At 43.8% G+C, this 121896-nt stretch overlaps 1 protein-coding gene across 1 annotated transcript; it reads right to left on the bottom strand.

Annotated features, from left to right (window-relative positions):
• Positions 1-335: 335 nt before the first annotated feature.
• Positions 336-59215, bottom strand: TP53I11 (tumor protein p53 inducible protein 11). The gene is made up of 7 exons (XM_033149414.1): positions 58981-59215; positions 20245-20408; positions 7089-7147; positions 5110-5158; positions 4224-4320; positions 1824-1925; positions 336-563 (listed from the first exon to the last, which is right to left on the bottom strand). The coding sequence occupies exons 2-7, from the start codon at positions 20371-20373 to the stop codon at positions 430-432; spliced, it is 570 nt and encodes a 189-aa protein (XP_033005305.1). The 5' UTR covers positions 20374-20408; positions 58981-59215; the 3' UTR covers positions 336-429.
• Between the last annotated feature and the right edge of the window lie 62681 nt (positions 59216-121896).

Here is a 121896-nt window from a genome sequence, read left to right as displayed (position 1 = left end):
CAGAGCTGGTGCCACTTTCTTTGCCCTTTGAATGCCGTTTTGATATGATGCTCTGTTTCCACAAGTGTATATTTTGATCATGTATCACTGCCTAGATTCACAGAGGAGAATGGCTACAAATAGATGATCTTGCCCACCCACATCCCTGAATCTGCCGCCTTATCTCTGTTTTCCTGGCCTCTTCCCATGGGCACCATGGAGTCATCTTGAACTCGCCTCTTCCACCTCCAGTGTGGTGGCCACAACAGCACTGGATTTATGTATACATTGATGCATGCCGTAAGGAAGTCTGGTTGTTGTTGTTGTTGTTGTTGTTGTTGTTGTTGTTGTTTTAAGAAAGGAAGAAAGAAAGCCCCACAAAAATGAGCAAAAGGAATGCAGAAATTATGACAGGCCCCTCTCTGCACCAGCCCTCAGCAGTCCTGGAGGTTAGACTTTCTTGGGTCTGCGTCCAAGTTGGTAATAATAATAAAAGCTGATAATTACAAAGAGGACCCGACTGATGAGGAGCAGTGTGGCTCCCGTGGACCCCCGGCCGCTCTCAACCAGGGTGATGCTGGTGACTGAAAGAGAGACAAAAAGGCAGGTTGGAAGAAAAGAAAGACACGTTTTCAAAACTGTTGCCTGCCCTCTAGAACACCTCTTGAGGAAACAGGGAAAGGTCACTTCGTGCCCACTCTAGCAGAACCTGGATGCTTTGGTTGCAGTTAGAACTGCGGTTCGTTGCTTCTATGAAGCAGAGTCTATTTGGTTCTGAGTGCTGCTGCCCTCAGGCCCCGCTTGCAGGCTTCCCAAAGGTATCTGGTTGGCTGCTGCGAGAGCAGGATGCCAGCGGCTGAATCCAGCAGGCTCTTCCTTACATTCTTGACTTTAACTTAACAGAGAAACAGAGCTGGGGTGCTTGTTTTTGGTGAGAGACGGGTGCTGGAGTGGTTAAGACCTTGCTGAATGACACATCCCACTTCACATGAGCTACTGATGCCACAGAAAGGCATTCTGTGGTGGGGGTTCCCTGCAGCAGCAGCCTTAAGAGTGCAAACTATGACACATCTCTTCAACATGTTTCCCCTTTAAAAAATCAGGCATGCAACCGAAGCAGCTAAAGAGATTTTACTTGGCACTCAAGGGCCAAGCTGTACTCTGTTGCACTCTGGCAAGTAGAATCTAATTGCATACCAGCAAATTTAGGTTCCACAATTAAACTGGATTTAGCACCCTTACTTCCCCCTCCCTCCATGTGAATCCCAATTTGTTTTGTTTCCATGGCACAGTTTTATTGGTTTTGCATTGTATTTTTGTTTTAAATAACTTCTAAATAACACAGCTGAGAAGACCAAGAAAACCAACTGGGGAAAGGCTTGCAATTCAGAAAAGTCTTAATGCAGAGACATCCAAGGAGACACATGTCAGCAGCATTCACCGTTCCCCGTTTTTGCTTGTTACAGGATCTCTAACCTGGGTCCTTGGTATGCATGTGTCTGAATACACCCCATCTTTTGTGCGCTATGACTGAAGGCTAGAGTGCTAAGTTGAGCTATTGCTTCACTCCTATTTCTATCCACCTCTTTCTAGGGTTTCTCTCTTCTGAAGGACAAGAAATATTCCAGCTTCATAATCATAGATTTTTAGGAACAAAAGCTTTGAACTTTCATGTTTGGTCTGAATGTTTAGTCCTTGCATGCTTGCACTCTCCTTTTGCAAAGAAAGGCCTGTGTGTCTTGGGCCTGATTAACCTCAGCATGACACCGCACCCCGTGTATCGAAGTCTCCCTTCCACGATAAAAGCAGAGCACGTGCCTGTGACCATAAAGAGGCATATTTACCCAAGAACTGTACTCCAAAGTAACATGCTTCTGTCAGCAGAGTCCAACGCATTATGATCTTCTCAGCTGTGTACAAGGCATTCCACATGATGAGGGAGATACCTAAAGATGATTGGGGGGAAATGGATGATAGAAAGAAAGAAAGAAAGAAAGAAAGAAAGAAAAGAAAGAAAGGAAGGAAGGAAGGGGAGGTGTCATCTACTGAAGCCACATGTAGAAAGACATAGCCTTCTAAGAAGTGCTGTTGATACAAACACATTAATATGCTCTTTAAAAGCTTGCCTGGCATGATCTGTTATGATCATGTGCATTTTATACCCAGAAACACACACACACTTTCCTCTTGAACTCTCCTGTCATAGAGGACCTTCTCTCATCAATAGGAGCACTACACATGCAATACCAAAGGCAAAGAAAGGAAGCCAACCCCACCCTCCCCGCCCTTAATGATACTGGCAGATGCGTTCATCCACTTTCACCAGGACGTTTCTAGCCCTGTCGCAGCCTTTCATTTTCTGCAACTCATGGAAGAGGTACAAGAACCAAAAGCAGCCTGGCAAAAAGGTCTAGGGAAGGTAACACTGTATCTCATTGGGAGCAATAATCTGCTTGTATATTCCAAAAACAAGAGTACCAAGGCAAAGCTAATGCCCTATACTACCTGCTGAGGAAGAGCAAGTTGCATTAACTATTCCTGCCCCCCTTTTTTGGCTCCGTATGCATTAAAAGACAGAGGTGTTTTACCTGTTGAACTCTAGGCAAGAGGAAATACTCAAACATGATGGGTATGGTGAGGGGAAAGTACTAGGAGATGGAAACTCAGAAAGGGAGGCTATACAGCTGCCCTGGTGAAAAACAAAGAACACGCAAGCAAAGTTTGCTACAAGGTGAAGTTGCCTAAATGGTCCAGGTTTAAATGGGTCACATTTCACACCATACATCTAAAGGACTAAGATGCCACTTTAAACAGTAATAGCTTCCCACAAATAATTCTGGGAGCTGTAGTTTGTTCAGGGCTCTGAGAGCTGTTAGGAGAGCCCTATTCCTATCAGAGAACTACAATTCCCAGAGTTCCCTGTGAAGGGGGATTGACTGTTAAACCACTCTGGAAATATGAGTCTTAGCACCCTTAACAAACAGCAGCTCTTAGAATCCTTTTTTTTTTAAGGGGAGAGCATGACTGTTTAAAATTGTGGCATAGTGCTTTTTTACATGAGTGCTGTGAATGTAGTCACCGAGGAAAGCAAAACTGCTGCATGTCCACTTGCTACCACTAGGTGATGCTACAGGCTTACAGGATAAGTCAATAAATAGTTTTCCAGCTGCGCTAGAATTGCCTCTGACTACCAGACACAAGCCTGCAATTATAAGAAGAATGCATTGCCTTACTTCTTACGTAGTTGTGCCCAGCACAAGCTGGCTTTGTCTCAAAATATCTTCCAGGAAAAGCAACAGGAATGTGGCGCTATGGATACTGCAATAGTTCCTAAAGCAGCTAGCCAGATAGCTAGCCAGGTAATGCTTCTCCATTGGCAGGGGTGGGGCAGGGAGAGAAAGACCCTAAACTTACAAAACTAGCTGACTGTTGCTGGCATCCATCTGTCTCACGATGCAATGGAGGAGTGTGCCTTTGGGGGTATAAGGAAATATTAGCTGGCTCCTCCCTAAACCTAGTTTTCTAGATATAAAGTTTGTTGTTTTATGGAGGAGCATTCAGTGGTGCTTGTTAACACCCCCCTACACTGTAGAGGGTTCAATCCAGAAACAGTTTTACAACCTCTTCCAGTGCTCATCTCAGAATAGCTTTTGGTATCTATCGTTTGGGAGCAAAGCCACCACAGCCAATCATTCGACTCTTCCAGCTCCACAAGATGCACAACATGATATCGCAGCTCAGCTTATTGTCACAATCGCTACAAGTTTATGAAATCTGCGGTGAGCACCGTTCTCACCCCATTGTTTTGCCACAGCATTGAAGTGACCAGCTGCTGTAGTGACCAGGACAAAATGGTTTCCCCTTCACATGCCACAGGACTTAACAGGCAGCTGTCACAATTCTCCCCCCCCACCCCTTGCAGTATTTGCCAACTAAGATAGTTAGCAAACTCTTATCTATTGTTAGGGCTAGCCTTGCCAGTCTAAATATTGTGGATTCAGCCAATGTCGCTGGCCATCTCAGCAGTTAATCTTAATATCTCTAGAGATATCAGGCCTTTTACCTGTTCAAAGGGGAGCTGGTGGTCACACCATATTTCACACCTGCTCCATGGAAGTGAACTGTGTGTATTGTAGTGGCATGGCATAATCCCCACCCCCGGAAATCCAGCCCCACTTCTGTAGCATGCATCCAGATATCATTATGAGACGAGCAACCGGTTAGCTGAGCAACAATGCACTCACTTAGTAAGGCTCCTCCATACAGACGGATAGGTGTCTTGCTGTTGACCGACTCTTCCTCAAAGACAGTATCGTAGAGCTGTTCAGGAAAGGCAAGAGCCTACAGGAAAGAAAGAAACTTCAACAGAGAAAGCTTACGGTACTTCACCCTGCTTCACTCAAGAAAAATTGTCCTCAACTGAAGGGAGAGATGAGCATGCATGGCTAGGGAAAGAAATACATGCAGATGGAAGCTGGAGCCCTGGTTAGGAAGAGGAGCAGCACATTGCAAGTGTAAAGGCCAATGAGGTGCTACAGCAAGAAAGGGGAGAAAGGGAAATGCTCATTTTAGGGTACCAAGTATGACTGGTTTATAGACTAGGATGAATAAATTTGCCAATTTTAGATGCTCATTTCCCCCCATCTTCATTTCAGTTCTCCACCCTTCAGCATCACCATGTGATTTTTTTAATGTCCTCCAAAAAAAAAAATGTCTGCAGTTCATTGCACATTTCTCCTAAATGTGCACATTTGTGCACACAATTTTCCTGAAACGTATTTTGTTGTTTTCACTCATGTATCCATTTTTATGCACACTTTCCCCCAATACATACATCAAATTCAGAAAACTACAAGTGTCAAAGGAAAGCTGCATTTTTGTTTGTATGTCATTCCATACAAATATACCGTGGACGCTCGGGTTGCGAACATGATCCATGCGGGAGGAATGTTCGCAACCCGCAGTGCCCGTAACCTGCAGTGATGGAAGTAACCTGTTCCGGTACTTCCAGGTTCGGCACGTTCATATCCCGCAGCAAACACAACCCGAGGTATGACTGTACAATGTAAAATTGAACCAAATTCCCATCCCAGCTCAACTTGAGACTCCACTTTAGAGCAGGTCACTTACCATGATGGCAACCCCGGAAAACATGACAGCTGTCACAAACTGCCAAACCCTGCAAGGAAGGTCAAATGGGAACGTGTAAGCTTTTAGCAGTCTAAAGACAACATTCTCCCTCAGTCAGTTTTATATACAAAGTGGCCACTTTTGTTTCTCTAAGGACAGGAATGGGGGGGAAGGAATGACCTGTGGCCCTCCAGATGATGTTGGACGGCAATGGCCTTGCTGGAAGGGTTTCCCAATCATGAATTAAGATCATCTCTGTTGACTGAAGTTAGAAACAAAGAGTTTGTAAAAATAAACGGGAGGTGGGGGGCGGGGGCGGAATGACTGCAGTTGTCTTAAACAATTTCATAACATTCGCAAAGGCTGCAAATGTTGGCATAACCCATTGAGAGGGGCAGGAGATTGACTGTGCCCTCATAAAAAGAAAGGCCTTGTGTCCTGGCTGTGAAATGATTGTCTATCACTCAAGACTATGGCAAGGTCTTTGGTGGTTGGGAGAGATACACTTTTGAGAGTAGTCGTATGCCAGTTAATTAGTGAAGATTAGATTGTTCGTTACAATTATTTTTAGCTTCAATGCCAGGCCCATTAGCAAAGTTCCTCCATCGGGTGGATCTATTTCAAGAGGAAAAGGCCAGAATGATGCCAACATTAATAATAATAATAATGATAATAATAATAACAATGCTTTGACTCTCAACTCATGTGCAGAACATTGCAAGCAATTACACATACTATGGCTACTGTGGGTGGCATTTTATGAACAGAGGCATTTTTGCCTGCTCTTAATCTTCACAGCTTAGTTAGCTTTGCAATTCAGGACCCCTTTCTCTACAGCTGTCATTCCTTAGATGCTGTTGGGATTCCCTAACCATTGCCTATGCCAGCTGGGGGTCACTGACCAACAACATCTGGGTGGCCAGGTTTGGGAAAGGCTTTTCTTACACTGCTTTTTTACAATTTTATTTTATGCCAGAGTAGCTCAAACAGTAACATTCTTGAGAGTGCTGATCTGGCCCTGTGGGCCAACATCCATGTGAGGGTTGCTCATGAGAACGGGAGGTGCAAAATATCCTAGGCGCATAAGCAAAAACTCCCCAGCTTTTCAAGCACAACTCTGCAACTTTGACCTACACACAATTAGGGTTTCTATAGGCTCTATTCAGACAGGCCTTCTCCATTTGGACAGCTACAAATGTAGGTATGGATCACATCTGGAAGCACCACCCCAACTGTCCCTCTGCTTGCAGGAAAGAGATGGCTTACTTTTCCCACAGGCCCTCAATTTAGTGTCCTTTAAAACTGCTCACAGATGCCTAAAATCTGCATCAAATATTCTAAGCTAGGACATCACTGCAATTGCAAGAAGTATGTTCTTCCAGAAACTGCTCTCTAGAAGCCCACAATTTATTGTAAGAGGGCTCTTGCACCCATAAGCAGAACTAGGAAGTTCTATTCCCTCTTCTGAACCCCTTTTCCTTACAGCCATTCTCCCATGTGCCAAAGCATTCATCTTTAAAAGTTACTGTGGCAGCACTCAAAATCCAGTACTGAGATGCACTAAACAGAGCAATATCCTGAGTTTCCAAGTGAACTTCATGAAGAACTGCTCAGTTGGTTAATACCTGGCACACAAAAAACTCAGGTGAGGGGCACAGTACTGCTTTGGTAAAACATAAGCATTTGCCTCCCGCATCTTATACTGGTAGCTGCCTGCTCCTCCTGGAAATTGCACAGGTGGCCCCCATACCTTTAAAATCCATGGTGCAAAGAGATATGTGCCAAATGCAACAGCCTAATATACTTCACACCAAGTTGGAAAAATTCTCCACTCAAGTCTCTGCTATTCTTAAAGCCATTAACAACAATGAAGAAACAGCTTACATGCAGAAGTTCAGTGGCAATATTGCAGCCCATCCTTCAGCTCATTTTGCCCTTGGCTAGTAGTCTGAGCACAGAGATTCTGCCAGCAAACTTACCTGAGCCCTAAGGGTTCCTTCACAGCAAACTTGATTTCATTGCCCAAGACTTGGCTGATCTGAAATTCAAAGGAAAGAGTAAGGTAACTGACTCAGACTCAGCCTGCAAAAACATTGTCTGGAAGGGGTAGGGGTGGTATAGAATCCTAGACTTAACCACCCACACATTTTCCTACAGAGAATGAAGTGCAATATATACTTTGCTCTACAGATCTCAATTTGCAGAATTAGTCTGCAATGATTATAAGAACCACAGGGTGAAATTATGGCAGCGTAAATATTTTTCTGACATTCTAAACCAGAGATTGGACGCCTGTGGCTCCTCAGATATTGTTAGACTACAACCCCCATCGTTCTTGACCATTAGCCATGCTGGCTCTGAACACATGGGGGGCAGTTTCTATAGTCAGTCATAGGCCACACACAGAGAGTGACTCAAACCACACATTTGCAACATCTGCAGACTCCGGAAATGTGCATAGCATTGGTAATACACCACAGACTACAAGCTCTCCTTAGGATCTGAACTGTCACTAAGCAATAGCGTAGGCAAAGCCACTATAAAGTAACGGGGCAGACCATTTCAACTCTAGAAAGTCTAGGTTTGATCAGGGAGCAAACATCCATACCTTCTGTTTGAAGCAGATGAAGCTGCCTTCTAATCAGGCCAGAAGTCAATTTAGCTGCTTGACTTCACAACGCTCTGGTTAGGGCTGATGGCGTTTTTAAACTAAAACATCCAATTGGTGAAGGCTGGTCTATGCTAACTGGCAATGGCCCTCCAGGAATCTGGAGATGACGTTTGCATGCAATACATGTGTTCGACCACTGCGTGTTGGCGCAGGCTTGGGTTGTGCAGGTTAAGGACCTGAGAGCCAGAACATAAAAGGCATCTGGTTGGCCAACTGTGGTAAGAGAATGCTAGAATAGATAGACCTTTGGCCTGATGCAGCAGGGTTCCCTTTGTCCTTCAGATGAACCATACAAAAAGAGCAGAAAGCTGTAGACAACAAAAGAAAGTGAGGAGAGTTGGATTATTTACTAATACACAGCTTTGGTTCCGGGGGGGGGGGGGGGGCTAACGATTAAAAATTTGAATCCAGCAGTAGAGAGAAACTGAAACTGTAAAGTTGAGGTTCAGCACCTTCTCAAGAGTCCCATTCAGTCTTTACTAGATACAAAAGTAAAGAACAAAAGCTCTTCTTTGATTTTTTTTGGTAAGTAAAAAGAACTGACCAGTGAAGTTAAAGGTGAGGTATTTTTTACCCTGTTGTAGAGACGCTCTGTAGTGGAAACTCGCGGAAGATCTTTGTAATCACGAGGAGTCGGGTTGCATGTCCTATTCCCTTTTCCTCCTCTAATTGGCAAAGTAAGGTTGCTTGTGAGGAGGATGCAATTAGTCGAGAACACCTTCAGCTGCCAATGACCTTGGCCAAGCCACACTCAGGTGCCTGATTCCCTGACCATTCGGGAATGGTGCCTGATGGCCAGGTGAAAACAATCAAACTTAAGTCGGCTATATAAGCAAGGGAATGGAGGGGACAGATTGGGGCTTCGCCACAGACTAGGTCTTGGGTGCTGTGGGGTTTCTGGTGTGAGGGATCTCTCCCGCTGCTCTCTTGAAGCCCCGGGCGGCAGAAGAGGAGGAGATTTGTGTTTGGGCGTTGGTCAGGTACGCTACGTTTGTCTGATTGTATCTAGAAAATTAAAGCATACTTTTTTGTGTTCTTCTTCCATCTGTGTGTTTTATTGGATCCAGATTCAAAAAAAGGAGAACCCTGCCCCTTGGCAGAACATTTGGCGCTGTGAGCAGGATCTGGAGACAATGCCCTGGTGGAAGAAGAAAAGCCCTAGGCAGGAGGATGGCCAGAGCCATATCCCTGGTTGGCCCAGCACTAGTGCTTGGGCACCAGTGGCTCAAATTTTGAACCAGTTGACCCCACCAGTGTCATGGGATGCTGAGATGGCTGGGTTTGGAGGTGCTACCCCTATGGCTGTGTCTAAGTGTTTGCAGCTAATGGGGATAGAGAAAGGTGCGGGGCAGAAGACAGTGGGGGGGCTTGGATGGGTCCTACTCACTGCGCTCCGGAGTGTTTGGGAGCAATTAGAAGCCTCTCAGAGGAAGGTACAGCAGCAATTAGAGGACATCGCTGCTTTAAAGGACCAGCAGGCAATTCTTAAGGAGGTGCTAGAAAGCGCTCGGGGGAGGGAAGAACTGGCTAAGGAGCGGGCTGCCACTATGGCTATTCGCTTCGCTAAAATGAAACACCCAAAGCGGGTAAGAAAGAAGTGTATCCCTAACCCTCGGAAGGTTAGAGCCCTCATTGCTTCCCGGGAATGGGACCCCAAGACATGGAGTGGGGACATTTGGGATTCTAGTGATGAGGAGTCAGAATGGACAGAGGGAGAAGATGAGGGGAATGAAGAGGAATGGGTTGCTGAGGCACGTCCTCTAGTGACCAACAAGAGTAAGGGGCCGCCAGGTAACCCACAAGCGGCCCAGGCCACCCGGATAGTACGGGATTACACTCAGCAGGAGTTGGCGGAAATGGCAAAGACAAACAGGCAAAAACCCGGGGAGGGGTTGAGCCAATGGCTGGTTAGGTTGTGGGACCAGGGAACTACCAGTCTTTACTTGACGGGGGAGGAGTTGGTAAAATTGGGGACCCTATCTCGTGATACATTGGTTAATCAGTTTTTGCGCATGCCTAATTTGGGTGCAACAGGTTCCCTATTTCAGTGGTGTGTAGAGGCTGTATACGCCAGATACCCCGCCCCAATGGATTGGGAAGAACAGCCAGGCCCCTGGCAAACCATTGAGGAAGCCATAGAACAGCTGCGTGGCATGGCTTTGCAGGCTGGGATCTATCAGCAAGGGTTCCAGGGACCAGAGAGTCAGCGTCTCACTGCCGGCATGAGGGCGCGGCTGTTAAAGGGCGCACCTTCACATATGCGTGGCCCATTGTTAGCGCTGCTGGGCCCCGCCCAAGGGAGACCTGTTGGTGAAGTTGCTCTCTTGATAGGACAATTAGGGGAGGCAGAGAGAGAAAATGTCGCTAAACCCCGCGCCCGAATAGCACAGGAGAAGGGAAAGTCAGGGACTGATAAGAAGTCCTTCACCAGGACAGATAAAACATCCTCCACCCCTAAGGTGACGAGGAAGCAGATGTTTTTGGAATTATTGGAAGCAGGGGTTCGCAAGGAAGATATAGATGGCATTCCCACTGCAGAAATGTACAACTTGTGGAAGCAAAAATGTGCAGGGAAAATTAAAAAGGAGGGGACTGGCCCCCGGGTCAGGGGCACGGTTACGCCGACTGCCCCACCCCCGGAGTCACTGTACCCCTCTTTGTCAGAACATAGGTGGGAAATACCCCAACCTACTGGATAGGGGTGTGGCAGGGCTCCAGCGGTGAGGCCAATAAAGACGGCTATCCCTGGGGACCCGCGCCCACACATTCCCTTAACCATTCATTGGTCCAAAGCAAATGTGCAGCGAGTGTTAGCTCTCATGGATACTGGAGCTGAGGTCACTCTGATATATGGTAATCCAGCAAAACATAAGGGAGAGATTGTATATATTAACGCGTATGGGGATGGGGAAGAACTCACCACCCGAGTAAGACTGCGTGTGGCTTTGGGGGATTCGCTCCCCTTTTGGGCAAGAGTCTACATATCCCATGTACCAGAGTACATCATTGGGATAGACCTGTTGCAAGGTCGGGAGTTTTATACCCCGCTAGGAAGATACGTTTTTGGGGTCAGAGCAATCACAGTAGGTAGGGCCAAGTGGACCCCACTCAAGATACCACCACCTGCCAAGCCTGTAAATGTTAAACAATATCGGCTTCCAGGTGGCCATGAAGAAATATCTCGTACAATCCAAGGGCTCCTTGAGGTGGGGATATTAAGGCCGGCTGCATCTCCCTTTAACGCCCCCGTGTGGCCAGTGAAAAAGCCTGACGGTACATGGAGGATGACGGTAGATTATCGTCAACTGAACAAACATGCCCCGCCCCTGGCCGTAGCTGTACCTGATATGGTAACTTTGTTAGAACATATTGAGAAGAACGCCGGGGTGTGGCATGCGGTAATTGACTTAGCAAATGCCTTCTTCTCTATCCCAATTGATGCAGAATCGCAAGATCAGTTTGCTTTTACATGGGAGGGAAGACAGTATACTTTCCAAGTCTTACCGCAAGGGTATCTGCATAGTCCCACCTTATGTCATGGGCTAGTGGCTAGGGACCTGCAGCAGATTACACTGAGCCTAGCCCTGTTTTTAGCCCACTACATCGATGATGTCTTTATCTCGGGACCCACGGAAGAAGATGTGCAGCAAGGGTTAATAACAGTGATTGACCATATGCGGTCCCGAGGGTGGGAGATCAACCCCAAGAAAATTCAGGGCCCTGCTCAGCAGGTACAATTCCTAGGGGTGGTGTGGGCTGGACCAGTGAGGCATATCCCTGAAAAAGTTCTGAATGTAATCGCTACCCTCCAGGCTCCTACGTCCAAAACCGAAGCCCAGCGGCTGGTAGGACTGATGGGGTACTGGAGACAGCATATACCACATCTAGCCCAGATACTAAGACCCGTGTATAACGTGACACGAAAGAAGGCTCAGTTTGAATGGGGGGAGCTGCAGGAGAAAGCTCTGTCTGATGCCAAAGCGGCCGTGGCAGCTGCTATGCCTTTAGGTCCTTACCTTAAAGGGCAACCATTTGAGTTACAAGTCTCTGCAAATAAGGAAGTTGCAGTCTGGAGCTTGTGGCAGAAAAGCCTGCAGGGGAAGCGCGTCCCCCTAGGATTTTGGTCTCGTAAATTGCCCACGGTTCAGTACACCCCTTTTGAAAAGCAGCTTTTAGCATGCTATTGGGCCTTGGTTGAAACTGCTAGGCTAACTGGATCCGACCCTGTTGTATTACGACCAGCCATTCCTATCATGGCTTGGGTGAATGATGATTCTACCAGTCCCAGGGTAGGGAGAGCTCAACAATCTTCCCTTATAAAGTGGAAGTGGTATATTGCAGAAAGAGCTAGACCTGGTTCTCATGGGGTGAGCGCACTGCAGGAGCAAGTGTTGGCTGTGACTCCTACAGGGGAAGAAATCCAAGAAATTCCTAGCTTAGAACTTAAAGATCCCCCAGCACAGGAAGCTCCCCCGTATGAGCAGGTTACTCATGATGAAGTCTGGTTCACCGATGGCTCCGCCCGTTACCAGGGAAATGAGCGAGTCTGGCGTGCCGCCGCTTTAAATCCTCGAAAACAAATTACTCTGACCAGAGGAGGAAAAGGGAAGTCCAGCCAATATGCTGAGTTAATGGCTGTATTAATGGTCATGGAACATGCAATTGAGCAAGGAGGGGATGTTGTATATATCTATACTGATTCTTGGGCTGTGTTTAAAGGGCTGACTGTATGGTTTCCAAAGTGGAAACAGGATGGCTTTTGCATCCACAACCGACCATTGTGGGGGCAGGACCTCTGGATAAAACTGGATCAAATGCTCTCAAAAGTACAAATGCACATTGGACATGTAGATGGACATACAACAGGGACACCTGTTGCCCTGTACAATCAGGCTGCTGATCGGTTAGCAAGAGTACGGACAGCTACTCCAGAAGACGAAGACGAAGAGTTATTGGTATTAGCACGCTGGGCGCATGTCAAGGCAGGGCATCTGGGGGCCAAAGCCACCAAAGAATGGGCCATCAAGAGAGGCATTCCATGTTCAGTGAGTGCCGCTGCCACAGTGGTTGCTAATTGTCAAGTGTGCTCCCAGGTGAGACAGATGCCTCTGTCTAAGACACCCATGGGAAAATTACATCGGGGAGGTGGTCCTGGGCAAATATGGCAGATTGATTATATAGGACCCTTACCCAAATGTGGACGTTGGCAGTATGCATTAACCATGGTAGACACCTTTTCAGGGTATCTTTTGACTTACCCCTGCGCACGAGCGAACCAGCAGAACACCATAAAGGGGTTGGAGATGTTAATACGGAGGTATGGAGCGCCCCTTCAGGTACAGAGTGACAATGGGAGTCATTTTGCAGGGGGAGAGGTAAAAGATTGGGCAAATGAATGGAATATCCAGTGGATATATCATATTCCTCACCACCCACAGGCTTCTGGGTTGGTAGAACGGCTAAATGGGTTACTAAAGCAAAAGCTTAAACAGTTGACCCCCACCCATACCCTGAAGGGGTGGGGTAAAGTTCTAGATCAGGCGGAATTTGAACTAAATAGCCGTCCACTATGCGCTGGCCAAACACCATTGCAACGAATGATAAGTTTGCCAGCGCCAGCACCAGTGGAGTACCTAAAGGTCTGGAAACTCCAACCTTATGGCCAGCCACCCCTCCGAGCGACGCCCGATAGTGCTGGGGCTGACCTCATAACCCCTAAGGATGTGGTGGTACCAGCCGGAGGGCAGGTACTAGTACCCTTGGGGATTGGGGTCACCGTTCCCCATGGAACCTATGGGCGCATCGCACCTCGATCCAGCCTAGCCTTAAAAGGCTTGCAGGTTTTAGGAGGGGTGGTGGACGCCGACTACCAAGGAGAAGTAAAGGTGCTCCTCCATAATGTCAGCACTCAAGATGCATCTCTGCTAACAGGACAACGAATAGCGCAACTCATTTGCGAGCGTATCAGTGTACCCGATATTCAGGAAGCACCAGGTCCACCTCCATCTACTGTCAGGAGGAGAGGAGAGTTTGGATCTACAGATACCACTCTCACCTCTGGACAGAAGGTATGGGTGGTATACCCCGATCAGCCAAACAGACCTGGAGAGATTGTTAGTAAGGGACCTGGGGCCACCTACTGGGTGCTTCTGGCAAATGCTACTGCACCCATATGTTTAGATGCAGCCAAGCTGAAGCGGCGAGAATAATGACTCTCCTATTTCTTTGTAATACGCCATAATAATTTTCTTATTATATGCTTCTAGGACACCATGAATTGGTGGTGGTGGGTAATAGTCTGCCTCTGTGCGCACATCTATGATCAATCAAATCCTCCTGAGTTGAACACGACTACGCTGCTGCTGTGTGAACAACCAGCTCTGTCTCAAAGGCGATGGCTCCCCGGCATCCATGGCAGATGTATGAATGTGACTGGACAGGGGACATGGATGATGTCTGGCAAACGACTGTACTTCTCCATCCCATGGACGTATGATAATTTTACGCTGTCATGGTCCATCACATGGAATACAACGGATAACGCAGGGGAGTTGGCGGGATAAAGATTCCGGAGGACAGATTGAGGGGGGATCATATAGATAGCCATGAGTATAGTTTTTTCTTTGTAAATTTGATTAAAGGAATGATGTTAAAAATTAAACATGAGGGAGCAGAGTTAGTGCGAGTGATGCGAGATGTTGGGGATCTCACTGTGCATCATTGGTGGGACATATTCTCTGGATGGAGTCCCACCATGACCAATATTTTGAACCTGGCCTTGCATCCGGTTATCATTGTTTTGGTGATTATATGTATTTCCATGATCTTCACTTGTTTTTTGTTTGTTAAAATTAAGCAGCTGTATGCAAAGGTGCAACCTATGTGGGCTATACTCAATCAAATGACACCGAGGATGAAAAGGAAATAGGATATGTTAAGGGGTGGAGTGTAGTGGAAACTCGCGGAAGATCTTTGTAATCACGAGGAGTCGGGTTGCATGTCCTATTCCCTTTTCCTCCTCTAATTGGCAAAGTAAGGTTGCTTGTGAGGAGGATGCAATTAGTCGAGAACACCTTCAGCTGCCAATGACCTTGGCCAAGCCACACTCAGGTGCCTGATTCCCTGACCATTCGGGAATGGTGCCTGATGGCCAGGTGAAAACAATCAAACTTAAGTCGGCTATATAAGCAAGGGAATGGAGGGGACAGATTGGGGCTTCGCCACAGACTAGGTCTTGGGTGCTGTGGGGTTTCTGGTGTGAGGGATCTCTCCCGCTGCTCTCTTGAAGCCCCGGGCGGCAGAAGAGGAGGAGATTTGTGTTTGGGCGTTGGTCAGGTACGCTACGTTTGTCTGATTGTATCTAGAAAATTAAAGCATACTTTTTTTGTGTTCTTCTTCCATCTGTGTGTTTTATTGGATCCAGATTCAAAAAAAGGAGAACCCTGCCCCTTGGCAGAACACGCTCCATCCTGCATAGTGAAGGGTCAGCAGGATGATAGGAATTGTAGTCCAGCAACATGGAGGAAGACCAAAAGTCAGCCACCCCAATACTAAAGAATGGATCACAGCAGCAAAGTCTCTAGATACTCAACAAGAAGTACAAGTCACAGGAAAGAGAGGGGCCCTTTTAGAAGGAAATGAGTACAAAGGGAATTTAAACAGGCTTTAGTTGCTTCCTGCCCATCTCCAGCTTCTCATTGCCAGCTGGGGAGAAAAATACAGTTTACACATGCCATTCTTTGTTATTTCCTGCATTCAGTAAGCGACACAAAGGGAGATATGAAAACTGGCAAGTTGTGTGCACAGTAGAGAGAGAAAACTCAGCATCGCTTCCTCTGGATCATCTCCTGAGACTGCAAGAAGGGGCCAAGCTGACACAGCTGATTTGTGGTGGTGAGGTAGGCTGAGAGAAGCATTAGTACTGTAATGAGGAAAAGGTGGGCTTTCTCCAGGCCGGGTCTTTGACATGGTGCTGAGTTTCCTCTTCAAGCTGATATGCATGCAAATACTTCTGATCAGATGGATTCAGACCAAGTTGACTGTCAATTTCAATAAGTCTTACAACTCTCATGTTTGTGAGGAGGAGACGTAGTCTGGAGACACATTTAGTTTAGTGCATGACTGTGTAGCAAGGTTGACTTAGGTAGACTTCCCCAAAACAATAGCAAGTTCAAGATGGCCATGTCTAGGGTTTTGCCAAATTTACCGGTAATACAGCTCTAACTCCAGGCTCTAGGGAAGTAAAACAACCCTTTTTGACTAAAGCTACTTTTAGAGCTGCAAGTTCTGAGTGTTAATAGTTAGGGTCCTAGTTTTCTTTTAAAGCTCATAGTCCTCAGAGGTGTTTTGAAAGCATGATGGGGGGGGGGAGAGAGAGAGGATGGCAAGAAAACATTAAAATCCAAAAAGTGCTAAATTATTTCTCCAGAAGCTGCCATGACGTCTACGTCCATTTATGAGGAATTTTACACACACACACACACTGCTTCCAGGACAACTTGTCTCCTTAAACATATTTATTAAGAGGCAGAACCAATTTTAGAATAGGTTACTGCGTTATCTACCATCTGTCCGACTAAAAGGTAACAGCTTAAAAAGTCACAGAATAGCTGTCATTATAAATAAGTTGCTTAGCAACCGCTGGGATTCAGTGACAAAAAGGTCAATCCATTAATAAAAAAAGCCATTTGTAAAAAGCAGAGTGCACACAGAGCAATGGACATGAATCACATGGACGCACAAGCCCTTAAATGTGTGGTGTAATGGTTAAGAGTGGTAGACTTGTAATCTGGTGAACTGGGTTTGCGTCTCCGCTGCTCCACATGCAGCTGCTGGGTGACCTTGGGCTAGTCACACTTCTTTGAAGTCTCTCAGCCCCACTCGCCTCACAGAATGTTTGTTGTGGGGGAGGAAGGGAAAGGAGAATGTTAGCCGCTTTGAGACTCCTTCGGGTAGTGATGAAGCGGGATATCAAATCCAAACTCTTCTTCTTCTTCTAATCATAGAATAGAATCATAGAATCATAGAGTTGGAAGAGACCACAAGGGCCATCCAGTCCAACCCCCTGCCAAGCAGGAAACACCATCAAAGCATTCCTGACAGATGGCTGTCAAGCTTCTGCTTAAAGACCTCCAAAGAAGGAGACTCCACCACACTCCTTGGTAGCAAATTCCACTGCCGAACAGCTCTCACTGTCAGGAAGTTCTTCCTAATGTTTAGGTGGAATCTTCTTTCTTGTAGTTTGAATCCATTGCTCCGTGTCCGCTTCTCTGGAGCAGCAGAAAACAACCTTTCACCCTCCTCTATATGACATCCTTTTATATATTTGAACATGGCTATCATATCACCCCTTAACCTTCTCTTCTCCAGGCTAAACATACCCAGCTCCCTAAGCCATTCCTCCTTCTTCTTCTTCTTCTTCTTCTTCTTCCTCTTCTTCTTCTTCTTCTTCTTCTTTTTCTTCTTCTTCTTCTCAAATCCCCTGCCTTACCAAAGTCACCAGAGAGCTCTCCTGACATGGCAAAGTTGACTAAAAGCTGCAGCAGAAGCAGAGAACTACATGCTGCTGTGAACAGAGAAGAGGGAGACCCCAGGCAGAACCATATGATGGAGATTCCATACACTTCTATCTCCGATCCTCTGGCAGCACTGACACAAAGCATACTAACACGCATGGAGCAAACGCCTTCCCACCGTTGTGCAAAACCCCAGAGCTGAGTTTGCATTGTTGTCCTTTCCCTTAAACAATCAGTGTTTTTGAGTTTTCCCCTAAGAGTTATGGCTCTACATATTTTTGTAAACAAGCAAAGTTAAAAAGAAGAAGAGACCTAGCAAGAGTGCATCAGAAATTTCCCTTTGGGGTCCTGTTAAAGCACATGCGTTCAAATGATCAATCAACACCAGCAACTTCTTGCTGAGTTCTAGGCTGTTATGGTTTCCTTCTATTTTCTTCCTCATTTGTTTCTTTTACGACTTTCTTTCAAGGTCCAAAGAGCCTTAGGATAAGTGCTTAAAAGATAAATAAAATTCTACTACGAAGTCTCTGCACTGGAAGTCATTAGCAAACAGGACACCCACACTCCCTTCAATTTGCAAGACGTAATACCTGCATTTTTTCTGCACTTACCTTTCTAGTTTTGTTTCTTCTCTAACCTGCTTAACTTACCAAGAAGTTACATCTGCTACTTCAGGTGGTGTGTTTGGATCCTATCCGTAACCTAAGGGTAGTCAACGTGCTAGATCTTTCTAGGCTACAACTTCCAACCACCCACCAGATCGTAGACCAAAGAGATGTGCGCCCAGAGGAATTTAGGCTTGCCAAAGGATTGGGGTGTGTGTGTGTGTGTGTGGCCTGGATAAAGAAAGAGAATTCAAACCAGGGATATAAGCCACAAAAAGGAAGGGAGGGAAGCAAACCAGCACTAACTTCTTGTTAATTTCACCACAGTCATCAAGTCGAAATCCCACCACCTCCAGCTGCCTTTGGTTTGTGCAATGTTTCAGGAGGTTTCAGTTAGGCAGATATTTGCCTTTAAGTGCAAACTGAACCAAATTTCTCCTGCATCCCTAGTTCTAGCAGGGGACCCCCATTATTCCTAGGTCATCAGACAATGAGAGCCCCTACCGGCTCTCACTACCTGCTACATATTCCGAAGTTGTTTTTGCATTCCTAAATGTTGCGCCCAAGAACAGAAACTGCAGCCAAATCTACACTATACATCTCTATATTGGTTTTATATAAATTTTATCACAGATTCCCTGCAAAGAATTGTAATTTGTTGAGGCTGCTGAGAGCCCTCAGCTCAACATCTCCAGCCTCCCACACAGAACTGCAGCACCTAGAGGAAAATTAATGGATATTACACCAGTCCAAGTCTGTATTGTAGTTATGGCTTGCGCACAAAGTGGTAGAGAACAAAAAACTGTCTCTCAACACACAAAAGAGCTCCGATAGCTCGAGAGGATATATTAAGCTCCTAACTTGAGCCCGTGACAAATTACACACTTTTTGTAGAACGGCTTTTGGACAGTCTGCATTTTGAAGCAGAGCTTTGATCTGGGATATGTGGAAAATGCCCAGAGAGAAAGATTGGTTTTGCAGATGCAGGAAGAAGAAGAAGAAAAAGTGATGATGTATGGCTGCAGCACTGAAGGAAAAAAAATAAGAAGAAGATCCCTGCTGGATCTGGCCAAAGGCCCACCTAAACCCAGCATTCTTTTCTTACAGTGACCAACCACACACTTGTAGAATGAGGACTGTGTATGCAGAAGGTATACAGTATAGGAATCAAACTTCTCTGTTCATGGAGGGAATAGAAACACTTTACAGAGAATATTCCTACATCTATAAAGACACGTCTCTAATGAGGTGAGAACTGCAGCTTTAACTAGCCACCCCCATAGGCCTTGTAATTCAACCCACGGCTGTGAATCTATCATCTCCCACACTAGATTTTGCAATTAATTGAGATACACAAGAGCTCTGTTTGTCGGGTACAACGCACAACTGTTGTACAACTGATTAGAAAGCAGGTTGAACAAGATAATAATTGCAGGGCAAACTGAACAAAAGTCTGGAATATCAAATTCCTTCATCTCTCCTCTGCTTGGCTTCCTATATAGCCTTATCACTGCTGATACTCTTGAGTAGCTGCAATTATTTCTTAGCTTAAACAAAAGGTCTCCCCCTTTTGCTACTAACTTTAGCATGAACTATTAGTCATTTCATGGAGCAATAACCTGCCCTTTTTATTATTTTTATTATTATATGCGACAACGGCGGCCAGATTATTAATAGCGAAAAACTGGAAAGGGGAGAAAACCCCAACATTAACTGAGTGGAGAAGCAAAATGTGTGAGCTGGTAGAACTGGCAAAATTAACAGCAAATATAAGAGGCCGTTCAAATCAAGAAGTAATAAAAGAATGGCAAGGAGTGAAGAATTATATGACCTGGTACTGCTCCGGATTTGACATTTTGATAAATATGGATTGAAACGGGTGGGGGTAAACAAGGTGAAATAAACAAAGTATAATAGTAGTATTGGAATAAATAACACGGCGAAAGATAGGAAAGTAAAGGAAGAATTAGGGAGATCATACATAGGTGAGGGGGAGTGGGGAGGGAGGGGTGGGGGTAAAAAGATGGAAGAATGTATTTTTTGTGATTGAGTGTTTGAATGGTTTTTGTTCTTTTTGTCTTGTATGAATTTAAAATAAAGTTGTTTTTTAAATTTAATAAATAGATAGATAGATAGATAGATAAATAAATAAATAAATAAATAGAGCAATAACCTGCCTTAGGGCTGAGAAGGATCCTAAAGACCTCCAACTTAACTGTGGGTGATAGTTTGTTAAAGGTCTTCCCATTGCTGGGCAGTAACCAGAATTGTAGCCCTTTGCTGAATGCCAACCTCCCCAACCTTCGGATAACCAGAGCAATGCGAAAACTGAAATGTTTGTTACCTTTGACCTATGAACTTCTCCATCATCATCCTCCCCCCCAACCCCTAGGATCTTGCGTGTCTTCAGGCGGCTCACAAGGTCTGTCTGGCTGTGCTTCTTCATCAGAGGGGGAGGTTGCTTGCTTGCCATGGTGACTCACAGGTAGTCGCTGGCTTGGGCAGAAGCTGAAATGAAAAAGACTAGAGGTTAGAGAAAAGCAGGGTCAAATCCAGCCACAAATTCAAGGAGGAGATACAATTGGTTTTTATGCAAAAACGATTTGACACAATGATGTATTGCATCCCAAAACAACTGCGTTCTTCGGCCATGAAAGAATTGGCAATTATTCAGTCCTATGCTTACAAAATTTAGAGATCCTCCTCAATTTATCTTGTGAACCTGTGGGTTTAGATGCTTAGCCAGTTGGATAGGTGCATCCTTATTTACAAAACACACAGTAACTAAACGCTTGTTCCACTGCTAACGTCACCTTCTTCCAAGGAGCTCACAACATCAGATGGGGCTCTACCCCAAGTTTACCCTATAAACACTCTTGTAAGTCAGGCTAGACAGAGAGAGGTTGGCTGGCCAAGGTCAACCAGTGAGATTCATGATAAAGTAGGAACTGAAACCAAGGTTCCCCCCACCCCAGTCCTTGCCTACCTCTCTGACGAGTTCACCACACTGATCACCCTGCTGAGAACACTGGGCAGCAGAGCAGAATCAGCCCTGAAACCTACCCAGTTCCTCTCCTTGTGGGTTGATATTTTTGAGAATTTGCAATTTCTTCCAGTTCCGAAGCCAAACACGGCTGGAATGGAAATTCACTGAAGGCAGCTGCAGAATAAACTACTTCTCACAGCATCTCCCAGATAAACTTCTGCTCTATGTGCTTTTATCTCATTAATTATAGCGGGTGGGAGAGCTTTGTTATCAGCCATGAGTCTGCCTTTGCTTCTGCTGGCAGAAAAGTGGGGAGGCTTGTGGATCCGGGGGGAGGATAGCCATTTCTAGTTCTATTAAAAAGGCAAGAGTGTGATTTCATTTAGTCATGCTAGTGTGTGCTCGTATGGCCAAGGCTGAGAAAGAGATAGGACAAGTTAGGAGGAGGAGTTGTGGTGGTGGTGGTAGCAGGAGTCCATTTGCAAGACACCTACAAGATACAGTGGTGGTGCGAGAAGAAAAAAAAATAGGGAAGAACACAGCACACTTTAGGGAAGGGGAAACTTTGCCCTACATGCTAAATTCCTGGAAGAGAAATAACAAAATATGTTTCACGTTAGTGCTCTCGTCCAAAAATCGTATTTTCTCAGAATATGTCCTATTGATTTTTATGGAGTTGGCCTTCAAGTAAACATGCTCAACATGCAATGCTTCTTCTGAAATGTCACATTTTTGATTCAGTTATAATCTGTATGCTGAAAGTGCTTCTCTTCCTTGTAACCCCAGGGGTCCACACAATGTGGTCAGGCACAGCTACTTGAGGATCCAGGAATTTTTACCGCCTATAGCAAGAGGGCACTAAATGCCACATCAAACCAGCCAGACTCATTTCAGACATTTTTTCTCCCCTCCTGTGGTTCTCACACGTAGTCTCAAACATTAAGAAACCCTTACTGGGCAGACAGGGAGGGAGGCTTTCAGTGCTGGGATCAAGTTAGAAGCGGACTTTGTTGCTCTGGAACATCTACAAATGTGTGCATCTCTAGCATAATAAACCAACTGTTCTAGGTTACCGTAAATCACATGTCCCAATTCCTGCACACCTTAAAAAAAGAACATCCCATCCACTACCTATTAAAATAGTTCTAGAACAGTGAAGGGGTAGCCCTCCAGATGTTGTGGGACTATAGCTGCCATCATCATCCCTCACCTGTGTCCATGCTACCCAAGACTGATGGGAGATGGAGCCCAAAAACATCAAGAGCCACAAAGTCCCCAGCCCTGCTCTAGAGTTCATTGCCTTCTGTTTTTTTCTTTTAAATTGTACTGTCAAGCGTTGTTGTTGTTTAATATGTGTTGCTGATTTCTTTTTGCAGTGTTTAACACAAGGCTGACTCCCCTTGGGCATTTTGAAATGTGATGTAGTGCAGTAAACTAGGGCAACAAGAGATTTAGCCAATAGGATGGAAAGAAGATCAATGTGCCCAATACATATACAGTTCCCTTTTCTAAAGATAGCTCATGCGATCGCAAAACACGCTTGACATACTAAATCACAGCAGAAGTGCTGGTATTTCGTCTACACAAATTGTATTCTAGATAGCTAGTTTATCGATTTTTGTTAAGTGAAAAGAGAGAGCGGAAGTAAGTGCATAAGTATAATGAACCTGATCCAAGTATCAAAGCAAAGCCAAAATGCTAACATGCAGGGATAGAGAACCGGGAGGCCTCCAGACATTGGGACTTTTGACTCCCAACAGCATGGCCATTGTTTTAGTTAAATACATTGTTTAAATTGTTATTAGGGAAATGATTATTGTTCTCCTTCCAATAGAGTACAGCAGAAAAGTTGTCCAAATATAAACAGTTACAGGTAGGTAGCCGTGTTGGTCTGCCATAGTCAAAACAAAATAAAAAATTTAAAAAATCTTTCCAGTAGCACCTTAGAGACCCAACTAAGTTTGTTCTTGGTATGAGCTTTCATGTGCATTTTGTTTCAAATATAAACAGTTAACTTAATAAATTTCACAATAATTTCATAATTATCTATGTATTTCTAATCAGTAATTTTTGATATAACTGTAAAAACTACTCTGAAAATTTATTATTCCAAAAATGAAACCTTCATCTGGTTGTAAATATTAAGATAATACCTGCAAGAATGAGTCTTTCTGTAAAAAAAGAAAAATGATTTAAATCAAGTCTTACTGACTAGTGATTTAAATTGATTTGATTTAAATCGAATCCACCCTGATCCTAGTTATACCTAACTAAGGTGGAGATGTAAAGGTCCTTGCTTGCTTTTTCATCTCAGCAGGAGACACACACCAAGACATCTCCCCTACCAAGGGAAGAGGAGGAGGAAGGAAGGAAGGAAGGAGGAAGTGAGGTCAGCAACTCTCAGAGCATCAGTCTAGCACCTGATGTAAGGTCAGCACAGATTAGGTCAGGAAGTTGTGTCTAAGAAAGTTGGATGTTCCTCTCCCTGTGCTCTCTTACCCAGGCAGACACGTCAGCCTGCAGTGCAAGCCGAGATGCATAACCAAAAGTTAAAACATAGAAAAGATAGTCATTAAAAAGCAATTTAGCACTAACAGAATTAAAAACAATATTTAAAGGATCTATTAAAAATACGGACAACACCAGCAACAAACATCACACCACTTGCCCTTTCCAGTCAGTTCCTAAAGGCCTGATGGTATAAAGCACTCTCCACCTGCTAAGTAGAAGGACAACAAGAAGTGTGGGATTGTGGGATGGAAGGAAGGAAGGAAAGTTTTGGAGGGACTGATTAAAGCAGTTGTTGAATGTTAAAAGAAGCACAGGTGTCTCTAGCAGCAGAGGCATAACAAGTGCTTTTTTTCTTTTAAAAAAATTATTTTTAGGGGTACTGTTGACTCAAGAAAATCACCATTTTATAGTTCAAATCGGGGGGAATAAATACAGTAAATGGACAAAAGCACAAATATTCACAAAATGTTTAGGTGTATGTGCACCCCTGCATCCCCCCAGAAAAAAGCACTGGATATAACTACTTCACCATCTTTCCCCCATCAAAGCATGAGACACATAATAAGAGCCGTATAGGATCAGGCCAAAGGTTATCTAGTTCAGCATCCTGTCATCAAAGTGGCCATCGAGGTGAACAGGCCCGTCTTAGAGGGATCGGCCGCCCTGGCGCAGCGATCCCTTGGCGCCCCCAGCCTGCCGCCTCTCCGCCCGCCTCCCTCCCGCGCTGGCTGCCCCTCGGGAGGGGGGGTGGGCGAGCGGAGATGAGAGGCGTGGCGTTGGAGCGGGCGCCCGCGCTCCGGCGGGCGGAGGATGAGGGGCGGGCGGGCGGGCGCTCGCGCACCGGCGGGAGGGCGGGCGGGCTGCAAGCCGGCCGCCCTCGCCTCCCAGAGCCCCAGCTGGAGTGCTGGAAGGTCGCGCAAAGCCCCGCGCCGCTTCAGCGCTCCAGCTGGGGCTCCGGGAGGCGAGGGCGGGCGGCTTACAGCCCGCCCGCGCGCGAGTTCCCGCCTGCCTGTGGGGGCGGGGGCGGGTTGGGGAGGGGGAGCCCGGTATGCCGGTGGGCTCGCGGGGGCGCCCCTGGGGTGCCCTGCGCCCTGGCGCGCCGCGCCACCGGCCTCTATGGATGAGACGGCTCTGGAGGTGAAGCCCACATGAAGTACAAGAGACCAATAGCATTTTCCCCAAATACAACCAAGTTAGCAAACTCCTTGATTTAGCACACACACAAAAACCTGTACCACAATTGAGTTCTAGCTGGCGACCCAATAAAACAGCACTAACAAATTTTGTAATCCGGCCTATACGAGGTCCAGGTGTTGCTTGCACTGCAGAGGCATGCTAAACGAAGCTCAGTCTAGCAACTGCCTTGGTAGTTGAGTACTTGTGTAGAAAAGCCTCTGGAGCCATGAGCAGATATTCTGAGTCTACTTTGAACATCCATTTATGAAACCAAACACACCCTGGGAAGGTCTGCTTCACATCTTCAACTGCTGCTCCAGAGGAGTGGTGCTTCCATATCCTGGATCCTTACACTTTTTGAGTTTCAAGATTTATATTCAACAAGTTCAAATTGCTTGGAGTGCGGCATGAGACATTTGTGTATGGGACTACTGACTCAATCACTACTAATGAGCATTAAATTCATGTTCAAGGTGCCAACTCTCGATCTCAAAACAAGGAGTGCTGAATGATATACTTTCCTCACAGGCCAATACTTTCTTCCATTTGAATGCATCATTGATTAGACTAGATGGAGGCATTTTGTTAGAATGTCCAGAGTGTGTGCCCAGAATGTGTATCCAAAGGTTTTTTGTTTTTGTTTTTGTTTAATCTTACTCCCACTGAAATACGCATTTTGCTGCAGGACCCGATTCTGCCATTCTTCTCCAATATGCCAGATTGTAGGGAATTTTTCTAAAGTTTCTGGAGCAGAACAACAGCTGAGAGCCGTCAAGCCCCATCAACACAGGCATTCAGTAAAGCCGTGAAGCCTCATTTGTTTTCATGGCTTGCTGTTAAAATGATTTTGCCTGAAGCTGGTCTTACTTGGGATAATTTTTGTAGGTGGATGGTGTGTACTCCTGGTTTTTTTATTAATTTCATTGGAGATTGCAACAGTAATTGCATTGCGTTTCACAATGTGAGCCACCTTGGGAGGATTTCTTACCTTTAAGAGGATTTCTTACCCTTCAGAGGTGGCCCCCCAAAAAAAATCTATTTTAAATAAAGGGGACTTATGGAAAGTGGCCAAAATAGCAAATACCCCCACTATATAGTCAAATAGCACATTGCTTAGGCACTGCTGCTTCCCATGCTGACCATGTCAGTGAAACCCACAGAGACACTGACACTTCACCAGACCTTGGGAAGCTGGGCTAAGTAGGAATGGGGAGGAGAAAGAGTGCATTGTACAGCACAACTGCACAGAGACATGAGAAGGCAAGGCATGGCTGTGGCTTCCCTGCCATTGTTGAGAATCCAGCTTTAGTTGTGTGGTCTGCAAACTCTGATTGGGAATCACAGGCTTCTTCATTTCTAATCTAACTCTCTCCTGGATAACCCCCCCACCCCCCGTATAATTTACTCTGTTAATATTTCATTTTATTTAGATAGTTAGTGGGTTCCCCCCGCCAATACATTGATCATTACCAGCCATTCACACAGTTTCAATTCCTTCTCTTTGTCTTATGCAAAGGCAAGCACGGGGTCAAAACAAAGATATGCAGTCTCCCCCCGCCCCCCAAATCTTGTGAAAGATCCAGACTCCATGGAAATTAAAGGCTGGAGGAATAAAGTACCATGTGGTGGCTGCTCCGGATAAACATGTTATTTCCACAAACATGCCTTTCAGGCAAACTTTGAACCATCTAGCAAAATCATGTGCCCTCTGAGCAAGTCTGAAGAAACCCACAACATTTACTAAGTCTCATACATCTCTACTTGACAGGGAAGGAAGAAGCCTACTAATGTATTTAGGTGGAACAAAGCTGTGCTTGACTCTTTTTGTCTCCCCCCCCCCCAAACACTTTCATGGGACAGTTGCAATCATCCTAGGATGAAATATCATGCCAACTGCCCTATGAGACCCAAATCTCAATATTAGCTCTGTATACAGTGGTACCTCAGGTTACATACGCTTCAGGTTACATACTCGGCTAACCCAGAAATAACGCTTCAGGTTAAGAACTTTGCTTCAGGATAAGTACAGAAATCGTGCTCTGGCAGCGCAGCGGCAGCAGGAGGCCCGATTAGCTAAAGTGGTGCTTCAGGTTAAGAACAGTTTCAGGTTGAGAACAGACCTCCAGAACGAATTAAGTTCTTAACCCGAGGTACCACTGTATACCAAAGATTCTGACTCATGATTGATCCATGAGATACTCAAAGCAGATTTCTTGAGAGTCCCAACAGGAAAAAGTCAATAACAGCTGCAGAGAATAGCTGGATAATTTGCTTAGCTAAATATAGAGAAATTTAATGTGCTGTCATCTTCATGTTACAGAAGAGTTAGGAACAGGCTGTATTAAGTTGCCACAGAATTAAAAGCATCCCTCTTAGAATCGTACTTGTGTAAGGCCGCCTTGAGTCTTGGTCTGGCGAAATGGCAGGATATAAATAATATCATCATCATGACCCATAGGCACTACCTGTTACTGAGTTGTATTTCTGACAATCCAGGACCCTGGCAAATCATCATGAATGTTCCACTTCAACCCCCGCTACAGCAAGTCTGACCAAGCCTAGCCCTGCAGTCAAGAGTGGTGGACAAGGTACTACTTTTAGAAACTGTTCCTCTTCAGAACAAGTGTTCCTTTTGCAGCTTATTACTTTAACTATGAGAGCAACCCCTTAACTTGGGACCACTTTACCCTTGAGATTGCCCTTCAGATGTCGAGGAAATAAACAGCTATCTGACTTTTAGAAGACATCTGAAGGCAGCCCTGTTTTGGGAAGTTTTTAAAGACTGATGTTCCTAGATTTGTCGTAAGCCACCCAGAGTGGCTGGGGAAACCCAGTCTGATGGGCGGGGTATAAATAATAAAATCATTACTCTTACTATTACTCCATATATGCCCACTCAACTGTTTTGATCTGCTGAACTGGCACTGTTACAGGTGCCCCATAATTCCAATTTCACATTTGTAAGAACACAAATCTTTTAGTATGACAGCACATAACACTTTAGAACTCCCTGCCCATTGGCATCAGGCAGGCACCACCAGTATATTCTTTCCAGATCTTATTAAAACAAGGTTTTGAGACAAGCCGACCGAGGCATGTAAAATGTTGATGCATGTTTTGGTTTATTGTTGATTTAAAAAAATAAAAAAATAAAAATTTAATCATTGTTTTTAACTGTTTTTGCTGCTTATTTTCTTCTCTTTGTAACCCGTTTTGAGGGTTGTGTGGTAGCTGTTTTTTGAACAATCAAACAGTGTAAGAAGTGTGCATGCACACGCAAGCTCATACCAAGAACAAACTTAGCTGGTCTCCAAGGTGCTACTGGAAGGAATTTTTTTATTTTTTATTACATTTTATAAAATACAGTAAAAAGAAAACAAATATAGAGACACCTCGGCACCTCAGTCTACTCTTCCAGCTTAAAAAAACTAATCACTTTGGAGCCCCCAAGATTAGCTTCCAAACAGAAATACAGCCAATTGGGAGTCCACAAATCTTGGCTGGCCTGAGCACCCCTCCACTTGTTGTGGGATTTTGGTTCTCCTTTGCAAAATGAAATCGCAAGGCTGCGTTGCAAGATCAGAAATACCAAATACAGTGAACGCTTGGATTGCAAACACAATCCGTGTGGGAGGCACATTCGCAACCTGCGCCACTGCATCTGCGCACGCGTGTGATGCAATTTGGCGCTTCTGCGCATGCGCAAAGCGTGATTTAGTGCTTATGCGCATGCGCCAAAACCTGGAAGTAACCCGTTCCGTTACTTCCGGGTTTGACGCGGTGTGCAACCCCAAATTGCACAACCTGAAGCAGCCGTAACCCAATGGCTGGCGACGCACAAACTACAATGCTTCATCCAGCCCACATCATGGAAACGGCTCCCCCGCCCCTTTTAATTTCATGGGGAGGGGAGAGCAGGGGACCCTTCCGAACACAATTCAAAGTGTTGGCGCTGACCTTTAAAGCCCTCAATGGCCTCGGTCTAGTATACCTGAATGAGTGTCTCTACCCCCATCGTTCTGCCTGGACACTGAGGTCCAGTGCCGAGGGCCTTCTGGTGGTTCCCTCGTTGTGAGAAACCAAGTTACAGGGAACCAGGCAGAGGGCCTTCTTGGTAGTGGCACCCGCCCTGTGGAATGCCCTTCCATCAGATGTCAAGGAAATAAACAACTATCTGACTTTCAGAAGACATCTGAAGGCAGCACTGTTTAGGGAAGCTTTTAATGTTTAATAAACCCAGCCAGAAACCCAGCCAGATGGGCAAGGTATAAATAATAATAATAATTATCATCATTTTTATTATTGTTGTTGTTATTGTTATCAGCCGCACTCAATAGAAATCATACCCCACCACATATCCAACTATTAAAACTCCCTCTTGCCAAGCAGCGCGTGGTGGGCAGCCACAGCGGCGGAGGAAGCCTCTCAGCACCACCCATAGGAATGGTATGGGAGCTGCCCAGGAGGCAGCAAAAGGGGACGTGGGGCTGTGAGGGACTCAGTCCTTGACTCCCCCCCCCACCCGCAGCCACCTCTGTCTCCTCTTTCGGGTAAGGGCGGGGACTTGGAGCCTCATTGGAAGCCGGAGAAAGCCTCTCTCAGCACGGCCCCTTGACAGCCCTACGCCAACCCCAGGCACGCAGGGAGGAGCCGGGCGGCCGCCTCTGTGCCTCGCTTGGCCCAAAACTCACGCAGAGCCACAACAAAAGAGCCCGCTCGGTGCCCCTGGAAGCCCAGTGCTGTGGCACCATGCGCCACTAGAGACAACGGTTAAGACGTCCCTGTACCCAGCGATTCCTTTACTATGGGCCAAATTCTGGAGACTCCAAAACAGATCTTCCTCACTTCCGAGTGAGTCTAAGCAGGGCATTTTGTGAGGCATTTTTCTTCTGCTGCTCCTCAAAGGCTGTTGTCAGGAAGAGGTCCAGTGTCCACAGCTTGAAATCTTCAGCCTGCAGCTATCAAAAGAGACATTTGCTGCTCACTGAATTCCACCCAGCCTCTCCTACAAAGCAGGGGTGGGGTTGGGTGCTTTTATTTCTGGCCTGAGAGATGCTGCTATGAAGTTCTCAAGTTAAGCAAATGAACCATAACCTGCCCGCCTAGGCCCTTTAGGGCAATGTTAAGCTTTTTAGGATCCACATTTTGCTTTCAGTTTGAATGCATCATTATTATTTAATTTCTTCGAAAGGCACATTAAAACACAGTTTCAATATTTCATATACCCCAGTTAAACTGTTCAAATGTTTTGGCAAAACTATTAATTAAGGTGCCAATTTTGAAATGTATTTCCATTTTTGTTTCAGAAAACAAATCTGTACTGCAGTCCTTCGATTCTGCTATTTCAAATACAAAGAGTTTCCAAGGCTGTTTACCAAAGCTTCTATTGATCAGTGTTCATTTTCATTATGCACTGTTGTTTTACGTTAGTACTATTAGTTTTAGGATGCTTTCACCTTTGTGATTTTTACTGTTTGTTGAAATCTGCCTTGGAGTCTTTAGACTAGAAAAGATAAATAAAACAGACAATGCAAAAGCTACTAGTTCCATCTTTCTCTAGTTTCGGGCTTTATTTTTGTGGTGGGGAGTGGTAGAGAAGAAGGGACAAGAGGATTCTGATCTCATGACTCCACTTTCCTTCATCATTTGTTCTGCTGAAAACCACTGCTAATTCAAAAATGATTTGCCAAAATGCTGTCATGAGACTTCCACAATGGATATAAGAGGAATAATAAAAAAAATTAAGAGCCATGAAAATACAAATACTCAAAAGGCAAAGCTTTTTTATTTTGCAGTGACTATCTGCCTACAAAAAGCTGCAGAACTCAGCATCAACAAAGTCATTCTCTCAAGGTACTGTGAATTCAGCAGCTTTACAGTCACACAAGCACAGGGTGAAAAAGGTTTGTGCATTCCAAACTATGCAGTAGTCATACCTGAATATCTGCTTAAAATATTCCAAATCATTGATTGGCCTCTTACCTGGACCCTTCGTGCTTTGCAAACATGAAGGTTCCAAGTAATGTGCCTGTTATTTCCAGTTTTGTTCGGCTGCTGCTTTTCTTGTTTTTTAAAAAGAGTAAGTTAGCGAGTGGCAGATTTCTGCTGGAGAACTGGACCCATTCAGTACAGAAAATACAGAGAAATGGTCTGATCAAGTATAGGCAGCTTCCTATATTCCCTATAAGATTTCCTGCCCCACCCCTGGCTCGTCCACCAAGAAAAACAACTTGTGTGTAGGTCAGTTGGTCTGTGTTTATATAAAACCTAAATATATTCGTCAATAGCTGAGTATATATGTAAGGTCTGTGGGGTGGTTGCTCGCGAGTAAGCAGGCAAGACTCCAAACCATCTTTCAACAGTTTTATTGTGCATGCTATTTACAGTGCAGAACTAGAAGTTCATGTCTGTATCAGTCACTCACAGAATCCGGGAGTGGCCCCTTCCGGCTGTGACCCCAACATTAGAGTTTTGGTATCCCAAATCTCTGCCTCCCCTCCTTACGTTTCACACCTCTGCGCACTTAGGGCGCCGGAGCTGGCGTGCCTCCCTCCTTGCCCGCTGAGCGAGGGGAGTGCAGGGTCTCTCCAACATCCCCAGAGCCTCTGCTCTCAAGACCAGAAGCTGCCTGTCCCTTCCCGCTGGAGACCTCGCTGCTCCCTCCACTGGAAGAGGAGGTGGTGCTGGTCAGGTGGGGCTGGGGCTCTCTGTAACACCACCCTTCCACCACCCTGCGCTGAGCTGGGGACAGTTCTCTGACAATATAGAACACCCTTCCCATTGAACTTCACCATTTTCAGTTGGTGCCAAAAGACAATCTTTCTTTTCCTCCAGCCCTTTTGAATATTTCAACTGTACAGTAATATGACGGCCAATGGGATTGAATTGTAAATTTTATTATGTTTTTGTTGGCTTGATATAATTATAAATGCTTTGACCTATCCTATGGAATGTTTGTGTTGGAGCAGGGAAGGGCATCTTGTACTTTCAAAGTGTCTTGGAAGCATAAAAAAACCTCAACTGGGGATATGGGGCAGCTTAGATACACTGAAAGCCTCTGGGGGCTGTATGGGGCCTCTGCGCCGTGAGTTGCTTGCATGTAGTTTACATGAAGATTGCAAAGTTTATGAAACTGACCTACACTTCTGTTTTGTACTGAAAGTCTAGAGCAGGGTTTCCCAAACTTGGGCCTCCATCTGGTTTTTTTAGACTACAACTCCCATCATCCCTAGCTAGCAGGACCAGTGGTCAGGGTCAGGGATGATGGAACTTGTGGTGCAAGAACAGATAGAGACCCAAGTTTGGGAAACCCTGCTCTAGAGGGAGCTTTAGTGCAGAAGAGAATCTGAAAAGAAGAAACTAGAAACAATGGATTAGCAGCAGCTGAAAATTAGCAGAGACAAACTACAAGCCCTACAACTTCTAAACAATTATGACAACTGTTACCAGAAGGAAAATCTGGGTCAGGGGCCATATATTTGACAGCTGCTGGCTCCCTATCCAGTTAGCATCTAATAAAATTTATATTTATTAAATTCATACTTTATACACAATATTGATATACACAATTTTATTATTATTTTTAATGTGTGATACGTTATGCGCCACTTAAATTCTGCTTATGATTCATTGCCACCATGGGAGAGAGAGGCATACTTGATGGTTGGCTTCCCTTCAGAGCCACAGCCACAGGATGGGAGATGCTTTGAGTTCCAATTAATGTTTTAGTTTGAGAGCTCCCATGAGAATCATTTTTGATCAGACATTAACAACACAGTCATGCTCCCCCCCCCCCAAAAAAAAAGAGTTAAAGGAAGCAAACTGCCACACCTTCCTTTTATTTTTTGATGACATGGAATTATGAAAGGGGATTTTTTGTTTTGTTTAAGCTATTATTTTCTAAGTCAACACCATACAGGGCCCCCGTTTAAAAAATGCAACTCACAGAAATTCAGCCAGGGACAAGTTATTCAGAAAAGATTAGCGTCAGATTAAGTCCACTGCAAAGACAGAATAGATAGTGTTGTATAATGTGTGTGGGGGGGGGGGGTTGACATTACTTGTCCTGCAGTTTCATTCCCCCACATATTATGGGAAATTGAAGATTGCTCTGTATTCATCTCTTCCACTGAGACTTCTGGTGTTTTGATGGTCACAGGAAGTGGAGCCAAACCCAGAGGGAAAGATAATAAGAATGGAATGAGAATTCAGCCTTTTGAAGTAATTGCACCTAGTATTTAAATTGCTCCAGTGAGCCCTACTGATGCACATTAACCTCACACATATCCAGGGTGGATCTGCAATGCAAACTTGGCACGTCTAGCCTGAACCATAATAATAGCATCCCTGATCCCAGGGACCATGCAAGCAGTGATGAAGATGTTATCACGCAACCTGATCTGGTTACATGAGTTTCCCAAAAGCTAAGTTAGTACATTTCCTGCCCTAATGTAATGGGTCAAAGGTTTCTGACCATTTCACAGTCCACTCAAAACAGTTACTGAAACAGAGAAACATTTCATGTGCAGGAAGTGGGGGAGAATGAGTTTCTTTTAATTCCCTCCCTGCTCTTCCATTCAAGTGCAGGCATTATAGACCTGCTTTAGTAATATGCAAAACAGTTCTCTCATTCTAGGTTTTTTTTTAGTATTTATTTCTATGATTTTTTAACCTGGCCTTTGTCCCAGGGTGGGCTACAACAAAACAGTTTACAGTTATTAAAAAAATAAAGTAATTACACTTATAAAATAAATTAAAAACCATTTCCAGATGGAACAAAACAGCATAAATGCAGAAAAAGGTGGGTCCAAGGCCAGTGTAAAGAGGTGTATCTTCAGTATACAGCAAAAGCTGTACAATGAATAAGTTAAATACACCTGGGGGGGCGGAGCTCCACTATTTAAGGGTTAGCATTGGATGGCAGTGGGCTGAAGCATTTTAAATTATGTGGGTTCTCAATCTGTGGTGTAAGCTCAGTTTCTTCACAATTTTGTCTGACCATCAAGTCAAACACTGGGCTACTACCCCACCACGAACATTTTTCAGGTAGACGGACCATTTCCCTTTTTTAAAAAAATAAATAAATGGCATAACCTGTAATTTTTAACAATATGTTTACCTTTCCCAAATGGAAGGATTTTAAGTGCATGTGCAAAAATAATTAAATAAAACATATTACTGACAGTAGTCTTAGGACATTCGTTCCTAATGTGCAACATGCGAGACATGGAAGTTTACCTCATGATAGAAAGCAAACAAACCCAAATGACTTTCTAGCCTCCTCAAAGCCAAGACAGAATGTCAACACCAAACCAAACCCCTGTGTTGCAAACACTAAAGTGAATCAAAAACAGGGCAACACGTGACCAAATGCAACCATTCAATATGTAATCACAACTTACATAATGTCAAAAACAGGACATAAAACTATAAACAATAAATCTATAAGGTCTCTGAAAGTCACTGCTCATCATAAATGGCAGAAAGCCATCCAACGAAAAACAAGCTGAAATGCTTTGTTTTATGAAGTTGCAATGTAGCTGAAGTGGTAAACGGACTGTTGTAGGTGTACAGTGTTTCCGGATATAATCCACTGTTTCGTAACAACTTCTTCAGCACAGCAATGGAAAGTAGAAGTATACCATGAACACATTTATCGTGCGAATGAATATGTACTTATGGAACAGAATGTCAGGCTAGAAATTCTATTGCCTATTCAATCTTGAATTAGAGCAGGAGGGGCAATTCCAGAACTCTGCTCTTGAGGTGCAAGCTTACAGTCACGATCTTAGGTAGCAGAGACCGCAGCCAGACTGGACAGGTTCCCAGGGACACAAGGTTGGCAGACAGTCCATGGCTGCAGGCAGGGATGGTGAAACTAGATGCAGACACCCATCCCTCAAAGTCTACTTGTTTCAAAACTTACTGTGTCAAGAGTCCTCAGCTTTTAAATAAAAAATGGTTTCTCTCTTCATGGAAAAATGAAACATCTCAATTATTTTATTAGGCTCCCTAGGTGTCTGCTATAATTAAACACAACACCCACGCTGTTACATGGCTGGTAATTGCACCCTGCAAGGAAGCGACAAGCCTTCCAAATGCACAGAAGGCGTCTGCATTCTGTCTTGAAAATAAGGGCATGGGGAACAGCAAACATTTCTGTTGTACTTACCTGATGGGTTATGTTTTCTGCTTCATGCTAAGTGTGCTGTGCCGTGCCACACATTCCCTGTGGTCTGCCACGGGGCTCAGTCTCCACTACGTGGGCACTCACCTTTCGAAGGATGTAAAAGGCATGCACAACCTTACCAGGGTGCATATAGCTTCCATGCATTTTGTGACATCTGCTTTAGTAACAGGAGACCTTCCGCGGGAAATAAAGTGGATAATGCTGGGGGGTGGGGGCAATTTCCTCCCTTCCATGCCAAATAGTTATAAATGAATTTAGAGTTGCCAGTCATAATTAGAGAGTCCCCACACTGTACATATACAGCTGTGGTCGGCAGAGAAGGGAAGGAGGCATATCTCCCCCTTCTCCTCAGCACCTAGAACATTGTCACATCATCATTCCAAGCCCCAGTAGCCTTGGAACAAGTAATTTTTAGCCATCATCAGGCACCATGGGAAAGTTTTGTATCCTGTGTTGGCTGGCATGTTCCTGTTGACAGTGTTTCAAGCACCAGAGAATAGCAGGAAGAATGGGGGGGGGAGAGAAAGAGAGAGAGAGAGAGAGAGAGAGAGAGAGAGAGAGAGAGAGAGAGAGAGAACTATCCCACCATGGGGGGAATGTATATGTCAGGGGTAGGTAACCTAAGGCACGTGGGCCAAATGCGGCCCAATCGCCTTCTCAATCTGGCCCACAGACGGTCCGGGAATCAGTGTGTTTTTACACGAGTAGAATGTGTCCTTTTATTTAAAATGCATATCTGGGTTATTTGCGGGGCCTGCCTGGTGTTTTTACATAAGTAGAATGTGTCCTTTTATTTAAAATGCATCTCTGGGTTATTTGTGGGGCATAGGAATTCGTTCTTCTTTTTCCCCAAAATATAGTCTGGCCCCCCCACATGGTCTGAGGGATGGTGGACCGGCCCACGGCTGAAAAAGGTTGCTGACCCCTGGTATATGCTATCACAGCTTCTGCTTCACTACCTCCAGTGAAGGACAGTGCATGAAAGCAGCCTGTTCCACTGTTGAACAACCCTTGCCAAATGGCTATTAGACGCTTCTCCTGAAGTATAGCTGAAATCTGTTTTCCTGACATTTTTACCCATTGAAGCCTGCTCCATATTCTCTATTTTGAAAACCGCTGTCATATCCCCACCCCCCACCACCTTCGTCTTCTTTTCTGCTGGCTAAACATACCCAGCTTTTCCATTCCCCATACAACTCAGACCCCAGACCCCTCACCGTCCTGGGAACTCTCCTCAGGATATGTGACAGTTTAATCAATCAGCGTCCTCCTTAAAATGTGGCATCCTAAAAAAGGACATTCCAGGTGCAGCCTGACGAACACAGAATTGAATGGAACTATTATTACTCCCTGTGATCTGGACACTGTACTTCAGTTCATGCGTTAAGGCTGCATTAGCTGTTTAAATTGCATTGCATTGCATTGCTGCCTTGTGTCCAGTTTATGAGTTTATCAGCTAAGACACTTCACATGCAAAGCTGCTGATCCATGTGTCCCTCCACTTTCCAAACCTTTGGTACTCTGCACCTAAATGCAATACTTCATATTTATCTTTGTTGACCAGAACACTGGAAAACAGGTTTCACAACTTACTAAGTGTATGGGTAGTCTAGCACTTGTAGTTTTTTGTGTAAGTAAATCCATTTTAAGCACCTGAACAGGGCTTAATGAATGCAATGGGGATTTTTTTTTGGGGGGGGGGGAGTCTGCTTCTGCTTCTTCCCAGTGCAGGGGGGGGGAGGGCAAAAGTAGATTCAACACCATTCGCAGCAATTAGAACCTGATCCTATTGGAATCTGGCAGGGAATGTTTAAACTGCTTGGCCTCCTACTGCAATCCCAATCCGCATCCCACACCTGCTGCTTATTCTTATGCCACCACTCAATTGTTAACTGTGTGGATGGCGTCACTCCAAGTTTGGCATTACAATGACACAGGAGTTCCCTACATGCAAAATAATAGATGTGGGAAGTGAGAAGGAGCCTGTCATCACAATACTGCACTTTCGCCTCATTGAGTCTGTTCAGACACCTGAGGCCCATTCGAAATAGCTAAAAATTACAGAAATAATTTCTGTACATTATGTCATTATAATATCACGAAATGCAGAGAGGATAATTGGAGGTTTGAGAAGGTGTTCGTACAAGTGTGGATAGTTGTTATGTATGTAAGCATTTATATTTGATGTTTAAGTATGTAAGTAGTTATGTTTGAAGATGTAAATATATGTGATGTGTGTGTTTATCTGTGTGATTTTAAACAATAAAGAGACAAATGGGAAAAAAATTACAGAAATAATTTAGTAATTATCATTATTAAAAAATATATACTGTCCTTCATTCAAAGATCTCAGGGCAGTTCACAAGATAAAAAATTACAAGCAAGGACTAGCCTACATTTAATATACATGTATACAAAAAACAGAATATACGAGGCACTTTTTACAAAGAGTACATATTAAGGGATAGAAGTCTTGAAAAGAAAAGTAAGTTAGGCAATAACTTAGGGAAGGCCCTCCACTCCTGAGGGGACCATGTCCTTCTCAGTCGTCTTCCTTCAATCAAGCAACCCTCTTCTCCAGATAAAAAAGGTAAAGGTAAAGGACCCCTGAAAGTTAAGTCCAGTTGCAAACGACTCTGGGGTTGTGGAGCTCATCTCGCTTTACTGGCCGAGGGAGCCGATGTTTGTCCACAGACAGTTTTTCTGGGTCATGTGGCCAGCATGACTAAGCCGCTTCTGGCAAAACCAGAGCAGCACACAAAAACGCCATTTACCTTCCCGCCTGAGCAGTACCTATTTATCTACTTGCACTTTGTGCTTTCGAACTGCTAGGTGGGCAGGAGCTGGGACCGAGCAACAGGAGCTCACCCCGTCACGGGGATTCAAACAGCCGACCACCTGATCAGCAAGCCCTAGGCTCAGTGGTTTAGACCACAGCGCCACCCGTGTCTATATTCTCCAGATACATGTGGCTAAATGACTCAGACTAAGGAGCCAGAGACGCCAAGTTCCGCACGACATTTCAGGGGCTTGTCACATGGCATGACATCACTTGTGCGACACATGGGGGCCCCACAAGATTGGGGGTGGGGTCAACCCATCCCTGCATTTGGGGGGGTGGGGCTGAGCTGTCCTCAGCCCCATAGTTGGCACCTATGTTAAGGGCTTATCCACACTTCCTCCGGTTTTTCTCTAGATTGATGTTTGCTTTGATCTAGAACTAAGGAGCAGGGAAAGAAGTGGGGCAAGGGGGAAACTACTTGGACTCATGCCTAGAAAGTGCTGGTCAAGCAGAAAACCACTCTGATTTGCGCCTTCTAGGCATGGTACAAGTGGAAGTGTGGAAGAGCCCTAACCTATTTTATGAGACTGCAATATACACCTGTGTTTGCCTCACTCTGATTTTTCCTACAGTTCCACCAATACCTTTCTATTATAGAACACATATTACAAGGCACCAGGTGCAATTGGCTAGTTTGGCAGTTTCAGTCATAAAGTTCTATTTATTAAGTAAAATGCTCAGTTCCCTTCCATTCTTCTCTGTTAATGTGGCAGTTCTTAGCTTCAAGCGGACTGCCTCAATTTGTCATTGCAGCAACCATGACTCAGACGACGACACTTTCCAGTCTCAAAGCTCCACTGCAATCCAGTGAATAATTGATTGGGCCGCTGAACATCTCATGGATACCTGCCTGCCTGTCTCCACCAAGCCGGAACCATCTCCCTTTACAGAGATGGATCCAAATCTCTGCAGCAGTACTGGTATCATGGTTTCCTTTGCTCAATCACAAATTGTAGACTGAATAAGAACATTTTTACGAGAAAACTTTGGGCTTGTTTATAGCTCAGAGGCATCAGAGACAAATGTTACCAAAAAAAAAGCAGGATTGATAAATACATTCCAAAAGCTCCGTTCCACTAAGAGGTGACAACAAATACATACATTTCCCTGATAGATCTGTGGCTGTATAAATTAACATTTGAGCTCAAAGGAGAATTAGAGGAGAACAAAAAATAGCATGAGTGTTGTGGAATGTTTTTCCCAGTGAAATATGGGAGGCTACACTGCATTGGCATTCTTGAAGACACTCCCATTTCAACAAGCATTTGCCTGATCTCTTGAGTCTCCTGCTTTGATTGTTGTTTTCAACTGTTTTAACCATCACACTGTTTAAATGGGCTTGTTTATTATATGTGGGGACAGATTCCCCTAACTAAAAGTCCTGGGTACCATATTCACACAAACAATGTAATTTCTAGAGTTAGTAAATGTAAATGTAAAGGTACCCCTGACCATTAGGTCCAGTCACGGACGACTCTGGGGTTGCGGTGCTCATCTCACTTTACTGTCCAAGGGAGCTGGCATTTGTCAGCAGACCATTTACCTTCATGCCAGAGTGGAACCTATTTATCTACTTTCACTTTGACATGCTTTCAAACTGCTAGGTGGGCAGGAGCTGGGACTGAGCAATGGGAGTTCACCCTGTCGCAGAGATTCGAACCGCGACCTTCTGATCGGCAAGCCCTAGGCTCAGGGGTTTAGACCACAGTGCCACCCACGTCCTTAGTAAATGTAAATGTAGTAAATGTAGGAGATTACTAAATGCTTGAAGTTTTCACCCAGGTGTGAGACAGCTTAGCAGTGTAAAAATGCAGGCTGAATCAGTTTCCTTGTGAGGAATCTCCTGGGGAGAAGAACCATCATGTAGTAAAAAGGAAGGTAATGGGTGACGCGGGTGGCGCTGTGGTCTAAACCACAGAAACTAGGGCTTGCTGATCAGAAGGTCGGAAGTTCAAATCCCCGTGCCGGGATGAGCTCCCATTGCTCAGTCCCAGCTCCTGCCCACCTAGCAGTTTTAAAGCACATCAAAGTGCAAGTAGATAAATAGGTAAAGCTCCAGTGGGAAGGTAAACGGCATTTCCGTGCGCTGCTCTGGTTCGCCAGAAGTGGCTTAGTCATGCTGGCCACATGACCTGGAAGCTGTCTGTGGACAAACACCAATTCCCTTGGCCTATAGAGTGAGATGAGCGCTGCAACCCCAGAGTCGTCCGCGACTGGACCTAATGGTCAGGGGTACCTTTACCTTTACTTTTTTAATGGGTGACTGACAAAAACAGTTCTCTTGTGCTGGGCAACAGAGGAGTGTGAGCCCCTCCTTTCATGAGTGGCTGGTGAGCAGAGACAAAGGTCAGGTTTAGGATTTCATTGTTTGATTATGTATACTGGGAGAGGGAGTTCCAGGTGGGCAGTAACACAAGTGGAAGGGGAAATTGTCTTGGCTTTCACCTATTAGACCCTATTGTGCCATTTTGATTTTGTATTAGAGACATTTCAGATTAGGGCTGTATTTGAACTTTCAGAACTTGGCTCAAATTGCACCCATATTGTTTCGAGGTAGAAGAGTTTGGCCGCCAACAAAACTACAGTCACAGCAAGACATGCTTGCTATATAAATACCAAACTACATTTAGATTTCGCTCTCTGAGTCTCTCTTTCTCGCTCTCTGATCTCATCATAAGATTGAACTGCAAGAGTCTGGGTGATTTAAATTCTGTGCCTCCTCCACTAATGCAGTAACATCTCTCTCTCCATCTCCCATCTGTAGAAACTACACACACACGGCATGATGAAGCACTATGATCCACAAAAGCACAGCACATGGATATAGCCTCATACAACAGCAGTGCTTTTTATTATTAAAAGGCTGTCCAAACTAAGCGTTGTTGATGGCAGCTGAACACTTAAAAAGCAAAAGCAAAAAATAAAAAATGCAGCTTTGACATCACATTCAGATGTGTGTGTATTTTGTACATGCTTTACCCAACAGATCTACTGGTACATGTTTTTTGAATTTAGCTATTCTGTTTCTCTCCAAGACTGCTCCTCCTCTGGTTCAGAAATTCACCTGCATTTTTTTCTGCCTACCAGCAACACATTATATCCAGACCAGTAAAAATGCTTTATAGACAAGATGTACTTTAGATGAGATGGGTGCATGTTTAGAATTCTCATGCAACCTTCTTCAGTTTAAAAAGGGGGAGTGAACTCTGTTTCAGTATCACAGAACGGTGTAGATCCAAAGGTCATCTAATTTGACCCTCTGCACTAAAGCAGAATTCTCCTTATCTGGAATTCTATCAAATTAAAATGGCCTGCTCATAAACAGAGCCACTAAACGTGGATAACAAATGAAACTACTGTACAGCACATATCAAGACATTACCTTTAACAGTATAAAGAGTGTGGCGTCATCTTTAGACTCACAAGGTGAATTGACCCATAAAGTAAATCAGATGGAAACTGTTAAGTGTTACATTATCTTCAATATGAGGCTGTGAACTGACTGTGTACTTCCAAAAGTACAATTCAAATAAGGGCATTTCAGTCAAGGTTTTCACATGCCCAGGTTGGATTGAGCCGTTAACAAGGTGTTTTGAATTGAACTGGGGGCTCCCAAAATCCCTCCCTGAGTAATATTGTGGGCTCAGGTGCCTCCAAAGCACTGCATTTTAAAAGTGGCCACTAGGGATGCAGGAAAAATTGGACTCAGTTCTCATTTAAAGCTGAATTTATCAAATTGTCACTTTCTGAAACTATGTAAGAACTGAAACATAGTGATACTAATCTGCTAATCTGTTTTCCAACCATCCATGAGAATAACATACAAAAGTGAATTATATTAGGAGAAATTCCTTGCAAATAAGTTTATATTAGCCAATCCATCCCAAAACAGTAAAATGTATCCTTGCAGGAGAATCAATGAAGGTATTGTTCTGACATTTGGCAGACTTTGTTGCCTCCAAAGAGGCAATATTCAACTATGTCCTACTCAGAGTAGACCCACACTGAATTTAATGAACCTAAGTTAACTTCAATAGGTCTACTCCAAGTATGACTAGTGCTGAATACAATCCAAGGTTTCTTGGGGGGGGGGGAGGAAGACATGATGTATGTGTACCAGCAGTCTTCTGGACACAAAAGAGATTTCTGAAGCCAGCGCAAGTGATGTACGGGGGAAGGGGGGCACAAGGAATGAAAGAGGGTCAGGACATAGCTAAGGGACCTGGACTCTGACGGGTCAAAGAAAAATGACCTTTGCACCTTATGTCCCAAGTTTGTGCATTTCCCAAAAGTCACTTTAAAGAGCCAAGTTATATAATCCAAACCAATATATAAAATAGAGAAATATGAGAAAAGTTGTGTCTGCATCTGCCTGACTGATACTGACCAAGTCTTATCTGTGCACCTGCAGTTTGTGATGAGCCAACCCTATACTGAGAGTCAGGCAGTCTAGGGCTATGACTCTGTGTCTAAAACAAACAAACAAACTTAATGAACTTATGCTGCAGAACTTTGTTTTTAACAAGACTGATTTTTCATTCTTAAGCATAATTCATTTGTACTTAATCTGTTTGTGCATGCAGAAGAAAAAGAAAAAAATATATACGTTTTGGGTGTGTGAGAGTGTGTGTGTGTGTGTGTGTGTGTGTGTGTGTGTGTATATATATATATATATATATATATATATATATATATATATATATATAATGCCTGTCAGTTGCTGAGTAAAAAACAAAGTCACAGTACTTGGGTGGGGAGAAAAGGAGTCTACCAGGTGCTAACCCTGTAATTGACAGAGCAATCAGTGGTGTCAAACATGATCCTTTACTCTAGTTTACAGCCTTATAGTGTTCCTGATGGCTGACTGCGAAATCATGGCATGTTCTGAAGATTCTCAAAGAAGTGTTATACTTTCTGCACTGGCCAAGAGTGATGTAAAAGTCTCTCTCACTCTGATAATGTAATATAACAGTTTATTACTTGTACCCCACCCATCTGACACACAGAGACCATCTTGAAATATGGAACTAGAGATGCTACTGAGCCTTCCCAGCTGATGAGCACCTTGTCCCTAAAAGCTGTGCCATTGCCACTGTATCTTTATGACATCATGTTGGTTTCTATGGCAACAAGCTCATTCCAGACAAATTATTATTAGTTTTAGGTGTAGAATTCCCCTGCTTGCATAAGAAAGAAAAAGAATACAATTAGAAGTAATGAAGATTTTCAGAAGAGCAAGAATGTACTGTACAGATTTATGTGAAAGATAAAATATGACAACAGTCAGAGGAAAGGAGGAGGGCAGGGAGGCAGATGAAGTAATGTTTCATAATTCAAGGTGATTAGGAAGGAGCGGGAAAGAAATGGAATTGCTTCAGAGGAACTACTAGGCAGGTGTTTAATGGGATCTTATGGTGTATGTGAACATTTCTACGCAAAACAGAAAAATTAGACCAGTATTCAAAAGATGAGGAAGAAACGGCATGCAACAATGCTCTTTTGATTTGACAACAGCATCACTTGGATGCCCCCAAAACAACATGGAAGGACCGGAGCACAATTTTGTCACAATTTAGGCTTCAAAACATTGAGGCTGAAGTCTCTTGCTTTTTGTCATGCTGAGAGCAACTCATTTAGCTCCCACACTACTTTCTTCAAAGACCACCCAGAGAGTGATCACCCCTTTGCACAGTCATGTTCCTATCCACTCATGAACACATGGTATGAAAGGCCAATGGGCATATTTCTAGTTCCCCATCAACCACATGGAGATTTTTAGTTTCAGAATATCAGCAAAAGACTGTAGTTGCATGCAATACAATGTGTTAGGAGAACAATGTTTAAAATATTGATTGTATTATACAAAGCAAGTAAATAAATTGTTCCTTGTGGGAGATAACCTTTATGACCCACATAGTGACATGAGCAGGTTTAACAGGCATTGAACCAATTAGAACAGGGGTCGACAAACTAAGGCCTATGGGCCATATCAGGCCCAATTGCCTTCAGGATCCAGCCCGCAGACTTTCCATGGATCGACGTGGGGATTCTGTTCATTCAGGCTGCGCCATTTTATTTCCCCCCCCCCCCACACACACACTGTGGTGGCGCCTCCTCCCTTTCTTCTCCTGGCTTTTCCCTGCCCTCCCTAGAGGAGGAAGGAGGCTGGGCTGAGCGCCATTTTAAGCAGCCCCTCTCTGGAGCCAGCCCTTTCGCATCTCTCATCTTCCCTCGTCCTCCACTGCCGCCCTGGTGCTCCTGTGGGCCAGAGAGCAGAACTGACGAGCTCGCTCTGCCTACCCATGAGAAGCAGCAGCAGCAGCAGTGGTGGTGGTGGCAGCCCCTGGGAAGGTAAGCGCAGCGGCTGGGGGTGGGGAGGACTACTTGACCCCCTCGCCTCTTCTTCCAGCTCCGCCCCCCCCCCGGTGCCGCTTCTCTGGCCCGCCACAAGGTCTGAGGGACAGTGGACCGGCCCGTGGCTAAAAAGTTTTGTCGACCCCTGAATTTGAGAAAGCCATAACATCAACTCTCTAAATGTCTAGAGGGTGATGTGACAGAACCTCTTCCTGCTTGGCAGGGGGTGGGACTGGATGGCCCTTGTGGTCTCTTCCAACTCTATGATTCTATGATTCTTCTTGTCAGCATGCTATTTATGTGCTACAAAAAGAAGAAGCCTTTCCATAGGTAAAACAGTGACCAGGAACACCTAGCGTATAGTCAAAATTGTGCTAGCAAGAACATGTTCAATCTTAATTCACAGGTGAAATGTTCTCCCCACCCCCCATCCCACTATTCAATTTGAAAGGCCCAAATGGTCCACAATGCCACCCATCCAGCATCTCTTTTTTTAAAAAAAGAACTTTAATTTTATTTGCTTTTATTTTGTGCACACCCCATTTAGGTGCACATATACACAGTTGAGCACTTTAGGATTTCATTCCCACAAAGAGAGAGTTTCCTAGTTGCTGCATCATCAGACAATTTTTGTCAGTCAAAGAAAGTAAACGGGAAAACATATACGCATGCTGTTTATATGCAAAGGGCATCTCTATGTCTTAAGTCCATTTAAAGAATACTAGGAAAAGGAAGACTTGGAAGTTGAGCAAGATAGGGGAACAATCACTCAATTAGAGATGACAACTTAAAAATGGAGCTAGAAACGACTATTTTAAGAAGTACATTCAACCCTTTAATAAAAATATAGTTTCAGAGAAACTTAGAAAACTTCTTTTCCTCCCCCCCCCCTTTTACAAGCCACCTTTCTTCTGAGCAACTCACAGAGGTGTAAACTGTAAAGGGTTCTTCCACCACCCATTTTAACTTAACAACCCTGTGAGTTAGTAGGTTAGTTTGAGAGATTGTGATGGACCCACAGTCACCTAGCAAGCATCATGGCCTGACAAGAGATTTGGACCCGAGTCTTCTTAGTCTCTATCCAGCATTCTAACCCTGGAGTAGCCAACATAGTCCCTCCAGATGTTGCTGGACTACAAACACCATAATTCCTGACCATCGTCCATTCTGGCAGAGGCACATGGGAGTTTGTAGTCGAACAGTATCTAGAGGGCACCATGTTAGCAACTGCTTGCTCTAACTACTACCTCACAACAAAACAATGAAATGAGAAACCCAGGAGAGATGTGTTTTGTTGCAGGTGAAGTCATGAAATAACCGAATGTTAAAAGCTAAAGGGGGAAATTCCAATTATGCTAGCATCAATAATTTGATGCAGTGCAGTTTGAAAGAAGCCAGAAAAATTTAAAACAGCTTTTAAAGTATTTTGAAGTGCTCTAGCCCTGGGATAGTGAACATCATGTCCCCTGCCTCCCATCTTACTGCACTGCAACCATCATCCTTGACCACTGGCCATGCTGGCTGACTACTGCTCTGTCAGTTCTTTTTTTATATTTAAAATCACACCAACTTTAATCCTTTCATCTATTCATTTTGATGATGTTGGAAATTCCCACCAGCAATATTTATTTATTCACTTAACTCCGGGGGCAGATATGCAGGTCCCACACAGAACTATACTTTTGACCCAATGTATGGCTTATGTCTTCTGCTGCCTATACACCCAGAAGGTCTTTTGAAATTGTAAGTCCCAAATTACATTAATACCATCTGCCTTTGTCTGCACCCCAATCTATACATTAGGGGCAAGGACTTAGGCTCAGGGACCAAATGGGGCTCTCCAAGTGAAACTGGCCCTTGAGACTCTTCCGAGGCCGTGCCTGCCTCCAGTCCTGTCTGACAGCCTCTTCAGATGTTGTTGCCTAGCTGGAATGTGTCTCTGAACTGAGCCAATACATGTTGATTTCCTGTATAGGGATGTGCATGTAGGAACTATTACGATTTTTGTGTAGCTGGAATACAACTTACTGCACAAAAGGTAAGAGTCACACCTGTTGCTCCACTTGCTTTTAATTCTGACACTATTGGCATGTGGTCCTGAGAAGGTTGTCTACAAGTAAATGCAGCACTCAGGCTGAAAAGGGTTTCCCATCTCTGCCACACACATAATTTAAAAAAAAAAATCAGATAAAATTACTTTTTGGCAGACTATGGGCCGATACTTGGATTTTTGTCAAATTCTTATTCCGTATATAGTATAGCTCTTGAGAAACTGGGTAAAGATCTAAATCAGACCTCAAGGACAAAGTCTGGGTGCCCTTCAGTTGTTAAGTATCTCCCATAGCAACTTAAGTTGCAAATATATACAGTATATACACAGACTTCTTGGGAAATGGAAGCTGCAAACTTCTGGCTATCACTAACTAAAGTGCTTGAGCTGTCATCAGCACTGGTTCTAGAATGTTTTATTTGGAGTAGGGTTCAGAGCTGTCAACCTTCCTTTTTTTTGCATTGGGAAACAGCCATAGCTGTCAACTTTCCCTTTGTTTGCAATGGGAAACGGCGCTGGAATAAGGGAATTTCCCGCAAAAAAGGGAAAGTTGACGGTTATGGTAAGGTTGCCAAATCCTATAGTAAGTTCATTTAAGGTAATGGACTTTAAGTTAGTCGTTGCCATCAATGCCAATGAGTCTACTCTGTGTAGGATCGACTCTGGATACAACCCTGAATCTTGACACATGGTCCTTCTTTCCAAAGAGTATAAACCCAAAGAACAAAGCCATAGTTACTTCCAAAATGTGAGGAATGCCCAACACTGTATTATTGCAATCAGTCACAGAAGTGTGTAGTGTCCATAACTGCATTGCTTATATTCTTAATCAACATGTGTTTATATTTGCTTGTTTTAACATAGCAGAGGGAAGGGGTGGTTGGTTATCCCTAATATATCAACTGTTGCTTTAACTGAGAACTTAATAAACAATTCCATTCACTTCTTTCTTTTCTTCTGCCCTTCTTCCTAGTCTACATTAATTCATCCCATTTTCTATTGGTCCCTCTTCAGGACAAACGTCTAAACAAGTTCTAGAACTGATTAACTGGCAGGATACAAGAGAAGGCCACTATTTGTTAGTACCTCATTACCTGCAAGGAGCAAAATTTTCTTCCACTTTGATGAAACTGTGTCACATTTTAGAGGCTGAACACTTGTCTGCTGTATTACTTTAAGCATTCCAGAAATCTGCTAGTTTGCAAACATTTTTGCCATCATGCTACAAAAACCATGAGAAAGTATATGTGTGCAAAAGCACAAATCCAACTGCTGTTTTAATACAACAATAGCAGGAAGGAACTATATTGGCAATTTCTAGCAGTGCTTTTTTCAGGGGGTACTCAAGGGTACACAGTACTGGAGCCTCTTTTGTGGTTGTTAAAAGGTGTGGCACTTACTGTAACAACTTCATGGTGAGTACTGGCACTATTTTTCTACAAGAAGAATAAAACACACTGCTGACCAGCATTCCTTTTTTAAAAGGCAACAAAACAGGCAGTTCTTTTGTGCAGTATGCAAGTTATCACTTACAAAGCAAGACATCTTTCTACTTCTCAACCTCATGTTTCCTGTAAATGTTCCAGAGCAATTTCCCAATCCCTGTCCGACTACCCCAGGAAGTCGTTAAGTAGCTAAGTGCATCCTTCCTGATTCTACCTATTCGTGCAACACTTTGTTCAAATTGCCAATGCAAGTTGCCCCAACCCAACTGGCTTTTTCACGAGGCTTGTTTCCTCCAATTTTAATTATAAAATGTCCCCAAGCTTTCCTTATCAGAAGGGCACAACTCTAGGGCCAAGGACATTCAGATTTTCAAATTCAGCTCTAGGTGAAAGTTATGATAAGGTAAACTTCCTTGTTTGTGTTTGTTTGTTTGTTTGTTTGTCTGTTTGTTTTTAGTTCTCTTAACCAACACATGCCTGGACAACATGGAGACTGATATACAGTCTTTTGGCCCTGAATACAGCTTTGGAAAACAAGACGATAAGTGCAATTCAAAGCATGTTTACTGGAAAGTAACTTGCATTGACTTCATTGGGGATTTATTCCAAACCTAAGGCTGCAATCCTATAACCACTTAAAGGTAAAGGACCCCAGACCATTAAGTCCAGTCGTGAACGATTCTGAGGTTGCGGCGCTCATCTTGCTTTACTGGCTAAGGGAGCTGGCATTTGTCCTCAGACAGCTTCTGGGTCATGTAGCCAGCATGACTAAGCCGCTTCTGGAGAACCAGAGCAGCGCACAGAAACACCATTTACCTTCCCGCCAGAGCGGTACATGTTTATCTACTTGCACTCTGATGTGCTTTTGAACTGCTAGGTTGGCAGGAGCTGGGACCGAGCAACGGGAGCTCACCCCGCCGCGGGGATTCAAACCACCAACCTTCTGATCGACAAGCCCTAGGCTCTGTGGTTTAGACCACAGCTTAGGAGAAAGCCCACTGAACTCAATAAGGCTTGCTTCTGAGTTGACATGCGTAGGTTTGCACTGTTGCCTTTTAAAACCCAATAAACATAGCAGCACAAATCATGTCTCTCTTTTTAAAGAAAAGTCTGGTTTTTACCCTGTTTAACTTCTTTAATATAAACCATTTTTTTCTCTTTTATTGTATTACTGTGCATACAGATTTGCAACCTTCTATAGGTATAGGGGATGACAGAGGATGAGATGGTTGGACAGTGTTCTCAAAGTGACTAGCATGAATTTGGCAAAACTGCGGGAGGCAGTGAAAGATAGGTGTCCCTGGCGTGCTCTGGTCCATGGGGTCACGAAGCGTTGGACACGACTGAACAAATAGGTATTGTAGGTTTAGAGCAGAAGGTGGCTAACCTGTGGCCCTCCAGATGTTGATGGACTCCAAACTCTCATCATCCCTTACTGCTGTCCATTCTGGCTGAGGCTGATGGGAGTTGGAATCCAACATCTGGAGGGCCCCAGATGCTCCAACCCTCCTCAATACCTAATTTACCAAGACTCCATGCATTCACACTAATGACAAGCTGATAACTTTGGATTTTTTTTAAATATGAGGACTTAAGCACCTCCATATGCCTGAATGGAAGTTATAGTGTTAACATTTAGCACCCACTTGGAGTCTTACGAATACTGGGGTGAGTATTCTTCACAGGGTAGGGAGATGAAATGCTGGCTGTGCATGAGGAATGCAAGCAGATCAACTGGGGTGAAGCAAGATGACTAAACACTGAAATGAACTGTGACAAGTGTGCTGATGTCAATTCAGCCACAGAACGGCAGCTCCAGCAACACAGCACACACCTCAGCGCTATGGTGGTTCATTGATTTAAGTTTCTGCTTGCAGGCGAAAGTTGCCAGAAGCAGGCATGCCAACACAACTGCCTGGAGACCTGCAAATTTCCTTGGAGACCTCCTATGCTTCGGCTGGCCTTGTGTCATTAGGCTCTGTTTGTACGACTTGACAGCTTTACAGTATGAAAAATTTGTGTGGCTTTTGAAAACTCCCTTGTTCCCTTGACAGTCATTGAAACTCAACTCCACTCCACTGCTCTGGGTCACAGAGTTTAATGCACCTTTTTATTTTTAATAGGATAAAAGACTTCACTGGGTTTAGCTACAGAACAGACAGCAGTGAGAGGAATTGCACTTGATCTCTGTCTCTTAATTTAGAGCACCTTAAGACAACTTTCTTCGGTGACCTGTTCACAATACTGAATTTAAAAATCGACAAACCACTACTGTGGACTGTTCTCTACTGGTACCTGTCCTATTTGACAGCATACAAACTGAGATCATGGGTATGAATTAAGGTTGAATGGTTGGTAGAAGCACAGTATAGAACTATTTCAGCCAGAGAGTGTTATTTTGACCACCACCACAGCGTGCAACAGTTAACCCTTCCATTCCAACACGTCAGGACAGAATGAAAATCGCATCCTCCCTGCTCATCAGCCGGATCAGCACATATTAGCTGAAAGAAGTCAATCTTCTTCCCAATCATGTCTTGCAGAATGAGGTTTAACCCCCACTCCCCACCCAGTGTGCCATTATTATTATTATTATTATTACCTACCTTTTTCCCTGACAGGGACTCAACTTGCTTACAACTAAAATAGAAACAGCTAAAAACATCGGGGAGAACAACAATTAGAAAACAATAAAATGCTTAAAAGAATAAGTATGCTCTATTAAAACATACAGATAATTACAATAGAAACATCACAGCATGAGCCCCTTTCCTTAAAAGAAATTCCCATGAGGGGGATGAAAAATGGCCTGATTGGCTGAAGATCTGGAATAATGCGTTTTATATCCCCGGCCTGTTTTGTGTCAGGTCAAGGGAGAGGTGCATTGTAGCCTGGGGAAGAGTACTGGGAGCAGAATTAAAACTACAGTCCAGAGTTTACCCCATCTGCAATACACACACAATGAAAAATTCACAGGAAAGAAAAAAATCACTCCTTTAAAGAAACTCCTCCCCCAGATACATAAACTTCATTAAATGAAAGAATAGGAAAACCCAAAGCAATATATGGTGAAGATCGAAGGGAAGTGGGTCATATAGTAAACATATTTTTTAAAAAATAAAACAATACACTTTACCACTGAGGTTGTGCCATTTCATTCAAAATTGAACTGTGAATCTACAGTATTTTAAAATCACTTCCTCCAATTTCCCTCTCAAAACCCAGAACACTAGAATTGACCCTGGTAAATAAGCACCGCTGTAGGAAAATGGAATACACAATTCTGTTCCTGGTCAGAGACCATCCAGAGCTCATCTTTCCTAAGCATCCAGCAATCTGTAATACAAAGTCTGTGGACTACAGGGAGTCCTGAGCCAATGAGCTTCTCTCAGTTCAATTAAAATGTGACATCTGCTGATAGGCGTTACGTTTAAACAGAAGAGCCATGTGCCGCTTCCTTAACCTCTTTATAAAAAAATTTTTCCCAAGGAATGGTTGTAAAATCCAGCCTTGTATCTTCTGCTAACCTTTCAAACTGTTTGCAAGAGATACAGATTACAGGTCTGTATTTTAAAATGTGAAAAAAAATAAAAAATAAATAAAAGGAGGTTTCTAAAAATAACATTCCCATGGTTCAAGCGTCACTAGATATTTCCCATTTGCCTTTAAGCCCCAAATAGAACACCAACACAGTTTTAGTGATTTTTCCCCCCATCTGAAATTATATGTCATCTGACTCAAAATGCATCACGTCACGGGAGGCATCACAGAACACATTTCTCAGAAAGCATTCTTTGAATACCGCAAGAAGAGCCATAAGGAGAACCAGAATGCCATAGTGCTTTTAAGCTGAGTGTTGAGTGTGGTATGGCAAATGAAGTGCCAGAGTTGGACCGGGGGTATTTTAGCTCAGGGTCACCCAGGGTCCTTCATAGCTGACCAGTGTCATGCACTCACCACTTTCTCAGCCTAACCAACCTTTTACAGAGACAATAGGGCTGCCCTTGCATATTATCCAGAGTTCCTTAAAGGAAATGCAATACACTGGTGTAGGGGTGGGGTGGGGGTGTAAACCAGTTAGGGTCTAAACAGAGATTTGGATCCAAGTCTTCAAGCATCAATTAATACATACATATTCAGAGCTGCTTGCATGTGGCTTTAGTAACTTGCAAATAGGGAATAGTAGGTTTCAAATTGCTCTCCTACACTACCCTGAAAAAGGAAAGAGAAACAAGGAGATCTTTAACGGTGGACCTCCAGGTGCTAGTGGACTGCAACTTCCATCATCCTTGACCATCAGCCATGCTGGCAGGAGCTAACGATGAGTCCACCAGTATCTGGAAGGCCACAGCTTCCCCACCCCTGAAATAAATAAAAAACTAAACTAGTAAGCGTGTTTTGAACTATAGTGGATTCAACATATAGGTCAAACATAATGTTCTGGTGTATATTTAACCCAAAAGAAAGAAAAGGTCTCTTGTTTTAGAACAGTGTAACCAGAACATGCTGTGGGCTAAGTTTATTTTTCCTTGGCAAGCTCTTAAGCACAACATGCTTGTACAGCACTCCCCTCCCCACCCTCCCACATCTGCCTATTCAGATTGTGCTCTGCTTACGAGCTGCGGATATTCTGTAAGTATAATAAGCTGCATTGCATTGCTAAACATTCTAAAGATTTAAAGAAAAGGAAATGGCTCATTTATTAAACACAGCACACAGCAGCAGAGAATAACCATTAGAAACACATGGAGTGTGCGTCTGACAAAAACTGGCACAATAAAATACAGTGAAGTGCACCTGTGTAAAAAATGACCAATAAAATAAAACTGGCTCAAGGTTTGAAGCTGAACTGAAAAGAAATATTTTCTTCAGGCATGTCTGCAAGGATCATGGACAGAGCACTTCAACGTGGTCTTTCAAGTCGCAAAGTATCTGCAGTCGTCTGCACAGCTTGTTATTTTGGAGTTCAGCTGGGAAGTCAAGGATAGGAAGAAGAGTAGAAGAAGAGTTTGGATTTGATATGCTGCTTTATCACTACCCAAAGGAGTCTCAAAGCAGCTAACATTCTCCTTTTTCTTCCTCCCCCCACAACAAACACTCTGTGAGGTGAGTGGAGCTGAGAGACTTCAGAGAAGTGTGACTAACCCAAGGTCACCCATCAGCTGCATGTGGAGGATGGAAAGATGAGCTTCCTTTTGAGAAATGTACACCAGGGATGTGGAACCTGAGACCTCCAGATGTTTTTGGCGTACAACTCCCATGATCCCTAGCTAGCAGGACCAGTGGTCAGGGATGATGGGAATTGTAGTCTCAAAACATCTGGAGGGCCGAGTTTGAGGAAGCCTGCCCTACAGTCTTCCAGGACTGCCTATCACACCCCTGAGACTCTCCCAAGTCATGCCCATTCTGTAGTCCACATTTCAAAATGGCTCTGCTCTGCACCTTCCAGAGGCTGGAATGTGTCCTTTAATTGTGATAATGACTTGTTTGCCTAAATTGAAGAGAGAGGTGTGTGTATATAGAAACCTCTCAGTTGTGCATGGCTAGCATGCAGTCCCCTATGAGGAAATGCTGAAGAAGGTCCCCTGCTCCTCATACAAGCAAATGCCATAATATTGTTGTGGCATGTCATACTTGCCCTCACCAGCAGCCATGCTCTGTGTAGCAATTCAAAACATGTTTGACACCATGGCACAAGATAAATGAACCTACATGTTATTATCATGTAGTTCACTTTAGTTTTGTGAGAGTGTAATGTTGAGTTGGGGATGGACTGCAGGGAAATTATGGAACTCAAATAAGTGAGGGAGAATGGTTGGAATGGCACGTGCTCTGGTAGAAAAGGCAGGTGGGACACAAAGAAAGTAGGAGACTGCAGCATCCTGGAAAAGGAAGACTGCCACACACCAATGCCACAAAACAACAACAATATGACGTGAGAACCAGACACAGGGCTTTATCTCATAAAGTTCTCCCAAAACAAGGCTTTTCATATGCTGTGCCATCATTCAACTCACTCTGCTGGTTGTGCCAAAATTATCAGCCTTGTCTGTCCAGTTTACTTCTATCAGCTATCACTCCTCTTCAGATCTGTTCTCTCCCTCCTGTTAGGTCCACGACACTAGCTGAAAGCAATTTCTGAACCAATCCCTCAATCAAGATCTAGCAGGACAACACATACTCTTATGAAATAAAGCTATTTCTCTCTCTCTCTCTCCTGTCCACTGCTTGATGTAATCTTCCTCAATACACAGCACTTTTTAACAGGCTCTGTGTTAACTACGTTAAGCCACATCATCAAATTTAATTAAATACAAGTTAATAATTAAGACTGATCTTGCAACAATGCCAATTGAGGGGGGAAATCCAACTTGTTTGGATAAACTGTGGCACCTCTCTTTGGTTTTAAAATGGCAGGGGTGCAAATGGAAAGATCCAGAGATGGGACTAGGAAAGTAGGCTAAGATTTTCACCCAATCATGATTCTTTCACATAAGATAGAAATCATAAGATAGATATGCATGCTTAGATAGTTGTCAATCTACCAGGAAACGGGAGTAGACCTGTGATTGATTAGGTTCTTATCTTTTATCTATTTGCTGCATGCAGTGCTGCCATTCTTCAACAAGTAACTCTAGTGCAATGCTAATCAAATAATCTTCTAAGGCAATTTCTCATCGCTTTTTTAAAATAGAAGGCTATGAACTGTGCCCCCAACAGGCTCACTGTTAGCTGTCTCACTTTTTCTTCTACTGAATAATAAAATAAGCATCTAACAAAGTGATATCTAGTATAAAATGGGGGCGACTTTTCAAAAGTCAAAACAAAATAAACAAATTCCTTCCAGTAGCACCTTAGAGACCAACTAAGTTTGTTATTGGTATGAGCTTCAGAAGTGTGCATGCACATGAAAGCTCATACCAATAACAAACTTAGTTGGTCTCTAAGGTGCTAACTGGAAGGAATTTGTTTTGTTTTGACTATGGCAGACCAACACGGCTACCTACCTGTTTCCAAAAGTCATTAGACTACAATTCCCATAATCTCTGACCACTGGACATGTTGATTGGGGCTGATGGGAGTGCACCACCACCTGGATGGCCACAGACTCCCCATCTCTTACATAAAACAGTAAACAAGGAAAGGCTTACAATCTTCAATCTTCAAGTATGTACACATTATGGTTTACTCTGGTTCCAATGTGCTCCCACCATTGCAGCTTGAAGCTGAGCACACATGTTAGCCACAATCCATGTGCATCCTGTAGTTTCTTGAGAAATACTCCTGTCTGATGTGTTTCCCCTCTAACCAGCTTTCATCCAACTTGAAGATGCAAACAGCCATTAAGCTGAGGTGTGTACAGTTCAGACTGCTGTTGTACATGTGCAGATGACAGGGGTTGCCAGCATGGAGAAACGAATTAGGTAATGCATATCAGGTGCATACAGAAATTGCAAATGTGACTTGAGATGCGGGGAGGGAGAAACGGCCTTGCTGCGTTTTAAGCCACTAAAGTGCACATACTCTTCTATTAGATTAGATGACCCTCATGGTTCCTTCCAACTCTATGATTCTATGACTCTATGGCTATTCAGTTTTGAATTATGGTGTTGGAGGAGACTCTTGAGAGTCCCATGGACTGCAAGAAGATCAAACCTATCCATTCTCAAAGAAATCAGCCCTGAGTACTCACTAGAAGGACAGATCCTGAAGTTGAGGCTCCAGTACTTTGGCCACCTCATGAGAAGAGAAGAATCCCTAGAAAAGACCCTGATGCTGGGAAAGATGGAGGGCACAAGGAGAAGGGGACGACAGAGGATGAGATGGTTGGACAGTGTTCTTGAAGCTACTAACATGAGTTTGGCCAAACTGCGAGAGGCAGTGAAGGATAGGCGTGCCTGGCGTGCTCTGGTCCATGGGGTCACGAAGAGTCGGACACGACTGAACGACTGAACAACAACAACAACAATGGCTATTCAGCAATATTAGAGCAGGGACTGACAAATTTCAGCCATCCAGTTCTGTGTTTGCTGTTCAGCTGGAGTCTGTAATGAGCTTTCTACATTCCATTTCAGTCTCCAGTATGTAAACACGAAATATGTGTGCATCTTCCTCATATACATTAAAAGGACCTTTAGTACCTCTTACTATTGTGTGCTCAACTGTGGGCCTTTTTTATTGTAGCACCCCAGCTTGTGGAAGTCCCTCCTAGGAGACGTTTAGTTGGTCTTCTCAGTAAAGCTACATATGAGCAGCTAAAATCTTATTCTGCTACAGTTCCAGTATGGGGTTAAAATTCCATCTCTATACTAAATTGTTCTGTTCAGCTCTTGGTTTAAATGTATGAAATTGATTTTTATTTCCAAATGTTTTACTGTGTTTTCTGTAACTTACTTATTCTGCTAGTTGCTCTGAGTTTATTTTAGAAAGGAGTGCTTTTTTAAACAGAAGAATAGCCTTTTAAAATAAAATATCCTTTGTTTGAAACACAAGTTTTTCATTTACAGTACAGAGGCAGAAATAGCCTCTGCTGTCATTCAGGACACTCTTGTGACAGCCTGATGAGAGTTACAATTCAAATCCACTTCTGGAGAACACCAGGATTATGAAGGCTGGACTAAAGCTGGACTGTCCCACTGTTTAGGAACTACAACTGAACTGATACAGGCTGCCTGCCTCGTGATGGTTGTGGGTAGGTGATGTAGCCGATCTTAAGTTAAGGGGTGATATAATAGCCATGTTCAAATATATAAAAGGATGTCATATAGAGAAGGGAGAAAGGTTGTTTTCTGCTGCTCCAGAGAAGTGGACATGGGGCAATGGATTCAAACCACAAGAAAGAAGATTCCACCTAAACATTAGGAAGAACTTCCTGACAGTAAGAGCTGTTCGACAGTGGAATTTGCTGCCAAGGAGTGTGGTGGAGTCTCCTTCTTTGGAGGTCTTTAAGCGGAGGCTTGACAGCCATCTGTCAGGAATGCTTTGATGGTGTTTCCTGCTTGGCAGGGGGTTGGACTGGATGGCCCTTGTGGTCTCTTCCAACTCTAGGATTCTATGATCTGAAATATCTGCAATGGTTCCTAGTTCATTTACAGACCCAATTCAAACTGCTGGTTTTATGATCTGGGTCTCATGTGCCCAGGGAGTGCCTTTTACCAAAAGACTCCATCTGTTCAGGTAGTAAGTGTACCCGAACAAAGAACAATACCTTTGTGGCTGTTTCAGATTTATGGGATGTGCCCTCCCCACAATAATGTCAGGGGTAGAAGAAGACATTATTCCACCAGGCTTCTTCTGGGGATTGGTTGTTTTTACCGGTATATGGTTTTCAATCTGGATCTCATACTTGTATCTTTTGGGGAGTAGGGCAAGCCACTTTCTGAAAATATTTGTTGAAAAGTGGTCATGAAACATTGTAAACAAAGAGCACTTTTAGTGCTGCCTGGAAAGATTCCTTGTATTTTGCAATCATCTGTCCTATTTTTGCAGATTGTATAATAACAATATCAACAGGGCTGCTTAGAATTTGAATACAGTACATTAAGTGCTTTTAGTAGCTGCGGTGGGAGCATTCTAAGAACCTCCCTATAAAGCAGAACAAACTTTTCACCAATATGTTTGTCACAAACAGTTAGAGAAAAAGGCAAAGATCATAGCAGCAGGACAAATTTGAACTGCTTCTCAACTCATTCTCTTAATGGTACAGAAGGCTGTTTTTGCATGACTACTGTAGCTTGGGGGTTCTAGATTCCTTCACATGTGCAGGGACTCCCATTCTCCACAAACTGAACTTTAAAATTAAGTACATACATTGCCAGGCAAAGAGAGTGATAAGTTAGGGTTGCCATATTTCAAAAAGTGAAAATGCGGGCAGAAATCCTGGCTAAGTTCGGGAAATTCCGGACATATGGCAGCCCTAGATAAGTAGCATTAGTGAAACCCCCACTTACAGAGGCTACAGCACAGCTGGGCAACCTGCAGTGCTCTAGCTCATTGGCCTGTAAGTCTCACCGACCCTTCCCATTAGTCATTCTGGCTGGGGCTGATGGGAGTTCTGAGTCCAACAAAAGGAGGACCACAGGTTCACTACCCTGCCTTAGATCCAGTAGCGAAGAGCACCAAGAGAAACTTTGCATTAGAAAAATCAAATGGACCTTGCAAAATGACAAAAGATAGCCGGCTACATTCCTCAGGCAAGGGAGAGAACATTATTAAGAGAGCAGATGTGAATTCTCAAATACTCTGCTCTGAGGAGCCCAACCAGCAGTTTATATATATATATATATATATATATATATATATATATATACACACACACAGCTGAAAGGAATGGGGTGGGTGTGTTCCCTTCAGTTTTAGAAAGCTGGATGACATGTTGAGAGGTCTGGCTGTGCAGCACTGCTGTTGCTCTTACAATTGCTTCAGGGGGAAAGCACAGGGAAACAGACAAAGGAATCCCCCCTCCCTTCCCTCCTAGCTGTTTATACAGTTCCTTGCACAATGAAGATGCCCATTAAGGTGCTGCATGAAGCACAAAGCCATACAGTACGCATGCATTCAGAGACATGTTGACACCCATGCAATGCTTAAATTGAAGAAGAAGGAAGGGGTGGGCGGGCAACGCCCCTTAGGTATTGGTGGGTTTTGGTTTGCTTTTTGTTTTAAGAAGGAGGGTGGCACAATGTGGGTAATATAAGGAGAAATCAGGGGTGTGGCTTGCAGATGTTCACACCCATACCAACCAATAATTCAGGGTACTATATGCCAGCGCCTTCATTTTCTTAATCTTTTTTTTGTTGCAAATCCACCCACGTATATTTAAATACCTTGTCTGCCCCGTTCCCTCTCCCCGCACCACCACAAAAAAAATCAAATTCAGCATCATTGCTTGGGGTGAATGAGGTAAAAAGAAACAAATACCCACAAACTTGTGAGCAATTTCTGCAGCATTTCATAACGCAGCCCACAAGGCTCTTAAAACAAAGAGGTGTCAAGAAATGTTCACGGTTACAACCGGCTCCCCTCCCTCCTTTTTCTCAAGCCTTATAAACAGGAAGTGGCTTCCTCTGCCAAACTATACACTGATTTTTATTTTTATTTTTTTGGCTCTTCGCCAAACTCCAGAGAGGCAACATCAACGCTGGGGGAAGGAGCGGGGTGCGCGTAAGGAGCAATTAATTATTAGTAGTAGTAATGGGCTGGGCTGCCTCATCCACTCTCCCAACATATAAGGGAGCAAAAAAAAAAAGTCGTGGGACAGCCCTGAGGGACTGCTATTTTTCTTCACCCGTCGGTGCCACTGAATGCAAGCGGGCTTACTTTCTTCGCAAGTTTGTTTCGCCCCGGGATACACCAGCTGCTCCCGGACTCCCGTCTACGACCCCCGCCGCTCCCCGGGGCAGTTTCGGCCAGCAGCTATTCTTAGCTAGCGAGGCCACCGGGGGCTTTTCTGAGGGGAGAAAGCCCAGCTGGGGAAGCTGCCTGGCAGCCTGCCTCGCGAAAAGTCAACGCGCCGAAAACAACTCACAGTTTTAAAGCATGTTCCGCCCACAGAAAAGGTCGCTGGGTCCAGCTGCTGCTGCTGCTGCTGCTGAAGAGAAGAAGAAGAAGAAAGAAAGAAGAGTAACAATCCGCACAGCCGGCCTATGGGAGGCGGTCACATCTCCGAGGGTGCCTCGCAAAGCCGCCGCCAGAGAAAGGCGAGCCGGCACAATCAGCCACTTTTGCACAACCTGCGCGTTTTTTCCCGCAAGCCGCGGAGGGCGCCTTAGCCCCGCCTCTGTATTACCATATACAATCAATCACACGTCGCGCGGCGAAGGAAAGGACGGCGCCCCCCCCCCCCCAGCATGCACACGCGCCGCCCACCCCGCCCCGCCCCGCCCCGCCGCTTTGTTGCCGCTCGCCCACACGCTGCGCCGCTTAGCAGGAGAGCGACACCTGCAGGGAGGGAGAGGCGGCGCAGGGAGCAGACTTAAGCGCCTCCCGGGGAGGATCTTTTGTTTTTACCGTGGATTAAAGGTTGCACGACGCGAGCATCCCGCCCCCCACGCCCTCGTAGTCCCCTGGCAGCACGAGCGCGCGTCTCCTCGACGGCAGGTTTGACGGGTCGAATTCGGGTTAACATGCCCCAACGAGAGGAGAAACTTCGGGTGTTTAAGTTTAGAGCCGAGTTATTAGGTCCCTTTTGTGGTCGGGCTGCATTTCATTTTGCGGTGTCAAACCTGTGGAAGAAACCCCAGATGGGTTTTCTTTTTAACCTGTGTATGTGCAATGGGAATTTGTACCCTTAAATGCCTGGCTGCCGTGCATTTGCCATCGAGTCAGGTGTTGTTGTTCAGTCGTTCAGTCGTGTCCGACTCTTCGTGACCCCATGGACCAGAGCACGCCAGGCATGCCTATCCTTCACTGCCTCCCGCAGTTTGGCCAAACTCATGTTAGTAGCTTCGAGAACACTGTCCAACCATCTCATCCTCTGTCGTCCCCTTCTCCTTGTGCCCTCCATCTTTCCCAACATCAGGGTCTTTTCCAGGGAGTCTTCCCTTCTCATGAGGTGGCCAAAGTACTGGAGCCTCAACTTCAGGATCTGTCCTTCTAGTGAGCACTCAGGGCTGATTTCTTTGAGAATGGATAGGTTTGATCTTCTTGCAGTCCATGGGACTCTCAAGAGTCTCCTCCAGCACCATAATTCAAAAGCATCAATTCTTCGGCGATCAACCTTCTTGATGGTCCAGCTCTCACTTTATGGCTCTCACTTTATGGTCCAGCTCTCACTTCCGTACATTACTACTCGAGTGAGGTGCGCCCAGGGGCGTCGCTAGGGGGGTGCGGTGGGGGCGGTACGCCCCCGGGCGACAGGGGCGAGAAGCGGCGGGTGGGGGCGACAAGCGGCGCCCCTCCCGCCACTCCCCAGGCAACGCCGGTCACCCCGGGAGCAGCAGCGCTGCACGGACGGGGTGCTCCCTCGGCCGTGCGCTGTTGCTCCCGGGGCGACCAGAGCGAGCGGCGGCGCATGGGGGTGACAAGCGGCAGCTCCTCCCGCCATTCCCAAGCGCTGCCGCTCCCTCCGAGGGAGCACCCCGTCCGTGCAGCGCTGCTGCTCCCGTGGTGACCGGCAGCGTGGGGAGTGGTAGGAGGGGCCGGCGCTTGTCAGCCCCACGCGCTGCCGCTGGCTCCGTCCCCCCGGGAGCAGCAGCGCACGGTGTGTGCGGTGCTGCTGCTCCTGGGACAACGGAGCGAACGGCGGCACGTGGGGGTGACAAGAGGCAGCCCCTCCCACCATTCCCATGCGCTGCCGCTCCCTCCGTCACCCTGGGAGCGGCAGCGCACGGCCCGACGACGGAGTGCGCCTGCACGCGCAGGCGCACTCTGTCATCGGATCGCCGCTTCCACAGCCTCCTTTTGAGCCGGAGAGCTTAAAAGCGAGCTCTTCGGCTTAAAAAAGGGCTGCAGAAGCGGCGCCGGCACCCCCGGAAACGCCCTGGGGGCGGAGCGTCATGACGTCACAATGTGATGTCACGACGCCCCGCCCCCGGGGCGTTTCCTTTGCCGCCCCGGGTACCGCGGAGCCTTACTCCGCCACTGGGTGCGCCACCAAAAAACAACAACCAAAACTCACAACCATCCCAACCCTCAATAGGGGAAATCCCCATCCGCGGGATTCGCAGATGCCTGAGAAACTCAGCTCCCCCAGTAGAATACAAAAAGGTCGCCAAGCAACTTACACTACATTTCACAACAAACAAAAATGAAATGCATTATACTAGCAACACAGTCACTCAAAAACACTTTAAAGCATAAATACAGAAGCAGATTTAGGGGAACGCAACCCATTCGCCCACACTGGGTGCTGGCAAGGGGCACCACAACAATGACGAACAATGGATGGTAAGAGGCAGGGGGTGCCGATTCTGGCATCCCACAGGGTGCCAATCAAATTTTAAAGCCCAAAGTCCGCCACTGATTATAAAATCATAATATTCACACACACCAAAAAAGCCCCACCAGCCCAGAAGAGCCACAGAAACCTTTGGGAACGAAAAATAAATAATGTTGGAGGTCATCAACTTAAAAAAAATAAAATACATGGTGTCTCTGTCAGGGATGGGTCTGGGGCATGTGGCAACAATATATTGTAATTTTTAATATCCTCATCTACAGTTGCCATGTCGTCCTCATCCTAGTCCTCCAAGTCACGAAGGACAATGCTACTGTTCCTTCCAGAATCAATGCGCTTTCACTGCCAAACAAATAGGGTGGAAAAGGGGACAAAGTTGGAAGCACAGAAGCTGCTGTTTTTCTTAAAGCAGGTGTGGGGATGCTTTGGCCTCCTTGTGCTGCTGAACTATGAGTCCCATCATGCCTGGTCATGCTTGCTAGGGCTGATGGGAGTTACAGTTTAGTAACAGTTGGAGGGCAAAAGATTTTCAACACCTGCCTTAGAGTATTTTTAAAAATGAGTGGACAGTGTTTGGTCCTCCAGATTTTGGACTCCCAACTTCCATCAGCCCCAGCCAACATGGCCAATGGTCAGGATGATGGGAGTTGTAATCTAGAGACTTCTGGAGAGCCATCTCTGCTCTAAACTAAAGTGAAGTTTAGTGATTTGTATTCCCACTTGAGATACAAATGTAAAATGTACCATTTAATGCCACGCATACATACATTTTAAAAATAACTTCTTAGAATTTAAATCTCACTTTGAGTGTTCAAGGCACTGTGTATGCGGTGATGATTAAATCTGCACTGTGAGATTGCATTATTATTTCTTTGTATGCTTCTAAACTTGTTGAAAGCCACCTAGACATTGACTGCTATTAGGCAATGAACCAATTAAATAAATAAAAACTATTACCCCCATATTTCAGAGTGGGGACTGTACCTGGTGGTTTAATTAAGACCACTTGTTCGTTCAAAGCTTAAGCTTGGGTTTTGGCTCACAACTGACACTTAGGCTGTGGACACATTATTAATGGAAAACACAGGGATCAAAGCTGCTTTGGTTTGGGCTGGTGGGGAATATCAAAACACAGCCTTTTCCTAAGAAATGACAGAATGCATACAGAATGGAGATGGATAATATATAGCTAACATTGTGTGTACACTGCTTCCCAAACCAATGGTGGGATGGATACAGTGCTGGATGCAGAGTAAATTGAAGTGTGTATGCATCTTACTATGCAATCCTGTGTGTGTACTTTGTTTTTTTTTATAAGAATTTATTGACATTTTCATAACAAAACATAAACCCACACCCACACCTACATATATAAAACAAATACAGACATAATCACGATTCTTCTTCTTGTACACATATAAGAAAATATTCTAATTCCGAATCTTGACGGTTGACTTCCCCTGCCTCCTCTCCTTCGGTTTTAGATCCATATCTACTTTAATAACATCATCTCTCAAAAAATTAAATTCATTTAAAAAGATTCAAATCTAGACAATAATATTAATCCCTAATAGTTAGTAACAAATCTTTAAATCTTAACAAATTATTCTTATATCAAATCTATACGAAATTCTTCTATCTCTTAACTGCTGCTAATAACATAAAATTCAAAATACCCCTTTTCTTATTGAAACATACAATAAAACTTCATGTCTTAACCCTCCGATTTCAGATTACCATAACAGACCATTTATATTCTACACTTAGTACACTTCACCCTATTCCCCCTCTGTCCATTGTCCATTTCCATCTTTCACCGGAACCACTGCTCCAAATGTCCTCTTTTCTTGTACGTCCACAGAACCAGACACAGTCCCCAACAGTCCTTGCATCGAGCATCAGGATACACTGTTCATCTTCCATCGGCTTCTCCCATTCAACGCTGTATTCTTCTTCTATTTGAATATGTCTTAATTTCTTGCCCTTCGCTCCCGAGCTCTCACCTCGGGGGCTGGATATATCATTTCTCGCCGTCCCCAGGCTGCCACCACCGAGGAACGCTTCTTTTCCCGGGAGTCGCCATGCCATCTCTCTCAGTTTTTCAATCATCTCCTTCAGCTCTTTGCCAAGGCTTTCTTCCAAAGTATCGAATATCTGAAAGGTCTCCTCTGTGGGAAGTAGATTTTTCTTCATATCCCCACTCAAAACCTTCAATTTCTGATTAAGCAGTTCCAGTTTCAATATAATAATCCTTTCTTCATCAGTTAGTCCAGAGTTCAAAACAATTTCAAAGACAAAGCCCAACATGGTGAGGACGGGCATAGGTATCAAATTTCAGTTTCTATTTCAATGTTATCCATCTTATAACAGTAATTTTCCACTTCGGTTCAGAGTTTTCGCAGCCATTTTCTCTGAAACCGGGGCGCAAAGACCAAAACTTTCAAAAGGAATATTCTCCATCCTCTTCCTCCCCAAAGGGAGATCTATAAAGTCTCACTCATAAAAAAATCTTAACAATGTAGCCATCCAGTAGCAACAGTATCCCAGACCGTTATTTTCTTGCCACCGAAGGGTTAAAGGCAGGCTTCCTTTCTTTAAAGTCTCCTGGGTCGTTAAGTCTTTAAGCTCAACAGTTAATCCAATCAATTACTCACGACCTCCGGGCTTCTTTTCCTTTCATCTCTCAGGGAGAACGTCGTCGCTCATCAAGGCCAGTACTCGCCGCTTTTCCGCCCGGTTGGGGCATTTCCCCTAATGGCCCGGCTCCGCGCTCCCTTCACCCCCACTCCCCCTTTACAGGGGGAACGAGGGAAGGGTGCGTAGCCTAGCGGGCCCGCCGGGGAGCCCGAGGCGCGGGACGCTCTTCCCGCGTAGCGGTGGCGGGGCTCCAACCCCCGGGCTGGACTGGGTCGCCTCTCTGCCGAGGCAACCCAGCGACCGCCCGTGATGGCGACCTCGCCGGAAGCCTGTGTGTGTACTTTGAAGCAAGTCCCATTGGGTTCAGTGGGACTGGCTCCCAAGTTAGCATGCAAAGGATTGCAGGTTGCACTTACCTGGGGTAAAGTGCCATTTAACTTAATAGGACTTGCTTCTGAGTAGACATGTATTAGATTGCTGCTGTTAGCCAATACGTCAGCACATTGAGTTCATGGTAAAGGAGATTTTCAAACTGGGAAGTTCTAGTTTCTATGTGACACTAACTTTCAGAGAATTCAGTTTCATTGTTCCTATGAAATGTTATTTCTTGATAGTCCTTACTTTGGAAATATTTTCTTTCTTTCTTTCTTTCTTTCTTTCTTTCTTTCTTTCTTTCTTTCTTGGTCACTCTCTCTAAATTCATAAACGTGAAGGGACTGACGGGTGTCAGCTAGCATGAGAAGAGGTGAATTTAAATGAGCACATTGCATCTGAAATCCCAGCAGAATTCAGGCAGCCTCCAGAGAAACATACAACCCCATTGTTCCTTTCCCAGCCTTTAATTAACATGGAAATTGGTTTGGTTTTTGGGGGTTTTTTTTTTTACTTCTCTGATCATGGATTATTTATGATTCCAGATAAGCCAGCCATGAACAAAGGAACGCATCTAAAGCACTAACAACATAAAGGGGGGAGGGATAAAGGAACGTAAAGAACATATGCTTTCTTTGTTTCATTTTTTTTTTTGTTACTGTTAAAAATAAAACAAGGGAAACTCATGAGCATAATCATAATCTTTCCCCAGAGGAATTGATTAAAGGTCAACTGACTGAAGGTTTTTCTTTGTCAAACAAACCTTATGTGCTATGGGCAGATGAACCACATAGTGTGGAATCTATGAGTCGCCTGATGCTGTTGGACTAGATCTACCACTGCCCCTCATCATTGGTCACGCTGGCTGGAGATGGGGCGAGCTAGGGTCTGACAGCATCTGGCATCCCCCAAATTTCCCACCACTGGCATAGGTCAAACAGTATCAGGGACATCACCTTATAGTGTATAACAGGTCAGAATAGGGAGAATTGCTGCCATTTGACATAAGTGGGAATGTAGTGAGGGCACCCTTTATTAGTCACATTCATGTGTTGTGCCACTTCAGAACACATGATTATTATTATTTTGTTCCTGTGCATGCTTTTGGACACCTTTCTCCACTCAGTGAAGAATTACACCCACCTCACTTGAAGGATCATAGCTACAAAACGCTCTACCTATATTAACGTGGACTGCAGCTTTTCAGGCCTCTGAGCATATGCAGAGTACATTTGTCTCGCTTTTTGATAACCAAGTCAGGTGCCCCTCCTGCAAATCACTAGTTGAATGTATCACTTGGGCCTTTATTTTAGATAAATTGTATCCAGCAACATTGATTTCTTTCTGAAAGGCAAACTTCTCCATTGTCATTTTACTGAAGTCTCCCGTTTTATGCATCACTTATGTTTCTGTCAGACAACACAGCCAAGCAGTACTGCTATAGTAGCAATTACATTTCATGAAGCCCCAAGCAAAACAAAACAAAAAAAACCAGATTCCTTCTATTCTGCAGGCGTAGAATCATCCCTTCTTTTGCTACTCTTTAGCTGCCCAGCTATGTTCAAAATGTTGGTTAAGTTGTAAATACCGACTGCTAGTAAAAAAAAGAGAAGAAAGCAAAGAGAAAAGGTAAAATTATATGCTTGACCATCAACAACAAAAGGGCAGAACTCGTTAAAAAGCAGGTGGGACTGGCAACAGAATGTTGTGGTACAATGTGTAGTGGTTAAGAGCAGTAGACTCATAATCTGGTGAATTGGGTTCGCATCTCCGCTCCTCCACATGCAGCTGTTGGGTGACCTTGGGCTAGTCACACTTCTTTGAAGTCTCTCAGCCCCACTCACCTCACAGAGTGTTTGTTGTGGGGGGAGGAAGGGAAAGGAGAATGTTAGCCGCTTTGAGACTCCTTCAAGTAGTGATAAAGCAGGATATCAAATCCAAACTCTTCATATCCAAATCCAGTCAAACCTTGGTTGTCAAACGTAATCATTCCGGAAGACCATTCGACTTCCAAAACGTTCTACAACTGAAAACTGAAAGCGGAAGCCTCAGTGCAATAGGGAAACTCAAAATGGAAGCCGCGTAGCACATTCAGCTTCTGAAAATCGTTCGAAAGCCAGAGTAGTTACTTCCTGGTTTTCAGTGTTCGGAAGCCGAAACGTTCCAAAACGGGGGCGTTCGGGAACCGAGGTTTGACTGTACTTTGGCTGATGATACTCCATTTCACTACTCCTCTCCCTCCTAATGTTCCATGAGGGGGGCGCAAACTTGGCTTCCCCCAAACCTACTGATTTGAGGAACAGCACTCACTTCTGAACATCAGAAATAGAAACAGTTTTTTTAAAAAAAAAATCAGGATGGAAGTTTACCAATCTTGGCAGGTGAGCCTTTTTACTTGAGTTGTACAGAACTTTTTCTTCAGGCAGCGTGTATTTTAAAAAGTGTTTCTGGAAGATGTCACAGCACTTAACCTAGTCTGCAGTCTGTCTCAGTCTGAAAATGACAGAAGAAAAACTTCTTGCAGCAGATTAATTCAGAACTGTGCTTTTTAAATGCATTCTAGGCCTTCTTGAACAGATTTTTGTCTGGGCAGCTCTCCAAAACTATTTACATAAAATACCAGTAAATAACATAATAATAAATCGACCCTTGGCAACAACAAGAAAGAGGGAAGGGGAAATGTAACAGTTTCCTTTTAAAAACGAAAGATCAGTACAATATTCACTTGTAGCAAAGGACTCCAATTATTTTTGAAGCAAACTTTCAACAGAGAAGTATCACGCCCATGCCAAAGCAAGTGCATTAATTTTAACCAGGCTTATTATCAGGTTAAGCATGGCCTGAGAATCCCAGTTTGGAAATACAAAACCTTGCAGTTATTCAAATCTGGGTGCTTCCAGGCACGTTTTTATTGTGGGGTTGGTACTCATCCTACATACAAACGTTTTGCAGCATAGCATCCACATGCATCTTCAAAAAAGGAGCAGAAGGCTACTAACTAGAACATTTTTTTAAAAAGTTTTTGTTTCTCTTCTGAAGTAGGAATTTAGTTGAAATAAAGGAAAATCAACCGTACATAACTAATGGACCACATATTTTTCTTTATAACTATTGTGAAGTATTATATCGACATTTAAAATAGTATTTTCCATCCCCTGCAAGCTATGCCCCACATTTCTACCCCAAAGTAGCACTCACCAAGTGAGAACATTAACAACTTTGAACTGATATAGCATTATGTGCATGAGAATGGAAGGGAGTGCAACACAAAGTATCAGCAGCAGGTGTTTTGCCTTTGAATGTGATCTGATTCACCCTCCCATTTTTGTTAAAAAGTCATACCCACTGCATAATCCCATCTGAGGGAGAGAGCAGAATACATTCTTCTCATGCACTTGTTGAAACACACACACACACACACACACACACTTTATACACTTCTCATTGCATTTGAAACCTTGGCCTTATTTTAAAATCTCCAGACAATATAGACTTGTTAAATGGGATGGATCTAAAATGTTTCCAGCTCACGGGAATTAACAGGTTGTCTTCCCCACCACCCTACCGTCAAGTGTCATTATTATAAACGTCTTCAAAATATGTGTGTGTGGCTGAAAATAATTTGCATGCCAAAGCATTTGGTATGAAAAATGTCCAAGCTCCAAATGAACTCAAGTTCCTAGAGATTAATCACATAGCAAATAGGAAAACTGTCAAGAAGGAACAGTCACGTCAGGATGATGGAGCAAAAACATGAAAGAGTCTTGCAGCATCACCATGACTAAAAAAAAACTTATTGTGGCCTCAGCTTCTGTTAGCCAGCATCCATATCATCAGATGCATAAAGTGGTCATCTAAGTGGGAAAAGATATGTTTCCTGAATACAGAGATAAGATGTTTTCAATTTATTTATTTATTTCAAAGTAAGGCTGAAAGCTCAAACATCATAAAAGCTAGGTATGGTTGTGTCATAAAAATATATTTTTAATTACTATAATTGTTATCAGCATTTTTACAGCAGGTCTCCAAGGTTGTCAGAGCAACACAACAAACACATCCAAGCATATCCAGAAGTCTCCGCTGCTCTCGGGAAGGCAAGGAACTTAAGGATGAGACCCCTGCCACTGTCTCTCTTGTTGCTGTTTTCTCTACCTCAGGGTTAGCCAGTGTAGTGCCCTTTAGATGTTTTGGACTCCAACTCCCATCATCCTTGGCCCAGCTGAAGCTGATGGGAGTTGGAATCAAATATATCAGTAGGGTACCACTTTAGCTATCCTTGCTGTGCTCCCTCCAAATGTAAGTTTCTGGCTTGGAGGTGGGGGGGGGTAGAGGAAGAGAACTATGGGGGAAACTCCAAGTTTTATCTGAGACACCAAGCCAATTATGACCAAGCAAATTGGTTGTAACTCTTCTGTCAGTGGCCAAAATGGATACTGGACAAAAATAGACAAATAGGATTCATTTATAAACTAGAACTGAATCAATATCAGAAAAAGCAATGTGTGTTTATTTACAAACTGATATTCTCTCTCTCTCTCTCTCTCTCTCTCTATGTGTGTGTGTGTGTGTGTGTGAAACACAGGTGATTCCTATGGCTCTGTATTAGCATATATGAATGGAATTAGCTTCTCTTTCTCATTAATACAGTTAGCAAGGCTACTGTGGTTTTGATAGTCAGGTAATTTACAAAGACGATCCTATTTCAGCATTTCAAGGTAATTTTATGTTTTTAGGGTGCATTTTAATCATTCCTGTTCTTTAAATGTTTCCCCCCAGCATTTTATGTACAATGCTTAGAAATTTTGAATTCATGTGTTATATAAATACTTGTGATAGATAGATGAGAAAAAGATATATAGATAGAGAAGAGAAATAGGAAGCTAATAGTTTGCAAGAAAACATCCTTTGCTAACATTCTTCAGATGCTGGGTGGTGGGACCAGGGCCAGCTCATCCATGAGGCAAAGTGAAGCAGGATCCAGTGGGACATAAACCACAACAAACGTAACCTGCTGAGAATATTGCATGTAATATCTAATTTTATCTCCACACCAGGGTGAACAATATAGTAAAATACAGTGACACTCAACAGCTCTGTCACATGAATACATATGAAGATTTATGACAAATGTACAAAAAGGAACCCAATACGTATGGATCCCATAAAATGAAATAAGAAGTCCAAAAGGTGCTGTAAGCAGAACAAGGTTTTCCACAATAAAATCAACCTGTTTCACCTTTCGGCTTCTTCAGCAGCTTGAGACCACCAAAAGATTGTAACAAGGAATACCATAAGTATATCAAAGGTTGCAAAACCCCTTCATAATGTGGTGAGGCATACTCTTTCTGTTGTGCCTTTCTATTTCTTCAACATAATGGAATCAAATTCAGCTTTCTAATCTTATACTACAACAGTATTCAAGAAACTGCGTAATGATCCAGTGGGACAGCAGATCCTGTTGTTGATCTTTGTTCCCCGCCCCCTGTTCCTGATACTGTACTGTATAGATCTTCCTTCACCTCTCCTTCCTTGGCAAGGAGGGGGGTGCCATTTTGGGGTCCACCTCATGTGCCAAAATGTATTGGTTGGGACTTTATTTTCATATGGAATGAAAAGGGAATAAAAAGTGCAAGAACGGACAGCTTACAGATGCTAAAAGGTTCATCCACAAAACAAGTTGGGTAGACCTAAACAAAAAGCCCTTTGTGTATCAGTTCTTGACAATAATCGTGTTGGATGAATGCTGTAATAGCTGCTCCTACGGACTGCTCAGTACAATTGGAAATGTAATGGTAACAACAATAATAGGGGTAATTTAGAAGCACACAGTTCAAAACAGGCATGGTATCTTAATTTCTTGCGTATAACAAAACAACACAAACAATGCTTCCCTCAAGAACTGTTTTGCAACTCAGTTCCACAGGGCAGATAATCGTCTTCTTATCTTGTAGTTACAGGAGCAAATATGCTCTGGATTTGGATCCTCTTAAAAAAATGGAGTGCACATCCCAGAGAGTTTCCATCTGTGGTGCAGTCTTCCCAAAGGAATTGGTTCCCTTCAATGCAAAACATAAAGAGGCATTTGGGCAATTCTCAAATTATAGGTGTTAAGGTAGGACCCTCCCAATGAAACCTGTAAGCCTTTCCAAACCCCAATTTCAGCCAAATCTTCAGCTGCTTCTCTCAGCCGCCTTCTTAACACAGTAGGGTTCCAACCAAATGTATGCCCTGGGAATTGCAACATCAGGTCATTGGGATACTTGTAAAATGGTGGGCATCTTACAAAGGGTAACACTGCAAGCTGCCTGCCAGTTTAAATTTCAGTATAACCTGAAACCAGGTGAAAATCCTGATCGATCATGATAGTGAAACTGATGCAGAGTATAAACAAGGCATGGACCAGAGAGGTTTTGGAACTCAGGAGTGTGGATTGGATATAAGATTAAACAAGGAGTTACTACTGAAAGCAACAAGGGATATTTGAGTTTCAGCATCCCACCTTGTAACTGGAGCTGTCATCTTTTGTATAGGCTAACATTTGTATGAAGTGCAGCCTTCAGGAAACTTCTGGCATTCTTTGTTCACAGAACCTAGGGGGAATTCATACCTGACAAGATCAAAAAGAGAATTTCTGAATGGCATATCTTTCTAGACTTTGCCCTCAATAGCCACATCATCAATGCAGTAGGTCTTTTAGGTTTTCCCAGCATGGGATATATTCAGTGTGTTATGATTTTAAAAAAGAAATCTTTCCCAATAGGTATTCATTTTCACACACAACGACTGTAGGCGAGGATAATGTCCTTTTAGTGAGCACCCACAGTCCCGAACATGCTTTCTATTTGTGTTTAATCCTCATCTAATCCCTTTAAAAACAACAACAAAAAACTGCAAAAGATGATGAAGACATCATGCAGTCTCTCTGTGAGTCCTGCAGAGGCTAGCAAGAGAGCAACACAGAATTTTGTATAATACTTCACTCATTTGGACTGATTCCACCTTGTAATTCTTTGTTCCAACTCTGCCAGAGCTGGATTTTCTATTGTCCACCCCCAATAGTAGCATTTTTCACCCCTTTCCAGTGATGAAATGGGAGAGGCATCGCCTTGAAGGAATTATTAATGTGGCACTATTTGCTTTCTTATTCTCGAGCCCTTGAGAAGCCCAGATGAAGACGGATGCTTGTGTTTGTTTGCCATACAAATGCCTCTTGATTGCCTTGGGTTTCAGAGTGACTTTTAATTAGGGCATTCAATTGATTAAAGATTTTTAGCTGGCTAATTACCTGGAATTTAACTGATAGATTAATTTATTGGTGACGTTTAAGTAACTGGGCATACTGCAAAGCTTCCGTCAGTGTGCCTTGGAGGAAAAGGAGGCGTTGTCTTTGTGAAAGATGAACAAAACGTGATAATAAGCAAAAGCTAGCATTCATTGCTAGAAGGAAAAGGCATTGGAAAACATATCCTCTCTTTTTCATCACGAATACTTTATTGAGCTTTGACAATAGTATATCCCAGCTCTGTCAGTGAGATCATCCGAAGGACAGCTGCTAATTGTCCCCTGCGCTGCAGAGGCCTTTCTGGCCTTCACTAGAAGCAGGGGCGTAGCAAGGGGGGGTGGGGGCGGGTGGCCCCGTGTTCCATAATGGAGGGGGTGACAAATTACCAAGGAACAATTTGGGGGGGGATGTGAAAAAAAGATTGAATTTTTTTTTTGAAAATGGCTGCTCCGAAGGTCTTATCTTACTATACTAGGGATTATATAGCTATATATGAAATTTCATGCATATCGGTTAATATCTTGACCCTCTTCCACCAAAATAGCTGTTCACTTGGCTGTTATGTCATGAAGGCTGAAATTTCAGTTCAGAGAACACTTACTGTTCCCAACCCTAACCCTGTGGAAAGCCATCTAATTAGACTTTAATTTGATTTTGAGATGTTTTTAGGAGGTAATTTAATTATTGTTTGATTTTTATACCAATGTTATGTATCAGATGTTAGCCACCCTGAGCCCGACTTTGGCCGGGGAGGGTGGGATATAAATAAAAGTTTTTTATTATTACTTGTTATTATTCTTTTGTAAGAAAAGATGAAATAACGTAAAACGATTTTTGCGGGGGGGGGAATCAATGGGGGGGTTGACAAGAAATTTTCCGCACCGGGTACCACCTAACCGTCCCATGCCTGTGGGGGGGGGGGTGTTTGTGTGTGTGACAATTCCCCCCCCCCCAGTTACCAATTTGCCTTGCTACGCCCCTGCTAGAAGTTGGGCATTTGCTGTCACCAGTCCCATACTGTGGAATATTCGTCCAGCAATGGGCAGTTAGGCATCATCACGTTTCAGCTTCAGGAATCTCTTGGAAACCTAAGTATGTTGACAGGCCAATGCAGCTGTCCAATATTTCCCCAGTCATTTTAATAACTGCCTCACCTTGCCTCATATGTGGGCTAGCCCTGATCACATGTTCTCTAGTGTATCTTACTAAAATGCCATTAACAAACAAATACATCCCAAGATCTATCAATATTGTTGGAGGTGCAAGCGTATTAGACCCTGACGTTGATGGAGCATGATCTACTTCAGTTCCCTGGGATTCTGACTCTTAGACCTGGCCTTTCAGAATGGCTTTTGTTCTGTGTCAGCTCTGGATACAAACTGGAAGGAAAAAGTCGTTGTCAGTTTTCTTTTGCATCAAGAAAGAGAGAAAGGAGCTGATGTATGCACACCGCTGACCTTGAACAACCCTGCATCCCTAAAGTTACTGCCCGTTGTGCCCTTAACTAATTAATCTGGGGATGGATTTTAATTTGTGGCTGCAACAATGTGTAATTAAAAAAAAAGCTTTCAGCAATCTTCTTAACACCGCTCAGTAGACCCTGGGTGAACAGCTGAATCTTACAACTCAGTAGCTTTCCAACGTGTCCGTTTTCCAATTAAACAGACTCAAGGAATTCCTGATTGCATTCAGATACATCAACTGCATGCAGTGCTGCAGCTACTGGTGTTTCTGCTGCACTCTCTCCTTTATATGTCTCACCCTATAATTTCTCCCATATTGATAGACTTTACTGCAGTATCTCAGCTACCTAATGTTCAGATCTACCACTCAAATGAGATTATGCAATTTGAAACAGTGTCAGTCACAGGTACATGGTGCTCTCTGAAGTGTAGGCCAGTGGGCACCTCTCCTTCCCTGCTAGGGCCAACACTTTAAAAGAAAAAAAAAGGCTTCCTGCACTACTCAGACATTTCCAGACATCCAGCCCTGCTTGATGCTTCCACAAGATCACTTGCCCTGTTGCGTGGCACAACCCTGATTTAAGGGGAAGAGAAGAAAGGCAGGGCAGCCTTGTGCTTGCCAGTGCCAAACCCAGACACCTTGCTACCTGAGGCAAAGTGCAAGATGCAGCAGTCTGATTTAGGGAACACAGGACTGGGACTTCAGCTGCAGCATCCTCTGCCTAGGAAGCCATTTCACTCTGTCTAATGATAGGGTCGGCCCTGGTGTACGGTCTATCTTCCAAGTCTCCCTCAACAAAGAACGGGCTCTTTCAGATTTTGTGATTCTGTGGCTACAGACAGTTTTGCTAAACTGAAAGATGCAGGGACCCAAAGCTGTGTAAGAAATCACACCTGTGCTACCGATTTCTTCCAGAAATTCTATCCATCCAGCCCTAGTAGATAGGATTCCTGACCTTTTAATTTAAAATAATACAGATAACCTAGGTTCCATAGCCAAGGCTAGACAAAGATGGGACTAAGGCAGAACCAGGAAGAAAGGAGGCAGAACTTGGAGAAATCTGGCAGCACAGAATCTGATATAATCAGAGACAGACTCCGGATGAAATCTAATGGGTATTGGCTAGAGACAGAATGACACCTGCTATTTTATGTTAAATTATGGGTGGGGTTATAGGGGTCCAGCAGTACCCCGGGCTTTTCAGACCCATACACAGGTGAAGGAGAGAATGCATGGTAGGAGAAGGACTCAGATCCAACCCAGGTGCCTCTCAGATCAGTGCTGGAACTTCCTTTGAGTCTGTCAGTACCAGAGCACTGACAGACAGAGCTCTGGCCAAAGCCATTTTGTTGGCAACAAAATGGCACTTCCCCCATTCTATGCATGGACTGACAGTTGAATCGTGTGTCAACATGGGTGTTGGGACAACATTCTCCACCGCACTTCAGGGCAGCACTAGGGCAGGCTGTGTGCAGGGGTGGAGGAAGAGGGGTGCGGTCGGTGCAGTCTGCCCCAGGTGTCACCACTGAGGGGGGGTGACAAAATGCCAGCCGGCACTCACCGCAGGGCCTGCGGCGTGCCTCAGCCACGTGTCTCTTCTGGGAGAGACGTTGTGGCTTGGGTGTGCGCAGGCTCCGCGCTGCCCAAATGGTCTGCCTGCTGCTTCCCCCCAAACCCCCCTCCCCGTTGTAGGGCAGCTGAGTGGGAGGAGGCAGATAGACTCTGGAGGCCCCACGTGGTGTGCTCCCGAGCGGCTTCTTCCGATGCTGGCTATGTGGCACATAGGCCTCTGTTCTCCAGTGGCTTACTGCCATTTCCTACCTCTCAGCATCTGCTGCATGAGGCAGCTATCTCAATCTGCCCAATGGTATGGCCAGACCTTGAGCGTTCAGATTCAGTTCAGGCATACCTCCCAAGGAATCTGCGATTATGAAAACACACGTCTGCTTTGTGTGGTCTAGCTTGTGACTGAAGCCCTGAAAACCATGCCGCTCACTCAATGTTGGCTTGCTGGCAGTGCTGCTAGGCCCTACCCCAGCTTGTGAATCAAAACGTGTAGCTCAATATCAGCGATTTCAAGCAGAAATCATACAGATAGGTGTTGCTCTAGCTGTAAAAACAAGCTTGGCTGTATGAACCAGCTGAAACCGATAGTAAGCTTTTCCAGTGAGAAGGAAGCAATAGAGAATGTTCTATGTTTTGAATATAACTTTAGAACAGGAGCGGGGCTGTCTAGAAGAGGTGCAAGTGGAAGGTTTGCATAAAATATTAACACACATCCATTCATTCATATTCCAGCTAACATGTACTGGAACTGAGGTCTGGCTTAAAATAAATGTCATCTGTCATAAAACCTTATTTTTTTTAGAATCTCAGGTTCCAGCTCCCCAACCCACAAAAAGCGAGTAATTTTCTTCTTCTGTATATGAAGGCAGGCACTGTATGTACCCTTCCAGCCCAATTTGCAGAGGTCCATATAAATTCCTTATGCACACATCCCTATCTTTGCCTTGATAACTTGATGCCTGACATTTCCTCACTGAAGTGTTTCTAGGGATTTTTGAAATGAAATTGAAAGCAATGTCCTGGAGGCCTGAGGCAGACATTATCACATTAGTTACAAATCGCAAAAACAAACACAGCACAAATTTAAATAACGGCTTCGTGCAGATGGTTAATGCTTTATCCTGGCCAATAAATGCCTGACTTCCCAAGCAGTGAATCTGTTCACACATTACTGAAAACTCTTCTCTACATGCTCTTGAAGTTTAAAACTGTGGTGTAAAGATGGTATTGTTTGTGTGGCCACTTTGATCCCTCCAAGGGATTTCAATGAGGTGATATTTGGATGTAGAAATCTGTCTGAAGCCAAACATGTTGCATGTCTTGAAAATGTATGGGGAGTGTGGAATCCTCTGGAATTTTATATTTATATGCCATTGTGCTTGCTAACCATTCTCTCTCTCTTTTTAATGTTCAACATTTCGGCTCACATTTTAATTACGTGGCCCTGTTCTATCCCTCAGACAATACAGCTGTCACCTTGAGGGCTTCGTTGCCTGTCCACACACACCTTTTGCCGTAGGAAGCACTGATGTGCACAAGAAGCATGACCTGCGTAAGTCATTGGTAGGTGAGCTGTAGTCCAATGTGCTACAGAATAAGTGAAACATTAGGTTGTAATTGTGAAATGATGCTGACATATCTAGGACACCCACGCTGGCTCTGCAACGTAGTTATTTTACTAGCTCACTGCTTCAGGTGCTAAACAGCAATAAGGAAGGACCTGGCTATCAGCTGAAAACAAAATGTATCACAAGTGTGGCTATCTTATTTTTGTAATCCTGAATAAACCAGGGACATAGGGAGCTGCCTTATACTGAGTCGGACTAAGTCCATGTAGTACAGTACAGTTGTACCTTGGTTTTTGAACAGCTTAGTTCTCGAACATTTCAAATGGTGTTTCCTGCTTGGCAGGGGGTTGGACTGGATGGCCCTTGTGGTCTCTTCCAACTCTAGGATTCTATGATTTTGGCTACTGAACGCCGCAACCCCGGAAGTGACTGTTCCGGTTTGCGAACGATTTTTGGAAGCCAAACATCCGACAGGGCTTCTGCAGCTTCCAATTGAATCAGAAGCCGCACTTTGGTTTCCGAACGTTTTGGAAGTAAAACGGCCTTTCAGAACGGATTCCATTCGACTTCCAAGGTATGACTGTATTGTTTACATGGCTTGGCAGTGGCTCTTCAGGGTTTCAGGCAGGATAGCCTCCTAATCCTGCCTGGGACCTTCCAAATGCTCTATCACTGAGCTACAATACCATAGGAAGACTATAAATGTGACACCGAAACAGAGAAAGCCCTCTTCCCAGTTGCCACCTACTTACCTTCACGGGGGGGGGGAGGGGACTTGGAGAAGACTCTGTAGATGATTGGCTCATGAACATCAGTAGCTGCCTTACCATTGGTCCATCTAGCTCTGTATTGTCTACACTGACCGGTGGCACCTCTTCAGGCTTTCAGGGAGGAAAGTTTCTCAGCCTGACCTGGAGATGCCAGGGATTGAACCTATGACCCTCCACACGCAAAGCAGATGCTCTGCCACTTTGCTACAGCCCTTCTCCAAGAAAGGTCATGTTTCTGGTGCATCTTCTTTTGGATGTTTTCCTGTTGGTGGTCCACTTCTGTCAGAATCCATCTCAAAGTGCTTACAGAGCAGTCCTACGCAGATCTACTCAGAAGCAATCCCCATTGAGTTCAATGGGGCTTGCTTAGAAGCATAGACTCTTAGAGTTGGAAGGGACCCCCAAGGGTCATCTAGTCCAATGCCCTGCAATGCAGGAATCTTATCCTTGACAGAGGGATTAAAAACCTCCAATGCAGAAGAGTCCACAACCTGTCAAGGGAGTCCGTTCAACTGTCAAACAGCTCCTACTGAAGACAGCCCTGTACAGGGAATTTTAAATGTTTTATTATGTTTCTGTATATGCTGAAAGCCGCTCAGAGTGACTGAGGCAACCCAGTGAGATGGGTGGGGCACAAATGTTGCTGTTGTTGTTGTTGTTGTTGTTGTTGTTGTTGTTGTTTCGAGAACATTCTTCTCAGGTAAGTGACTTCAGGAATGTAGTGAAGAAGAAATGAGATTGATTAGAAATTCAGTCATGTTGGATAATCCTGCTGAAGTCCTAATCCATCCTATTTTCCCTCGAAAAAGTTCACCTAGAAGTGGCCTTAAATGTGAGGCTGCAGCGAGCAGTGAGCATGCCCTTTTTTGTAGTGTAAACAGCAGTAGGTTCAAACAGGCTGGATGAGTTAAAGTTTAATCCTTGCCTTTCCACTGGAGTCCCAGCAAAAATTGCCACATAAAGTTGTTTGTATTGGGAAGGAGTCTCCTACCCCACCCCACCCCCGCCAGGCTTACCTCCTTATGCAAACTTCAGCTTCAGGGAAGTGATTTCCAGCGGAAGGACTGTAGTGGGTGGGGTGAGAGAGTTGAAGCTTAACCATTAAAGGAGGTAGAGAAGGGCACTTTAATGCCCGTCCGCCCCCCAAAAGCCCACTTGTTTGTAAAATGCTTGCACATAATTAACGCCACATCCAGTTTGGTCCTATGTCTAATCATTCAGTCTACCACATGTGGTCTCCTGGCAGCATATTTCAAATGGGTGAATTTAGGCTCCCAAAAATCTGCCTTCACTGGCAGGTGGCTGTAGTTCCAGAGGGTTTCTGGTTTAATTCCCCCCCCCCCAGATTTATTACTTTATCGTGGATTCCCAGGGTCCCCAGTCGTCTGATGGACTATTGATCCCTGTGCCACCACGACGCTTTGCTGCCACCAACCAGGATCCCCTCCCTGGTAATAACTGCCTAGGGTAATAACCGCCTAGGGCCAGCCACTTAACCCCTAACTCCTTCTCCTATATGTATACCCTAGGAAGGGCAAACGCCACAGGTGGGGTGAGAGAGTTGAAGCTTAACCATTAAAGGAGGTAGAGAAGGGCACTTTAATGCCCGTCCGCCCCCCAAAAGCCCACTTGTTTGTAAAATGCTTGCACATAATTAACGCCACATCCAGTTTGGTCCTATGTCTAATCATTCAGTCTACCACATGTGGTCTCCTGGCAGCATATTTCAAATGGGTGAATTTAGGCTCCCAAAAATCTGCCTTCACTGGCAGGTGGCTGTAGTTCCAGAGGGTTTCTGGTTTAATTCCCCCCCCCCCCCCCGATTTATTACTTTATCGTGGATTCCCAGTAGTCGACGCTGAATTCATTTGGAAATGTAAGGAGAAACACTTTTAAGCAAAGAGTACCGGTTGCTGGAGCACAGAGTCACAGAGCTGCCCTTTCCTCCGGTGTTATATATCAGCTAGTGGGTGTGAAATGTCAGCATTGATATGAAAGGGGCTTGTAATTTGTCTTGAAAATAAAATGCTGAAAAGTTTGCACACGGCCCCATTTTGAACAGATGGAAACAGTAGCTCAGTTGGGGAGATTTGGGAGCATACAAGCTCAAAACATTGTAGGACAGCAACAGTGCAGTACGTGACCCACCATAATCTTGGGTGCTAATTTTATTTTGACACTGGAGAATTCTATGAGCAGAGCGATCCCAAGATGGGGAGGAAGTTTGGAGCCCCCTTGATATACATGACTGCAGTGGAGGCCTATTTAGTCAACATTCTGGGGGTTAAGACTTCACTCTATTAGAGCAGTGTTTTTCAACCTTTTTTGGGCAAAGGCACACTTGTTTCATGAAAAAAATTACAAGGCACACCACCATTAGAAAATGTTAAAAAAATTAACTCTGTGCCTATATTGACTATATATAAAGTAATTCTCTTTAATTTTTTCAATTTTTCCCACGGCACACCAGGCAACATCTCGCGGCACACTAGTGTGCCGCGGAACAGTGGTTGAAAAACACTGTATTAGAGCACCCAGCTGCAGAACTTGCTCCCAGGAGTGTTTTTTGAATTCCTCCCCTAGAGTCCTTTTCTGAAGAAAATGACATGTTTGAAAGTGAAAGTATAATTAAGGTTTCTATTAGAAGAATCTAATTGATATGAGTCTTATAGGGTAGCCTCTTGAAGGCTTCCAGTCTTAGGAGAAGATATATGGAGCTAGTTAACTGCTTCAGATACTCTGAGTTTTCAGCACATAAAATTACTGACCTGTTGTTGTTTTTCTATATTTAGTTTCATTTTTGTAGAGCAAATACATGTAAAACTTTGTCTATCATGTATTACACTTTTTTTTTTTAGTTTGAGTTTGAAAGTAGTTGTGTATTTTGTCTTGATATGGTGTGCAAACTATATCAATGAATTCCATTTACAGTATTCATAGAACCTTTGGCTGACCTCCAGGCTTCCATCCCTAACTCATTTCTACAGTATGTGCCACATGCAATCTGTTACATGCCCCAACTGAAGCCATGAGAAAACAGAGAGGGTAGTGTTATAAGAATTCTAAGGTCTCAAATAGAGAATAAACATTCATAAATGCACACATACTGAAACCAAACTGATAGAACCATGTTTCTTAGCATTCTAGATATAATTTAAGGCATCTTTGGGTGTTTGCCTGAACATTCAAATGCTCAAGGTGTGGAAAGAGACGGGTGTGCACATGCAAGCCCTATCCCAACGTCCCCATGCACACCACCCCAATGCTTAGTCCCTGATCTTCCTTTTGTTGCATAAGGAAGGTCTGCATGAGGCATCCAAAAGTATTCACTTGAACTTGAGTTGAGTCGTTTGCATGATCCTGATTTATTAGGGCCCCCAGTTGTCTGGAGGGTCCTACTCACATCCCAGTGAACATGAGTAGAAGCCCCATAAAATATTTCCCTGTGCAACATGGAAACATCAGGGAAAGCCCAGGTGGAAAGAACACACATGAGCTGTGGTTGCAGGGGGGCTGGACTAGATGCTCTTTTGGGTACCCTCTCCTCTGACTCTACAGTTCTATGATTCTGAGGACATTGTGCATTGGGATTGTGTGTGCATCCCTGTCTACACTTGAAACACTTGTATGTTCAGACAAATGCCTGAACATGCATTTCCTAAATATGCATACCTTTCTTAACTGAAATTACTCTGCTCGGGGTTGACATTGTCTGTTACAGATTGGGTTTGGTTAGCTTTCGGTATTTCTATGGAAGCTCTGGTATAGCTCAATTGGTAGAGCATAAGACCCTTAATCTCAGGGTTGTGGATTCGAGTCCCATGTTGGGCAGAAGATTCCTGCATTGCAGGAGGTTGAACTAGATGACCCTAGTGGTCCCTTCCAACTCTATACATCTATGGTTCTATGATCTTATGGGTCTTTGGGTCCAATCCTCCAGTAAAGAGTCATGTGTTTCCTATTTTTCTTAGGAAATCAAGAATTTCGCACCAAAAGTTCTTTAATTACTCTCAAATGGATGCTACCTGAATTGCTGACTTGTAAAAAAAAATAATTTATACATTAGCCCAATAACTTCATCTCTTGTCACCTCTATTTGACTTAGATATTTTGGATACTGAATCCTGCATGTCCTACCAAAATTATGTGAGTTGCCTACTCTATCTTCAATCCCATTTGTCCTCTCCCAAGAGGTCCCTACTGTTTCATCCACTCCCCAGTCTAATAGGGAGAATTTTATTTTGTTTAACAGGAATCAATATGGGAGGGAAAGTGCTAAACAGTGAGTTGAACTGTGTATGCTTCATCTGTTGGAAAACAGGAAAAGAAGGATTACTCATAAGGATCTAAGATTTTACAACTGAATAAACAAAAACACCCGTTCTTTCTCAGTCTGACACTTAGTATCCAGCTAAGTCCCTTCTCCATTCCATTCTGAGAAAGGTTAAACAACAAGGTCCTTTCACAGTTATTGAAACTATTGAGAGTATAAAGGCAACACAGTTTGCAGAAAATATGCCAGGTTGCCATATGCCAAGGGCCTGTGATCAAGCATTTCCTCCAATAAATTTTCCAGTGCTTCTGTAGCCTAAGAGTACATGCTGTTAGTGCCTTGAAATGGGAGATGTTTGCCCAGTCTAACCTGGAAGAGCTGTAGTTCAGCAGTAGATGGGGCCGACATTATCGTTAGGTCGACAGAGGCAGTCACTTCAGGCAGTAAGGAAGGCAGCGGCAGCTGGGGTTGTCAGCGAATTATGTTGTAAATGGATCCGAAAGCAGAAATTGCTGTAGTTTGCACATTCATCTATGGTCAGGAATCAGTCAAAGCAATGCCCATCACAACACTGTTGTTGCTGTTGTTGTTTTAAATAAAATCCTGCAAATTATACATAATGGCATTGGTTTTTTTAAAATTGCTTTGAAATTCCCTTTGCAGTGTAATGATGGCTTTCTTCAGGGTTGAGCAGAAGAACTCATGCATGCAGCCATCAAAGCAGGATTTAGCCCACCCACCAGCTGTGCTGGGGGGTTAAATCCTGCTTTCTGCAGGGCTGAGGTCCATCAGCAAGAATGATTATGACAAAAAATACAACAGGATTTACAAAAGAGTTGACAGCAGGGCAAATAAGAAAGCACTGTTGGCAGAAACAGAACTGAAGTGGAATGAAACAGTGCCGATTATGGTGAATACAGGTCAGAATGGAAATTGCTGTCTTTGTATATCCTTAGTGGCAGCTAGGGTTGGATGCAACCATTACAGTCCAATTTGTCCCAATTCTACATGGGGACAATGCTAGGTAGGTCTCATCTCATTTCCATGCACGTTTTGAAGAGAAAATCCTTTAAATTCTGCATGGAAATTAATTAAACAGCTATACTTCTGAAGTAGTCCAAGTTCTGCAGTCCCACCACTGTGCACTATTCTACCCCTTTTACGAGCTTCAGATGTCACCCTCCTGCTCACAGCTTAGAGTGGCTTGTTGCCACATGCTTTGAACAAAATAGTGCAGGGTTCCCCAAACTTGGGTCTCCAGTTGTTTTGGGACTACAACTCACATTATCCCTAGCTAGCAGGACCAGTGGTCAGGGAGGATGGGGCTTGTAGTGCAAAAACAGATGGGAGACCCAAGTTTGGAAAACCCTGGAATAGAGCTAGTCCTTGCTGGGTGTGACAGCACCCGATGGCATTTTGTTGCTCTCAGAGGGCATTGAATGCGGGGGGGGGGGGAGAGCGGCTGTCCCCAGCTCAAGACTGTGAGCACCTGGGTGACTCCTGGAGTTTTGTCAAGCATTTTTGTTTGTTTGTTAAATGGATAGAGGAAACACTCTAGCCCTCCGACCACCTCATAGTGTGATCTGGACTATACAGTGGGCTCATGACTCAGTCCAGTTCTTGATCTGCCAGGCTTGAACTGAGTGACTCTACTTTGAAATCCGAGTTCTGTGGATTCCTCCCCCTGCATCCCTTGAGGCAGCAGACCCAGTGGCCATTGCCATGCAGAGATACATGGTGCCTAAACTAGCCTGTTGCCCTCTGGCGGGATGGAGAATACTGTCCTACAAGATTCAGTTGCCAGGTTGGCCAGCTTCTGTGCATTAAATAGGGGTGAGCAGGGTTTCCCCCCCTTCCAGCGGGAACTCAATGGAACTCAGTTCCGGCAACTCTCAGGTGGGCACCATTGCCATTCTGAGAGAACGAGGGAGGCATTCATAGTGAGTTCTGGCACCTCTTTTTCTAGAAAAAAATAGCACTGGGGGCGAGGCGCTATTTTGTCCATCACCAGTGGTGGAGGAAGGCTCCGCGCTACCCGGGGCGGTGAAAAAACATGCCCCGGGGGTGGGGTGTCGTGACGTCACATTGTGACATCACAATTGCCGGGCCGCCGCTTCCGCAGCCCCCTTTTAAGCCGCAGAGTGAAAAGGCCCTTTGTGGGGCTGCCGAGCGCTATTGGCGGCTCCCCGTCAATTGCGCACGGTAGCCCCATGAGCCGCCTTTTCGCTCTGCGGCTCAAAAGGGGGCTGCAGAAGCGGCTGTCCAACGACGGAGTGCGCCTGCGCGAAATGTCACACAGGCACACTTTGTCGGGCCATGCGCTGCTGCTCCCGGGGTGACCGGCGGTGCGTGGGCAGTGGTGGGAATGGGCTGCCGCTTGTCACCCCCAAGTGCTGCCGTTCGTTCCATTGCCCCAGGAGCAGCAGCACCGCACACACCGTGCGCTGCTTCTCCCGGGGTGATGGAGCGAGCGGCGGCGTGTGGGGTTGACAAGCGGCGGCCCCTCCCACCTCTCCCCACGCACCGCTGGTCACCCCGGGAGCAGCAGCGCTGCACGGATGGGGTGCTCACTTGGCCGTGCGCTGCTGCTCCCGGGGTGACGGAGGGAGCGGCGGCGCGTGGGAGTGGCGGGAGGGGCCGCCGCTTGTCACCCACCCTCCCCTGTCACCCGGGGCATACCGCCCCTACCGCCCCCCTAGCGACGCCCCTGTCTATCACCTCAGGCAGCAAAATGTATTTGGCTGTTCCTGGCAATAGAATCATAGAACTGGGAGCACAGGCTCCACTTGCAAAGATCCCAGGCCTCTCCTGTTTCGGCTGGAAAAGAGTCTGAAAGAACAAAGTTCTCTTATTTTCAGTAAGGGGAGTTTGGGCTGTGATAGGCAGCGACTTCACAAAATTACTGGTGTCTGTCAGGAACAATACCGAATGGTATGTCTGTAGGGACCCATATAACGGCTCACACCATCATGGTGTTGCTTTATCACATTTTCTTTTAAACACAGCTGGAGTAAACACCTTGCCTGAATCCTTAAAAAATATATATATACATCAGTACCTGCTTTTTGCCATATTAGCTTCTTTCCTTTTCAAGTTGGCAGGCCACTTTGTTCTTTTGCCGGCTGTCCAGAGGCCCTAGAAGATTTCATCTAACACAACCTTTCAAGCACTTTCACAGACCTTGAAGTTAGCCTTTCTCTCTCCCCCCCTCCACCTCCTTCTCCACACCACAGCCAGACATAGAAAGCAATTTGCCAACAGGGAAATGTATAACCCTGATGCGAGAGAGGAAGATTGGTATGAGCTGTCTCTCCCCACCCCAATGCCTTAAGATGCTTCTCTGCGCATATGAGCATCATCAACATAATAAGCATAAAAAGCTCAGTTGGAATTTAACGTCAGGCAGTAATGTATTAATTAAGATCATTGTTGTCTTTCTTGGATTAGAATAGCCTCCTTATCCTGCACTGGATAACCATATGAATAGTTGTTATTTTTTTCATATTTTGCAATTTTGTGTGTGCAAAGGATGCATTATGCAAGGGAAACCAGATTGCCTGAAAGAGCTTATAAAGTGAATTTTCCCCTCAGAGAAAACTGCCAACATTCCTTGCAAGGAAGAAGTGATGCAGAAGAAACCCAGATCTTACTAAGAGAAAGGACACTCCGCTTTACCTCTTCATTTGGCTTTGCTTAATGTGAGTTTGCTGTCATTTTTAATCCACCGGGAACTGGTGAACCCAACAGAAATAAAACTTCTCATTTAAACCTTTCCATAGTTAAGGTTCTGATCTCATCAGTTTAATAGCTGCATCAAAATAGCTGTGCAGCTAATATACATCCAAGCTACAAAAGTAGCTGCTAGCATTCAAACATCCCTTTATAGAATCCTGAAATGTTTTCTGAGGACAGTACTTACCCAGACAGCAACTAAAGACCTCTCCAACCTCAGGAAATAGCAGTTGTCCACAAACCTGAATATTGCCATCCAACAAGGCACTAAAAATAATACCTCAAAACCCAAAGGAAATTACTTAGCCTGGTACAGAATGACCTGTCAACCAACCAATATAGTTAAATGTTTATTATGACGCACTTCTCTTGTGATGGCTGAAGGAAAATGCCGGGGTGGGGGTGGGGAATCTGCAGAGCCAGTTTAGTAGGCAAAATAGATAGCATACTCTGAATAGCCTTATCTAGATCATGATAATGAGGGGACTGCAGAATAATGGGTTGAAACACATCCACATTTACCATTTACCCTGCACTTTCTATGCACAGGTCCATGCTTTAAAGTGTCGTGTTCGAGTGCTTTTCTTTGTTTCTTCTTTGTCCTGGCAATTTCCCTGTAAAAGTTCACTCTTTCATGCTGAATTGGAACAAACAGCAATTCAGTAAAGAGGGGGGTGGGTTTTGGAGGGAGAAAGCACCATGGCAATTTTTTAAAAAAAGTACTCAGACACAGTGCTTTAAAGTGTGTCCGGTGCCCAGGAACATGGCACAAAAGAAAGTCTGGATGAGCCCTTAATCATGTAGCAGATGTGCAAGTCTCAGAGCAGGAAGTATTACAGCATCAGTGATTGAAGAAGGTAGCCTACCAGCTGGGATGTGACGAGAGAGAAATACATCTGTCAATTTTGTTTTCTCTCAGTTCCTTATTTTTCCATTCTTAAGTTTAGTTCTCAAATTTTGTTTTAAAAAGTGAAACTTCACCAGCATCTTAGTACAATTTTCTAATACACACGATTTTCAATGCAATTTTTCCTAATGTACACATTTTTGCAAAGCAATTTCCCATAATATAATGCAATTTTGTAAATTTTACTAATATATGCATTTTATGCACATTTTGTTTGTATGTGTATGTATGTATGTATGTATATGCACTTTCATACTCGATATTTGGCTGGAGAACTGCATTGCAAAATTTGAAGACGTGCAAATTCCAAAGGATAGCTCTGTTTCTGTTAGGCAGGGTTGTCTTTAAATGAAAATGGAATTGAATTCCTCTTCCTTTTTTTTTTATAAAAAAAGGTTTTTATTATTTTCCAATAAGACAAAGAAAAAACACTACATATACACAATAAAAAAACACCATATACAATAAACAATAGACAAATTCAGCAACAATAACAATAACAATAAACATAAGAAAAACGTATACATACCTAAACATACACTTATCTTTATACCCTTCTTGTTTCTATGTTCTCTGTATGGGGACTTCCCCCGTTCCCTCCACTGCATTCAAAAACCATATATATTTTGGGTAACTTTATATCTTTTTCCATCAACATTTACCAAATCTCTTAATAATCTTTAGATTTGATTAATCAAGTATAAATCATCACTTAAACTCAATATCTTAAGATGTTCTTAAACAATTAAATCATTCGCAACAAACTTCTTCTGAACAATTTTATCTAACATTAGCAAGCTAAAGCCAATTCTACTGACTAATTCTGCTCAAATATTCAATTTTACACTATTTACTAAGTAATCCTTAAATTTCTTCCAATCCTGTGACACCTTCTCCTCCCTCTGGTCTCGGATTCTCGCGGTCAGCTCGGCGAGTTCCATATAGTCCATTAACTTCATCTGCCACTCTTCCACTGACGGAGTCTCTTCGCCTTTCCAGTTTCTTGCAAGTAAAATTCTAGCAGCTGTTGTGGCATACATAAAAAACACTCTATCCTGACTGGGTATCTCTTCGTTGGTCATGCTCAAAAGAAATGCCTCTGGTTTCTTACTAAAGGTAATTTTCATTACCTTCTTAAGTTCATTATAAATCTTGTCCCAGAAAGCATTTACCCCTGGACATGAGCTGAATTGAATTCCTCTTCCATCCCTAGATGTGTCTAGCACATAATAAATGTCAATTTTTGCTGTTAGGTCCCCTTAGCCCAAAGTTTGGAGACAGCTCGACAAGAGCAGGAGAAAATAAGTATGCTCCCTCTTCCATGTGACAGCTCTTGGGATATTTGAAGATGGCTCCTCTTTTCAAGGCTAAACATACCCAGCTCCTTCAACTGTTTCTCATAAGGTTTGGTTTCCAGACCCTTGATCATCTTGGTTGCCCTCCTTTGCACCCATTCCAGCTTGTCAAAATCCTTCTTAAATGGTAGTACACCAGCAATTCCTTTATCAATTTTTGGTGGCTCATGGTGGAACTGCTAAAATGTTGTACCTGACACTATTTTGTCTTTCCAAGCAAAACAGAATGTAATGAAGGTGTTTATTGAGCATCCATCCTGATTTGGTTTCCCAAAGCTTAAGCAGAGGTTAGACTATATTTAGACTATATCCAGACTTTATTAAGCATCCATTCTGATTTGCTTGTGGCAAGGTTATAATAGAATGAGCTTTCTTCCACATTTGCTTGCATGGTGTTTGCATGACTTCCTATTAATTGTTCAGTCACCCCATACTTTTCATTGTGTTTATTCACCACTTTCCTAACTGCAAAAAGTCTTTTTCCTTCTGTTAAGTGGATTTGTTGTGCCAAGGCCACTTTAATTACACAAACCTAAAGTTCCAGTTGCGAACAGGCACTGAATTATGGAGAAAGCTAGAGAGTTCCAGAAAAACATCTACTTCTGCTTCATTGACTATGCAAAAGCATTTGACTGTGTCGACCACAGCAAACCATGGCAAGTTCTTAAAGAAATGGGAGTGCTGGATCACCTCATTTGTCTCCTGAGAAATCTCTATGTGGGACAAGAAGCTACAGTTAGAACTGGATATGGAACAACTGATTGGTTCAAAATTGGGAAAGGAGTACGACAAGGCTGTATATTGTCTCCCTGCTTATTTAACTTATATGCAGAATTCATCATGCAAAAGGCTGGACTGGATGAATCCCAAGCCGGAATTAAGATTGCTGGAAGAAATATCAACAACCTCAGATATGCTGATGACACAACCTTGATGGCAGAAAGTGAGGAAGAATTAAAGAACCTTTTAATGAGGGTGAAAGAGGAGAGCGCAAAATATGGTCTGAAGCTCAACATCAAAAAAACTAAGATCATGGCCACTGGTCCCATCACCTCCTGGCAAATAGAAGGGGAAGAAATGGAGGCAGTGCGAGATTTTACTTTCTTGGGATCCATGATCACTGCAGATGGTGACAGCAGTCACGAAATTAAAAGATGACTGCTTCTTGGGAGGAAAGCAATGACAAACCTAGACAGCATCTTAAAAAGCAGAGACATCACCTTGCTGACAAAGGTCCGTATAGTTAAAGCTATGGTTTTCCCAGTAGTAATGTATGGAAGTGAGAGCTGGACCATAAAGAAGACTGATCGCTGAAGAATTGATGCTTTTGAATTATGGTGCTGGAGGAGACTCTTGAGAGTCCTATGGACTGCAAAAAGATCAAACTTATCCATCCTTAAAGAAATCAGCCCTGAGTGCTCACTGGAAGGGCAGATCCTGAAGTTGAGGCTCCAGTACTTTGGCCACCTCATGAGAAGAGAAGACTCCCTGGAAAAGACCCTGATGTTGGAGAAGGGGACAACAGAGGATGAGTTGGTTGGACAGTGTTCTTGAAGCGACTGGCATGAGTTTGGCCAAACCGCGGGAGGCAGTGGAGGAATGGGGTGCCTGGCTTGCTCTGGTCCATGGGGTCATGAAGAGTCGGACACGACTGAATGACTGAACAACAACAACAACAACAACAAAGTTCCAGTATCTGTTTGAATCCCTCTCACAAAACATGAACAGTCAAGAGACTTAAAAAAAATTAAATTCCACGCTGCCTTTCTGAGTCATAAATAATTCTGTTAGTGCTCTTATAATTTTTTAATGATGAAAAAATTCTCTTTGCCAGCTCCCATATTTTCCAGCATGTTGAGCTGCTTGTATATTTTGCCACTCTACTAAACTTGTTTTCAGTCCCATTAGGATAAATAAAGGCTTTCTGCATCTGGCCTCTTGGTGTCTCTGGGTATGTTCTGTCAAATGAAATGTGTTTGGTAATCCAAGACCAAGAGGAGCTATTCCAATAGGCCCCTCTGTTTTAACAGAGGACACAGAAGAGCAGCAGCAGCACAATCCTATCCACATCTCCTCACAAATAAATCCCAATAAGGTCAATGTGACTTATTCTGAGGTAATTTTGTATAGGATTGTTGACTATGAGGTCATAGATCTAAACAAAAAGAAGCACAATCTGTGATAGGCCACCATGAAAATATTTTCAGAAGGTAAAATAAAATATGTGAGAGGAATAATTTCATTTTAATAGTTTCACAAGCTTCTCTTCTGCTGAGCGGAAAGGTTTTATTTGCCCTAGTTAATTTTAAAATCTCTCACAAAGTACAGGGAATCTCCAGAGACATTGCATCAAAAGAAACTAGAAAACAACCCAACAGAGGTCAAATTCAAATACAGACCAAACAAGAAGGAAATTGTCTTCTCCATGTAATCCAGGGCAATTTCCACCAGGGTTTATGTGAGGCATTTAAGTAAATGAATTTCATACAGTTCTGGGCCTGACAGACCAAAATAAAAACTGACAAATTGCTAGCTCCAGATGGTGCCCACCTGAGAGTTCTCAAAGAACTCAAATGTGAAATTGTTGATCTTCCAACAAAAATATATAATTTGTCCCTCAGATCAGCCTCTGTACCTGAGTACTGGAAAGTGCCCAATGTACCAGCAATCGTAAAACAAAAAAGGGGGAGGAATCTAGGGGTGATCCTGCTAATTATAGGCTGGTTAGCTAAATATCTGCCCCAGGAAACTGCATTATTAAAATAGCCAAGCATATTCAGAGGCAAAAATGGATAGAAGAACCAAAGGCAAAAGAAGTCTGAGCAACAAATGTGATTTTTACCTTTGTGCAATTAGCTACATTACAATTACACAAAAGCCAGAGGATTCACATGCACACATCACTATGCTGTGGGGAAAATACCTACCCAGCATTCATTGCCTGCCGATTCCCTGTACTCAACATAACCAATGGTTGAGGCCAGGCTTGATAAACAAAAACACAGTTTTACTTCCCACTCAAGTATGGAAAGGTACAACAAACCACCAACCTGGAAAGCTGGTTTAACACTAACTAGTTAGCTAGCTAAGTAAGTAAGTAAGTAAGTAAGTAAGTAAGTAAGTAACTAACTAACTAACTAACTAACTAACACACCCACACGACCCCAGGGGAGACCTTTTATACCTATTCAACAGAACTAAAGGGCATTAGCCCTGCTGGCAGGAAGACAGATGTGGGGAGTTTCTCGTCAATCCACAGCTGCCATCTCTCTTCTTTAAGGGCACTCATCTCACTACAAACTGTAAATCTCCCCTTTCAAGGAATTGGAGCTTATCTACTCATACACACAGGGCCGGATATAGGTTTGATGAGGCCCTAAGCCACTGAAGGTAATGGGGCCCTTTATATGTCCAGCTGTCCTTTATCAACAACAAATTGTGGCTGTTTTTTGTGTTGAATATATGCTATAAGTAAATTATGGGCACCCTATATATAGAAATGAGCAAACCAGTGATATTTTAGGGAGCAGGCGGGGCCCATTACTTACATCATAGGAGCCTACACAACACAAAACACTGTTGCTGTATGTAGGTTTTATTTTATTTGTTTTTTTATCTTATATTTTTGAAATGTACATCCAGGGTTTTTTCCCTTTAATTTTTTTGGGGGGCCCCCATGAGAGTGGAACCCTAAGCTATAGCTTGTTTAGCTTATACGCAAATCTGGTACTGCATACACACACACCTCTGCATTCTCCTTCCTGGTCAACAAGAAGCAGGTTCACAGTTCAAGAGCACATTTTATTTGGGCCAAGGCCCTTGAGAACACAGAAGGGGGCTGCTGATGGTCATGGCCTGGAGGTGGGAGAGTCCAGAGCATGAGACAGAAAGGTCTGGAGGCTTGAGGTTTCTCACCTCTAACGTAGGTCTCTTGTAGCAGAACTAGGGTGGGCTCAAGCTCTGACAACTGGATATAAAAGCAATACATGACCACCCCTGGGTTTCTCGTCTTTTTGCTGCGGCCTACTTCAGGTAGCTAATGCCCATTGGAAGCCTCTTCCCTGATGGTTTCAACAAGGGCAACACCAAGACCAAGGAGGAGGAAGCTGCAGGCAGTGCCATCTCTGGGACTGGTTGTAAACAAGAAGGCAGACAGGTGAGGGCTGAGGGCAGGTAAAGTTAGTGAGGCAGTGCCCCATTCACCCTCATGGACCAGCCTCTACTGGCCATACAATATAAGGTCTGCTCCTTTCTCTTCAAGAATCAATTTTCATAACTTAAAACGTGCCATCTGGCAACCAGGATATGACCTTCTATAGGACTTAGAGGGATCTCTGGGAATCAACAACGGGCTCATTAGGTTAATTTAAACTAGTCCAAGAACAGATGGGAGTGTCAAGTGCCATCAGGACATGTTATCAGCTGTTTGTCTGAATAACATAAAAGGATATTAGTCAGGGGCCCTAAAAAAAAAGACGGTGAAGTCAGGTAGTCAAGGAGACAACCAGGAAATTAAAATGGGTTCCTTGCGGGAACTATGGGTTGCAATTGAGAGGTGATTCAAATTAATAATTAAGAACTTCCAGGAAGGAAGGATAATCTAAAAAATAATAAGTCCTGCCTGACTATCTAACACTTCTCTTATATTTTGCAATATAATTACAAGGTATGTCTTTCTTGTGGTTAATATATTGGTCTTTCAAAGAAAAGAAAAGAGGTATCTCTCTCCCCCCCCAATGTGCCTCAGCTTTAGAAATTGAGATATTTCTTCTCCTATTCATGCTAGTATTTTTGCCCCCACATGGACCAGTGCTTTCCTTCCTTCCTTCCTTCCTTACTTACTTATACAACTTATACCCCTCTTTTCTGTATAAAATAAACTCAAAGTGGCTTTAAAAAAAAACAATGATAAGATGCATAAAACACAATACAAAACAGTTCAAATTACAGACAGTACAATCTTATACCTGAATATTCAAAATTAAGTCCCATTGAATTCAGGGGAGCTTACTCCCAGGCAAGTGGGTGTAGAATTACAGCCTTTATCAATTTTATACCTACTACGTCCAAGATAACCTTTTCATATTGGGCTATTTGTGTCAGAATTGGCATATTGAAGAGAATAGTCTGGAGAGCATACTCAGTTCTCCCAGGGCACTGGTTAAACAAGCACATCCTTACAGCATGTGTATATGCATTTAAAATATTCATATTCTTCCTACCAACCAAGATTTCTCAAGTAGCTTAAAATATATAAATGTACAATAAAGAACACAATTAAATAAATTTAAATACCAGGTACATTAGAAACAATTGAGCTTCAACTGTCAGCTAAAATAATAAATATTCATTAAGTTTATGCACTGCCCACCATCCAAAGATCTTAGGGTGGTTCATATGATAAATAAAAACAGAAGCAGTTTAAGCCCCATATAACTGAGTAAACAATAATATTTTTAACTGGCTTTGAAAATTTGTAAGACAAAGTGACAGGTAAATGTGGAGAAGGAGCCCCAAAGATGAGATACCACCACAGAGAAGGCTCTGTCATTTCACAGGTTGGATGCTTCCAAAGCCAGGCCTCCAATGAAGCTCTGAAGAACCAGCCTAATTCATATTTGGAGTGTCTGGGCCACTTGAAACTGCCTAGGTCAAGTCTAGCACCTTGAATTGTGCCCTGAAAAGGAACTAGAGGAACCATTAAAGTTCTTTGTTCTGCATTCCTTCCTTCCTGTCTTTACCTTTCAACAGTTTCACAGCTGTATTCTGGACTAATTATGATTTCTAAACAGCATTCACGGGGAGAAATAAAAAATATTTTATTAATGGAAGGAAAGAAGAAACTAATAACCCAATGCCTGAACTAGAAACTGTCACTGGGGCAATTAAGAAAGGCTATTACAAGAGGAAATCAGTAGGCTTCCCTCATTAGGAAGCAATAAAATGGGTCAAATCTACAAGGGGAAAACTTTTAATTAACATTGCTGGGAACCTGTGATAAATGGGACTTATAAGTAAGCATTGCAGGAGGATCTTAGCCATGGGGAAAGGACTTAAAGCAATCAGATGTGCTGGTCTTAGAGAGCATGATTGTGCTTGGACAAGCATTTCATAGTTGCATGATTGTGCTTGGACAAGCATTTCATAATGCCATCAGAAGGGGTTTGTTGCAGTGTATCTCCAGCACCAGCCATTATTGTTGAAGACGAGCAACGCTCATCACTAACAAAAGTTGGTTGCACACGGCAGGTTTATCGTGTAAAAAGACTGCTGCCGAAATGAGCTTATGTTGATCCATCCTTGAAGAATACTGAATATCTACCATTCTTAGAATCATTAATTCATTATTAGTTTCCTGCTGATAAACTGCAGCCTGAGGAGCAATATGGAAGCTGTTTTCCCTGCACTGCAGTTTAGAAACAGCCTGCCTTCTGTCTGTTGTCAATACAGATATTTAAAAACATCATCCTCTATAAATGCTAATTGTGATTTGAGTCTTCCCATGCTCATGGTTATGAAGCCAGAACTGAAACACCAGTGCACAAGAGAAACTAGCAGATTCAGGGCCGTCTTTACCCGGGCACCAAATTCTGGGGGGTGCCAAATGTATTGGCGGCAGTGAAAAGCAATGGAGCAAAAGTCCCTGCCCCTCTCCTCCGTCGCTCTGTTAGTCTGTAGTGTCAAATATTCCTGACGCGTCAGGAAACAAAAGCAGCTATTTCCACTGTTTCGTTGTTACATGTGAGCAATGTAACACTGTTTCCACTGTTTCGTTGTTACATGTGAGCAATTTCCTTCTCCCCCCCTTGAGTTCACCCCCCTAAAAAAATTGGGGGTGTCTATGTTGTGTATTGATTCAAGGGTTATAATATCTGTATTACTATTGTCTGTACAGTGGTGCCCCGCTAGACGAAAATAATTCGTTCTGCGAAAATTTTCGTCTAGCGGGTTTTTCGTCTTGCGGAGCGGCAATGACAGCCGCGCTCCGCAAAACGAAAAAAAAAAAGACGAAAATTTTTCGTCTTGCGAGGCAGCCCCATAGACTTTTTCGTCTTGCGGGGCAGCCTTCCGCTAGACGAATGCCTTCGTCTAGCGAGTTTTTCATCTTGCGAGGCATTCGTCTAGCGGGGCACCACTGTATTCACATTAGGGGAAGGTAATTGCCTTCCTGTTCCAGAAGGAACAGCTACTATTGGTTCATTCCAGTTGCTGCATTTGGATCCTCAGTCTTATTGGTTCCCACCAAAAGGCAGCTTTGTGATTGCTTGAGATTGTTCCCACCAAAATGTATCCTTTCTAGCCAGTCTTTCTGTCCCTATAAATGTAGCATCCCTCTCCTCAGTTCCCCAGTCTTGTTTGTCTGAATAAAGAGTGTTACATGAAGAAGCTGTCTCCTGCCTGCTATGTCAGAGCTGAAATCACTTGCTGAATCACGACCCCCACGTTACAACAGTCTAAACTAAATTTGGGGGTGCTGGGTGGATCTTTGCACCCCAGCGGTGCATATGCTAAAGATGGCCCTGAGTAGGTTCAAGGGCTTCATAGTTCTAATGCTGTGGAACTTTCAATGCATTTCTAAGGGACTCTGATAGGCAAGAGTTATTCAAAGGGAATTTTTTTTAAAAAGGAGGTTCAGAGGGGGTGCCCTGCCCTCCTGAAGCCACTCCTACTAGAATCTATTATTTAGAAACATTTTTTAAACCCTGGATAATTTTCTATATAGAATTATAAATTTAAAAAATTATGTAGCTGGGATTGAGCACAAGCATTCCACCCTACTTCACTCCCCCAAAATCCATCCACCGGTTTCAAAGGAGAAGATGTCGGCATGAGCTTTATCACTCCCATTGAATTACGCAAGAGTTAATACAGTTTAACTCTGGATGGACTGTGCCTTTGAAGTGTACGTACTTGCTGGGCTAATTGTCACAAAAAAGGTTTTTTTAGACTGAGATTCCCGACTCTACTACCATTGTGGCAGACATGTGATTATACCTTTGAAGAGGTTTCTCTTATCCAATTTATGTCTGAGACTGAGAAATGGCCATGCTCCTGGCAGAGCCAAAAGTAGCTTAGACACTCCTTAATGTCTGGCATTACTAACATGAGTTTGGCCAAACTGCGAGAGGCAGTGAAGGATAGGCGTGCCTGGCGTGCTCTGGTCCATGGGGTCACGAAGAGTCGGACACGACTGAACGACTGAACAACAACGTTTGGCATGCAAATTGTTCTTAATTATAACATTTTAGTTAAAACCACTGACTGTCTTCTTCCAGCAGAGCTGATAAAGCATTAGAGTAGCACATTAGAAAACCAGTCAAGATAAGAAAAGATATTTGAAAAACTCTCAGACCAACATAGCCTCTTTTGAAGAACTCTCAGTCCCTCTGGTTTATGGTTTAAAGAAGAAATATTGCAAAAGTTACAGGTCCATTTCTTGTTTTCCTAGGATGGCATTTACTCGGGGTGATAATATTACTGTAATAAAGAGAAATAAGAGTCTGCCTTGTGATGCTGACCTGCTTTTTGTTTCAACAGAAAGTGGTTTTTGCTGCTGCTGTGTTCTAAGTGTTTTCCTTTAATGTTACTGGGCTTGCCTGCTGTGCTTTACACTCCCCTATAAATACATTTGCTTTAATTTGAGGTGTAAGATCACTATTGCTAGAACAATGCAGCAGAGAGACGTGAATGTGTTCATTCAAGTGTGCCTTACTGTTCATGCCAGCGAAAGATTTATGTCCACTATGTTGGTTTGTTTATAGAGCAGGAGTCAAAAGGGGATTCAACGTCCGTTTTTTTAATAATAATAATAATAATAATAATAATAATAATAATAATAATGTGGCACAGTATGGCTCCACAGCGATAACCTGACCCCCCAACAGTCAAGCCCGAGGCTCATGTGAGCAGTGTGCACAGGACAGGCCCCTCGACAGCCTGCCTATCCCAGGTGCACAGGAGGGCGGAGCTAGCCAGCTGCCTCAGTGCCTCAGTCGCCTGCAGCAGAAGAGCTGTGGCACTCCGACGGGCTCTGCTCTGCTTGGCAGCGGCTGTCGGCTCTTCCCAATCCTGGACTCCAAATCTCGGCCCTGGACTCTCGGCCTGGTGCCCCTGAGAGCTTGGCGCCCGGGTGCCCCGCACCCCTAGCACTTATGGGTAAGATGGCCCTGCCTTTATCCATCTCAGCTTGATCACTCAGAAGATCCAGGTGAGTGCTGTTCGTTGTCTCCCACATTACAGAGGCCCAGTCATCCTCAACCTGAAGCTGGGCATTTACTGTTCACCAGTGCTTGCTTGTGGAACCGTCTTCCAGCAGAGATTTGGCCGGCATCCTCGCTTCTGACTTTCAGGGATCCCTTGAAGACCTTTTCATGGCAACAAGCCTCTGCAGCTGTTTAATTTTAATTTAACAGTCGCCTTCACCTTAAGCATTTCTATTTTTAAATGGTTGTGTTTTAACACTGTACACTACCCTGATACATTTGATATAACAGCACAGAAAGGTTTTTATAGATAAAGTAATTTAAAATGCCCCATCTTTCTACAGCTGCAGTTTTGGCAACCTAAGACCTTCTTTGCAATGTAAGTTGATGTGCTTTGTTCAGACAGCTGGATAAAGATTGCCTGGTGCCTCAGTTGCTTCCATTTTATTGCTGGAATTTGAGAAGTAAGTGCTGGCGGCTTCGTAGGGAGGCCAGTAAAGAGGTTTGGAAACAGTTTGATGATTCAGGAAAGAGTTACTCTGCAAATCATAATAACAATGCCATTTGTTGCTGGTGCAGAATAGGCGTAATGTGCTTGAATTCTATTGAGCTGATATGAATCAGCCTCCCTAAATGAGTCTAAATTAATTTGGGCAAGAGTCTATAGATGAAGAGCCTGGTTAATGAATCCCAGTGCCACATCCAGGATAGGAGAGGAGGTGCAGAAAAGATAAAGTCTAGGCTATATTTGTTTCAGTCTTTGTATAATGGCCTGTTGGAGTCTTGTTCTCTGCAAAAACATTTTTATTTTTCCCAGTACAGATAGGATGCGTATGAGAAGTGAAACAGAAAATAGCTTGCAAACATGAAGGAGCCAGCTGCTCCTCAGTGGAGTCCTTTCTGTATGGAATACAGGGTTCAGTTAAATGAAGGCAGGCTTCAGCCAGCAGATATAATGACATTGCAGGGAGATCCAGTCCTCTAATCTTTGGTGCCAGTTCTGCTAAACATGCTGGTGATTCCATTGGCTTTCTTATAATTTATTTCTAAAGGCTGTGGAAAAAGAGTCCTTGCAATAATGTAAATTTTAACACTGTATTCTCAGATCTGAATCACCAATTTACAGGGCAAAAGGGCAGGTTGCACTCCTCTAGCTGAACCCCCATTCCCCCCATTCATTGTAGATGGTACAGGTGCTTAAAGTGCTAAAATAAGTAAATGTTGATAGCAATAAATAGTTATCATTATTAAATGGGCTTATTGCAGACAAAGGTTAATGATAAGGCAAAGTAAGCAACGACAATAAAAATGTCTCTGAAAATGGATGGTAGGATTTCTGTCCTTCATTCTGCCCTGAGTCCCTTGTGAATATAGCAATAAAATCACAGAGGCAATGGATTTAGAAGAAGAAAAATAAGACATAATTCCTTGGCATTTTCAGATATCCTGGGAGTACAAACGCTGCCTGACACATTACAGATGATCGTCTATCTAAAAATAAAACAGAAAATAAAAATAACCCACCCACACTGCCTTCCCACGAACATAAGCTAAAGAAAACAAACATCCCAAAGTGTGTCTTGCTTTGTGATCCGCATGCATCAGTTATGGCAGTAGTCTCTGGCTGACTTGATTACCACTGGGGTTTGCATCACCAAGCAGGAAGTTGCCAGAAGTATTGACTGCAAGGCATCACTATGTCTCTACGATATTGATTCCACATTGAGAAAGCTGGGCTGATCCTTATGTATATCCCTGGGGAAGACAATTCCTCACCTAAGGGATGCTGTATTTTGCCTGGGATGGAATGTTCCATCTCTAACATAGCCTGTCTAGACCTGTCTTTGCCCTGGTCAGTTGTTGCAAATGGCACCAACATCCCAAGAAAAAAGAGAACCTTGAGCTGCTTTGACAGAGTGCAGAGGTGCATGAAATGGTCTCTGGTGCCACATGCAAGTCTCTATTCTGGCAGTGCATTAAGGTCTGCTCTGCACATTCAACATTATCATGTTTTGCTATCCAAAGGGGGTAGGACAGACTGAACCAATTCGGACTATAGGTAGATGATCACATTTATGAATGATCCTGCACATTGAAAACTCCCTTAATGACAACTGGCATATTAGGGAAATGAGTGGTCTGGAACCTTTCTCCCTAGAGTGCTAATTTTCTGTTTCAGTTGAGTTTTGTATAGGGTTGCCAGATGTCAAGGTTTTCCTGGACATTAACAGGATTTCAATGGTGGAAGTGATGTGTGTGTGTGTGTGTGTGTGTGTCCCCTGGATTTTCAGCAACGTAACCGGGAAAGTGTGTGTGTGTGTGTTTGGTGCTCTCCTAAAAAGAGGCTCAACAACTTTGGTTCAACAATTTATTTGTGTCTGGATTTTCACTTCTTGAAATATGGCAACCCTACTTTTGTAGATAGAAATAGTTAGAGACATAGATATAGAGAGATACAGATATGTGGTCAAAAGTGGAATGTCCCACCTGTAGCTGAACTGATATAGCACATTCCACCACCCCAGCCTTCCACCATCTAATAGTTCAACTTTGTTATTTCAGCCATCAAACGACATACAGTACAGTACAAGGGGTTGGTAGAGCAAATTTCTTACTTAAAGCCCCCAAAGGTAATCTCTCCATAGCATGATTTCTAACATGATGGCAAAAAATCCAGAACAAATATTTAAAAAAAAAACAAAAATTTTTTTTAAAAGCAAGCCAATTTTCAGTCTTTTAATATATCTGGGATATAGCTTCTGCTCATGTTCTGGGACAGGAGACAGCTAAGCAAACAGTGTGCAGCCCTAGATTTACTTGGCTCTACTGCTAACAAAGTCTAAGGGTGTCCCAAACCCCTAATAATCCTTTGATTTATCTCGTTCCACCCCAGTGGCTCCTTTCCTTTGGGAATCTGACTGAGCATGAAAATATGTGTGGCATGAAAGCAGGCAGTGTAGCATGAATAGCCTTACAAGTATTTCTCCTCCCCATGAAACTCATTCACTTATTAGCACCATTGCACCTGGCCACTGCTGCGGGAGAGGTGAGACAGGACCACCCATTCCATCAGCTCAGCTGGAGGGTCAAACTGCAAATTGGGTTTCATGTGTAATGTGAAGCCACACCTCTCATTTTCTTTACTTAATAACACCTGTAAGCATGCTTGTTACTGGGAGGAGGGAAGATCCACAGTACAAGCAGAAGTCCTTGCTGTTTGCTATAATTCAGCAGTAAAAATGGGTTTTCCCAGGTAAAGAAATAAGACCCAAAAAAAAACCAACCCTGTTTGGACCAGGACCCAGAAGCCTGGACCCATGCCTAGAAATGCGCCATAAGGAAGTGTGGATGAGCCCTGACTGGACTCACTAGTTGAATCCCACCCACTGCATGTAGATATGTTAATGTAAATTATTACATTTTGGGGTGTATGGGGAACATGTCGTGCTCTTTCTGGGGTAGTTTGTTCACCTTTGGTCCCCACCCTACACTCAGCTCTCACCTGTGGCTCCTAGAAGCTGTCAGCTTGTGAAAGCAGCCACAGCCCAGGAAATGGCTTTGACTGGCCGTCTAAACCATGTGAGGGTAGCCGATGGGTCTCAAACCCTCAGTGAGTTAGGGGCTTCTCCTGCATACAAAGACCAGCAGGTTGAGTGGGCAAGACCAATAATGGATCCAGTGATCAAGAAGGTGGTTTGTGCGTGTGTTGTAGAGCGAAATGAGGGGCAGATGGGGCTCATCAAACTGGGATGGTAGCCCATCTAGGAGAAGGAAAACTCTGATCTTGCACCTCATCTGCATTGTGGGATATCTTTGGGAGAAGGCAAGGCTAAGGAGTCAACCCTACACAATACCAGAGTGGAGTCCTAAGACAGTTGGACACTTCTTTCGGCAACTCCTGCAGCCAAGCAGGTGCCAAACGTATTGCTCTGCTATCCTTTGGACCATTTCAGTGAGACCGAGAGGCGGATCTTGTCATCTGGGCAGCCCAGGACCTTCATACACACTGCCCAGGCTTGCGCCCCAGGGCAAATGCTTCAATGCTGCTAACGCAGCAGTTTTACTTCACCCCAGGAGATGCACACCATTGTCTCTTGAGACAGATGGATGCCAACCACCATATTTTAAATTGAAATTAGCTATCTGAAATCAAATCACATTCCAGAGCGTCCTTTGGACCACCACAAATTTGTCTGGATTTTGATACTTGAGGTTGCAAAATTTTAAAGCATGAGCTTGGTCTTTAACATTTGTTTTATCACATCTCTCCAGTGTACAGAGGAAAGCTCAACTGGACCTTTTAAAAGCGTGGATGTTAGAAACCAAATATCTGTTGCAGATGATGCTTTATCCCAGTGTTTCAGCTGATAGCTCATTTTCTCTTGGCATTGTATTCCCATTTTTTTATGGACTGATGTGGGAAATTAGCATGTAATTTTTGTTGCCATTACAGTCAAAGCTGAGCAGCTAGTTCTCTGCCATTTGCTTCCTGTCATTTAAAAAAAAGACTTAGACTAGCACTTAATGAAATAACAAACCATGGGGGAGCATCACTCAGCTCGGGGGCTCACACTGCGGGCCACCAGTGTTCTGGCATATAAACAATTGCCAGCTACCCCTCCCTCTGACAACAGAAAACTCTCAAGAGTCTGGAAAGGGGGCAGAATCTGTGCTCTTCTCTTTTCAGATGCTTTTAATTATCCACCTGGCAGCTGAAATAATGGAGGAAGCGCCAAGTAAAATGGAGAAAAATGCAGTGATGCACATTGTGTGACCTACATGAAGGAGATGAAAACAACATCACTACTGTTTGAAATCTCTGTAGAAGGCCTATTGGAGCATGGATGTTCCATCAACTTTGTAAGGTAGGCATTAATGTTAATGTACTAAGGCCAAACAGATAGAGTAGCCCTACTATGAAGCAGGACTGAAAACAGTGACAACTGCAGTAGATATAGCCAGAGCAGCATTGTGCTGTGAAAATACCTTTGAAATGGAGGACACTGCTGTAGGCCCAACTAGGACCCCAGAGTTCATCGGGATGATCACAGAGGCAGACACATGTTTATGCTCAATCCATTTGACTTTGCATGCATGTGATGGCTGCTGCATGAGGCAGGCCATTCATAGGCTGTCACTGACCACTGCAGATTAGCTTCCATTGGGTAGTTTTTGTTGTAATATTCAGTTACTGACTCACATTCTCATGCATAGAAAGGGTTAACTGAGCCCAGAGCACAGGTTGCAAGGGGGTGTGACTTAGCAGGCTCCCAGGAGCTGCTGCCCCCCACCTTCTCAGTCTCTTTCTGTTTGTGCTTCCTGGAACAGGCAAGAAGCTATGTGGTTATGACTCCCTAAGGTGAACTGAATCTGTCTAAAACAGGGCGGCCCAACATTTCATACCAAGTGGACCACAATCGTACTTTGACATGGAATCCACATGCCACACATTGCCTTGTCGTGTGAAGCAGAGTTGGGTAAGTGAGGTGCTGGGCTTTGAAAGGAAGTGTGAGGGCTCTAGAACCCTCCCAGCTCCCTACCAAAGCTGGGAAAGAACTAACTAGGCTTTGGAAAGGAGGAGGGAGGACTCTAGGAACCTGTCAGAGTCCTCTGTGGAGAGTATCAGAGCCTGAAGAGTTAAATGCTCTGCTGTGACGCACTGATCACTGTGTGGGCAGTTCACATACGGGCTTTTGTCTTTGTCTGTGTGAGCTGTATTTTTTTGGTTTCGTTTTCACCGACCGGAGCAGTCATGGAACTGAGCACTCCGGGAGAAGATTTATTGTTTTTGTAAATAAAGTTAGCTCGTTAAGAAGACAACGCTTCAGTAAGTTATTACTGGGCTGCCTTGGCAGTTACACACAAGCTTCTGCTGTGGCTTTGAACTCTGCTAATAGCCAGGAGTTGCCAGGCATTAAAAGCAAAGCAACGCAGTGATAGCGTGCCGGACCCTGGTATACGCTATAGATTGTGGAACACTCCATTTCACAATCCAGCAGGTTATGGATGTAATTAAAAGCACAGTGTTAGCTGCAAGGCGCCCACGCAGCCAGCTGGAGAAGCCTGTCTTGATGCAGTCGGCATAGGGCAGTGGAACTCGCTGGCAGAAGCTGGACACAGAAGTGAAAGCAGCCATCGTTCCAGCCCAGGAAGGGAGCCAGGAGAGCTACTGAGTGAGTACGCTAAGAGCCCCAAAGGAGCTGGGAGATGGATGGCAATAAGGACAGCTTTGCTCCACCTTTTGCACCCTTGAATGGCCATAACTGGGAGGAATGGCAACAAAGGGCAAGGTTTTGGCTATTGGGGAAGGACCTTTGGGATTGTGTATCAGCCCCCCCGGTGTCTGCCCCTGATGGAGCCACGCAGGCAGAGCTAAATACAGCTGCAGCAGCAAAACGCAAAGATCAGAGAGCGCTTTGTGCCATAGTCATGAGCTGTGATGTTTCTGTGTTACCCCACGTCCAGCAAGCTGCATGTGCACATGAGGCTTGGCAAAATTTAGTACGTGTGCACCAAAGAGAAACAGCTGGAGCAAAACTACATGCTATGAGGCATCTGTTTGAGCTGAAACTAAAGCCTGGGGAAAGCGTGAAAACCCACATAGCTAGCGTTTTGGCAGCATTTCATAGGCTGAGGCAACACAAAATTGAGTTTGCAGAGGACGTTATGGTGTATATTCTGTTATCCAGCCTTGATAAAAGCTTTGAAAATTTATGTCTCTCATTTGAGGCTATGCCTACTGCTGACCTGACCCTGCACTACGTTTCGGGGAGACTTTCAGATGAAGAGCAAAGACGCCAGAAAGAAGCAGCAGTTTCTGTTTCTAAGAGTGGCTGTGCTGGCAAAGAATGCAGTTTGCAGAGAAGCAGGGAGGATTCCTCCACTGTGCAAGCTTATGCTGGAAGGAGATGTTATCGGTGCAACTCTCCCTCCCACGTAGCTCGAAACTGCACCTGGCAAGAAACTTCAAAGACCAGCCAATTAAGTTCCCATGGCAACCAACCCAGAAGGGGGAGAGGAGGAAACCAGAGACGTGCCAGAGGCCGTGGCAAAGGCTTTGAAGGAGGCAAAGTTTTTCAGAACTTGTCTGCTGCCATGGCAACAGTCCGAGGAGGACAGAAGAGCAGTTTATCTTGGATCATCGACTCGGGAGCTTCAGACAATTTATGCCCCCCTGATGGCCAGTTGCAGAACTGCGAAGAAGTTGCTGAAAAGAAGCAAGTCAACTTGGCAGATGGAAGCACCAGGACACTTTCTTCTACTGGTTCTTATTTTATGCAGTGCTTGCATGCACAGCTAAATGTTTATGTGTTACCTGGCATGAAAAGTGGTTTGTTATCAGTACCTGCATTGCTAAGAGATGGCTTTAAGGTCTGTTTTGAAGGTGACACATGCTCTATCTCCAAAGAGGGGGTAGTGCTAGTTAGTGTGAAAAGCCGAAGCAAGGATGGGCTGTTTGTCCTAGATGGGAGGGGGCAAACAGACAGGAGTAGCCCAGATACAGCGCAAGCACAGTGTGTCAATGCTCCTGTGCATGATAGGTGTCAACATCTCTGGCATCGTAGAATGGGGCATGTATGCTGGAAATATGTGAGCAAAGTACCAGAATGTGCTCACGGGTGCAAGTTCAAGTCATGCTCTAAATTTCTCGATTGCAGAGCATGTAAACGTGCTAAAGTCAAGAAGTGTAGCTACCCAAGGTCAGAACGGGTAAGCACACAGTGTTTTGAGCTTGTTCATATGGATCTGACCGGTCCAATGGCTACTGCCAGTCTTGGCGGGTCCCATTATGCTCTAGTCCTTGTTGACGACCATTCTAGAATGTCGTGGTTGTTCCCTTTGAAGGACAAGAGGGAGGCGGCCTCAGTGATAAAGGACTGGGTCATTGAAATTGAGCTTCAATTTTCCCTAAAGGTGAAAAGCTTTCAGAGTGACCGAGGCGGGGAGTTCCTAGGGTCAGATCTGAGAAATTTCTTTCGGAAAAAGGGCATTAAGCACAGATTGACCTGTCCTGACAGTCCACAGGAGAATGGTGTTGCAGAACGCCGCAACCGCACATTAAGGGAAGCTGCGGACGCCATGCTTTTTGACGCTAATTTGCCGCAACGCTTCTGGGCGGAAGCCTGGCGGACTGCCAATTTTTGTTTGAATAGGGCCTACAATTCTGTTGTGAGGGACACACCCTATTTCGTACTGTATGGCAAGAAGCCAAAAGTGCATTTCTTCCGAACCTTTGGTTGTGAAGCCTATGTTCTTTTTCCCAAATCTAAGAGAAGGAAGGGAAGCCCCAAATCAAGGAAGATGATTTTCTGTGGCTATGAGCCAAATTGTAAGGGCTGGAGGTTTGTGAATGCAGAAGGTGACCAATCACGTATCCACATTAGCAGAAGTGCTGAGTTCTGCGAACAAGATGGGTGGAGGCGTGTTCACGGGAATCCTGATATTCTCCTAGACAGTCTAGATGTGTCTGATGATGAGGAAGGAGAAGTACAGGAACCTGAAAGAGTACCTAGTCCGGTAACTCCAAGAGCAGTGAGACACGAAGTAAAGAGTGAGCCTACGTCACCCACATCTAGTCCTGAGGTGACACGGAGACGCAGTAAGTCACTGAGTGAGATCTCTGACACGAAGTCTGACTCTGATGTAGGGAAGTCAGAGGGGGTACCTGACGTTGTGCTAAGACGGTCAGCACGCACAACAAAAGGCAAACCACCCGAACGGTTCACAGCAACCAGTGTATGGGCTTGCATGGCTCAATGTGAGCCAGAAAGCTTTGAGGAGGTTCAGAGGTTACCTCCAGAGGAAGCTAGCAAATGGCAGGAAGCGATGGAGAAGGAATTGAACTCCATGAGATCGCTAGGAGTCTATAGCACCACACCACTGCCAGAGGGCAAGCGAGCTGTTGGCAGCCGGTGGGTATATAGACTCAAACCCACAATATCTGGTGAACCACAATATAAGGCAAGGCTAGTCGCAAGGGGTTTCACACAGCAGAAGGGGTTGCATTTTACAGAAGTTTATGCTCCCACTTCTCGCAGTGAATCTCTTCGCATGCTTCTAGCATCAGCTGCTCAACGAGGTTTCACTGTGCAGCATTTTGATATAGATGTAGCCTATCTAAATGCAAATTTGGAAGAAGATTTGTATATGTTGCCACCACCAGGTTTCGAAGAGGAAGGTACAAATCTAGTGTGGAAACTCCACAAGTCAATTTATGGTCTGCGACAATCGGCCAAAAATTGGAATTTGTATCTCAATGATGTCTTGGAAAAAATGGGTTTCCAGAAAAGCTTGGCGGATAGCTGCCTATATCTGAAGGGCTCTCAGGAGCAACAGGAGCTACTGTTAGTTTTTGTAGACGACATCATATTTCTGGCAAGGAGCCAGAAACAGGTGCAAAAATTTGCTAAAGAGTTGGGCAAATACTTTAAACACAAGAACCTAGGACCTGTGAAAAATTACCAAGGAGTACAGGTTGAAAGGATTGATGATGGTAGCTTCATGCTCAGCCAGGAAGGCAAAATTGAGCAGATACTAGAAAAATTTAGGATGTCTGACTGCAAGGGTACTAGAACACCCATGGAAGCAAGTTTCATAAAAGATTCCCAAGTCGGGGATAAAGCTGTTTTTGAAAGCCCCGAAGTCTTTCAGTCTGCTTTGGGAAGTTTGTTATACTTGTCCCAGTGGACTCGACCAGACATAGCTTTTGCAGTCAATTTGCTGAGCAGAGAAGCTTCAGAACCTAGTGTCCATGCCTGGAACGGTATAAAAAGAGTGTTAAGATACCTGCACGACACGAAAGATTTCCGTCTCAAGCTGTCAGCACAGGGTGAGCCAAAACTTACGTGCTACACAGACAGCGATTGGGCCAATCTAGAAGATCGGAAATCTGTATCTGGTTCAGTAGTAAAATTTGGAAATTCTCTGATAGGTTGGAGGTCGAAAAAACAGAGTCTAATCGCACTCTCCTCCACCGAAGCTGAGTTTAGTGCTCTATCCGATTTGTGCAGAGAGGTAGAGTTCTATAAATGTTTAGTACAAGAAATCTACGGTGTTTGTGATTTACCCATTGTCATCTGGGAAGACAATCAACCTTGTCTAAAATTGGCGGAGTCAGCGCAATTTAAGGCCAGAACAAAGCATCTGGATATCAGGTTTAAAAATGTGTGCCAAAGTGTTCAATCAGGATTGGTGAAACTCAGCTATTGTCCGAGTACTGAAAATTTAGCTGATGGTTTCACAAAACCGTTAACCTTTCAAAGACATGAGGAGTTCTGTAAAGGGTTATCTCTTGTATAAGTTGATGTACTGTTGTTTTCCACAGTGAACCAGCGCGAGAGGGGGTGTGGAGAGTATCAGAGCCTGAAGAGTTAAATGCTCTGCTGTGACGCACTGATCACTGTGTGGGCAGTTCACATACGGGCTTTTGTCTTTGTCTGTGTGAGCTGTATTTTTTTGGTTTCGTTTTCACCGACCGGAGCAGTCATGGAACTGAGCACTCCGGGAGAAGATTTATTGTTTTTGTAAATAAAGTTAGCTCGTTAAGAAGACAACGCTTCAGTAAGTTATTACTGGGCTGCCTTGGCAGTTACACACAAGCTTCTGCTGTGGCTTTGAACTCTGCTAATAGCCAGGAGTTGCCAGGCATTAAAAGCAAAGCAACGCAGTGATAGCGTGCCGGACCCTGGTATACGCTATAGATTGTGGAACACTCCATTTCACAATCCAGCATCCTCACACCTCCTTCCAAAGTCCAGCACCTTGCTTACCTAACTTTGGGAAGGCAGTGTGAGGGCTGTGGGCAGCATCAATTGTTGCTGAGGGCTGCATGCGGCCCTTGGACCACACATTGGACCATTGTGTTCTAAAGGAAGATTTTACAGCCTACATTTTTGCTAACCCAAAGAGTGAAGGATTACTTTGCAATGAAACAAAGTGCTTTTCTTTTTAAGTCAATTGGAACCAAGATAGATTCTTGTTTACTGTAACATCTAGAAACTCTGTGAGTAAAACATTCACTTATTTGCAAAGCTAAGTATCTTTGACTTGTTGTAGTGTAAGTATTTTTGTGGAGAACGTTTGTTTAGAGTTGGAAGAAGGCAGGTGCAAACCTAATCAAGATTTAACATGCTTGGAGCAACTGCCTTTGAGCTGAGCTTACTACAAGAGAGTAAGAGGTCTTCCAAACCTGTCTCCCCAACAGTTTTCTCCACAGCTTGTTTTGTGTGACAGCATGGAGACAACACATCCCTTGGTGTGGGCCAATCCATTAGCCAAACACCTGCAGAGACTGCTTGGAGCAGCTGCCACAAGGGGAAGGGCTGTGGCTCAGTATGTCCAGGGTAGAGCTGGAAGAAATTCCTGTCTCAAGTCCTTGGTAGCTGCTGTCAGTAGTGCAGATAATACTGAGGTGGGTGGACCAGTGGTATTTCTCAATATAAGGCAGATTCCTACATTTCCATGTTATGTTTGGGTACGTTTCGAGCATTCACTTCTTTATATGTAGCAGGCTCTATCAGGAGGGAGCAAATATTGAGTAGTCTTTTTTAAAGTGTTAATTAAGGTGTGTTGCAAGTTTAATGGTTGCCCTTTGGATTTTCTTCTTAGTCGAATTAATATATACATGGTGATGCATCAATCAGCAGTGCTCTTCCTTTACTGCATGGAAATTTTCATGCACACATCAGTTCATTAGTATGGTACAGAAATGTGGGGAAGCTCCTGCAGAAGCTGTTTTCTTCATGGGGTTCTTTCGTTGTAATCTATATATATATAAATGTTCCCATTGTGTGCGTGGCAGACACCAATGTTCTCTGTAACCGCTGGACCAAAGCGCATCAAATTAGTACAAAGCGTAACATGACCATCAAGGAAGGATCTGGCATCATAAAAATTAAAAAAAACCACACCTGTCATGCCTAAAATATAGAATAAAGGCAAAAAAAAAATGGTGCACGCATTAGACATCACCAGAAAAACAGTGCCCTCTAGCGACGGCTATACTGGTACTGCAGGTACAAAAGCTAGACCTTGGCTCCACAATTTGATGTCATACCTGGTACTGCAGCTAATACAGCTCCCCCCTGGCAGAGCTCTGTCGGCCATTTGCAATATCACAAACTGGTAATTGAAAAGGGCCCCCCGAAAACAGGGTAATTGAAAACGGGGGGGGGGGTGCCGCAAAGAGTGTAATTGAAAAGGGGGTGCCAAAAAGAGGGTAATTGAAAAGGGGGGCCGAAAAGAGGGTAATTGAAAACAGGGGGGGGGCGAAAATAGGGTAATTGAAAACAGGGGGTGTCGCAAAGAGGGTAATTGAAAGGGAGGGCCAAAAATAGGGTAATTGAAAATGGGGGTGCAAAAAAGAGGGTAATTGAAAATGGGCAGCCCCGAAAATAGGGTAATTGAAAATGGGGGAGGGCCTAAAGAGGGTAACTGAAAACGGGGAGGTGCTGCAAACTAAATCAATACAATCATTAAAAAAAACCACAGCAACGCGTGGCCAGGTCAGCTAGTATAATATATAATTTTAAGGGAAGTTTTGAGGAGGAATGAATTCACATAGGAGCCCTGGAGGAAGTATTTGTAGATGACTGTTCCTAGATGCTGCAGCAAAATTTAATCATCATTACAGACTCTGCCTGATCTGCTTGATGATTATTCTGATAAAGGAGAAGCAAGAAGGCTCTGATCACATGCTCAAGAGTGAACTGAGAAAATGAATGACTTAAGTTTCCAATTTAAATGTTTTTTAGTCAAAGGGGCCTCTGGGCTAACAGTTTTCTTTTGCAAAAATGTCAGATCTTAAATCAATCGCTTCGAAGAATATGCTCTGCACAGCCTACACTACCTAGGAAGAGTAATCTGTACATGAACCATGTTTCTGGATATGAACTTCAAAAAATAATTAAAAAAATAAATATATATATATATGTAAGGGCTAAGTGAGAATCTTTTTACTTCTGCAATGTGTCTATTTTTTACCCAAGAATCTGTACTTATTCCTGATAGTAGGATAGCAGTTCTCTCCAATGTTCAAAACAGTCTCTTCTCTTGATTTTACAATGGTGTGAACATATCTGTAAACATCTGTTCCATTTTTCTCCCACACAAGAGAACTCAAAATGCCCAGAGACCTTTAACCCCTTACTTTAGTCAGAAAATGGCCCTCGTTTCATGTTCATATCAACTTTCCCAAGAAAAAAATCTAGAGGGCAAAAAGACCTTTATAGCAGCCTTTGTTATGGCTATAATGAACGAGTAACAACTTTGTATCCCCAGAATTCATCCTGGATGGTTAATTGGTGCTATTTTGTCCACCTGCCCACCAAGCGCTTGCCATCGTCTCTGCCCTTCCCTCTTCTTCTGAGTGAACACAGCCAAAATATGTGTGTGGGATTGGGTTTTGAAGCTGCACTTTGATTGAAATCCAATTTATGTCAGACAGATTACAGTGGTTTCTTTTCTTCTCTAGTCCCTGAGCATCCAACATTAGCTTGTTAAAGGAGGCATTTTCTCCAGGATCTACCATGCATTTTCTGTCATTCAGTCTCACTTTTTTGCACATGATTTAGAGAAGGTCAGACATCATGCTCAGAGACAAAGGTGCCAGGCTGGGAAAGTGGTAGCTCACAGATCATTTAGGTATTTAATCAGTGTAATTCACACAGGAGAGAAATCTACAAGGTAGCTGTAGGGTTTAATTTCTGATTGTGCAGGGCTCTGTTTCATGCACAAAAGCCAAAGAGTGGGAAGGCAGACATGCTCTGATTAGGCAGCATTTTAACAATTCCTTTGCCTGAATGTGGAAAAGAAGCATAGGGGAATCAAAGGCCAGCATCTCACAGGCTCAGACAAAATTCATGGAGGAGAGGGCTATTGATGACTACTACCCATGAGGGCTATGCTCTGCCTCCAAAGTTGGAGGCAGAAGTGCTTCTGAATACCAGTTGCTGGAAACCACAAGAGGGGAGAGTGTTTTGTGCTTGAATCCTGCTTGCTGGTTTCCCACGGACATTTGGTTGGTCCCTGTGGGGACAGGATGCTAGACTAGATAGGCCATGGGCCTGATCCAGCAAGCTCTACTCTATATTCTTACATGGAACAATGAGACAAATTTAAGCTCAGGATTTATTTGTTTACATGGAGAGGAACACACACACACAGACACACACACACACACCCTACCTCTAGCATGACCACAGCTAGGATTTGGTTTCACAAAGGGCACAGAACATGGTACAGTGATGCATCTCACAGTACAGTTGGATTGGGTTCATTTCAAGTACTGCATTTCCTTCTGAGCTTCTTCTTCTTCTTCTTCTTCTTCTTCTTCTTCTTCTTCTTCTTCTTCTTCAGCAATCACTCGTAGCCAAGTAAGATTGTCTTCCATAAACACAGTTTTAACAATGACTCCATAAGTGACTGTGGAGGCCAATACTGGATCCACACGTCCTTCCACATTGGGGACAATTTGCCAAGCGTGCCTTCCCCTTAGCATGTTTCTCCCTTGTGTCCTGAGTTCAAGTGTCTTCAAAGCCCATGACACCTTTGGTAAAGGCTGTTCTCCAATTGGAGCGCTCGCAGGCAAGTGTTTCCCAATTGTTGGTGTTTATACTACATTTTTTAAAAAAGATTTGCCTTGAGACAGTCTTTAAACCTCTTTCATTGACCACCAGCATTATTCTTCCCATTTTTAAGTTCAGAATAGAGTACTTGCTTTGGAAGACGATAATCAGGCATCCGAACAACATGACCAGTCCAACGAAGTTGATGTTGAAGAATCATTGCTTCAACACTGGTGATCTTTGCTTCTTCCAGTACACTGGTATTAGTTCGTCTTCTGAGCAACATTCTGAGGGCTACATGCCAGGGGTGGGTGAGGCCACAGTCAAAAGTGGGCAGAGCAACAAATGTAACTTTTACCTTTATACAACAGGTTGGTTTCTACTTATACACTCTGTTATGCATTCAGTGGTCTGTATTTGCCTGAGCTTAAGTCTGGACTACGGATTCTGAGCCCCTGTGTTCTGATTTGATACATGATATCCAATCACAGGACATTTCAGGATTTGGGCCTCTGCCATTGGCCCTTAAACTCTGAGTCATGATTTACAGCTTGAAGTTTAGACAACCAATCATGTTGGGGGTGGGAGTGGCCCAGGACTTCAGAAATGTATATAAGCAGTTGTTTTGCCCCTGTTGCCCAGTTCTGTTAGTTCAATTAAGGTTCTTGCTATTATCACTGTGTCCTGTCTCATGGGAACCCACCTACACTTCACACTCGCATGGCTTTCTCTCTTGCAAGAGGCAATAAGTTAAGGTTACCAGAGAGCCAGTGTGGTGTAGTGGTTAAGAGTGGTAGACTCGTAATCTGGTGCTCCTCCACATGCAGCTGCTGGGTGACCTTGGGCTAGTCACACTTCTCTGAAGTCTCTCAGCCCCACTCACCTCACAGATTGTTTGTTGTGGGGGAGGAAGGGAAAGGAGAATGTTAGCCGCTTTGAGACTCCTTAGGGTAGTGATAAAGTGGGATATCAAATCCAAACTCCTCCTCCTCCTCCTCCTCCTCCTCCTCCTCCTCCTCCTCCTCTTCCTACCAGACATCCCTGTTTCCCAGGGACAACCCCCGAATTTACAAACCAGTCCCCTGAGAAAATCCCATCATTCCTACTGAAGTTGAAAAGTGTCCCCAAATTCAATGAAAAAAAAAATATGGTAACCTTACAATAAGGACAAATTCCAGCCAGGCAAAAACCCTTGGGGTGGGGCAGTGATTGTTGCTACTTGTAGTGAGTTCCGAGAGCCAGACAAAGAGGCCAGGGTGGAGAGAACTGCATTTGCTATTATTTCCCCAAGCTCCCAGCCAATCTGTATATGGGAAGTGGGAAATGAAGTTGTTTGAACCAATTCTGTGAGAACCTTATCCAGCGAATCCTGTGAATGAGGCAAAGGGTAGCACAAGTTAATTGTTAACAGAGCCATCCATTCCTTTAGACCTGTGTGCATGCCTTGCCAGTCAGTGCCAAATGTTCTGCACATTTAAGAGACTGACATGCTATCCAAGGTAAGACTTCTTCTTTGTCTTAAGGGTATAGCAAGCTGCACTGTACTGAGATGGACCATTGGTCTATATAGCTCAGTCTTGTTTGCAATGACCTGCAGTGGCTCTCTGGGATTTCAGTTAGGAGACATTCCCAGCCCTACTGACAGCTGCAACGGAGGACTGACCTCAGGGGACCTTCTGTATGCAAAGCAGATGCTCTGCCACTAAACTATGACCCTTCCCCATCACCATCTTTTCAGCTGCCTGACAGGAAAGGCTTAGGAAAGGAGTATTTCTGCGATTCAGTACTTGCAGGCCAGTTGTAAAAGGAGCGCCGTGAAAGCAAACACATTGCAGATGGTGAGACTGCTGACCGCATATGAAGAATGCAAGACAAGATATGAAATGGTTATCATTTATTTCTGTTGCGCTTTCTAACACACCCAGTATTTCGCAATTCTTATCACTTCCTCTGATACTGAACTCAGGCGGCGAGTGCTGATAAATATGTAGGGCGATAGAAACAAGAGGGGGATATCAGCAAGCTGGTGAGAACTCCAGGGTGTGCAGAACCACAAAAAGACACCTTAAGTGAGCATGTTCAGTAGCTAGAGAACGTTGAGTATCATTGGGGAGGCTGGAAAAGAGGGGGGATGGAATGGAGTGCCCGGGAGAAGGGCACAGCTGACTAGAAGGAACTCTCAACAGAAACACCCCTATCAAGAGGTGAAGGTAACACTGCAACGTTTTGCTGGAGTTCCCAGTTGTCTCTAATTTATAGTCACTCTAGTCCTGTGACCTTTTTTAGACTGAGATTAGTGATTTTATTCCTTTCTGGATAGCTCAGTTAGTTAGAGCATGGTGCTGATAATACTAAGGTTGCAAGTTTGATCTCCAGATGGGACAGCTGCATATTTAGGGCTGCCATACGTCCAGGATTTCTTGGACATAGCCAGGATCTGGCAGTGGAAACCAGTGTCCAGGGGGAACTTTGGACATATGGGAACCCATGTTGGACGTGTAGTTTTTGGTGAATTTCCTTGAAAATAGCTCAAAACGAGGGGGGGGGGGAGACTCAACAACTTTGCCCCGCCCCCCAAAAAAGCTTTGTGTTCAGATTTTCACTTTCTGAAATATGGCAACCCTAGATGATCCTCAGGGTCCCTTCCAACTCTATGACTCTATATCATGACTAAGTGGGGTTTGGAACTTGGGGCCATATCTCCCATGCCTAAATCATACCCTTAGGATGGCCTGTTTTAGCCATTTCAGACAGTTGCATCTTGGTCTGAAATGGTTGGGTTCACCTATGCAGTTGTTCTCCTTTCCTTTTTTAATGTTGAAAATTGTTCTTTGTAAACGTCTGCTGCTGCTTGTTCTGAACTAGCTCCTGTGAAAGGGATTCATGTCTTTTGGTGTGCAATATGGGTAATTGTACCCATTCTCAACTGCTGCTTCACCACAATTGTTAGGTATTTAAAACCAGATTTTTTTATAATAAAAAAAAACCTGTATTGTAAGAGATAATTTTGTCTTGGGTTTTCTTCTTTCACTGTCTGTTTCTTTCTCATAAATTACCTCAGGTCACAATGAAGTTGGTTTTATGCAACTCTTTTTATATCCGGGTTTCTAAAGCAAAGCAGTAAACTGGAAGCAGACCAAAGAGTGCCAGTGAATGAAATACTCTACTTAACCTTGGTGAAATCTTAATTTCATGGGGCAACCGGCCAGGAATGAAACCTTGGTGCCACAGTGAATAGCTTGATGAAGATGAAGATCCACTATGCAGCTGCTGTGAAAAAGGCAAATTCTACAATCAGGAAGGGAATTGAAAATATAACTGCCAATGTCATACTGCCACTATACAATCTAATGGTGTGACTGCACTTGGAATATTGTGTACAGTTTGGTCGCTTCACCTCAAAAAGGCGGTTATAGAGCTGGAAAATGTTTAGGAAACGGAAACTAAAAGGACCAGGCAGATGGAGCAGCTCCTCTATGAGGAAAGGGTACATTTGGAGCTTTTTAATTTGCAGGAAGAGTGAGCAAGAGGATACGTTATAGATGTTCTACAAAACTCTGCATTGTGTGGAGAAAATGGATGAGGAAAAGTTTTTCTCCCTCTCGCAAAACACTACAGCTCAGGGAATGTTGGAAGATACAGGGCAGACAAAATCATAGAACCATGGAATTGTAGAGTTGGAAGAGATTCCAAGGACAATCTAGTCCAACCCCCTGCAATGCAGGAATCTTTTGTCCAAGCTCAAATCCACAAATCTGAGATTAAGAGTCTTATGCTCTACCAACTGAACTATCCCAGAGCTTTAAAGTACATATTTTAAAGTACAGAGTGCAACTATGGAAACTGTACCCACCTAAAGGTAGTGACGGTCACCATCTTGATGACCATTGTTAAATGACAACCCCCATTGTTGTTTTGGAAAAATGTTTAACAGGGCCCGTTTCGGAGAAAGGGCAATTTCTGATCACTGTGAAAGACAACTGAAAAGTTATCCCTTGGCACCAGTTAATACTATCTGTCTATTGTACTTACAGCGATCCCTTCTAGGCATCATAATAACATCATAATAATTGTGCAGAGGAGGGCAACCAAGATGATCAAGGGTCAGGAAATGAAGCCTTATGAGGAACGTTTGAAGGAGCTGGGTATGTTTAGCCTGGAAAAGAGGAGTCTGGGAGGAGATATGATAGCCATCTTCCAATATCTCAAGAGCTGTCACATGGAAGAGGGAGCATGCTTGTTTTCTCCTGCTCTGGAGGGTAGGACTCGAGGCAATGGCTTCAAGTTACAAGAAAGGAAACAAAACATTCAGAAAAACTTTGTGTCAGTAAGAGCTGTCCACCACAAGAGGTGGTGCACTCTCCTTCCTTGGAGGTTTTTAAGCAGAGGTTGGGTGGCCACCTGTCATTTGATGCTTTAGCTGAGATTCCTGCATTGCAGGGGGTCGGACTAGAATAGATGATCCTTGGGGTCCCTTCTATGATCTATTTCTAACTGAAAGTCAAGATGGCTACAGCACACCTTGCACTGGATATCTATGGAGCACTCCAGTGGAATTTCTTCTAATAATACAGTGGTACCTCGGGTTAAGTACTTAATTCGTTCCGGAGGTCCGTTCTTAACCTGAAGTGTACTTAACCTGAAGCATCACTTTAGCGAATGGGACCTCCTGCTGCCGTTGCACCACCAGAGCATGATTTCTGTACTTAACCTGAAGCGTACTTAACCTGAGGTACCACTGTACATCCACATCCATTGCACTTGTGTATCTTCAGAAGTAGGAGGTGCAATAATGGATGGCTTGTTTCTCTTTTGGCAGCACAAAATGTTCCTCTGGGCTTCAAGGGCCTCAGAAACCAATTTCCACAGGACTAGCTGTGCCAGTAATTTGCAGATACTACAAAGAATCTTGTGGCACCTTACAGATTAACAAGTTTATCCTGGCATAAGCTTTAGTGAAACGTAAAACCTTCAACAGTGGAGGAGATAAGTCAGGACTCCACACAGAACAACAGCTTTCCTTAAGGCTGAAGTGTGTGTGTGTGTGTGTGTGTGTGTGTGTGTGTGTGTGTGTGTGTTTTCTCCACTTCCTGAACACCCAGATTGAAATGGCAAAGCAAGTTATAGAAGGCAGACTTCTGTAAAAGCCCCTCCACTTTCCTGGTTGTCACATTGAGAGTTCTTTGATTCCGCAGGCTGGCTGTGACTCCCCTCTGAATCACAGCTCTGTATTTAGCAGTTTACAAGTGGGATCTGCAAGGAAATTTTGTTATGTGGAGTGCACTGGTTTCCAGCCAGCCAGCCACACACTCTTCCAGGATATGCCATTCCATTATCCCTCCTCTGTCTGATTTTCCACCCTGCTTTCTCTTCACCCTTCAACATACAGCCAGCATTCTATACCCACTGAACATGTCCGTAGCTTATCATTGGGCTATTTCCCCCCATTAGGCTCTTCTTTTTCCTAAAGAGTTTTGGAGCTTTTGCAAACTTCGTAATCCCTTCAAGTCTGCTGATACCCCACATTTGTTTGCACATTAATGATATTCTCTTTGGCTACATAAGTATCTATTCCTGGAAAGTGAATTTGCCATTACTGCCCTTCTGGATGACCTGTTTATTGAGCTTTCATCCTGATTTGCTTACTCAAAAATTGCCTGGGGGTTACATTATATCCTGTCTTTATTGAGCATTTTACCTGATTTGGTTGTGGGGCAGTTACAAGGCAATGAGCATTGCCCTGCATTGATCCTTATTTGCTCGTGGAGTGCTTAAAATGTCTTCATTGTCAATCATACGTTTATCCCACACTTTTCAGTGCACCCCATCACTTTCCAACTTGCAAGAAGTCTGTGGTTTGTTTTTTTTTAAAGAAAGAAAGTGGATGTGTTATGCTAGGGCATGGGTAGGCAAGCTAAGGCCCAGGGGCCGGATCCAGCCCATTCGCCTTCTAAATCTGGCACGCAGACAGTCCAGCAATCAGCGTGTTTTTACATGAGTAGAATGTGTCCTTTTATTTAAATTGCATCTCTGGCTTATTTGTGGGGCCTGCCTGGTGTTTTTACATGAGTAGAATGTATGCTTTTATTTAAAATGCATCTCTGGGTTATTTGTGGGGCATAGGAATTCGTTCATATATTTTTTTTCAAAATATAGTCCGGCCCACCACAAGGTCTGAGGGACAGTGGACCGGCCCCCTGCTGAAAAAGTTTGCTGACCCCTGTGCTAGGGCAACAGAGCCCTTTGATCAATGTTCTATGTACAAACCTTTAAGTTCTGATAGAATTGCTTGAACCCCTCCCACAAAACAGTGGCTGTCTGGAGGCACTCTTAGAATACACGATTGTGGCATGATGTACCCAGAGAATGAAACTAAGCAGCCTTTTGAAGCTGCCTGGCCATTATCAGGGCACTATTAATTCTGCACATAAAAAGCAACAACCCACAACCTGATTGTAGTAAAACATATACTTAATAGAAATAATAGCAGCATGCAAATTGTGCTTAAGGTGAACGGAAAGGAAATTGATCTCACTTCTGTTTTATTGGCTGCTATATAAAAAAAAAAATTGGTGGCACAATACTAGGTGGAAATGGTTAAATAATTTAATACTGTTATGCACATCCATTTTAAGATCCCCACTATGCTCTAAATAAGGTCTAGAGCATAGTGGGGATCTTAAAATGGATGTGCATAACAGTATTAAATTCAGACAAAGATGAATCGTGATAATAGATAATTGCATTGAATGAGTTTGCAATAAGTTGAAATTTGCAATATACTTAATGGAAATAGTTATATTAGGAAGAAATGTGTGTAGAGATGCTATTTTGATTAATACTAATGCAAAATGGTAAATTCTAAAAATAACTGGGAGGAATTCAGTGTTGTGCTGAAACAAACATCCTGTCAGAGCAAGTGTTTTTGCTTCTCTGATGAAATGACCTCCCTTTTCTCCCCCCCCCAATGTACTCTTCTCCTTGATTTGGGGGGCAGGTGGTAGAGAGGGGGAGAAAGGCCCCATTGTGCTAATGGAGCCCTTGTACTAGCTCCCACTAGCAGACCTACTTAATTGAATCCAACCAATAGTAACATTTTTTTAAATTAAAAAAAGAAGGATGAAATGTTCAACCTTCAATTTGTAAGTAAGATTCATTATACAAAGACATGAAAATTTACTAGTCTGCTTAAAACGCAAGGTATGGCCTTATTTGCAATTATTTGAGAACGTATATTGGCAAAATGTGTGTGAAAGCGTTTGGTTTTATTAGGTAGAATGGAAAATGGGATTCATGAAACTGCAGGGAAAACCATAATAGTGTGAATGGTATTCTAGAATATGGCCACAGACCCAACCCTTCTAGATTTGAAGCCTTCAGATTGTAGCTCATACCTCATGGAGAGCAAAAATAAAATAAAATCATCTGCTGAAAATAGATGTTCTCGGGGGTTTTACCTCAGATTCTGAATAAACGGTCAAATCCCATTATTTTGGATGCAGTCATTCATCTAGATTTCCTGCTAACACCTGCACATCAAGTTGCACATCCTCATGTGTGATGGAACTGAGATGTTACAGCAATTTCCTTTCCTTTAGTATTGCAATCCATCAGGAAGATGTAGCATTGGGTTAGGTGTGCTTCTGTATATGGTATATGGTGTACTCGGCATCTGGGTCATAGGCAGCCACATTATTAATAGAGACTTTCACAGCATGCAATGTTTCCTTACAGAGACTGGCTGCGCACCAAGAGGACAGTTTGTTTGTGCTCTTTTTTCTTACACACCATCTGCAGCATGAGATTTCATTTTTTGTTTAGATTATGTGCACAAAATCCAGTTAAGATAACTCCCGCTGCAGCATCAAAGAGAGGAAATAAATAAATGATGGCAAATCCTGATCATAATGTGATTGAGAGGCTCTAATCCAGCCCCGTATGATTGTTCTGTGTTAGAACCAAGGGAATGGTTATGAGAACGTTGCCTGTTGGTTAGGAAGAATGAGATGTTTTTACAGGAGGGGCTAGAGAAAGAGAGATGGTTCCACAAAGGCTTGCAGAAGGAGATACCCTTACAGATACTTGTATAATTATGTTGGCAGAAATATTCAAAACTTGACACTGAAGGATTGAGCAACTATGGTTAACGAAAACAACAGAGTCTTGTGACATCTTAAAGGCTAAATATTTATTATGGCATAAGCTGGTTACTCTTTAAGATTCCGCAAGACCCTTTGTTGATTTTGATGCAAGAGACTAACAAGGCTACCTTTCTGGATATGCTTTATCGTTGACTTGATAAAACAATATACAAAGTATAAAAAGGTTTGAACAGAGCTCACAATGTGATAGCATAGCACAGAGTAGCCAAAAAGCAGCACTTGATGAAGTACTGTTTACAATTAATAAGAGCTCAAACTGCCAACTATAGGGCAGGCTTAAAACCTGAAGACTGCAGAGAGAGAAGGCCATGAGAATTCAACATACAGTATAACCTGGAAAAATACAAAGGCTGACAGCTTGCTGGTCACTTAGCCCCTTCATGGAATCTTCATCCCTTTCTGTTAAAATGTCAGCATTCTGTCTAAAACACTTCATAGACAAATGTATGCAGGCAGGCACAACACCTATGCCAAGAGCTTCTAATTTGTTAACGAAGGGCATTCTGCAATTAAACACTTTTAAAACTTGAAAGCCAGAATATCAAGTATCTTCAAGAGACCTTTTGCATAAATTTGCTTTACTTTCTTAAGCATCACACACTTCCAGGGGTTTTTGGTCCTTTTGCAAACTGAATATTGTGGTTCTCAAGCACAAGTTTTTAACCACTGGTAGGGATGGATTAATCTTCTCCCTTTTTAGCCCTTTTAAACTTGTGAATTGTCTTTCATCAGCTGCTGCTTTCCAGCTGTTAGGTTAGCATTCTGCATCCCCTTGCATGGGCATTAACCTTTTCCATTACTAACACCTCCATAATGTGCTAGTTTTCGGTGTGCAAGGAAATGCTTTCTTCGAAAGAATCACATGAGTCCCCATCTGTGATCTGAAGCGGTCCAGCTCATGCCCAGACTTTTCTGCCTCGGTGGAGACTACACCGAAGTGTCAGCTCCTTCTTTAAATGACCTCGCTCTGAAATGGATGCAATCACAAAGTGTTTGCAGAATTGCTGTTAAACGGTGTATTGATTTCCACTAGACAGCTCCATTCACACACCTGATTACACTTTCTTTCTTTGCAGTTAAAGGTTTGGCCTGAAGATGTAAGTCACAAAGCTATGGGGACAAATAGTCAATGAACAGATTAGCCTTGTTTTAAACGTTACCCCGTGGAAGTGTGGGCAAGGTCAAAAAGGCAGTACATTAAGTGAGCCATCTGAGACAAAATAGAAGCGTTTGGAACATCATCCTCCACAATGGCAATACAGTGGTCCTATCTGACTCGCAGGAAGGGACACGTTGTCCTTGCTTTTAAGGTTTTAAGTCAATACAATGTGAGAGCTCCACCGCTTTTAATATGCAGAACAGCGCTAGAAATTGAGAAGCCCGCCTTGAGCAGGTTGTGGTCCTTGACTGCATGCACACTGTGCATCTGAAACACAGGTAAAACACACACACCCAAGAATATTGTTCCTATACAGCTGGTGGGGGGGGGGGAGCACTGAGGGTGAAACAGGGGTCTGAAATCCACCTGACATGGATTACCCACAAGGTGTCATTTTCAACCCTTACCTTCTTGCTTTGCCCCCACAGGGACTTTCCCCCAATCTCTGTTGGAACTAATGACTCCCCTAAAATATTGGGAGCAAACCTGGTGGTTGGGGTTGAAGGCCATCACTCCCATAGGTCAAGAAAAGACAAGTGAGGAATTGGGCTTCATACATCTCTACAGCTCCTGGAAAAAGAAAGAAAAAAATGCTGGAACACCAAGTTGTGGTCCAGCAATCCTGGCTGTCACTAAAATCAGGGATATTCTTTTGGAAGTAGATGATGATTAGGGTCTCCAGGTGTGCAAGAGAAGACAGGGGCCCCTGCACCTTTAACAGTTATGCAGAAGAGGGAACTGTAACAACTGACTATTTATTATTATGTATTACGTCTGTTAGTTGCTTTATCCATAATTTCTAGCATGCTAGTGAAAGAAGGGTGTAGCCTTGCCTTCTTTCGAACATCTGTAAAAAGATTTGTGTGTGTGCATGGAGGATCATTCCACCATTGAGACGTCACTTGCATTCGGATGTGCTACAAGTCAGAATTAGGTTTCCATCTTGATGAGAACTGGGCTGCTACAAACATTAGCAACAGCACCAGAAACAGATATTAAGATAGCCGTATTATCTGCAGAAGATTAAAGCAGTTGCTGATTGCCTTTGTTTCCCCACAAGTGTCACCTTAGCACTTATTCATTTAATGTGTCATCAGTGTCCAATAAGTATTGCAATTTTACCTCCCAGAATGCCAGACAATATGACAACAGTATGCAACTGTGCTGCCATAACGAGCAACATTCCCTGCCTACAGCTTTTGTTAAGCTCAAAGGCTCCCAGACATGAAAATGTAATGATACAGCCATTGGTGTCAGAAATAATTATATCTTCACATTAGTAGCAGATACCTGAAGAAGCAAAAAGGCTCTTTCCCTCCCTCCCCCTGAAAAAATGCTAAGAATTGCAGTTATCTTTTGGCAAAGTAGGGCTGCCACACGTCCAGATTTTCCCAGACATTACCAGGATTTCAAAGGTGGAATTGATGTCCAGGGGGAATTTCCAAAAGGCAGCACTTTATCCTGGATGTTAGGCAAGTTAATAAAAAAAAATTGAGGGTTTTTTTTTGGGGGGGGAAGCCCAACAATTTTGG

Source organism: Lacerta agilis, chromosome 1 (assembly GCF_009819535.1).
Source record: "Lacerta agilis isolate rLacAgi1 chromosome 1, rLacAgi1.pri, whole genome shotgun sequence".
In the NCBI taxonomy this organism is placed as follows: domain Eukaryota; kingdom Metazoa; phylum Chordata; class Lepidosauria; order Squamata; family Lacertidae; genus Lacerta; species Lacerta agilis.
Note: the sequence above shows the minus strand (reverse complement) of the source record. Positions and strands in the feature narration are given on the sequence as shown.

Coding starts and splice junctions, on each gene's coding strand:
- TP53I11 (XM_033149414.1), bottom strand. CDS start 20,373: ATGGCAAGCAAGCAACCTCCCCCTCTGATGAAGAAGCACAGCCAGACA. Junction 4,321..5,109: donor TTTCCGGGGTTGCCATCATG/GTAAGTGACCTG, acceptor TCTTTCCTGTAG/GCTCTTGCCTTTCCTGAACA. Junction 564..1,823: donor CTTTGGAGTACAGTTCTTGG/GTAAATATGCCT, acceptor TCTCTCTTTCAG/TCACCAGCATCACCCTGGTT.